General features: G+C 41.2%; 2 protein-coding genes across 2 annotated transcripts; one reads left to right on the top strand and one right to left on the bottom strand.

The window, feature by feature from the left end:
* Positions 1-55993: 55993 nt before the first annotated feature.
* LOC148039748 (pentatricopeptide repeat-containing protein At5g27110-like) lies at positions 55994-60999 on the top strand. The gene has a single exon (XM_087693602.1). It carries the CDS (start codon positions 56171-56173, stop codon positions 58613-58615), a length of 2445 nt encoding a protein of 814 aa, XP_087549728.1. The 5' UTR covers positions 55994-56170; the 3' UTR covers positions 58616-60999.
* Positions 61000-73688: 12689 nt separating this feature from the next.
* Positions 73689-116975, bottom strand: LOC148039749 (uncharacterized). The gene is made up of 7 exons (XM_087693606.1): positions 116787-116975; positions 116470-116712; positions 116077-116216; positions 86171-86532; positions 75348-75444; positions 74981-75271; positions 73689-74885 (listed from the first exon to the last, which is right to left on the bottom strand). Exons 2-7 carry the CDS (start codon positions 116690-116692, stop codon positions 73842-73844), a joined length of 2157 nt encoding a protein of 718 aa, XP_087549732.1. The 5' UTR covers positions 116693-116712; positions 116787-116975; the 3' UTR covers positions 73689-73841.
* Positions 116976-144179: the final 27204 nt, after the last annotated feature.

Here is a 144179-nt window from a genome sequence, read left to right on the forward strand (position 1 = left end):
GATTATCATTCTTTCCTTGCCCTTTATCATTTTCCTTTTTCTTATGCTTGTCTATCACACATTTTATATCACTATGGTTGAGTATGACCTTGCCTTCCACAACAGTGATGACAAGCCAATGCAAACTTACAACCATGGCACTTATTGTGAGAATGTCCATATGACTGAAAATGAGACTTATGAGAGTCTCTTCCATGGTAGTCATTACTACTCCTACCATTATTATCTTTGTGATGATAGTCAAGGCACAAGAGATGTGTGAAGCATCTATATTCTTTCAATTACCCTCTTCATTCAAGAGCACACCCTCTACATACTATGATTTCAACTCGTTAGTAGGAATATTTGCATATACAGTAGTATGAAATGTATCCCATGACTCACGCAGCAATTAACCAATAAAGAATAAGGCGGGGAGATTGTTCTTAAATTCAATTTCCTACAAATACAACAGGCTGAAAATAGAATGAAACTCATTTAAATGGGTGGACATGGAAGTCCCCTCCTTCATGCGAAGGTCCATGAGTTGCTTTAGCCAATATATCAAAGAGGGAAGGCTCTACTTATCATAGATATTACGAATCTTATCCCATAACTGCCAGGTGGTCTGCCAGTCAGAGATAATACTATAGTAGACTTGCTTAGAGAGTGACAAAATAATTGTAGATTTACATAACTCATCCAATTCATCCTAATCCTCCACATCAAATCATTTGGTCTTTACACCCACATGCCTCAATGGCTAAATCTGCAATGTTTGCACTAGAACCTACTAGATTTATGCCTTCCAATAGCTGTAATTTGTGCCATCCAATTTCTCAATGTTAAAGATAGCACTATTATTGGACCCACCAACCATAATGCAAGAAACAAAAGTATAGGACATGACAAAAAGGCTACTATAAATGATAGAAAAACAATCCAAAATTGAAGCTAATACAATATCTAACAAAGGAGAAACAACAAAGAGTAGGGCTATCCACTAACTGCCAATAGATGACAGTTAAGTCAAAGCATCTTCCCTCATAAAGGATGCATAAACATGCAATTACAACAAGCTAGAAATAATAATAGTAATAAAACCCAAAGTGTAATGTCCCCATGCTCCCCATAGGAACCCCCCCTAAGAGAAAAAAAGTATTTTTTTTAAAAAAAAACCCCTCTCTCTCACCCTACTGACTGCATGGCGGGGAGAGAGAGAGTGTGTGTGTGGAAGAAGTAAAGAGAGGGGGGCATGCAGCCCCCCCAAGTGGCAGGAGGACGTTGCCTCCCCCCCACCAACACCACCTCCTCTATAAAGCCCAGGGGGGCTCGTCGAAGAGGAGCAGAAGCTCCCCCCCTCCTCCCTGTGGATTGTTAGGATGTGCCCCTCCTCCCCATCAGCAGAAAAATCTCCCCCCCTCCGTTGCAGGTTCGGCCCCCTCTCTGATTGACGTAGTAGTGTGCCCCCTGCTAGCGATAACAACGGCCCCCCCTCCCCCAGTTCTACAGCGCGCACCCCCTTGGCGTCTAAGTAGCAGCTCTCCCCTGTGAACCTTGAGAAGAAGGGAAGAGGAAGGGAGAGAGAAGAGAGAGAAGAGGGAGAAGAGGAGGAGAAGAGAAGGAAGAGAAGGGAAGAAGAGGGAGTGAAGGAGAAGGAGAGAATGGGAAGAAGAAGGGAGAGATACAAGAGAGAGAAGAGGGAGAAGAGGAGGAGAAGAGAAGGAAGAGAAGGGAAGAAGAAGGAGAGAAGGAGAAGGAGAGATGGGTGAAAAGATAAAAGGTAACACCACCCTTAAGTGTTGGGGGTAAAGGCACTTTGTGTGTAACTGATCGTGTATTCATTATACTAACAGTATCCGTACACATGTACATTGTAGGTGGTGGGTGCCTATCACTCACTTCATTCTTTATTCTTTCAATGACATTTGAATAAAGGAAGGCCGGTCACACATTGTGACTGTTGGAGTTCCCACATCATGTGCCTCTTGCTCTTTCTCTCTTACCTCTTCCACCATAGCTGTTGCTTTTGCTTGTGAGATTCCACTTAGGGCTTCCTCCCTTCAATTGGTATCAAAGCTTAGATCAAGGAACCCTTAATGAAAATGACACTAGATTAAGTGGAGTCTATGTGACATGCAAGGACCTAGACTTGGTGCATGTGCACCCTAGGCACTATGGTGCAAGGTAAGTACACTAATGCATGAGTGTACTAATGGCATATGGGTGTACCGAGTGCTCTATGATGTGCACTAAGGATTTTTAATGCTAATGTCTACTGATAGTGTGTTCTAGAGATGTAAGGCCTAAGGGTTTCAATGTAGTATGAGTGGTTTTGGTTGGGTGTTGATGCATGATGCTATAGAAGGTCCCAAGATGTGTAGTGCAATGATGTGCATAATGTATTGTGTCAAGCACTTGTGGATGTGCACTTGAGTGCACTAGTGCATACATTAGTGTGGCTTGGGTGTTGCAAGGTTGAATGTAGTGTGGTGCTACATCAATCTGCACAGAGCAACTAAGAAAGACATTGACATCTTAGCTATGGTACTCTAGAAGATGATGTGGAAGCAAGGCACTCAAAATGATGATGATGATGATGATGATGATGATGATGATGATGATGATGACGATGATCCTACTTTTTTCATCCCCTTTTTTCTTTTTCTTGGTTTTCCTTTGTAGTTTTTTTTCCCAATGACATTAATCCCCCATTGGTTAGTGCTTAGAAGATGCAATAGATCTTGTACATGCATGAGTTCTCACAAATTCTCTCTTCCAGTCTCACAAAACTTCATTCTCAGGTGGAAGATACCTCTCTCTGTTTACCATCCAGCACATTGTACAAGATTTTTCTTGTAATCACTGTATCATGATATCCCAAGTGCACTTGTGCATTGTACTTTACTCATTTCATATGATTTCTAAGGTTTCCCAACCATAACCCACACATGCTCGTTCTATGCTTACTTTTCCAATGTTCTTCTGAAAGTATTTCATTCCTTTTATTTCTTGTGGGACATGGTCTTTATAACCCACTTGTGATATTGTGAGGGTTTATTGGGGGTTTATTCAAGACAATAGGGGTCTCTTGCATATGCATATATGCTCAATTGTTTTTGGTATACATTATCTTGCAAACATTGATGATTGTGAGTTGATTTACCTTTGGTTTGTACACCTAATACTTCCTCCTATTAGACATGTTTGTCAAATTTAGATACATGCTACTTTCTTGTTTGGGATGCTCTATCTTGCATTGCTAGTTGCATTACATATCCCGCTTGCTACTCACATATCTCTGGTAGTGGGAGCATTTCATTTTGGTCTTTTGCCAACATTTATTGCTCATTTACTACAGTTTTGTTACGAGCCATGCTAAAATTTTAGATTTGAGTAGTCCTTTGAGAGTAGACACTTGTTGCAAGCTTGTCAATAGCTATATATTGCATTGTACCTTGCCACTTGCAGTTGGTTTTGGTTTGACTCTAGGGCTGTTATATTGCTATTACAATGGTTCGTTTACTGTGCTTTGTAGTTATCAATGCATCTGCCTACTAGGGATAGTTCCATCTTTAACATAGATAAGTTGGATGGAATCAACTTCCATTATTGGAAGACCTAGTCTTTGGCAAGTATTGATGTAAAAGAAGAAAATTCAACCTCTAAAATGAAAAGGTACAAAACTCAAGGAGTTTGATGCAAAGGCATGGGCTAATTGGATGAGCTATGCAAGTCCACGGTTATCTCATCATTGTCCAAGCAAGTTTATTTTGTTGTTATTGAAAAAGAAGGTGGTGCTTATGATTTATGGCAAAACATATACAATATTTATGACAAGCAAAGTTATGCATCTCACTTGTATTGGTTAAAGAAGCTTGTGGATCTTGGCATGAAGGAGGGAACTCGTATTGACAGATGATTTTTAATGTCGAGAAGTGCTTAAAAATAGCCAAAAATTACGAATATCCAGGGAAAAATAGACTTCGTCGAAGGCGGCGATGGCAATCAGTATGATTTTAAGCGGCAATGCCCGAAAAGTACTTAAAAGACCACTCAACGGCGGTCAGAGAATTTTCATAATTTTTTGGCATGCAAGACAAGACCCTGGGACCTGCCCGATAGTGCACGACCTCAAGATGGACGTGCAGGAATTTTCGGCTCGCAGTTCGGGTATTGGACATGGAAAAGGGAGTGCCCGGAAGGCCAAAGGGCCAAAGTGGGGAGAAGCCAAAGGGTGTGACTCTTAGGGGGCTCTTTGGCCCCAAAAAAATCAACGAAATGAGGGGAAGAGGTGGCATTTTTTTTGCATGATGAAGGGGAGGATGAAGAAGGCACAGAAAAAACGAAATGGGGGGGAGGGGGCTCCATAGCCATAGGAGAGCCTCCATATACCCATATCAACTGAGGACAGCAGCAGACTGAAGGCCTTCCACGCTTCCTATCGTCGGCCTTAGCCCATCAAATGATGCACTGAGCAAAGAGATCAGAATCTAGTATTTCTCTCTCCTCCCTCTCTCTCCTGCATAGAGGCAATTCATGTGTAAGAAATCAAGAAGAAGAGGGGCCAAAGGATGCTTGTCTAGCTGTGATCGGATTGCTTCAAGATGAAGAGGAGGTTGAGGAAAGAGGTTCAACACTAAAGAATGGTTGCTGGTCAGTTTGTGGGCTGCCCAGAATAATTATTAAAAAACCCGCAACACACAAGACACGCGATATGCTCCAATTTTATGAAGAAATTTGCTTGTTTTTGTTGTTTCATGGTCCAAATGTTATTTATATGTGATGAATTTTTGTTTGAACCTTGTTTGCATCATGTTTGAGGACTGTAACTACAAAAATGTAGAACCCGTAAGATTTAGAACCGTTATTAATTCTATGCTATCCCTACACTGCATTCAGATTCTACGAGTACTATTCAGTTAGCCAAGAATCCGGTCTTCCATGCGAAGATGAAACACATTGAGGTGAGGTATCACTTCATACGTGGGGTCGTTGAGGACAAGTCTGTTGATCTTGTCAAGATCTCGACTGACCAGAATCCTGCAGATCTGCTCACGAAAAGCCTCTCTATAGAGCGCTTTGCCTTCCTCAGGAGGTTGATAGCCATGAGACTTATGAGAGTCTCTTCCATCATAGTCATTCATTACTACTCCTACCATTATTATCTCTGATAGTCAAGGCATGAGAGGTGCGAGAAGCATCTATATTCTTTCAGTTAACCTCTTCATTCAAGAGCATACCCTCTACATACTACGATTTCAGCCCATTAGTAGGAATATTTGCATATATAGTAGTATGAAATGTATCCCATGACTCGGGAATCAATGTAACCAATAAAGAATAAGAGGGGGAGATTGTTCTTGAATTCAATTCCATACAAGTACAACTGGCTAAAAATAGAATGAAACTCATTTAAATGGGTGGACATGGAAGTCCCCTCCTTAATGTGAAGGTCCATGAGTTGGTTTATCCAATACATCTGAGAGGCAAGGCTCTACTTATCATAGATATTACGAATCTTATCCCATAACTACCAAGTGGTCTGCCAGTCAGACACAAGACTATAGTAGACTTTCTTAGGGAGTGGCAAAATAATTGTAGATTTACATAACTCATCCAGTTCATCCTAATCCTCCACATCAAAGCGTTTGGTCTTTACACCCGCATGCCTCAATGGCTTAATCTGCAATGTTTGCACTAGAACCTACTAGATTTGTGCCTTCCAATAGTTGTAATTTGTGCCATCCAATTTCTCAATGTTAAAGATAGCATTGTTATTCAACTCACTAACCATAATGCAAGAAATAAAAGTATAGGCCAAGACAAATAGGCTACTTTAAATGATAACAAAACAATCCAAAATCAAAGCCAATACAATATCTACCAAAGGAGAAACAACAAAGAGTCGGCTTATCCACTAGCTGCCAATAGATGACAGTTAAGTCAAAGCATCTTCCCTCATAAAGGATGCATAAACATGCAATTACAACAAGCTAGAAATAATAACAGTAATAAAACCCAAAGCCAAGTATGAGCAATTAACTGCGATAAAATCCAATCTACAACTACCAAGTATATCCTGCAATAAGAAGTGTGATATGTACAACACACTAACAGTCACGTTGAGCATGCAACTGGTATCGAGAACTTTCAAACTCAATGTTCAAGAGAGAGATACATCCAATAGACATAATCCTCATGCATATAGTCACAGTCTCAAGATAATGAAAGAGAGCAACCAGACAGACTGAGCAAGTGTAATAGAAGCTCAATATATCGCCATATGAGGTGTATGCATCACTAACATTAAATTGATATCTTGATGCTTGGCATTGATTATTATGCTCAAATATGCTTATGTTGAGCTCTAAAATTTGGATTTCAGCTCCGTTGGTAAAACTTATAGTAGTAATTTGCTCTAGTAGCTTTCCATTTACGGGCTTTAAAGCTCATTGTGGGTATATGCTCTTGGATGTATTGCTTCATGTTTTTGGGCACTCGCACATTATAAGACACATGTATTGAGCTTTGCTTTAATCTTGGACTTTTTGGAGTACTTTGTTATTTTTCAATGCAAAGCTAATTTATTGGAGAAAGTGGGAGTCTCTTGCCCTCCTCTTGCCTATGTATATATGCTCAATTGGTTTTGGCATACACTGTCCTTGTAGACATTGATGATTGTGGGCGGATTTAGGATTTCTCTAAGGGAACTCAAAGTGTGCTCTATGAGCTATTGTTTTCTAATACTTGGCAAAACACTTTTCTTGGACACTTGTATGCAAAGATGTGTGATAGATAAGGCATCAAGGCAATGTCCAAACTCGATCAAAGGAAGTTGATGTTGGATGGAAAATAGATATTGTAGGACATATGTTATTAGTCCTATTCTTTTGAGAAAAAGAAGTCAAAGGAAGAATCGGTCCTTCTTTCTTCCTCTATATTTATAAGGATACAATGGTACCTTAAATTTTTTTTAGTTTTGCTATTTGAAAGCTTGCAAGTTCATGTAGGATATGAAAGGGATGCCATGAAGCTTGGGAACATATATGTGTTTTCAACCTGATCAAGGAGAAGTTTATGACAATGTGGTTTATGGAGAGCATTGTTGTTGGAATGGCCAATCATAGAACCCATAGACCTATTATTTAAAGGCTACTTCTATGTTTCCTTCAAGCTTGCTTATGTCTTTTGCATGGAATGGAGGAGACATCATTTATGTACTTGATTGGAGAAGGCACAAAAGTTCTAGTGCAAGTCAATCAAATAACATCACAGTTATGTTTATCTATGAACTAGGTTAATTGTTGTGCATAAGTGAGCGTGGTCTAAGGGGAGGGCTAAATATGTCACACATTTTTTATCAAGGGCTTACACTTCCCCTAGGTGATGTAAGGATAGCACATGCAAGTATACGAACAAATAAATACGATTGACTTTTCTTTTCATATGCATGTCCAAGTACAAAAATTCATTGGAAGCAAGGCCTATATCCAGACATGTGACAAGGTCCTAGTAGGTTGGCTATGGGGCAAGGGCATGTTTATAACATTCTAAATGAAAAAGAGAAAGCATATATTGTTGAGAGGTAGCGATTGCAGTTGTACAATGTTGCATTGGATGGGTGAAAAGATAAAAGGTAACACCACCCTTAAGTGTTGGGGGTAAAGGCACTTTGTGTGTAACTGATCGTGCATTCATTATACTAACAGTTTCCGTACACATGTACACTATAGGTGGTGGGTGCCTATCACTATCACTTCATTCTTTATTCTTTCAATGACATTTGAATAAAGGAAGGCCGGTCACACATTGTGACTATTGGAGTTCCCACATCATGTGCCTCTTGCTCTTTCTCTCTTACCTCTTCCACCATAGCTCTTGCTTTTGCTTGTGAGATTCCACTTAGGGCTTCCTCCCTTCAATTGGTATCAAAGCTTAGATCAAGGAGCCCTTAATGAAAATTATGCTAGATTAAGTGGAGTCTATGCGGCATGCAAGGACCTACACTTGGTGCCCTAGGAGCTATGGTGCAAGGTAAGTACACTAATGCATGAGTGTACCAATGGGTGCACAAGTACACTTATGTGCATTAGGGTTGGGTTATTGTAAATTGGTGTGCCCTATATACACTACAAGTGCAAGGGTAGTGCACTAATGTAAGTGTGTGCTAAAATACAATGAGGTGGGTGCTTATGATATATGTATGTGCAAGGTGGGTTAGGGAGTATAAGGGTTGAAGTTAACATGAAAGGGTGTAACCTAAGTGGTGATGCATGCACTATGGAATGCGCATGATTTTCAAGGCACACTAATGCATGGGTGTGTAGTGCACTATGATGCAGGGTGAGTGCTTTAGTACACATCTATGCACTAGCTACCTATGCACTAGTGCATGCATGTGCACTTGATGTGTGTAATATTTCCCTTCCCCCCCCCCTTGCTTCCCCCGTGCCTTCCCCCATGAGACCCCCCACCTAAGATTTTTTTTTAAATTAGACAAATTTTTTAAATCCCTCTCTCTCCCCCTGCCGAGATTGCATGGTGGGGAGAGAGAGTGTGTGTGTGTGTGAGTAATGAAGGAGGGGGGGGGCATGCAGTCCCCCAAGTGCGAGGGGTGGTGGCCGCTAGACGGCCGTCTTCCACCTCCTCCCTCCCCCTCTATAAATCCCCTCATGGGGCTGAGGCATAGCGCCCCCCTGCTATGGCAGCAAGCCCTCCCCTTTCGACTGTAGCACGAGCCCCACCCCCCCCGTCATCCTGGACAGCCCCCCCTCATAATTTCTGCACCCCCCCTAGCCGTGAAGAAGAAGAGGGAGAGAGAGAAGGAGAAAAGAAGAAGAAGAAGAGGGAGAGAGAGAAAGGAGAAGAAGAAGAAGAAGAATATTGAGAGGGAGAGAGAGAGAGAGAGAGAGAGAGAGAGAGAGAGAGAGAGAGAGAGAGAGAGAGAGAGAGAGAGAGAGAGAGAGAGAGAGAGAGAGAGAGAGAGAGAGGGAGGTTGAGAAAGGGTGGAGCTGAAGAAGAAGAAGATCTTGGCGGAGTTCTCCACGATGGCACCAAAGTCGAGTATTGCAACAAGTCTCGATCATAAGTGGAGCCAGAGACACGAGAGATGCAGACGGAGAGGCAAGCATCAACTATGCCCCTACTCTCGTGAATCAAGCCCAGGTTCCTCAAACTCTTGTTTTCTCTAGATGTTTATATCATCACACTTAAAATCTGTAGACTCATTAATGGCGCGCATAGCTTGCCATAGGAGTTGTACATTACCACCATTGAAGATTTTAGATCATACCAATTTTATAAAGAAAACACATGAGGGATGGGCATGCCTTAGGGGATTATTGCGATCATCTTATGCATTGAGTGTTGTACTCAAGAGTTGCAAACATTACTTGGAAAGCTCGCGTGAAATGATAGAATAATGAATTTCGCATAGGTTTATGCCACATGAAATGATAAGGTTTCCGTAATAATTTACATAAAATGATGGACTTTCATCTAGTTTAGTGTGTGGTTAGTTGGTAAGACTCATGGTTTGCATCCGTGATTAAACTAAACACATGAAATGATAGTTTCTATTCACATGATGCATTTGCACTGATGCAGGGAAACTTAGGCCATACAAGTACCTGCATATTAGGGTTAATTACTCATTGACTAAATGTGAAAAGAGTTAAAGATAGCAGATTGTATTAATGCATTAAGAATCCCAAGTGCGAGTAAGATGAGTCTGATTGGAAAATTTTGCATAGTACCGCACTAAGAGAGAAGGAAGGGACGCATGCATCTAGACTGTATCCTAAAGGCCTAGATGAAAAGTATTGCATTGCCAAGTGTGTTAACTGAACTTGGTTAGAGGGAGATGAGTAAAGAACTGGAAGAATAAAAGACCCTTGGTTGGGTTGCAAATAAGGCTTGTTCATTGCCTTGGTTGACCAGTTAATGCTTTGAGTTAGGGTTAAGATACCATAAGGTAAAACCCAAGGGGAAGAGCAAGTCAAAATAAGTTAACTTACCAAGAACATTTGCTTGCATGATCTTGTTTGAGATTATTGGAATCTCGCCAAGTCGCAAACGATCCAGGATTGGATACTAGGAGCATCCGGGAAAAAGGAATCACACCTTAGCAGTTGGTCGTACAAACGGCCTCCGAAATGATCGTGATTGTACACTTAGGTACATTGTTTGAACTTCTTTGCTCAAGGAACTAATTCAAGGAAAAACACTTAATGCTTTAAGTTAAAAGCTTGGAGGGAGAGGTAGGTTCAGTTACCTCCGACTGTCTGCCTGGCCCTATCCAAGGGGGTTTTTAGTCACACCGGGTATATGGACCTAACTCGCCACGAGATCTCTCTCCGTGGGTGCTGCTTGGAGCGTGAGGACGCTTGGGTTGTAAATTCCTTGCCTCCGGATCCCGCACAAGAGGCCAACGTGACTCAAGATGGGATCTCGAGGCCTGTGTACTAGTCTACGGGCGGAACTTGGAGCAGCAATCCTGTAGATTGCTGGGATAGCCTTCGGGCATGATACTTGATGTATTCCGAGATACAGAATGATTATTTTTGCGGAGGCAGAAAGGGACACTTAATTCTCATATATGGGCAGGAGACAAACCTTAACATGAAGATACGTTAAGGAAAGGTTTGATCTTGTTTTATCTTGTCTTTGTGTCCGTGCCCTAAATTACGTAAAGAAACTTGTGATTAACAGGTTAATTAATGAAGCTGCTTTAATATGTCAAACATAATGTGTTGTAGGTAATTATATAACTAAAAAAATCCCAGAGGAAAGCGCGGTGGATGTGACCTCGATGGGTCTATCCTACGGAAGGGTGGTCTCAGTTAGCCCAGAGCTTTCCTAAAAGGAAATGTTAACGAGAAATGTTAGGAAAAGTCAGGCGATGATCTTAGACAATGTTGGTTAGAACCTTGATTCATACTGTTTTAGGGGACCGGAATGGGACTATGCCCTATGGGCAGAGAGGTCAAGCGATGCATCCCTCTCGTTTCCCATTCTCTTTGAACCAAGTGCTGTATGAGTCTGCTTTGGTACAATTGTATCTGTGCAAAGTGGAGCAGTTGTAGACTGACGCTAGAAGGTTGTTAGGAAGACCCGACTACTAGGAACCCGGACTTCAGGTCGATCCTAGTGGGAACGATCGAATAAGTTCCGTTGCGAGGCAGACTTGAGAGACCCTAGTTAGCAAACCCCGTGTCATTCCTTGGGAGTGCCGAGCGGCGTCTTCTAGATTGATCTCTCGATGGACTACTAAGACGTGTCCCACAATTTGAGGGGCGGGCACATTACAGTTGGTATCAGAGCAAAACTTCATGATGATACATGATTGATTAATGTTCGGCTCATAGACATATCCTAAACAGAAATAACCTAAGTGGTATGGCTTGATTGTCAGGCACCTTCTGCACCCACGAATGTTGACATGCAAGAGAAGAAATTTCTTCTCAAGTAAATTAAGGCACCCGAGTTTGATGGAGAAGGGTTAGATGTCACAACAGAGGTAGAGATATGGATTGAGACGATGGATGACTATTTCTTTGCTTCGGGAACTGCCTCCATGAATCAAGCAATGATTGGAAAACTAAAGTTAGTTGGCTAGGCTCGGTTATGGTGGAAGCAATGGTGCAAAGATCAAGGTATTTCTAAAGCCACTGTTACATGGACTCAGTTGAAAGATGTTGTACGTGAATTATACCTTCCGCCAACCTACCAGACCTTGAAGATGAATGAATTCTTCAAGCTCAAGCAGCTGGAATTAACCCTGGAATCTTACTACTCAAAATTTTTAATCCTACTAAAATATGCGCCACCTATGGAAATTGCACAACACGTATCTAAGTGTTGCCATGGCATGAACACTCCTCTGAACCACTACCTTGAAGCAATGCGTCCAACGGACTTGCAAGACACATTATTCCAAGCGAATCCAATCGTCCAAGAACTTCATTCGGACAATTGTAGCAAAGATGACTATGGAAATCAGGATAAGAGATGCCATACGTGCAAAGAGATAGGGCACATCCGTAGGAGATGTCCCTACCGTCAATGCTTTCATTGTAATGAGCTAGGACACATCCAAGCAAACTGCCCGGATCTAAGTCCAGAAGACATTGAGCCCCCAAGAAAACGAAGCTACACAAGTGCAGTCTATGGATATATAGGTGAATCAGATGAAGATGAAGATCTAGAGCCCATTAAACCTTATTAGGAGGACTAAAATTCCTAGAAGCTTAATCGACATATAATACAATTGAGAATAAATCATACTATTGTACCTATGGTTAATTCGAATAATATGAGTGCACTACTTGAAACATTATGAGTAGCACAATGGATGCATGGTGGGTCTTAACCCACAGGTCGTAAGCCCCATTAGTGCTTGTCTTCCCAAAGTCTTCTTGAGATGAGGACATCTCAAATTCCTCTAGGGGGGAGAGGATGTAATATTTCCTCCCCCCCCCCCCCTCGTGCTTCCCCTGTGCCCCCCCCATGAGAACCCCCCCTAAGATTTTTTTTTAAAATTAGGCATTTTTTTTCTCTCTCTCTCTCTCCCCCTACCGACTGCATGGTGGGGAGAGAGAGAGTGTGCGTGTGAGTAATAAAGGAGAGGGGGGCATGCAGCCCCCAGGTGGGAGGGGTGGTGGCCACTAGACGGGTGTCTTCCACCTCCTCCCCCCCCTCTATAAATCCCCTCGTGGGGCTGAGGCACAACGGCTCGCCTGCTATGGCAGCAAGATCTCCCCCTCCGATTGCAGCACGGCCCCCCGTCATCCTCGACAAACCCCCCCTCCCCCCCCTCGATCATCTTGGACAGCCCCCCCTCGTAATTTCAGCGCCCCCTAGCCGTGAAGAAGAAGAGGGAGAGAGAGAAGGAGAAGAGAAGAAGAAGAAGAAGAAGAAGAAGAAGAGGGAGAGATAGAAGGAGAAGAGAAGAAGAAGAAGAAGAAGAAGAAGAAGGGAGAGAGAGAAGGAGAAGAAGAGAAGAAGAAGAAGGGAGAGAGAGAAGGAGAAGAAGAGAAGAAGAAGAAGGGAGAGAGAAGGAGAAGAAGAAGAAGAAGAAGGGAGAGAGAGAGAGAAGGAGAAGAAAAGAAGAAGAAGAAGAAGATTGAGACGGAGAGAGAGAGAGAGATGTGATTAGTCAAAGGCCCTCCTGCATTTTGGAGAGAGAGAGAGAGAGGTTGAGAAAGGGTGGAGCTGAAGAAGAAGAAGATCTTGGCGGAGTTCTCCACGATGGCACCAAAGCCAAGTATTGCAACAAGTCTCGATCATAAGTGGATCCAGAGACATGAGAGATGTAGATGGAGAGGCAAGCATCAACTATGCTCCTACTCTCGTGAATCAAGCCCAGGTTCCTCAAACTCTTGTTTTCTCTAGATGTTTATATCATCACACTTAAAATCTGTAGACTCATTAATGTTGCGCATAGCTTGCCATAGGAGTTGTACAATACCACCATTGAAGATTTTAGATCATATCAATTTCATAAAGAAAACACATGAGGGATGGGCATGCCTTAGGGGATTATTGCGATCATCTTATGCATTGAGTGTTGTACTCAAGAGTTGCAAACATTACTTGGAAAGCTCGCGTGAAATGATAGAATAATGAATTTCGCATAGGTTTATGCCACATGAAATGATAAGGTTTACGTAATAATTTACATAAAATGATGGACTTTCATCTAGTTTAGTGTGTGGTTAGTTGGTAAGACTCATGGTTTGCATCCGTGATTAAACTAAACACATGAAATGATAGTTTCTATTCACATGATGCATTTGCACTGATGCAGGGAAACTTAGGCCATACAAGTACCTGCATATTAGGGTTAATTACTCATTGACTAAATGTGAAAAGAGTTAAAGATCGCAGATTGTATTAATGCATTAAGAATCCCAAGTGCGAGTAAGATGAGTCTGATTGGAAAATTCTGCATAGTACCGCACTAAGAGAGAAGGAAGGGATGCATGCATATAGACTGTATCCTGAAGGCCTAGATGAAAAGTATTGGATTGCCAAGTGTGTTAACTGAACTTGGTTAGAGGGAGATGAGTAAAGAACTGGAAGAATAAAAGACCCTTGATTGGGTTGCGAATCAGGCTTGTCCGTTGCCTTGGTTGACCAGTTAATGCTTTGAGTTAGGGTTAAGATACCATAAGGTAAAACCCAAGGGGAAGAGCAAGTCAAAATAAGTTAACTTACCAAGAACATTTGCTTGCATGATCTTGTTTGAGATTATTGGGATCTCGCCAAGTCGCGAACGATCCAGGATCAAATACTGGGAGCATCTGGGAAAAAGGAATCACACCTTAGCAGTTGGTCGTACAAATGGCCTCTGAAATGATTGTGATTGTACACTTAAGTACACTGTTTGAACTTCTTTGCTCAAGGAACTAATTCAAGGCAAAACACTTAATGTTTCAGGTTAAAATCCTGGAGGGAGAGGTAGGTTCAGTTACCTCCGACTATCTGCCTAGCCCTATCCAAGGGGGTTGTCAGCCACGCCGGGTATATGGACCTAACCCACCACGAGAGGTCTCTCTGTGGGTGCTGCTTGGAGTGGGAGGACACTTCGGTGCCTGGGGAGGCTCTGGCTGTAAATTCATTGCCTCCAGATCCTGCACAAGAGGCCAACGTGACTCGAGATGGGATCTCAAGGCCCGTGTACTAGTCTACGGGCGAAACTTGGAGCAGCAATCCTGTAGATTGCTGGGATAGCCTTCAGGCATGATACTTGATGTATTTTGAGATACCGAGGGATTATTTCTGCGGAGGCAGAAAGGGACACTTAATTATCTTGTATGGGCGAGAGACAAACATTAACATGAAGATAAGTTAAGGAACTGTTTGATCTTGTTTTATCTTGTCTTTGTGTCCGTGCCCTAAATTACGTAAAGGAACTTGTGATTAACGAGTTAATTAATAAAGTTGCTTTTATATGTCAAACATAACGTGCTGTAGGTAATCAGATAACTAAAACAACCCCCGAGGAAAGCGTGGTGGATGTGACCCCGATGGGTGTATCCTACGGAAGGGTGGTCTCGGTTAGTCGAGAGCTTTCTTCAAAGGAAATATTAACGAGAAATGTTACGAAAAGTTGGACGATGACCTTAGACAATGTTGGTTAGAACCTTGATTCATACCATTTTAGGGGATCAGAATGGGACTATGCCCTACGGGCAAAGAGGTCGAGCGATACATCCCTCTCGTTTCCCATTCTCTTTGAACCAAGTGCGGTATGAGTCTGCTTTGGTCCAGTTGTATCTACGCAAAGTGGAGTAGTTGTAGACCGACGCTAGAAGGCTGTTAGGAAGACTTGACTACTAGAAACCCAGACTTTAGGTCGATCCTAGTGGGAACGGCCAGATAAGTTCCGTTGTGAGGTAGACTCGAGAGACCCTAGTTGGCAAACCCCGTGTCATTCCTTGGGAGTGCCGAGCGGCGTCTTCTAGATTGATCTCTCAATGGACTGCTAAGACATGTCCCGCAATTTGAGGGGTGGGCATGTTACAATGTGTTAGGCCCGTGCACTAGTATAATAGGTTGTGCATGTGTGAAGAGTCCTAAGGGTTGGTGCAAGGGTGTTGCACATTCATTATGGGTACTCTAATACACATGTGTACACTATTGTGATTTGTGGATGGTGGAAAGTGTTAGTGTGGAGTGAATGCAGTGGATGTGATGGGTGGTGTAGTGCACATGGGTGTACCGAGTGCTCTATGATGTGTACAAAGGATTTTTGATGCAAATGTCTACTAATAGTGTGTTCTACAGATATAAGGCCTAAGGGTTTCAGTGTAGCATATGGTTTTGGTTGGGTGTTGATGCATGATGCTATAGAAGGTCCTAAGATGTGTAGTCACCGGTGTGCATAATGTATTGGGTCAAGCACTTGTGGATGTGCACTTGAGTGCACTAGTGCATACAGTAGTGTGACTGGATGTTGTAAGGTTGAATGTAGTGTGGTGCTAGATCAGTAGGCACGGAGCAACTAAGAAAGACATTGATATCTCGGATATGGTGCTCTAGAAGATGATGTGGAAGCAAGGCACTCAAAACGATGATGATGATCCTACTTTTTTCATCCCCTTTTTTCTTTTTCTTGGTTTTTCTTTGTAAAATTTTTTACTAACAACATTAATCTTGCATTGGTTAGTGCTTAGAACATGCAACAGATCTTGTACATGCATGAGTTCCCACATATTCTCTCTTCAAGTCTCACAACACTTCATTCTCACGTGGAAGATACCTCTCCATGTTTACCATCTAGCACATTATACAAGATTTTTCTTGTAATCATTGTATCATGATATCCCAAGTGCACTTGTGCTTTATACTTTACTCATTTCATATTATTTCTAAGGTTCCCAACCATAGCCCACACATGCTCGCTCTATGCTTACTTTTGCAATGTTCTTTTGAAAGTACATTCCTTTTATTTGTCGTGCAACATGGTCTTTATAACCCAGGTGTGATATTGTGAGGGTTAATTGGGGGTTTATACAAGAAAATATGGGTCTCTTGCATATGCATATATGCTCAATTGGTTTTGATATACATTATCTTGCAAACATTGACGATTGTGAGTTGATTTAGCTTTGGTTTGTACACCTAATACTTCATCTCATTAGACAAGCTTGTTAGATTTACATACATGCTACTCTCTTGTTTGGTGTAACGTGCTCGCATATTGAACATTCCTTAGCATGTATCTTCTTATTAGTAGCCTATCAAGAGATGTCCTAGGGAGTGCCATCTGGAATTTTGATGAAAACCCTTGGAGTTTGCTAACTAGGCTCGCTTGAGTCTACCCTACAGTGGAAGTTCCAGCCGTTCTCACGAGGATCGACCTGAGGCTTTTTTATCAAACCTATTACTAACAATTGATTAGTATCAGTAGTTCGTGATTCCATTCCCCATATGAATTTGCTGACTGAAATGAACTTACATTGTGATGGGTTCAAGTGAATGTGTGAAGTATGACACTTTAATCCCTTTTGCACGTGGTTCTCTTAAGTGATGTGAGTGGAGCTTTCTAGTTTCTAATGGCCCATCAAGTGCAATTTTTATTCCTTCTTAGAAAAGCTCTTGGCTTACCAAGACCACCTAGCCATAGGTCTGGATCCGTCAGGGGTCCACCATCCTCCTGCTTCCCTTGAGAGAGTAGTTCTAGTTACCTAATTACCTACCACTTAGGTTCAACATATAAAAACAACTTCTTTCAATTATCTCCTGATACAAATTCATTACATGCCTTTAATTCACGATAGAGAAATAGAGTAAAGCAATTCCTTCTTAATAGTTCCTTTCAAAAAAATGACTTTTACAATGTTTTCCGTTCGAAGTATTATTCTCTCCAAATTCTGTTCCCCAACTAGTATTGGAACTTCTAGGACACAATCTAGAAATCAAAGGGTAGTTGGCAGTTCGTAAGAGCCTAAGGAGTTTATGACCAAAGCCTCCTGGTATCCTCACCTCCTCCTCCTGACTACAGTTCCCTATGACAATACCTTTTGGGTCATGATTGGTCTATTCTCACTAATGTGAAACAAAAGAGAAAAATCCCTTAGAGTAGGTTTTATTCACGTTGGCCTTGGGGAGGTCTAGCACCATTAGGAACATTGCCTCAATCGACGTTATGTGCTCACCAAAATACTACCTCAATCAATGATCTGTACTTAGTCATTTATTTTTTAGCCTGATGATTTTTAGAAAAGATCAATACCTAGCTTGCAACCACAAACATGTTATTTCAAATGCATTATACATAAACTTTTAAGAAGTTTATTTCCAAGATAAATCTTTTCTTTCCAAAAATTAACATTGAGACAATTTAGCATAAGTGGCAAATTTAGAGTAAGTGGCAATACCTTCTGTTAATCCTCAGACGAACAAGGTGGAAATTTTGAAAAATCTAAAGCAGAAGTCAAGGCCAAGGCAAAAGTGAAACGGAAGACGAAGATGCGCCAAGAAGAATCTGAAAACATAAGAACTGTAGAAAAGTCCTAAATCAAGGAGAAATGTGCACAAGAAAAAGTGCAAGTCAATACTTTTGTAAAAGAGTGCAAGGCGCACCATGATTTATTTTAAGAGCGTCGGGCTCTCACCCGAGTGCAAATTATAAAGGTAGATGGGCGGTAGGAAGAAAGCTAAGAAGATAGGAGGACAATGGGAAAAAGGGTTTGGCCATGTAAAAAAGAAAAGGGGATAAGGGGATGACCACCCAAAAGGGATTTAGGGTTTTGTATATAAAGTTGAAAAGTGAATGAGAAGCTCATTCTTGTGTGTGGCCAAAAGTAGCTCTCCTCCTCCTCCTCCTCTTCTTCTTCTTCTTCTTCTTCTTCTTCTTCTTCTTCTTCTTCTTCTTCTTCTTCTTCTTGCTTGCTTGCTTGACCTTATCCTTGAGAGAGGGAGTGTGAGAGTGTGAGTGAGTGAGTGTGTCAGGGTGAGGGACCATGGTGGAGAAGCTCTCTATCTTATCCTCTCTTCTTCTCTTCTCTTCTCTTCTCTTACTTGCGGCAATGGAGCTTGGAGCATGGAGCTTGAGGATGGAGCTTTGCTTGAAGCTTGCACTTGGATCATGGAGCTACTGGAGTGCTCAGGAGAGGAGGCAACTCAATCGGGCATGGAGGTAAGCTCACTACACTTGTAGAGATGGATAGCGTGTCGGCTATGTGAGAGGTAGCCACTAGTGCTCGGCTTGGAACGCTTGAACAATAAGCGGTCCGTGGGTCTTGGCAGTCGACACATTTTGGTTCCATTTTCGAGACCAATGGATTCAAGCCTTGAGCACTTATGCGCTTTGAATCGAGCATTGAAGTAGGGTTTTTCTCGAACCGGTGCTTGTCAAGGTAGCTAGGTAGGAAGTGAGGGAGTTTGAAGAGGTATCCGATCTTCTCAGCAAGTAGGTTTTTGGTTTTTTGGATTTGGAAAGGTAAGTTGTAGTATAGGTGTTTGCTTTGTGATTTGGATGCATTAGGGTAGGAAAAAAACAAAGAAAAAATAAGGAAAACATGCATTGGGATTTCTACTATCATAACACGGCAAGAGGACTTGATTTTCTTGCCAATTTGTATTTTGGAGTTTATTTGCTATTCTAGGTTGGCACAATATTTCATTAGGGTCTATTCTTACATTCTGGAAGTTTGTGCGACCCTTCATGACCAAAATCATTAAAAACGAGTGATTTTTTTCATCGCTGAAAACTCATCCGCATGAATTAGACACTGTTACCAGAGTCTGATTCCTAGAATCAGACTGTCGTCCATGTCCAATTCCTAGAATCGAACACAGACAGGGTCTGATTTCCAGAATCGGATGGTCTAATTTGTGGAATCTCACCAACCCATCCTATCCGATCGAACATACCCTGTCCGATTTCAAAAATCGGATAGTCCAAAATCGAATGCACGAAAATCAAACTATCCAGAATTGGACGTTCAAAATCAGACTACCCAGAATCGAGCACTCCAAAATCGGATCAGACGTCTGATTTCTAGAATCGGACTCCTAGAATCGAACACTCCAAAATTGGACACTTGTCAAATAGAACGTTTGATTCCCAAAATCGGACACATGAAAATTGGACCAGCCATCCGATCAGATACCCAACCATCCAATCAAACAACCTTCCCCAACCGGACCGCCCGTCTAGTCGGACACCCCATTTGTCCTATCGGACAACAATCGGATCACTCTATAGTCGGCGGACTAACCATAGGACTCGGACCCAACTACCAATCGGACCACTCTTCGGAATCGGACCCAATCCAATCAAACCGTCCAACTCTGAAATTCAAACCACCCAGAATCAAACAATCTGATTTTAGGAATCAAACCAAAAAACTAGAATAAGAAAATACAGACCTAGAGACCATATAAAGCCGAAAGCACATTATAGATCTATCACTAGGCTAAATCTAGAGCAAGTAGTTCAAAACTTAGCTACGAACGGTCCTTCAAATTGCGCAAAGTGTTTAGGGTAACAGCCCTCCACACCTCCCCCAAGTAGATTGGAGAGAAAACACACGTCGTGACAAGTCCTCCAAATTAGATCCTAGTGTAATAAGGGCTCTGCACAAGCATAGATCCTCACTTGCAAAACAGCAACCAAAAGCCCATACCCAAACAAAGATAAAAAAAGACCCTAGAACCTCAATGGGCCAATCTAACCAACAAGGGCAAAAAGGCCATATCACAAAAACATGTATAGGTTGCGTTCGGATTGCATCTAGTCAAAACAGAATGCAACAACATCAAGCTACTACAAGGATAGCTAGACACGATAGTCCTGACGATAGATGCACCTTGAACAACACTGCATAGATGACCCAAGATATCAGTAGAGAATCCAAATCTAGTTGTGTAGTTGGGGACTCAAGGGCATGTATCAAGGCTTGAATCTATAAGCTAAGACCCGAAAGATGAAGACACAGTACCGATTTCTTATCTTAGGGTCAAACACATCGCAAAAAGAGAGCATAGCATCGATGCTCTCATCAATGAAGGAGCTAATTTTAATATCTTGACCTATGAAGCATGGACCCTACTAGGCCAACTAGAGCTCACATCGACTAATGCAACTCTTAGTCCTTACGGGGGACACCCACAAGCACTTATAGGGAAGTGCAAAATCCTCATAACTATTGAAACTGAAAGCTTGCCTATCGTATTCCATGTTCCTTTAAATAGTGCAAGTTGTCGAAAGGAAACCCTCCTAGGAAGACCCTTCAGAAGGGTGACCAAGTGTGAGGCTGATTATGTAACATAAAGGATACACTTGACACTATCGGGTGTGAGGATAATCACAACCTTTAGTAAGGGTGACCTCATTAAACCTCAAGGGAAAGACAAGGAACATTCTGACATATTAGGCAAGCCTAGTAATAAGAGCAAGGACTTATTGAAAGAGTTGATACAAGCGTATCTTGAACAGAGAGAACTAGTGAGAGAGGCCATACTTGAAACCAAAAGGTTAGGAGACAATGCCAAGGACAGGCTTTGGACTTACAAATATCGTAGAAGACCACAAAAGAAGCCCAAGCCTTATAGACAAAGGTATCGATGGAGAGCCAACACAACATCGCGATGTATATCCAAAGCGTTGCTACGTGCTCAAGGGTATTATGCAGGTAACCTCTGTCAGCTAAAGACTAGGACGTATCAAGAGTGAAGAAGCGTAGGAGAAAATCTAAACAAAAAAACAAATCTCAAGTCAAAAACATTGGAGTGACTGAGCCCCTTACGATTGAAATCAAGAAACCAAACGAGACTATTCGAAGGGTAGATCCTTAGCCTAACATGCTTAACAAGCAGATATTAGATATAACCGTCGAGTATACACAAAAGCCGCTACTACCCAAGGAGCCTTTGACTTCCTAAGAGGATAATGAGTACCACAGGCACAATGTTGCTCATGATAAGGCTAATGGCTCAATAAAGCAAATGGTAGAGTCATCTTATAGCCATGAGCAAATCTTTTAGCCGGTGCCAAGTCCACCTAGGAGTCCTAAACCTCCTACACCCTCTTTCCCTAAATAGACACAGGAAGCACAACAACAGTCATCAAGTGCAGCTGCTCAATCCCAATCTCTATCTCCATCTGAGCTTCCAAATGTCTAAGATGCGGGACATGACACCACCCTTAGCACTCAGCCTAAGGATATGCCTATGCAATCCATTGTGGCTAGCTCAACTGATCTACACAAGTGAATGCTCAAAGGGAAAAAAAAGACATGACCACTTCCAATCTACCTAAGGAATTGACACCACAGTCGATTCATAGTAGCCAGTCCACTGAACTAGCTACTACTACTTCCAATCAGGAATTACAGCAGTCATAGCCTTTGGCCGTGATGATGCCCCTTGCAGAATGTGTCCTTAGCAATTCACATGTAGAAAAGGTATCATAACCAACATCCTTGACACCTCCAACACTTCTTAAGCACCTAAAACCTAGGCTTGAGGAGAAATCTCTCAAAGATTTGACCAAGGAGATGGCACATCTGACCAATGAACTAGAGATGAAGTGCCTGATGAAGCTTGATCACAAGCTAACAACCATCACATGTGTGTATGTCCATGTGGACATTGGAAGGCCAACACCAGAGTGCACAAAACTCATAGCTAAACCCTTAACTTGGGATAAGCAACAACATGTTTGCTCCCGCTATGTAGCTATTGCTGAGGAAGTCATACATGACATCCAAAGGCCACAACTAGAGAATTGCGCTTGATACCCTCACTCTATACTACTCAATGTGAGACAAACAAGGAAAAGCTCGAAGCAATCAAATAAAAAGGGAAAGGACAAGGTAGCTTTGTGCAAAAATGGTACTCCAACCAGCGTTTGGCAGCCAAAATTGGCCACTGATTAATGACACTCGCTGAGCAAAGGAAAGCCCTTTGGACATCCATACATGATCCCACATATGTTGCCCCAGCCTCATTAAGAGTGTTGGCAATGGTCCATGAGATCCAGCTTTCTACGACTGTCCAAAAACATTGCTTGTATGATAAACTGCTTCTAGAAGAAGATCTACATGTGGCTAGCAAGCTAGGAGTAGGGAGCATGGTTCTTGATGTCAGCACATATGTCTTTTGCCTCACTCAAGACCCTACAATCCTAGATCTCTATGCTTCCCATCAATACAACCCTGATTTCTTCAGTTGGCTTTATTCAAGCCCACATGACAAGAATCCTAAACTATCTCTTGGTTATACACATATGTCAATACATATGTCTTTTGCCTCACTCAAGACCCTACAATCCTAGATCTCTATGCTTCCCATCAATACAACCCTGATTTCTTTAGTTGGCTTTATTCAAGCCCACATGACAAGAACCCTAAAATATCTCTTGGTTCTACACAAGAGTCACTCGAACCTCCAAAGCAAGATAAAAAAAAGCTCTAAACAACACCCGCTTTGATAAGAAGCAATGGAGGCATGTTCCAATGGGTAAGGACAAGAGTCTAGAGCAAATGCCAACCAAGAGCAACTGCCAATGCAATCAGATGGGGAGCTAAATGCAGGGGACTTAGCTAAAGAGCTAGACTCTCTAAAAAGAGAGGGAGTTGTACCCTCACAACCTGGCGAGGCTATCTAGCAAGCCGTGGCTATGTCCTATGAGGACACACTAGAAACAAAGAATGTTGAGGCCCGACCAAGCACATCAATAGCTAACCTAGTTTAGGGTCCCAATTCTTCAAGAGATACACCTCAATTGCCCAAGAAAAAGAGGAGGAAACAATGAAAACAATGGCCATTGCAAATGGTTGTAGATGCCAAAAAGATTGACACTAAGAGTGCTGAAGAGCTGAGGAATAAAGCATCGAGTCCACCAACGAATGAACCCATTGCCATCTCTCCTAACATCGGTGAAACCTCAGACACATCCATGTGTTCCAATAAGTCAAAGCAACCATTACCCTCAATGGTTGCTTGCAACACTCAATCTATGTTCCAATAAGTCAAAGCAACCATTACCCTCAAACCCTCACACTCTCTCACTCACTCACTCACAAGCAAGAAGAGAAGAGAAGAAGAAGAAAAGAGAAAGAGTCCACTTTGCCACACACCAAAGAATGAGCTCTCATTCATCTTTTGAACTTTATATACAAATCCCTAAATCTCATTTGGGCGGTCATCCCCTTTTTACATGGCCGGCCATAGCCTAGGCCCTTTTTTCCATTGTTCTTGTATCTTCCTAGCTTCCTTCCTATCGCCCATCTACATTTACAATTTGCACAGGTCAGAGCCCGGCGATCTTAAAATAAATCACGGTGCGCCTTGCGCTCTTTTACAAAAGTATTGACTTGAACTTTTTCTTGAGAGCCTCTCCTTGATTTAGGAATTTTTCACACTTGTGTTTCTCGATTTTTCTTAGCATGCCTTCGTTTTCCATTCTGCTTTTGCCTTGGCTTTGTCTTCTGCTTTAGATTTTTTGGATTTTCCATCTTGTTCGTTTGAGGGTTAACATTACCCCCCTCCTAGTTGAGTGTCAATCCCATGGCACTTGTTGGGTGATGAGTCGAACTCTGCTGCTAAAGTAGCCAAGTGGCTTTTTGAGTTCGTGTACAAGTCATGTTGGGAGGTGTATTGGAGGGATTTATGGAACTTGAAGGCCCTTGAGTTGGAGAGGATTTATGGACCTGTTGGAGGGATTTTTGGAACTGAAAGGCCCTTGTTTTGGATATGATCCCTGGTGTTGGAGGGATTTATAAAAGGCCCTTGCGCTAGATATGATCCCTGGTGTTTAAGGGATTTATGGACCTATTGGAGAGATATTTGGAACTGAAAGGCCCTTGCATTGGATATGATCTCTGGTGTTGGAGGGAGGTTAAGGGGCAGGTCCATCGTTGAAATTGAAAATGATGCTAGATGGATCCATCATTTGACTCTCTGTGGGCTGAGTTTGCATGTGATGTTCCCAATGAGCTGATTCATTCAATTTTTGATTGTGGCTATTACGTTCACCCCTTGGTTGGTTGTGCTTTGCCTGATGGCACATGGTGTAGGATGGGGAGAGCATTACATGGATGATGGGGTCTTTGAAGCTGGTGGTGGGGCCTTTGGTTGTACCTGGAAAGAAAAGAAAGGTGCATTACTTGTGGGTGTGTGCAATTGTCCTATGGTGCATTGTGCGCATACTAGTGGGATGGAGCTTAGGGTGACAGGTCTAACCACATGCGAGTGTTACCTCCCTGGGTGTATCTTGCCCTTGTTGATGTGCCTTAATAAGCAGGAAGTGGGGAATCAAAATGAGGCTAGGGGGTTAGGAACGGAGCCAGCTAACCGACCGACCGGGGCCACCGGATGCACCTAGCTTGAGGACCCCTAGGTGCAGTGGTTATGGTGGATGTGCAACTTGCGGTGATGAGGGGTGATATCTTTTCCATTTTCTTTTCCTTTGCTTCTCCTCTTTTTTAATAATAATAATAATAATAATAAAGTTACATAGTCATGACAAAAGTTTAATCTTCGTCATTGGAGTGAGGTGGAGAAGGGGGCTTAATAGATTTATTAAGGAATCGACGGCTTTGGAGATATCCCTTTAGGTTTAGGTGGACTTGAAGGGTGGTGGTGGAGAGGAATGGATGATTGCAGCGGGTGAAGCAGCTATCATTCATGTCCTCTTGTAGAGCTAAGCAAAACGAAGCCAATAGAGTAGCATGCATCATTAGCCAAGCCATCGCACAACTATCTATAGTGTTAGGATCAAAATGGAGCACTGGGAGGCCGCGCTCCTGCAAGGTGGGGTCTTGCCTAAGGAGTATCCTAAGCAATCTAAGGTAATTACAAGTGGTAATAAAGGCGAGGTCATGGCATGAAGAGAATTCATTAGTGAATTGGATTAGAGTATCATACAAGTTTTCTGATATGAAGACGAGGGCATCTTCATATGTAGTACAATGAGGATTATAGATTACAGGAAAGTCATAACGGCCGTGGACACTGGAGTCGAAATCCACTCCCACGCTTTGAGGGGGTAGGGCATAAAGGCTGGCAAAAGGCTATCCAAGTGTCCAGGTTGGTGTCACAAACCCTTCTTCTCCATGTAGGTTGGCAGGGCACAAACCGTGGTACTTTAAAAACTTTATTTTGCCAAAATTCAGTGTCTTCTGTGACCCATAATGTGGGGTTCTACTCTCTCTCTCCTCCAGCCATCTTTGTTCAAGCCTACTTCCGATGTTAATCACCTCCTCTGCCACCTTGATAGGTAACACTCTACGCAGGATGGTGGGGAATTGGAAGTTGAGGTCAAAGGGGATCCTGGCCATTTCTTGCCTCTCCCAGATTATGAGGTCGCATGGAAGCTTGCTGGGGTGTTGTCCGCACATGGTGGGATAAATGCCTGGGATGCCCTCACTCCCCTGACATTCCATTTTCTCCTTGTCTCCTCCACCATTTGCTTCCTTCTTTCTCTCAGTGCTACCTTTCTTTCTATGGAAGGTGTCTACGTGTTGTTGCTCTTCAAGCCTTGGGGAAGGAGGCAGTGGGACAAGCTCGTCTTCATGTGGTCCCATTTCAAAGTTCACGTCCACCTCCCTTTCCCGGCTTGGCTCTTGATGCTCCTCTTCGAGGAACCCGAGTGTGTTCACTTTTTGTGAGGTTAGGCCTGCCAATAGGAGATAATGGTGTTGTTTTTCCAAGCTTGGGCCAACTCCACTAGGTTGTGGTGGCATATGCAGTCCCGGCCTTCAGTGCCCTACAAGCCGTTCCCAATTTCTATTTCATTGTCTCCATGGACTCTTCCTCCTCTACTTGGGTGACGTCCAATATGGTTTCTAAAAAGGCGCATTGTTGGGTGTGGAAGCTCACTTGGGCGGTCTCCACTCTGCTTTCGACAAGTATCTTTTCTTTTTCGACTTGAGTGAGACGACTTGCCAAGGCTTTGACCCTTTTTTCGTTCTAATTGGCCCATTCTTCTGCCCTCTTGTTCATGTCTTCGAGGCTTTCCCCCTACCTCTGGGCTAGCACTTTCAATCTTTGTTCTTGGTATTCCATTTCTGCCCTTAGCTTTTGATGCTCTTCCTGTGCCAAGGTAGCCTCTTGGGTTAGTCTCTCCACCACTATTTCATACCTGCGAGCTCTTTCCTCCCTCAGCTCCTCTAGCCCTTCTATGGCTTTAGTGAGTTTCTCCATTTGAGCTTGCAGACCTTCATAGAGTGCCACAATCTCTTCATTATGCTGCCGTAGGTGTCATGTGGCCTCTCTTTCTCCGTTCAAGAGCACCTACCATTCAGCTTTTGTCTCTTCCTTATCTTGTAGGTGCTCTTTTAGCTCATTGACTTCCCTTTGGGCCATGGCCATTTGGCATGTTCTCTCCAGTTGTATTGCAGCCATGGCCTCCCTTCCAACTTCAAGCTTTGCTACCATGGTTCTCTTCTCCTCCTTGGCTCTCTCTAATCAAGAGAGGAGCTCTTTGACGTACTCATCATATTCTTCACATGGCCTCTCTGTTGCGGGGACGGAGGTTGTAGAGTTTGCTGCCTTTTGCTTCTTAGGGTCTCGCCTCGACTCGGCATCTGCCATAGCTGGTCTTTTGGTCCCTACCAGGGGGGTTCCTTCTCATGCTCCTTGGCCCATTTCTTTATTCACAAAGTATTGGACCCAACCCATTAGGTTGTTGGCATCCACTTGGGTCATAGAATTGGGAGTGCAAATGGTGGTGGTGGTAGCGGGTGTCAGGAGGGTAGGGATGGGGGTAATTGGAGCCTTGCCCTTGCCTTCTTGCACTGCAGGTGGCACGAACTCAAGCACATATGCACTTGATTTTGACCCTTCATTTTTGATGGGGCTTGCGGGTTCTAGCTCATCATATCTGGACTACTACTCAATGAACTTGTGCATGGTAAGGGCCATGTATTCCTCCTCTTTTTTCCTTAGCTCCTCCTCCTCCTCTTCCTGCTTTTTCTTTCTCTCCTCCTCCGCCAGTTTGGACTCCCTGCAGGCCCTTTGCAAGTCCGCCCTTTCTTATTTCCTCCTCTCCTCCTCCTATTGTTCTTGTGCAGTTTTCTTCTTTGTCTTCCTAGCCTCTCCTCAGCTAGTTTGCTCTTCTTCTTCCTTGCCCTCTTTTTCTTCACTCAGTGTCCTTTCGCTAGACTGTGCCTCCCATTCTTGGTGAAGTGGCGACCTGCTTGGTGTTTCGTCCACCCCTTCTTCTCCTTATTCCTACTCTTGTCCTAGGGCTTCCTTGATGATCATGGTGAGGACCCCACCAAATCTGATGGTTGCAGCCTTTGGAGACGAATCTTTCCTTTTAGCCTTGGTGATAGGAGATTCTCCTCCAACGGGCTGCCCTCTCATTGTCAAGGCTTTTGCTGAGGTCTCAATGGTCTTCCTCACCAACTCGTTGAGGTTGACCTCATCTAGCGACCTTGTTGCAACACTCTCTAGCAAGAGGACATTGATTGATGTGGCTCATTATGGAGTTGTATCTTTGGCTAGAAAATAGTGAGTGCACCATCTTGGCTTGGAGTTGGATTTCACGATCAAGAATATCCACCAAGCTGATGCCGTCATTGGTGTGGACTTTTACCTTGTCCATCCCTAGTAAGGCATAGACGTCTCTTTTTGGCTTCCTTTCTACTTTGTTCGCTAGGCCCAATGCCTTTTCCACCAACTTCGGGGTCAATTTGATCTGCACTTGGTGAGTTTCCTCCCCCTCATGCACAGTTATGGTGCCATGGTTTCTATGGAAAGTCCTTAGGAACTTTGCACAGTAGAAGTAGTTCACCCCCCGACTCACTGTTTCCATGTACTTCTGTAGATTGCATTGCTTGATGATCTGCCTTACTGCCCATTCTTCAATGGCCACGTCATCTAGGTTGAAGATATGCCAGAATTTGAACTGGTTGAAGGCTCGTGTTTCCACCGAAAGTCCATATTTTGCTTGTTCTTCCTATGAAAAAGGCAATTTGCTAGCCTTTTCTTGGCCTGCCATGGTGGGTGCATGTCATGAATCCATATTCATCGTTAGTGGTTTTCAAAGTAATTGCAAGCAACCGGAAACGACTACATGCTTGTTGAACTGAAATGCTTGCGTGCAGAAGTAGACTTTTTTCCTCCCAATAGTCTATTGATTTTAACTTTTATTGACCTTTTTCTTAATCACAAGTTGTTGCATTTTACCCTTGCAATGTGTGCTTTTCCTTTATTGTTTTCTCTATGTGTTTGGTTTGATTCACCTTACCCCTTCCCCCTTTGCAATGAAAAGAATCCTTCCTAGGATGAGAGGGTTAGAGGATGAAGGGCCTTTAGCACACAATCTTAATGTTTTACTTTTGCATGAGCCAAGCGTAGAAACCAGGATTATATTCTAACCAAGCATAGCTATCCATATTGAAAGGGTGGATGTCCACATGTGTAATGTAAGTGAGGACATCAAGTAAGAAGTCACCAGAGGCTACTCTGCACCAACATGAACTCCTTCTCGGTGAGGATGCAATCTAAATAAGGGTGTTCTTTAATGTGGTCTTCCATGGACCGATTACGGAGAGTAGTCAACACCCTATACGAAGTTGGAGCGACATAGGTTGGGTCATGTTCAAATGCTTTGATTGTACGTCATTGTTAAGAGTTGGTCATTATTTTGCATCCCTCTAGCTCCCATTGCAATTGTAGAGTGTACTATTTCTGCAAGAAGGGGGAATTGTTGTCGGCAAGTCGTTGCAACTTCTCGATTTCCTGGTTTGTGGCCATGATCGTGCTCTTGCTATACGACATGATGAGATGATGTTTGACTACTTGTTCCTTGGATACCTCAGTTGTAATTAACTCCATTACTGCTTCGGAAGCTTTAACAAGTATGAATTCCAATTCCTCCCAAGAGAAAGGGAGTGTTTGTACTTCCATTGCTATAGGTTCTTCCAAGAGTCCTAGATCTAGTCGATCATAGATTTTAGCCAATGTCATGAAAGTAGCGTCCAAGTGTCAAAGGCAGGCAACCAAGTCATCCCCATTATTTTTAGCTAAATTTGTGGCCAAGGTTAGAACTAAATGCCACTCATAAGAGGGTCTAAGTCCGGCAGGTGGTTGAGGTTTGACAACACTAGAGAGGTCAGTAGTTAATGGTTGTCGCTTGGTTTGCTTGTGAGGTTGTAGCTAGGCCTTATGTTCAATGGGCGCCGTTGTGGCTGCAGTTGACGTACTACTTGGTGTGTTTGAGCGTTGAGGGGGGGCATCACTGGGACTAGATGTGGTCGGTTTGTTAGTAACAGGTTGCAGTTTTGGACATTATCTTGGCTTATGCCCTACTGAGCTAGGCTTTAGAGGTTCCATGGATTTAGCAGCTTGAGTCGCTTGTGATTTGAGTGGTTCTGTCGAGACATTTCGTGTGGTCAAGCTTGAAGATGGCGTTTGAGTAGTGCCTTTGGATGTTTGGGCTTTAGGTAGCCAAATCTAGGTGTTACCTGCATAGTAGCCTCATGCTTGCAATAAGGTCTTGGGGACCCATCGCGGCTTGACCGTGCATCAATGTTTATGGTTTGGCCTTAGCTTCCTAGATTTTGAGTGCAGATGGTTAGCCTTGCGAGGCCGTGGGTTTCTATTCCTAGGTGGCACTCCCCATTTAGGTGCCCATTTGAAATGGGGTTCATGGGCTTCAGTGTTGGTTCTAGTGGTTTACTAGCCTCGAGGTTGGGTAGGCTGTGACAAGTCACGATCCCCCTCCTGAGACTTGGTGGTGGGTTTCTCTACTAGTGGCTTTGTGGATGTGGAAGGAGTCACACCACCCTTGCTGAAAGTTGTAACAATGTGGATGTTACCCATGGCTAGGTGGATGCATTGTGACTTGTAGTCGACATTGTAACGAGCTTGCTTCTTAAAAGTTCTCATCCTAGCAGTGATTCTATACCTGTATCCTTAGTGTTGGGCAACACATAGAAAATTATCGGCATGCTCTCAGACTCGATAGAAACTGCAACTTTGCACTTTCCCAGAAGTTTGTAGGGTTGGCCTCCATAAGGGGTGAGACTAGCATTAGTGGGCTGCAACTGTAGTTTACCAATTTCGATCCAATGGTCATGAGGCAATATATTAAAATCAGCTCCCTCGTTGATCAATGCGTTGATGGTGCATGTGTGTTTAGCAATGATCGCCATGCGTAGGTAAGCTGGTGGTACTGCTTCCTCATCCTCACCATTCACCTCAGTGATAGTGGCTGCTCATGTGTGGACAGGGGGTGATAGCATTGGGGGCTCATGCAATGGGTGTGTGGGAGGGAAATACTTCTTTATGCGATTGCCATTAAAGAAGCCTATGCCCTCACCCTCTAGGGTTTCTAGTTCGACATTGCCCGTTCGGCTAATGATGCGAACCTTAAAAGGTCCTAGCCCCCGAAACTTCAACTTTTGCTTATGTCATCCCATGACTAAGTATAACAGTACTAAGTCACCCTGTTTGAAGCTACATTGCTTGACATGCTTGTCAAACCATCTTTTGCGTCTTGGCTTCTCGCATATGAGGGCATGGGTGGCTAGAAGCCGGGTTTCCATTAAGCATTCAAGTTCAATCAAACGTTCCATCCATGCCCCCTTCCCATCCCATATTTCTTGAAGAGCGATCCTGAGGCTTGGTACGAAGAATTCCAAGGGAAGGATTGCCTCCGTACCATATGTCAATCTAAAGGGGGTATGTCCTACCTCCGTCTTGTAAGCCGTGTAGTAGGCCCACAAGGCGGCCATCAATTTGTTATCCCAATCACTACGTGAAGCAAAGACAACCTTGGTCATGACGTTTACTAGGATTTTATTTGTCGATTTAGTGTAAACGTTTGCATGTGGGTAATAGGGTGAGGATTTTCGATGGATGATTAGGAAGGAGGACATGAGGTGAGCTATTACTTCATTTATGAAGTGTGTGCCCTGGTCACTGACTAGTTTGATGGGGCAGCCGAATCGTGAGATCACTTGCTCCCATAGGAACTTAGTGGTGGTTCGAGTGTCATTCTTTCTCGTAGCTCATGCTTCTGCCCATTTGGTTAGATAGTCGATGGCCACAATGATGTATTTAGCCTATGAATATTGTGCCTGGTGTGCCCGAGACTAAAGGGTCCGACGAAGTCAATCCCCCATTTCTCGAAAGGTTGTCATGCAATAATTGGGGTTAGCTCCATGCGATCTTTATGGATAGGGACTTTATTTCATTGGCACTCATCAAAATGTTTCACGAATAGCATCGCATCTCGAAAGAGGGTAGGCCACCATAGGTGGGACTGCAACACTTTGCGGGCTTTCACATCTCCACTGAAATGTCCTCCTGCAATTCCACCGTGTGCCTCTATCAGTACGCCATGCATCTACGCAACAACCCATCTTACCCCAGCCTGTAAAGTTGGTCAGCTATCAAGTGATAGGGTTGGATTTTCATGATAAGCCGCCTAAGGCGGGCCTTTTCTATCGGTCATTCTGATAGTCTGTGTTCAAGCACTTGAACTATGTCATCTGCCCAATATGGTGTCATGTCAGCTCTAAACAAATCTTTTTCACTGGATAAGCGGAATAGGTGCGCGTCTCGCAGTTCATCCATAATGCATGTCCAGCCACTTCTCCTGTGGGGACGTGAGACAAATGGTCAGCCATGTAATGTTGCTTCCCTTTATGCACCACCATCGAGAATTCAAACTCTAAAAGAAGAAGAAGCCATCTAGCAATGCATCCTATAGCGCACAGTTTGTTAACAAGATACAACAAGGCTTGATGGTCAACAAAGAAAGTAAAGGCATAGCCAAAAGATAGTGTCAGAATTTCTTTACAGCAAACACCATGGCCAAGCCCTTTCTCTCCATGGTTAATTCATTTCGGTCTTAGTGAGTTGTCTGCTAGCAAAGCTCATTGTATAATCCAGGTTGTGTTCATTAGGTTGGCACAACACTGATCCTACCGCGAATTTTGAAGTGTCAATGTGCATATGGAATGTGAGTGTCCAATCTGGGGCTCGTAGTATTAGTGCGGTGGTTAGAGCCTTTTTTAGTTTCTCTACGCATGTTGGCATTATGCGGTCCATTTGAATACAATCAATAGCTTGTATAGAGGTCTAGCAATCAATGCATAGTTTAACACAAACCGTCGATAGTACCTGGTATGTCCCAAGAAGCACTGAACATCCTTGTAATCAGCTAGGAGTGGAAGATTGTCAATGACCTTGATCTTCGAGGAATCTATGGCAATGCCATTCTTTAACACCACGTGTCCTAGGATACATCCATGTTTCACCCAAAACTCGCATTTCAAGGGGTTCAATGAGAGGTCATATAGCCGATATTGTTCAAAGACCGCTCGGAGCCTACCTAAGTGTTCTCACCAAGCAGAGTGAATGCACAAGTCATCCACAAAGACTTCTAACTCCTTCCTCAACATGTCTTTGAATATTGTACACATCAGTCATTAGAAAGTGGCTGGTGCATTAGTCAATCCAAAAGGCATGACTATGTAGGCAAAGACTCCCCATTCAGTGGCAAATGCCGTCTTATGCCTTTCATTAGGATACACTTGCACCTGATTGTACCCAGTGAACCCATCTACGAAACTATAGGCCTCCTTGCCAGCTACACTCTCAAGCATGTGCTATGTGTACGGTATTGGGTAATTATCTCTCTTCGTAGTTATGTTTACCTTCTTGTAATTGACACAAACTCTAATCTTTCCATTTTTCTTTAGGACAATGACTATGGGCTAGACCCAGTCTGTGTGTTTCGTAGATAAATCCCACTCTCATCAGTTTGTTAATTTCTTCCTTAATGGCGTGAGCATGCTTTGGATTCATGGGATATGGTCACTGCTTGGCGGGCGTTGCGTCAGGCGTCATGGATTTGTTGTGAGTCACCACACTTGGGTCTACCCCTTTTAGTTCTTCTAGGGACCAAGCAAAGACATCTATATACTCTCGCAGGAGAGTAACAAGACTTGCTTCATCTTGCTTTAGCCAAGTCATCTGCTATAAATACAAGTCATTGGCGAGTCCCTTGATTGGTTCGCTTGCTTGCCCCTGTTGTTTGGCTCCTACCAAGATCACCACCTTATCTCCCTTTTTGAACCTTATGGATCGTTTTGGAAGGTCTTGTGGTTTTCGTTGTTCATTTGTCCACATTTCTTTGCTCCATCTTTGTAGTTCCTCCTTTAACCGTCTGTGTCATAGGTGGATGGGTAGGTCCCCCTTAGTGCATTTGGTCTTGGGAGATCGAGGTATTTCTGGGTCACTATTTGAGCTGATTTTCGATTCGGAATTGAACTCTATGTCTTCGCTAGAAGAGGGGCTTTCTCTAGGTGGTCGTAGCTCAGAAGGTGAGTCCGTTTGCATTAGTAGTGCATCACTTGTGGTTGGGCTAGGCATGCTTGCTCATAGTCGATTGCACTCGTGTACTCCAACCAAGTTCGATTGCAATCCTTATGTCTGACTACCTTCTCCACTCTAAGTGCTCTTCGCTTGTGCGGTCTGGGATCTACTTGTATTTGTTTGATTATATGCCCCCCAGTATCATACTCTAGGGTATCGATTTCCCTTTCACTCTCATCACTGAAAGAACAACAGTGCTCATATTCATTGTCAGATTGCTCCTGATTCTCCTGGTTTTGACAATTTCCTTCTTGTTGGTCGAGGAGTAAGGTCCAATTGTACTTCAAGCTCAAATCATGTATCTTGGACCATCGCCATTCAGGCTCATCCTAGAGATCTTGGAGTGGCTTAAGGTTCGTTGGATTGCCAGCCAACTTGTTGGTTAAGTACCCTAGGATCTCCTGGAGCTTGCGTCTATTGTTTGGGACTTGGAATGCAACATGAGAGGGTCATCCACGTAGACTCCCAATCAGCATCCAGACTGGCACTGAAGGTGTGTCCTTGAACTTATCAATTGCCTTGACGGCTTGTTCATACGCCTCAGTATCTGAGAACGGTAGGCCAATGGTAGCAAGAATGTACATCCAGTCTCACTCGTCCTCAAGGCACTGGATATACTTGGTAAGAGCCCCATAGGATCCCCTAGTCTGTCCGTCGCCCTTCAGCATGGTGGAGATGGCATCAAGGTCAATTGGTGTAGTCTTCCACATGTCCATCTCTACTCTCGCAGCTTCTGTTCGATTGCCTAAGAAGATAAGACCATTGTCCCAATCTTCTACGACTCTCGCATTGTTCATCTAAGCCTAGTAGGATGTCGTAGTCCACTCCCTTCATGACTATGAAGTCAACAGAGATTTAGATCCACGTGATCTTTACTGGCCAATTTTTCAACACTCTGAATGGCTTCACCTTCATTCCATTTGCCAATGTGATGTTAAACCTAGCAGTCTCGACCAGTGGGTTATCCCAAGTTTGGAGTACCACATGGCTTAGTACACTCACTCCTGCCCATGTGTTCATGATCCCCTTTCTGTTGATGTCTCCCAGTTCTAGGACTGGCAGGACTGCATGCATTTCTATGCCTTCCCAAAAGGCATTGACGTGCAGGGATTTAGGTATGCACTGCAGTGTTAGGCTTGGTATTTGAGTTTCTCCATCATGCTCATGCAAGTATGTGGCAATTGGCTCATTTGGTTCTTCAACCCACTGCTTAGCTCGAGCCATAGTGTTGGGTGCTGCCTAAGCATATTGCCTAAGCTCAGAGTTATCGGGGCGGTCACCAATGTATTGAGGATGTTGCTCGTCACTTGCCTATCTTCAAGGTCTATGATTCTTGGCCAATGGCCTTGATTATTTTGTTGGCCTGAAACATTTATACTTTGTCCAGGCAACCCAGCTTGTGGTTCCATCACCCCCCTTGATTTTGGTTGTGGGAGAGAGATTGGGGTGCCTATGCTTGAGAGATCATCGATCTCATCCTCCAATACGGGCTCAGCATCCTTTAGGTGCTCTTGGGCCTCGCTCACCCATTCTTTCACCTTCTTGATGGCTTTGAGTTGGCACTTCGAGTTGGGGTACTCCCTGCGACCTTAGCACTTTCCTTCTCAGCTGTCCATGGAGTCGACGTTTCTTCCCTAGCATCAACGACTTTCCTTCCAAACCGGCAGTGTTGTGGCACTGGTTTTTTAGGGTGACCTTAGTGTCCGATCTTTTCTTCCTTCGTCTTTGACTCTTCTTTCCAGCTGAGGTTGTGTCAAGGTTGCTATGCCCTGGAATTGATATGCCGGCCTACTTCGTTTGTGCACGGGTCATGTCATGCAACGAGATAAGTGTGGCCTCACCATTGAGTGTCTCGACACCAAATGACCCCAACAAAACCGATGGCTCATTCGTCGGACTAGAGGATGGCCTTTGTCTAGGGCAATCGACAAAGAGATTAGTGATTCCACATGCAATGCATCTTAAATCAGCCTTATCTCTATTCGCTTGCTCCCTCTTGGGGCAACGCGAAGAAATATGTCCTGGGTGACTACAAGTTGATTGGCTCTTGGGCTTGCCCTCCTAGGCCTCTGCCTCTCCCTCTTCCCAACACCATCACTAGTACTAGTTGATAGTCCATGAGGATAGCATTGCCTTCCTCATCGTATGACATGTATGGGTTTACATACGGCTTATCGTTGCTAGGCTCATCCACATTATGGACTGGGGAATCACTTGGTGGATGGGTCACATAGGGTCCATGCGGTCTAGGAGCCAACGGGGCTCCCCTTCCAAAGAAGTTCAGTGGCTTGCTCACAAGGTGGGGTTGATGTAAGGCTACGGGTATGGGAGCCTCCAAGGTAATCAACAATGCATGGTGTCATGGCCGAACAACCTACCACAATTAGCACAAGGTCGTGACCTAGGGTCCTAACATAGCTTGCAAGTGGTTTCCGCCACAATGCACACATTGGACGTGTGGGCGCATTGGTCATCTCATCATCTCCTGTATTTTGGCTATGTCCATCCTAATCTCTGCTAGCTCTTGTCCCGACTCAGTGCCCTTCCCTTTGTCCTAAGTGCTTGAGTCTATTCTCTCACTCAGTGTTGAGGCTCTCTTGGAACTCCTGGCATTGGACTCTTCCAGATTCGAGCCTCTTTCCTTGAGCTAGTCATCCACTCTAATAGCTTCTTCAAAGACCCTTACCAGTGCATCTCGATGCAAGTTTGAGTTGCTGGCCAAGGCTTTGTAGAGCTCCTCGCCTTGTATTCCGTTGATGAATACTATGGATACCACCCTTTCAGTTGGTCTCTTACCCAGGCTCCTTACATGGGTCACATAATCTTGAATGTCCTCTCTCTCTTTCTACTTGACATTCATAAGCTGCACTAACAGGTTATCGGAGTATCCCAATTCAAAAAATCTCTTAATGAAGAGTTTTTTCAGGCCATTGAAACCAGCAAGCTATGCAACATCTAGACTTGTATACCAGGTCCACCGACCCTTGTCGCCTAAGCATAGTTTGAAGGCTTGGGAGCATTGAGTAGGATCAATGAGGCCATTGGCCTCGCAGACCTGCTCAAATTGCTCCACAAAGATATATGGGTCATCGATTGCTTGGTATTTATCCAACTGCTTTGCTACCGCATGGATTTTTGATTGGCTCCTAAAGCCTTGGTTGACTCCCAACCCTATCGGTAGTGATGTTGCCAATGCTACAGCGCTTTGTTCTGCGGCCGTGTTATCTAGCAACCACTTTATCAGGAGCTCGCTTAGCATGAGATCTCCTTCTAGCGCTCTCTCACTCTCTGACCGATTCTTACCCGGTAAGGCTAGCACTCTTTGGATCTCTCACATTTCTAAGCTCTGGCGTAAGTTCCTAGTTTGTTGATCCTGGTTGTATACCACTAGGCCTTGCAGAGCTCTAGGGCAAGTTTTCTTTCCTCCTCTAGGTTTGCCATGATGTTCTCGACTAGTATGCCGCCGCAATGTTCTAGCCTAGTTTGAGCGTCATATTTGTACACTAACTGTTGGATAACCTCATGAAAGTTTCCTAGGTTAAGTTCCTCATCACTCCTATGGCTTGAGCTGCCTTCTTGTCCTCCTATTCATCCAAGTTGTCGATCAAGTTGATAAGGTTGGGCAAATCCACCTTTGTGGTATTGTCTGTCCTTGTTGTGTTCATATTTTTGGTCGTGTTCTCCGCTTGGTCCTACCTTTGGGGATTCGATATTCCTTCTATGTCTTTGGGTCTTCTCTTATTGGTGGTATCCTTCCAGTTCTTAAGTCCATGTGTGTTCCTTGTTACTTACAATCAATCCTCAACTTACCCTCACTCTATGCATAGGTGCGCGCGTGTGCTCTTTTCTATGCAATATACGAAATCAGGCTTTTAGCTTTCCTTAATTGAGCTTTGAGTGATGGAAATCAGAGTGAGTGAAAAAACAAAGTGCATGTAGCTTCGGTGCTCTTGTCTACGGGTTGGCTTGACAGGGTCGTGTGTTTGGTTCCTAACTATCCCCGCCAGCTTCTAGGTGTTTTTACTGTGCTATCTTGTTTGGCTCGGTCCGGATCGAGTTGGAGTCTTGTAATCAACCCATAAGACCGAACACCCTTTCAAACCGTTCGACTACAATCCCTAGGTTTGTAACTGCATGTGAGGTGATCAATGGGTTCTTCCAGCACGGGTCATGCTTCTTATTAGTCGGGGTTCATCAAATTCCCAAGCTTTCCTTCTCAGGCTGGGTCCGATTTACCAGTGTCTGATTTTCAAAATCGGACATCCGATTTACCAGTGTCTGATTCTGGGGATCGAACAGGTTCGGGTCCAATTGTCACAATTGGATAGGTGTATGTCTGATCGGACAGCTAGAGTTGGTCCGATTTCCATGAGTCCGATTATGGGAGTTCAATCCTAGAAATCGAACGTCCGATGAGACAATGTCTAATTTTAGAGCGTCCAATTCTAAATGGTCCAATTGGGAATATCTAATCGGACAAGGCTATTGGTCTGATTCTATGGTCCGATCGTTGTGATCGAATGGGTTGTGTGGCTGATTGGAGTTGGTCTAGTCGGCCGATTGAACAATCCGAGTCCGAGTGGTCTGATTATGGGTTGTCAGACAAGGTGTCCGATCAGATGAGGTGGGTTTGTCTAGTGTCCGATTCTAGGAATCGAACGATTCCCTCGGTCTGATTCTAGGAATCGGACACTGTGGGAGGTGTCCGATTCCGCCGGCCAAAACGTGTGTCAATCACTTATTTGCCAAAAATCTAGATATAGATGTTGCTAGTAGCTACAAGAACTTCCAAGAATCAAGGAGGAGTGTAGGCCAAGGGCATTCCATACCTAAATCTCACTGAAAGTCCTGATATGCTCCAATCGATCTGATGTAGCCTGGACCTACAAGCTCTCTCTCTCTCTCTCTCTCTCTCTCTCTCTCTCTCTCTCTCTCTCTCTCTCTCTCTCTCTCAAAGCCAGAACTGTAAATGAGGTTTTCCCTAGTCACCCAAGACCTTAAGCCCTCACTGCCCTGCACCTTAGCCTTCCCAATCGCTCGACCTTTGACTCTGAGACATTTGAGCACTCTTTTGTTTTCATTTTCCCCTGTTATTGCCCTGTTCAGGACTGTTTTACAATAGTGAACTTCAAGCTTCCCTCTCTCATTTCTCCTACCTATCCTACTCTAAATGCGACAAAAATCAAAAGCAAGATATTGAATGGATTTCTCCTAAACCAATCATCAAAACCAAAAGTACTTACATGTAGCATGAATTAAAGATGAAACCCTTACTTCGATGCTCGATTTGAAGCGCTCAAGCTTGAATCCGTTGGTCCCACCAATGGAACCAAAATGTAGAGGCGAGCGCAAGCTCAACTACCAAGACCCATAGACCTCTTATTATTCAAGCATTTCAAGCGAGCACTAATGGCTACCTCTCACATAGCTGATGCACCATCCCTCTCTGCGAGTGTAGTGAGCTTACCTTGATGCCCGATAGAGTTGCTTCCTCTCTCAAGCACTCTGATAGCTCCACGATTCTTGATGCAAGCTCAAGCATCCTCAAACCTCCATCTCCAAGCTCCATCCTCCATAGCCATGTGCGAGACGTGAGAAGAGAAGAGAAGAAGAAGAGGTGAGATGGAGGAGGGCTTCACCTCCAAGATCCCTCACCCTCACACACTCCCTCACTCACTCAGTCACACTCCCTCACTCACTCACTCACAAGAAAGAAGAGAAGAGAATAAGAAGAAAAGAGAAAGAGTCCACTTTTCCATACACCAAAGAATGAGCTCTCATTCATCTTTTGAACTTTATATACAAAGCCCTAAATCCCATTTAGGAGGTCATCCCCTTTTTACATGGCTGGTCATAGGCCTTTTTTTCCATTGTTCTCCTATCTTTCTAGCTTCCTTCCTATCGCCCATCTACATTTACAATTTGCACAGGTCAGAGCCCGATGCTCTTAAAATAAATCACGGCGTACCTTGTGCTCTTTTACAAAAGTATTGTCTTGCACTTTTTCTTGAGCGCCTCTCCTTGATTTAAGACTTTTTCACACTTCTTGTGTTTCCCGATTTTTCTTGGCATGCCTTCGTTCTCCCTTCCACTTTTGCCTTGGCTTTGTCTTCTCCTTTAGATTTTCTGGATTTTCCACCTTGTTTGTTTGAGGGTTAACAATGTATGTATGTGAAAGCACTTTATTTGCTAGAAATTGTATAGTGTGATGACATGGGTGTAAGGTATGGAGAGAAGTGTGCTACATAGGTGCACACATGTAAAGTGTGAGTAATAGTGTGTCGGATGGAAACACACATGGAAAGTATGAGGCTACATAAATGAGGCCTTATCTCTTCTATAAAGTGTAGCCATTGTATGCAATGAATATAGAGAACAATTATTGATACCAATTGAAAGGTAGATTGGTGTAGGAAGCATCGAGGATGTTGGGCTTTGAGTGGAAGCACACAAGTAGAAGCAAGAGCAAAGCAAAAGCTATGGTGAATGGAGCAAGAGCAAGAGCAAGAGAGAGAGAGAGAGAGAGAGAGAGAGAGAGAGAGAGAGAGAGAGAGAGAGAGAGAGAGAGAGAGAGAGAGAGAGAGAGAGAGAGAGAGAGAGAGAGAATTTATGTGGCACTCCAATAGTCACAATGTGTGGCACTCCAATAGTCACAATGTGTGACCGACCTTTTCTTATTCAATAATCACTAAAAGAATAAAGAATAAAGTGAAAGTGATGGGTGGCCACCACCTATAGTGTACAAGTGTGTGGGTACAATGTGTGACCAACCTTCCCTTATTCAATAATCACTAAAAGAATAAAGAATAAAGTGAAAGTGATGGGTGCCCACCACCTATAGTGTACAAGTGTGTGGGTACAATGTATAGTAGTAAATGTGGATGACTAAGCATATGTGCATTTACCCCCAATAACCATCATAAGTAACATAGTTTAAGTAAATCATGGCATCATCTATTCTATGATAATGACTCCTTTCTTATACATCACACTTGAGCCAACAAAGATAAACTCAAGATGGGCTACCCTTCTCTAGCACTATTGAATCTGAAGGAGCAATGGTGGTGGTTAGAAGTTTTTGATTAATTCAAAATTCAAGAGTCCAATTAGTCATTTTATCATAAAAGAAGTACTAGCACTTTTTAGGTCAATACAATTTTTAATTAATAAGTTGCATTACCATAAAATGGTAATTGGAAAATCAGTTGGTACTTGAATATGATGAAGATCACCATGAACAACATTTTAGCTACTATGAAAGTATGAGCAAGAAGAGTTAGGAGACCTAGAGTGAGATTTAAGAGAGAGTCCTAAAGAATGATTTTGACAAACCGTACGATGTGAATAAGCAAAACAATGATCAATGGGAGCTTAATTTTCCTCAGTAGCATACAAAGTATAACAAGTAGAAGAAATCAAGGACCTTTATTGAGAGTGAAGAGAGGTAGGTACTCATTGATTTCTCATCAAGGGGAGCAACATGGGAATGGAACTTGAAGGAGGGGAGGAGCATTGGTAGACTATAGAAAGAGGTCTAGGAGCAAAGGCAAAGGGAGGCATGATGCCCATAACTTTAGGCCTCTTAAAGGAGGCTCAATGTCATTGTTGGATTCAAAATTATTAAAGTACACAATGGTGTAGAAACTAACATGATTGTAGCAAGGTCATTTATGTGACTAAGTGGGTGCTGATATGGAAACCAACTTGGCTAGAGAGAGCATTGAATGGATAAAGCATGCACTCACACACACATGAATTATTCTTACTTGTTTTCCATGGTTTGCTACACACACACACACACACACACACACACACACACCCCTTGGCATCTTTGCATGGCACCTCAAATTCACAAAAGAGGTACCTCTTGAAATTCTTAGAACACTTAGGGGGTCAAATCTAAGGCCTTGTAAAAGAATAAGCTTGAGGTAATGCTAGTTTCAAAGAAAACCAATCAAATTGGCCATAGACAATAATAGAGCTTGCCTTATCATAGGTTATCATTGAGGAAGCTTAACTCCACTTATAGATTTTGAACAGAATCTACTTATGAAAATAATTGAATGTATAATTGTTGTGGTCTTTGAGAGACAGTGTAGTATACTATTGTAGAGTTTGTGGTAGTAGAGAGGTTGCAAAAGCATAGTGGTATTGTAAGAGGATGTCATGGACTCTACCAACATGAGTTCCATGAAAAGTTCAAGGTGAAGCTAAAGTTCAAGGAAACAAGGCCATGGTAGTGGCTATTGGAATTCATATTGCATGGTTCACCAATGTCAATGTGGGAAAAATATCACGATTCTCCAACACTGCCTCAAAGCCAATTTGTAAAGGTCACTCATCCATATAAGTTTATCCCATCACCCACACACATTTGAGTCTTTCACTCAAAGCTTTACAATCTAGAGTCTTTTGCAAGGGGAGGGAGTGGAATAAGCCTTGCCAATATAGTTGAGATGCGGTGGCAAGGAGGTGGGCTTTGTTACTATTGGACATATGCAAAATAGAAAAAAATGATCTTCTGATCCAATGCCATAACACATACATCACAAAAAGAATTTACAACATCTTGTGAGGCTCTTTAAAATAATTTGGCAATCATATTCTCCTTTGTAACTTGAATTCATAAACACATGTAAGCAAAAAGAATGATTTTTTATGACCTTATATATGCTTGATATGGAAAAAATTGAACCTTCCCACACATTTGAAGATGGGACCGTTTGATATTCATGACTTTGTAATCTCACCTCCCCTCTTTCCCTACAAACACATTGCCTACATAGTGTGATGGGACATAGCCTCTCTATAGAGAGAGTTGTCTCATACAATCTTCACCTCAGACTCTTCATAGAGTTAGACTCCACTTCTAGTTTTGGACAGCCCTCTTGTTGACCTTCAATAGTTTCCATGAATCATTTCACCATATTACTCTAAGATGTATTAATATTAGCTACCAAATCCCAAGGTGATGGAACATAGCCTCTATATAGATAGAGTTGTCTCATGCAAACTTCACCTTAAGTCCACCATAAAGCTTAACTCCACTCCTAGTTTTGAATAATCCACTCGATTGACCTTTAATAGGTTCCATGAATCATTTCACCATATTGTGGTTGTGTTACTCTAAGAAGTATTAATAGCTACCAATCCACTAGTATGATAGGGCATAGCCTCTCTATAGAGAGATTTGTCTCATGCAATCTTCACCTTGAACCCACCAAAGAGTGTGACTCCACTCCTGGTTTCAAATAGTCCATTTGTTGACCTTCAATTGGTTCCATGAATCATTTCACCATAGTATGGTTGTATTAATAGCTACCAATCCCCCTACTAGTTCATATGCCCATTATGAAGTAAAATACATGAGCACATAACTTGTTCATGCCAACAAATGGCACATGTAATAGAACATGAGTCTATAAATACTCCACATTGCTTAGATAATTCTAGCAAGAATATATATGTTGTGATGTTTGCCATATTGTGTATCAAGATGTGATGGGACAATTTCTGTAAGTGACTTAGGTCTTAAAACTATGCAAATCGACCTTAAGATAAATTTTGTAATTTCTCCCCAAATAATTTGGAAAAGAAATATTGTTTTTTTAAAATATTGTAGTCTTACTTGCCTATCAAAGCCTTAAGAAAAGGGAAACTATTGCTTGTCTAAAATTTCTTTCTTGAGTGCTTTTATTATGTGAAAGAAGCACATCTTGTGTAAGAGCTGTCAAAAAATTGCTCCACTCTACTCCCTAGTAAAAATAAAGAGGTGACTAGTGCTATGAAGAATGTGATTTGAACATCTTATTGATGGACAATAGACATATCAAGTCCTTATTTCTAGAACATGCACATAATCCTTACGAATACTAACATTACAACAATGGGTATGATGTTTTTACCACCCCTACCATGTCATGTGCTATGCCCTTAATTGTAAATCCAATAATAGCGTCATAAGTATTCATACACTCAATAGGCTTCATGCATTTAGTTGTGCATTGGTTTGTTAGTAGTATGAGAGCCCTCAAGGTGAGTTAGAAAGCACTCATTCACATAAGAAAAACACACTACTATGAACTAAAACACTCATGCACACTAGATAAAATACTCATACACATTAAGACATAACTTGTGCATGCATGACATATGTGAATATTAATACTCTTGCACACACAATCTAGCACTGATACACAACATCACCAGTAGTATAACATTTATACTAATCAATGCATAGTCACAACTTAGCTTTAGTATGATATTGTAATAGGTGCAATTAGATTAGATCTTCCACTCTCAAGCATGGCTTGGCTAATATCATAATTGGAGAAACCTTGAGGTGTTTTGCAAACAAATAAGAAAATTAAATGTCTCTTAAAGCTTAAAATTTTTGATACGCAAATTGACAATAATGAGGACCTAGTGATCAACTTGCTAAGTTTAATTCTTTATTCCATTGACTCACTAGTCTCAAGCTATGGAGATAAGATTGGTATACTTATCAAAAGCATATAAAATGTCATACACTTTGAATCAACTATTGAAGTTTTACATCTAGCCTTAGTTGCTTTTGAGAATGTGGTAGCTTTACTTCTTGAGAAGCATTGGTGCATGAAAGACAATGTAGCCTCAACAAGCAACATTATTGATGTTGATAAATTGTCTTATCACTTTGTCGAATTGGAAGAACTATAATATATAATAGGTTCAAAAATATGCAAGTACAATGCCTTTTCTTATACATGGTGGGAACACTCAATACTAATAAAAAATGTTCATGCCCTTATAACCTTAATACCTCCTAGCAATAAAATGACAATTGATGTGGATAACATATGACTATGACCAATAATTTGGCACCTTTGACAATATGGATAAATAATTAGCTCAGGTCCACAAAAGATTACTAGCCAATACTACCACCTACAAACTGGTTTCACTTATTCTCTTACGAATGCAAGAGGTATGGAAAATGTAGGAGTGTCATGACAGATATATCTAGATGTTGTTACCTAGGCTAGACACTTGATATGGGACATTTATGAATAAGTGTCCTCCTTTTGGCTATATAAAGGCGTGTTTTTGGTGGTAAAGGCATGTGTGCCTAGCCACCCATGTATTACTATGCATTGATAGTACCTGCACACCTATAGATTGCAGGTTATGGGTGCCCATCACTATCACTTCATTCTTGATTCTTTCAATGACATTTGAATAAAGGGAAAGCCAGTCACACATTTTGATTATTGGAGTTCTCACATCTTGTGTCTCTCTCTCACTCTTGCTCCTTCCACCATAGCTCTTGTTTCCACTCCAAGCTCACTCCCTTAAAATGGTATCAGAGCCATTGCATCAAAATTGAGGAGATGTTCCCTTCAATTTTCTATAGCCCAAGACAAAGCTTCAACTCTTTAACAAGGGTAACCATGGATTCTTCACCTCAAGGTATGCATTGAGATCTATCTTTTACCCGACTTCTTCTTCCCCCTTAAGGATTGTTCCAAGGTATCACTTGACCAACTTGATCACTTTAGAGTGCTTACAAAGCTCCATCATCATCAATAGCATTAGCCACATCAACACAGACAACCAGCGTGATTTGCGCATGGCTGTCCTGCTCTTTCTTTTGCTTGATTCCACATCCTTCCAGTTAGAGACATTGCTCGCGGCACTTGGCAACATTTGTGGAATCTTCCTCAACATTTGCCTTGTGATTCTAGGCACCATTTGAGCTAAGAGGATCTACTTTAGTGTTTGGAGCTTGTACATGCTTCCGAAGATGCCCATTTGTACATGATGGATGTGGGATACTTGGGGATTATATAGCACTGATATGAAAAGCTTATTGGGCTGATTTGAGCACATATTTAGCTCAATTTTCTCAGAGATTTCATTGTTATAATAACAGGGCTGATTGTCATTTGTATAGGAGAAGCATATGCTTCTTATCATTTGATGCTTTTGAGGCTTGGTATTGATTCCTGAATGTTATCTTGACACTTGGAGATGCTTGATACATGACCTAGAATGCTTTTAGGCTTTGATTGATCTTGAATTGGCTTAGTTTTAGCATAGATTTCACTACTGTAATATAGTGGACAACAAACTTTTCTTAGGAAACACTAAATGCCTAGTGCTCTTGAATGTCATTCGAGTGTTTCATATACATGTATTGATGCTTAGCATTGATCTATGCACTCGAATATGCTATGGGATACTCTTGAGCTTTGATTTTGAGCTTGGAAATATTCATCTTGATTGTGGTTTAGCCTCGGTTGCTTCATGGCTTATGTAGTATGGGCTTGAAGAATATATTAGGTTTTATGCTTCTGATTGTATGCTATATGGATCTTAGATATTTGGACGTCATTTGCATTATGTCTTGAGCTTTATTTTCTTGTCTGACATTTGACTTATTGGGAGCTAATTAAATTTATGTACTAAGCCACATTAGCGGTTGGATGTACTATAGAGCATTTATTCTATGTAGTTGTGCTTGAGCTTATTACAGGAGATAGTGGGACTCATTTTGACCTATACATACTCTCTTGATATTTATTGGATGTAGTTACCCTATCCTAGGCTGATTTGATCTCTTAACTTGGACTTGGCACTTATATCTATTAGGGTGTTATTAGTGGTATTTATATGCTTCTGGGTTATGTATTGAGCTTTGCTCAGTGGGATATGTATCTAACAGTTCTCTTCATTTACCCTTGAGACCTACCCTATGCATGATGTCTATGCCTATTGCATTTATGGTTTCTAACACATTGTAGTTGTGACAATCTTTAGTGTCGGCTGTTCCTATCTTCTTCCCTCTTTTCTACTCATAGTTTGTTATTGTTTGGCATCTTGCTATAGTTTATTTACAGTAGCCTATCATTTCAGTTTTATGCATTCTATTTGAGGGCAGTCACTTGGACTTGATAATCCTTTTCTCACAGTTTGTGGGTAGCTCATTACTTTGGAAGTATCTTTTGTCTCCTGCTTGATTTAGCAATGGTTTTATGACTGATTTGCAGGGTACTACAGTAGCTTGTCTTGCTCTTTTGTGTACTCGCTTGGTCTCATTATGGCTAGTGATTCTCGTGACAGTGCTATCTTCAATATTGAGAAACATAATGGGACCAATTACATCTATTGGAAGACCCATATATGGGAGGTTTTAGTCAAAATTTGCAAGTTAGGCCACTCAAAAATGGGGGTGCAAAACGTGAAAACATTGCGACTGAGGATTGGGATAAACTGATGAGCTCTACAAGTCCACAATCATTTTATCACTCACTAAGCAGGTTCATTACAATGTTGTAACTTGAAATCAAATTGCATATGAGCTTTGGATACAAATTAAAAATATTTAGCACAAGCAGAATCCTATCTCTTAGATGTATTGGTTGAAATAGTTGATAGACCTTCGCATGAAGGAAGGGATTTCTATGTCTACACACTTGAATGAGTTTCACTCCATCAATAGCCATTTAGCTTCATAGGAGATTGAGTTCAAGGTTACTTTGCATCATTTTTTTTTCTTGGTACTCTGCCTGAGTCATGGGATACTTTTCACACGGCTCTGTGTGCTAAGGATGGGTTGAAATTGTACGATGTTGAGAGTGCCCTCTTGACAAAAGAGGTGAACATCAAGAATGTGGATGCTTCTTGTACGTTACATGCATTAACTGTGAGAGGTCAGTAGGATGGAAATGGCCATCATAGAGACTCTAATAGGTCTCAGTCTAGGGCATGTGGATAGTCCCACAGTAAGTCACATTGCCATAAGTCTAGTCTTACTTGTCATTATTATAGAAAAGCACATCATATTTGGCCAAATGCCATAAAATGCGCAAAGACAAGCACAAGGGAAAGGAAAAGGGTAAAGTGTGGGACAAGAATGATGATCGCAGTATTGTGCCTAGCAAGTCTAGTGTCAAGATTGATGATCGCAGTATTGTGCCTAGCAAGTCTAGTGTCAAGATTGAGGAGGTTAGTCTAGTGCAACTTGATATATCTTATGATCTTATCTTGGTAGCTTCTTCGTCGGTTGATAGATTCAAGGGTTTCTTTTCATATGACCCCTCATACAAAGTGGTTTCACTCCTATCGTAGTATGATAGGCTCTGTCCATTGGGTAATCACTTGACATTGGAGATAGTTGGTATTAGTGATATCCAACTGCGTTTTGGTTTAGGTAGCATGTTTACTCTTCATGATGTATGTCATGTACCGACTCTCATGAAGAGCCTTATCTCTGCTTAGCACCTTGGATGATGCAATTTATGTTGTCTCTTTTGGTAATTCTTCATGGAAGATTACCCGTGGGAATCTTGTTATTGCACGTGGTGCTAAGTCTAGTACCCTCTATTCTTTGCTTGTATCTTGGTCAGTTGACCATGATTTGGTTGTGGCTACAATTCCACATGTATCTCTTTGGCATCATCACCTTGGGCACATGTCTTTGAAAGGAATAAAAATACTTATTAGTTTGCAATATATTTTGTCCCTAGACTATAAGTGTTTTGAGTCTTATGATCATTGTTTATATGGTAGGCACACACATAGTACACATAAAAAGTCTGGTATGAAGTGCATGAGTGAGACTTTGGCTCTTGTTCATTTGGATATGTATGTTGGCATATGCCCTATCAATCACTAGGTGGTGCAAAATACTTTATCATATTCATTGATGATCGCTCATATAAGGTATGGGTTTACCCTATTAAGTGAAAATAGGATGTCTTGTCTACCTTTCAATGTTGGCCTGCTCTTGTTAAGAACCAGTCTAGGTATAGGCTAAAATACCTAAGATTCAATAATGGAGGTGAGTATGTCTCAAAAGATTTTGAGTAGTTTTGCGATGAGCAGGGTATTATAAGTGTTAGTTGACCACCCCCTACATCCCTCCCCATAATGGTATTTTCGAACATATGAATAAAAAGATTCAAGAGAGAGTCTGTAGTATGCTAAGCAGGCTTATCCTAGCACTTTTGGGTTGAGGCCATTACTATTACTATCCACTTGATCAACCGGTCCCCCTACACTACTATTGATAGCTAGGTTGCAGAGGAGGTCTGGACTAGGAAACCTCCATCCTATGCTCATTTGTATGTCTTTAATTGTGAGGTATTCTATCATATTCCCAAAGATAAGCACAATAAGCTAGATCCTAAGTCCGTGAAATGCATCTTTCTCGGTTATGGGGATGTAGGTAGTAAGATGGGCTATCGTCTATGGGATTTGCTGGCTCGCAAGGTTATCCGCAACCATGATATCATTTTCCATGAGAAAAGGATGCATAAGTAACCTAAGACGGTGGTTGAGGTACATAGGGTGATCTTTAAGGAGGAGCCTCCTACTTCCATATAGCCAGTTAAACAACCTATAGTAGTGCTCCAATGGCCCAGGCCCTACTTGTTGTGCAAGATTAGCCTGCTTTGAGATACTCTACTAAAGCTAGACATCAGCCTGAGTGTTTTATGCTCTCCGTGGATTATGTTATGGTAACATATGTTGGTGAATCTCTCTCTTCTGATGAGGCCATGCACAAAGGCAATAGTCACTCATGGGACATGGCGGATTTAGTCCCTTTGCCTAGTAGCAAGAAGGCATTGCCATGGAAGTGGGTATGCAAGCTGTAAAGTATCCTTGGATGTCCCAAGCCCGCTTATAAGGCTAGATTAGTAGCTAAGGATTTCAAGCAAGAATATGATGTTGACTTTGATGAAGTCTTTTCTCTTGTGGTCAAAATGACGACCCTACGCTTGGTACTAGCATTGGTCGCTCAACAAGATCTGGACCTTTATTTGATGGATGTAAAGACGGCCTTTTTATATGGGAACTTACATGATGAGATCTATATGCAATAGCCTAAGGGCTTTGAAGAATAAGATAGGGAACACCTAGTGTGCAAGTTGAGAAAGAGTCTTTCTGGCCTTAAGCACGCACATAGGGAACGATGTCACAAATTTGATACTTTTATGCATTCATAGGGATATAGTTGCAGTGCTATGGATCTATGTTTATACAAGAAGGAGGCTCGTGATGCACCCTTATGATTTTGGTACTCTATGTGGACGATGTACTTATTGCTTGAAAAACTTATGATGAGCTGGATGCCTTGAAAACTCAGCTCAAGAAGAGCTTTGAGATGAAGGACATGGGATAGGCCTCACATATTCTTGGGGTGTGCATCACATGCATGATTGCTCTAAGGGGCTCCTTATCTACTAACATAGAAGGAGTATACACAATAAGCCCTTGAGCAGTGTCATATGCAAGATGGTAAGCTTATTGATTGTCCTCTACCTTCTCATATGAAGGTTAGTAGTCAAATAATTGTCCCTGCAATGTGATGAGCAAAAGGCTAAGATGGCCAAAATCCCTTATGCCTCCGCCATAAGTAGTTTGATATATGCCATGATAGCCACTCATCCTGATATAATATTTGTAATGGGAGTTGTGCCATGCTATATATCTACACTTGGCATATGGCATTGGGATGCCATCAAGGGTATCATGAGGTACCTGAAGGGCATAACAACTATGTGTATATGTTATAGTAGCCAGGATACACAAGTCGTAGGGTACACTAACTCTGATTATGTAGGACATGCAGATAGTAGGAAGTCCATCTCTAGCTATGTCTTTACCTTTTCTAGAGATGTTGTCATGACACAGGAGTCATAGGGTACACTAACTCTGATTATGTAGGACATGCAGGTAGCAAGAAGTCCACCTCTAGCTATGTCTTTACCTTTGCTAGAGGTGTTGTTTCTTGGATATCCAATGTGTAGAAATGCACCGCCCTCTCTACACCAAGGCCGAGCATGTTGCAACCACTAAGACTTGTAAGGAGGCTCTTTGGTTAGGCCATCTAGTGGCAAACATTGGTATTACTTATATGGTCCTTACACTACATTTGGATTCTATGAGTGCTATCTAGTTAGCCAAGTATACAGTCTTCCTTATACGAAAATGAAACACATTAGGGTCCATTACCACTTCATCAAAGAGGTCATTGAAGATAAGTCTGGCGACCTTTTCAAGATCTCAACTGACCAAAATCCAGGAGATCTACTTATGAAGAGTCTCTTAGCTTCCTTAGGAATTTGATGGGTGTTGGATGAGATGATGTCTTTCTTCATCATGTTGTACTTATGTACCTTTATACTTTGTTACTTTTTTCTTGTTCTCTTCCTACTAAGGGCGCATTTTCCTTTAAGTGGGATGTTGTTGGGGGTAAGAGCACCCATGCCTAGCCACCTGTGTAATACTACACTGATAATATCTGCACATTTGTATACTACAGGTAGCGAACACTCATTACTATCACTTCATTCTTTATTCTTTCAGTGACATTTGAATGAATGGAAGACTGGTCACACATTGTGACTGTTGGAGAGAGAGAGAGAGAGAGAGAGAGAGAGAACAGGGAGATAAGAGAAAATAAACTAAAATAAAAGGCAAAGATAGGGGGGAAGGGAGAGAGAGGGGGGAACACATAGAGAGAATTATAGAGAGAGAGGAAAGGTAAAATTTAAAAGAGAAAGAGAAAGAATAAAAAAGAAAAGAGAAAGAGAGAGAGAGAGAGAGAGAGAGAGAGAGAGAAAAGATTTTTTGGTTGTAGGTTTGGAAAGCCTCGAACCTCTAGAGGGCTCCCCTTATCTACCCCCTAACCTTCCCTTTTTAATTAAAACCCCTCTCTCATATGTTTAATCACTTCTTCTCTCTTCCCCCTTCCCTTTTAATTAAACCTCCCTCTTTGTTACGTATAGGCTCTCTCTCTTTTCTCTTCCTTTTTTAATTAAATCAAACTTTTCACAAACATCTCTTTCTCTCCCTTTTTAAATCAAAGATCTCTCTCTCTCTCTCTCTCTCTCTCTCTCTCTCTCTCTCTGATTAAACTTTTGAATTTAAACTTCTCTCTCTTTTTTTCCTTTTTTCTCTTTTAACTAATTTTTTTCTTTTGATTTAAATATTTTTAAAAGTTTTTTGAGTTAAAATTTTTTGATATAGTCTTTCACATAATCTGAGAGAGAGGAGGGGGAAGAGAGAGAGAATAATAATAATAATAATAGAGAAAGAGAAAGAGAGAATTTATAAAAGGAAAACAAAGGAGAGAGAGATAGATAGATAGAGAGAGGAAGAAAGAAAAAGAGAAAGAGAGAAGATGAAGAAGAAGAGAGAAAATATGAACACATACAGAGAATTATAGAGAGAGAAAATAAAAGTTAAACGAGAGAGAGAGAGAAGGAAGAGGAGAGGGAGAGATAATAAAAAGAGAAATGAGAGGAGGGAAGAAGAAAAGGTGGAGAGAGAGAGAGAGAGAGAGAGGAAAAGCAGGGAGAGACAGGGAGAGAAGAAAAGGAGAGAGAAGGGGGGGATAGGGAGCGAGAGAATTATAGAGAAAGGAAATAAAATTTAAATAGGAAGGGAGAGAGAAAAGAAAAGAATTTAAAGAGAGAATAAAGAGAGAGAGAGAGAGAGAGAGAGAGAGAGAGAGAGAGAGAGAGAGGAGAAGAAGAAGAAGAGGAAAAAATAGGAGGGAGAGAGAGAAGGAAAAGAGAGGAGAGGGGGAGAGAGTAAGAGAGGAAAAGTGAGGAGAGAGAGAAGAGAGAATAAGGAGATGAGAGAAAATAAACTAAAATAAAAGGCAAAGAAAGAGGGGGGAAGGGAGAAAAAAGAAGAAGAGAGAGAGAACAAAGGGAGAGAATTATAGAGAGACAAAAGATAAAATTTAAAAGAGAGAATAAAAAAGAAAAAAGGGAGAGAGAAAGAGAAGGAAAAGAGAGGAGAGGGGAGAGAGAAGAAAAGCAAGGAGAGAAATAAAGGAGAGGGAGAGAGAGAGAGAGAGAGAGAAGAAAAAAATTCAAAGAGAGAAGGAAGCGAGATAGAGAGAGAAGAAGAAGAAAAGAGAGGAAAAGAGAGGAGAGGAAGAGAGAAGGAAAAGAGAGGAGGGAGGAGGGAGAAGAAAAGGGGGTAGAGAGAGAGAGAGAGAGAGAGAGAGAGAGAGGAGAGAAAATAAACTAAAATTAAAGCAGAGAGAGAAAGAGAGAGAAAAAAAATTAGACGTAGGGAATTGGGGGGGAGAGACAGAGAAGAATAAAATTAGAATAGAATCAGAGAGAAAGATGAAAAATGGATTATCAAGCATCGCTTATTGCTTTGTGGTAGCAAACATGAAGCAGCCTACCCTACTAGCTAATCTATGATTCTATAAAATATTTTGATACACCCATTAATCCACCACTTGCTAGAATTCTTTTATGAATGTTCTACCCAATAAATATAACTAGATACCAAAGAAAACAAACCAATCTTATGAAATTTTAAGAACTCTATAAATATACACTATGGCAACTTTCGTACTATAGGATTATTTGCAATGACAATTGGATCAATTCATCTTAAGAGACAAAAATACAAATTTTTCCATACTACAACAATTATGACTTTTTTTTGCTTAAAACTAGGTACTATCCTTATGGTGTATAGGGGATAATAATCAAGGTGGTCCCTTGATACTTGAAACTTGCTAGCACTTCTTAGTCCTCACTAATTAGTATCTTTGATTGGTTTTGTGTAGATAATAGGATCGTCTCTTCACCGTGTATTTATTACTATGGTTTGGATAATGTGATCCTTGATTTTTATATTGCAAACAATGTGGTATATTGCAATCTTCATCATGCTTCAAGACTTCGATGATTATTCTTCTTACTAAGGAGGGCTCATTGTCCTCCCATATATATTCGATTAAGAAATGTAACCATGTTTATTTAGAACTTTATTTTGTTACCATTATATTTGAAAGTTGGTACTTTTGAGTTGTTTGTGATAACACATAGTTCACATACATACTAGTGGTCATAGTGTCCTTGTACAGATATGATCTTCATATTTGATAACCTTTAATGGTTTTAGTTATTGTCTTTTCAGAATATGTGGCATCCTAAGTTGTTGACTCTTGGCTATGGAGACACCCTCCCTGCACCCCTTACCTTTGTACATGGATTACTTACCTATATTCATAATGCTAAGTTTCACTATATGACACCTTTGTACATGGATTACTTACCTATATTCATAATGCTAAGTTTCACTATATGACTTCTACTCTGACAACTAGATATTGTTGCATGGCTAAAAATCTACCAAACACACTTGGTAGATCCAAAAGCTACTACCACAAAGCTTAAAACCCTCCTTAATAGGCTACCAATGTGTATGGAAGAGGATGAGAAAATGCACTTTGTATGGCTTAAATCCTCTAAAAAAGTATTAAAACATGTGTCCACTATTAACAAAGTCTTTGTTGCTTTTGAGAATCCCAAACCAAGGACATCATTTGAAATTCTCTCACCCTCTCCAAGCCCCAAAAATAATGTTGAATGCTCTTCCCTCATTCCCCCACCACACTCTGAAGAGGAAGCCAACATCTTAGCCACAACTTGGCAAACTCGTTCATAGGCAAACAACAAAAGAAGGAAACAATTTATGTAGATGGCTTCGTCCCACCACAACATTTAGAACTTTCTTCGAGATAATAAGAACAAGACTTGGAGTTTTGGGGCTTATACTCTTGTAGCCTCGATTCCAATTGAAATGCAGCTTATCTTACTTGGAGAAAAAGATCTATTTGTGTTAGCTAAAGAATATTCCAGACTAGCCCATGATGGAACCTCTTCTTTATGAAGCACTAAATGTCTAATGGGACCATTCTCAATGCAAACTTTTGGAGCAAATACATGCCCTTCCCCATATAGGCTTTGCATGTCCACTAAGTATCACAAGGAACCATATGGTAGAAAGGATGCTAAGCTTCTCTATGGATGTATGAATTACTTTAGAGCTTTTATAAAATGTGCATGTGATACCATTGGTCACAAATCATAATGCAAAAATAGCTCTATTTTGTGGTTTGGTCATGCCTTGTGGTTCATTATCCACAATGTAGGTAAGATCTTCATTGGAAGAACATTAACGGAATCTATGATTCTCTTCTTCAAGCGGATTGGTGAATGCCATGTTTTTATTAGAGCATCATCATTGGTATTTGCTTATTACAATAAGTTAGTTCTCTCAGCCATGAAAAAGACACACACATGAAAATGGTAGTCTGCTTGTAAACTTCAAAGGTGATGGCATTACACTTATTGACAAATGCTTACTTCCCTTAAAACTTAACACTCATGACTCTACTCCATAGACTAATAAAAGAGGCAACTTCTCTCAATAGGTACATCTTTCCATGAAAGTAGAAGAGGATACCTTCTTGCCAAGCTAAGAAACTTTAGGAATAGAAACCATGTCCTCTATGAACCATCTATTAGAAGCTCTACATCTACAAATTTGAAATGTAAAGGTATATCATTGGAAGATTGCAGTAATACTATTAAGAAATGGCTTTATGATCGATCCAGGTTTCTTTCATCAAGCAACCATGGAAGGAGTACTCAAGATATATCTCACCCTAGTTTAGTATGGTCATCCATCACATTTGGATGGTCTTTTCTTTCCTCTCTCAAACAGTTGTTGTATCTCCCAAATGATTGCTTTGTCAATTGAAAAAAACATGTGGCCAATTGTTGTCACATTTCTTGGCGATTTGAGAGCATATGGTATGTCAACAAAAACTTAATAGACAACTAAAATTTTGCGGGCAAGATTAGTGCATATGCAAAGGCTCCACAATGTGTTCTATCTAGATATTTTATTAGCCACTGAAATTTTCGAATCTTTATTATCATGTTTTAGTTGTTTTTTAGAAAGAGTTTTGATTTTGTGATAAATATGGAGGATCAGGCCATTGATTTGGGCATCCAATTATTTAAACATCTATTATTGGTGTTTTAGTATTTTTGAGAGTTTTTTGGTTACGAGATAGATATGTAAGACTATATTCGTTTGGGCAATCGAATCTTTTAGTGATCTTGGGTTTTTAAAAAAACACATGCACACACACACACACACGGACGGCATTTTGGTTGATGTGTGCCATTGAATTTGGTACTTTACAACATTGTGTTAATTGATTACTAATGTCTACGAGTTATGTTAATGGATTTTTAATTTCTCACTTATACATATATATACACACACATACTCTCTCTCTCTCTCTCTCTGTCTCTCTCTCTCATACAATGCATCGGTAAATATTTGTTGAGAGTATTCTAAATTTTGCTATAACGTTTTTCACAAGGCCTTTTGTGATTGGCGACGCGTTGTTGTGTTCCACCTGCCTGCCTTTCTGATTATTTGGTACTCCTTTTGTCTTAGCGATGCATGATCTTCTGCGGTCACGGAATGCCTTGGAAGAGGTCTTGATCGATCAGCAATGGCGGAACAATGCAGGGACGTGGATATCTTACAGAGGGAGAAGTTGTTCATCGATCACGCGGATTATAAGTTAAGCATTGTCTCTGGCCGATTCCCAGACTTGAAGCACCACAAGAAGATTCAAGGGGACCTCACAAGACGAGAAGTACTACAGCGTCCAATCCACGGTGGAGAAAAGGGAAAGATCACCATTGTCAGTAAACCCAATCCCGACCGACCTTCGTCCCGTGAGTATACAGCGGCTCTTCTTGCCTCCCTTAAGGCTTGTGCCAAGCAAAAGGACTTGTCCAAAGGCCGCCGCATACATGCCCTTTTGTGCTGTGCAGGGTTGCCTCGAACCGACCTTTATGTCGGTATTGGTGTCCTCAATATGTATGCCAAGTGCGACGCACTTGCAGATGCACGGGACGTGCTTGATGACCTCATGGTCCCGCATGTTGTCTCTTGGAATGCGCTAATTGCAGGCTGTGTGCAAAATGGGCATGCTTATGAAGCGCTGAATTGTTTTGAAGAGATGCAGCAGCAGGGTCTCATTCCAGATGCTGTTACCTACACCTGCATCTTGAAAGCTTGTGGCCTCATAGGTGCAGTTAAGAAGGGTGAAGAAATACATGCTGAAGTTGTCAGGCGAGGATTGCTGGAAAAGGACACTATTCTTGGCACTGCATTGGTCGATATGTATGCCAAATGCCATGCACTTGGAAAAGCACAAGAGGTGTTTGACCAGCTTCCAGTTCAAAGTATAGTCTCCTGGAATGCATTGATTGGAGGGTATGTCCAACACGGGCATGCTAAGGAATCACTGGACTGTTTTGAACGGATGCAACAGCAGGGTCTCTCTCCTGACAAAGTCACTTACACTTCCATCTTGAAAGCATGTGGCAGCATAGGAGGCGCTAAGAAGGGTGTAGAAATACATGCTGAACTTGTAAGGCAGGGGTTATTGGGAAAAGATACTTTACTTGGCACTGCATTGGTGGATATGTATGCCAAATGTGGTGCACTTTCAAAAGCACAAGAAGTATTTGATGATCTTCCAGTTTGTGATGTGGTATCCTGGAGTACACTTATTGGAGGGTATGCCCACCATGGATATGGTCATGAAGCCCTGAACTGTTTTGTAAAGATGCAACACCAGGGCCTTTCTCCTGATGCTGTCACTTTTATTGGCTTATTGAAAGCCTGCAGCAGTATAGGAGCAGCTGAGAAGGGTGAAGATATTCATGCTGAGGTTGTCAGACAGGGTTTGCTGGAAAGAAATCCCAGTCTCAGCAATGCATTGGTGGATATGTATGCCAAATGTGGTGCACTTGCAAAAGCACAAGAAGTGTTTGATGAGCTTTCAGTTCAGAATGTGGTCTCTTGGAATGCCCTAATTGCAGGGTATGCCCAACATGGACATGGTCACAAAGCACTGAACTGCTTTGATCAGATGCAACAGCAGGGTCTTTCACCAGACGCTGTTACCTTTACCTGCACTTTGAAAGCCTGTGGCAGCTTAGGAGCAGTCAAGAAGGGTGAAGAAATACATGCTGAGGTTGTCAGGCAGGGGTTGCTGGAAGGAAATATGATTCTTAGCACTGCATTAGTGGACATGTATGCCAAATGTGGTGCACTTGCAAAAGCTCAAGAAGTGTTTGACAAACTTCCATTCAAACATGTGGTTGCCTGGAATGCCCTAATTGCAGGGTATGCCCAACACGAGCAGGATCATGAAGCCCTGAACTGTTTTGAACAGATGCAACAGCAAGGGCTGTCTCCAGACGCCGTCACCTTTACCTGCATCTTGAAAGTCTGTGGCAGTGTAGGAGCAGCTGGGAAGGGTGAAGAAATACATGCTGAGATTGTTAGACAGGGGTTGCTGGAAAAAGATACTATCCTTCACACTGCATTGGTGGATATGTATGCCAAATGTGGTGCACTTACAAAAGCACAAGATGTATTTGATGAACTTCCAGTTCAGAGCCTGGCTTCATGGAATGCACTAATTGCAGGGTATAGCCAGCTTGGACATGTTGAAACAGTTTTGAACTTGTTCAGTGAAATGATTGGACAAGGTATTGTGCCAGATGGAGTCACATTCATTGTTTTACTGAATGCATGCAGTCACTCAGGTCTTGTGGATAAGGGTCAATTGTATTATCTGGCTATGAGCACAGATTATGGTATCATCCCAACTTTAGACCACCACATTTGCATGGTTGATCTTTTTGGCCGTGCTGGGCACTTTGACAAGGCTCTTAGAGTGGTTGAGAAGATGCAACCTACTGTTTCTTCAGATTATCGCCCACTATGGTGTACTCTGTTGAGTGCTTGTCTAAAATGGGGAAATGTGATGCTTGGAAGTTTGGCCTTTGAATATATAGTACAACTTGATGAAAATGATGCTGCAGCATATGTCTTGATGAGTAATATGTATGCAGCTGCTAGCATGCAAGACTAAGCAGACAAAGTTGAAGCTATGATAGCAAAGAACAAAGCATGGAAGATGCCAGATTGACATGATATTTGATCATTGTTGGATTACAATTTTTCAAGCAAAACACATACTAATTTGGATATCCCCATTTGGGTTTGCAGTGATGTGACAACATGGTATGGAGGAGAATGTGTCATGCACACATGCTAAGAAGTTATGGCATTGCATGTTTCCTCATATTTCATGTAAGGCACCTGCACATGTTATGAAGAGCATGTGGATTTACGATGATAGCAATTGTGCATATTTGAGGATCTTTTGGGGATGGCACCTGCCCAACAGGCAATGATGTTTATGATGCTCAGGTACATGCAGGTTTATTAAAAAACAAACAATTGTCTGAATTACCTGCACGTTTCCTAATGTGAGCAGTTCCACTGGTTTAAAAGGGTAGATGCTTTTGCTGTATGTCATCATAATGAATCACAACAACTTGCTTGAGAGTAGTGTTGTGGCTCCAACTTCTGAGGGTTGATATGGTTGTACCGCTAGCTACTTTACTGGAAGAACTTCTTTTGCTCATGCATTCGGAGGACCCTTGACCTGCTACAGCAATTGCACACCATCAAGTTGGTACATCACGTTTAATTTTTTTTCTGGTCATCCTTCGCAACATTTGTGCAAGTATCTAGTTGCACAATTGGTGCTTGTGGCTGGAGTGCTGCTTGGTGGATAACAAGGGTGAAAGTGTGCAAAGAGGTTGACGGGACATGAAATCAGTATATCAATTCTTTAGTTGGAAATTTGTTGTGATGCAGCGTAAAAAGGCTTATTATAGAGGAGTGAAGCAAATCCTTGCTTAAAGTTTGTCAAACAGAAAAGTGAAGCCAAAAGCTTGTCAGATGGTGAAATCTTGCTTGGTTTCTGCAAATGATGATATTGCATCTTTGCTGTTATAATGCTATACAAGTCTTGGAATTGAAGTAATGGCATGTAAGTAAATGCCTTGGACGTCTCTATTTCTTGGAGAGTTACTACTTGATAGTTCAGCCTTGACAAAACCAAGATGCTAGTCTAGTTCAGAGGACATCCCTGCTATGCAGCATACTCATGGAAGGATCTTTCACTTGTAGAAACAGGGTTAGTGCTCATTACTTATGATGATTTTTCTCCTTTCAGTTCTATCACAGCTCTGAAAGTAACATGGAAAATAGCTCAATGGAAGAGCATGCAAGAATGACAGCTAACTGGAATTATCAGTAGTTAAGTCAATTGCTCTGTATTTCCCACATACCCATCTTCTTTGTCACATACAAGGTGGGCAAGCTGTGAAAAACACCATGCAAGATGCCACCTTTGAGTGAGACAGGTGAGCAATGGTGGAAGCAAGAGACAAACAGCAGAGTTCTAATGCAGTGATGGGGCTCGGCCATGCAGAAGCTGTTGGAATTGAGCAAGCACAACATGGTGTAAACTGAAAAAGTGAGGTGAGAATTCATTATTAAGCCATAGAAAGGAGGTTCTTCAAAACACCCACTGCCTTCTCCCTTAATTGATTTAAAAAGGCATACAAAATATGGTTTGGCTGCTCTTTTCTTCTATTTTGTGGGTCAAATTCCTGGGGAATATGAGCCTGAAAGATGGTTTGCTAACAAGTTTCCCCCTAAATATTTTAGTTCTGTGCAACAAATAATCTCAAAGTCTACCTTGTCCACCTTTTATAAGTTTGATGTTCTTCAATCAATCTCACAATAGGCCCTCTTTGCCATCTTCAGGGGGAGGGTCTTTGTTTCCACTTCCCAAAAGAGAAAGCAAGGGAAAGATAAATAATAAAGAGAAATCCAACAAGACTAGTAACGAGCAAGAGAACACAATCTACACTAAACCCAAGAAGAATAAACATTGTCAACACTCTGAACAGGCAAATTCAATGATGAGCATTGATCTCAATCCAAGGACGCTTAAGCCCAAATTTTCCCTTACTCAGATCTCAGCTCTACTTGTTGCAGATAACACCTTTCAGTGGAGGCAAATTGGCAGTCAAACTCCAACCCAAGGAATGTGGAGACCCCAAGGTCATGCAGCCTTTGGACAACCATCAGAATCTGCAGACTTCTTGACTCCCGAGGGGTATCAGACTGGTTTGATAGACCATCAATGGACTTCAGTTATCAAGCCCACCTCATCTTGGTAGAGACATTCAAGGATGAGAGCTTAATCCATATATTCGTGTTGCCTCTTGATGATGCTTTTGTGGAGGCTCACCCCACATGTTCCTGCGACCATTAGATAACATGGATAGTTGTTAGTGGAGCCACACATAGATCACATGTCAACATTAGAGAACATTTGTATCTCGTGTGACCGATGGTCAAAAATGTTTGTTGGGAAAGCAACTCCCTAACCAAGATTCAGGGGATCGAAAAAGTCAAGTTTGATATTGACAAGGGTCCAAATCTTGCTACAATGATGTGTAGTATGTGTCCAGCTTTGGATGAAATTTTCTTTTTGTCCGTCAGCTTTGCCTTATGGAGAGAGCTAACCTTTTGATAGCGACTATGGTCGAAGTCATTGATCATAAGTTTGGTCCTACAATAGCTTGAGACAAGTTTCATCACATAGAGTGCTTAGCTATAACTAAGTCACCTTTGGATGGGGAGCAGCTTTGACATTATAGGTTAGGACACCTTGGTTACAACTCTCTTTATGAGTTGTCATGTCATTAGATGGTCGAGGATATTCCACACCTAAAACTATCAAAGTTTATTTACTAACCTATTCATCGGGGAAACATCACACGCCATTCCCTTAGCATTCCACTCATAAAGCTAAGGGGACATGATTGATTCACCTCGGCCTTAGTGGCAATTCATCTACACTATTCATAGATGGTTCTCAATGCTTCTTTCTTATCATAAATGAGTATTTGAGATCTATGTGGGTGTACTTCCTAAAGGAAAAATCTAAAGCATCCATGTACTTCTCTATATGGATATGCTTAGTCTAAGATCAATATGTGTCTGTTGAAGGATAACAAGGGATAACAATGGTGGTGAGTTTGTTTCCCACAAGTTTGAGTTCTTATAGAAGTATGGAATCAAATGCTAGCTTGCCTTTATGAACTCCCCTTCATAGAATGGAGTGATTAAGCATAAGAATTGAATTGTCATGAACATGATATGCTTCGTGTTGTTTGTAGCTAAGCTACATGAGCATCTATGGTCAAAAGCGCACAATATCTCAACAGGAATCAAACTATTATAAACATGGCATGCTCCATGATGTTTAGAATTGAGCTATCTAAGTCCATATGGTCTAAGTGGCCAATACTTTAGGCACACTTAACGCTATTCACAATTGAGCTATCTAAGGGCCTTTGGTTAGATGCGATCAATATCTACTAAATCGGTGCCCAACTATTGTGGTCCATAAAAAGATCCTCTTCGAGGCATTGCATGGCACTAGGCCTTCTATCTCCTACCTTTGAATCTTTGAGTGTTGTGCATACATATACATGTTGGATAAGGAGTAGTCATGCCCAAAGTGAACGGTTTGATTATCATAGGCTAGTCTGAAGTTAAGGCTTATAGTTTGTATGATCCTTGTACATAAAAGATCTTGATTGGAAGGTACATTGTCTTTGACGAGCGAGAGATTGTGCAATCCTTGAGGTTGCACCATCAGATCCTTCTCTCTCCATATCTACATCTACACCATTATTTGCTATGCCATCTAAGGTTTGTTTGTTTTCAACTTTTGAAACACTTGAATAGTCTTCAACAATATCTCCAAAGGATGGATCTTTCTATGAGATCCAATCCTAAAGGATCTTCGACACTTATTTGGAGCTCTCAAGAGCACACCAAGAAAACGAAGAGCATACTATAAGAAAGTCTTTTGTAACACCACCAAGACACATCTTTATCACTTTAATCCTTAAAATAAGGAAAATTAAACCACAAAACTAGAACCGCACATCATCATAGAATATATCTCCTATGGGTTTATCTATATGGAAAGAGACCCTAGACTTGGAACGTTAAGAACCAAAAAACAGTGAAATTTCCAAGAGCAAAACTTGGCAAGGAAAACTCATCCACATAACTAGAACCACAAATCATTAGAATACTTTCCCATAGATTTATCTATATGGAAAGAGACTCTAGAATTGGGAGGCTAAGAACCCAAAAACAATGAAATTTCCAAGAGCAAAAACTTGGCAAGGAAAACTAAACCACATGACTAAAACCACACAACATAGAACATATCCCCCATAGATTTATCTTCAACATAGCACATATTGTTCTTCATGGTCACAATTAACAAACCAAAGAACATATCCACAAAGGCGAGAATGAATGGAATTGATCTCATAGTATTGCATTGATCATCATGAATGAAGTCTTCATTATATCTCTCAATTTCATAATCATAATACAAAGTATTGATATAACGTTAATCTCTTCCCTCTCTTGCACACACTCTCATACTTTATCTCTCTTGATGATACAATAGGATAATCACAAAAACTCCTTGGCTGTGGAGACTTCCTCCAAAGGGCATGTTTGATAGGACCACTACAATGTCCTTTCACAACTATACTAGTGATACTACCACTTCGAGTTCTTCACTTCAATCTTCAAGCTGCTACTACTTTAAATAAACTAGCTAGGAAAAAACTTTATCCAGCACTTTTCAAGAGATAGAAAAAAGCATCAGCTTCTCACCCCATACATAGAACCATATGCAAGTAAATATAAGGGCTATAGAAGCACACATAAGCTCATAAAACAAAAAAGAAGTCAACATAATCCGCCAACCAAAATCTTTGTGGAAAATGAAAGGTGGAGTGGAAGTCGAAGCATAAGCGGAAGCAAGAAGAGAGCAAGAGCTGTGGAGTTTCAAGTAAGAATAAAGTGACAATAATGGGCACCCACCACATGCAGTGTACATGTATGTGAGTACTATATACAAGTGAATATGTGGCTAGGCATGTGCGGCCTTTCACCCCCAACAACCTCCCACTTAAAGGCGAATATACCAAAGTGTGGAAAAAATAAGAAAAAAGTGACAAAGTACAAAGTATACATAGAAGTACAACAGAATGAGGAAAGATATCATCTTATCCTACATCCATCATCTTCTTAAGAAAAGCATAGCATTCAATTGGCAGACTTTCAGGTAGCAAATTTGTAGGATTCGTATCCATAGGGATCTTGACAAACACAATGGACTTTTCCTCTACTACCTCTCTAATGAAGTGATAGCACACTGTAATGTACTTTGTCTTCATATGGAAGATCAGATTATAGATTACATGCCAACTAAATGACACTTATCGAATTTGAATGTAGTATAGGAGTTATAGTCATACCAAGGTCTGCAACCAGATGGCCCAACCATAGGGCCTTCTTACAAGCCTCAATGGATGTAATGTACTTAGCCTCAATAGTGGACAAGGCTATGCATTTATGTACTTTGGATATCCAAGAGATAACACCTTCAACAAAGGTAAAGACATACCCAAAGGTGGACTTCCTATTGGCTATATGTCTTGCATAATTTGAGTTAGTGTAACCGATGACTCATGTATTCTGGCTACCATTGCAAGTGCACATATTTGTAATGCCTTTAAAATATCTCATGACACCCTTTACAACGTCCCAATGTTGCTTGCCAAGTCTATCCATAAAATGCTATGTCAAGATAAGTGGTTATCTTGGCATACATAAAACTACTCAATGTGGATGCATACAAAACCTTGGCTATCTCGGCTTTCTCATCATCTAACTCAAGGCAACTAACTCAAGGCAATCAACTTGACTAACCTTCACATAAGAAGGTAAAGGACAGCCAATAGGCTTAACATATTGCATATGGAATTGCTCAAGTACTTTGTGAATGTACTCCTTCTGGGACAAGTAGAGAAGTCCCTAAAGAGTAATTGCACGTAATAAACATACCAAGTATGTGTGAGACCTGCTTCATGTCCTTTATCTCAAAGCTCTTCTTGAGTTATGCCTTTAAAGCATCCAGCTCATCATGAGCACTCTTGGCACTAAGCATATCATCAACATAAAGCACCAAGATAATAAGGCTACCATCACGTGCATTCTTCATATATAGACACAGATTCATATCACTACCGAAATATCCAAATACAATATAATAGTGGACTTGCATAACTCATCAAGATCATCCCAATCATATCTATCCCAACCTTTTAGCTATATACCCTTGGTCTTCAATTGCATAATCTACTTCTTTTACACCAATACCTACCATATTTGTGTCTTCCAATATTGGAAGTTATTACTATCAAGCTTTTCAATATTGAAAATAGCGCTATCATTAGGGTTGATGCATTATTATAAGTACCTCCCATTATGTCTACAAATGAATGTAAAGTACAATAGTATGGGATACTACAATTACTATAAAAGAGTCCCAAAATTGAGCCAAAAAGGCAAGCAAAAGGTGGGGAATAAAAGAGTGTATAGTTATCCATAAACAATAGGTAGTAGAGTGCTCAAACAAGGTGTTTGTGCTCAAAGAAACTACTCATAAATAGTATTCAACATTTTTGCCCATAAAACTACACTAAATGACCATACATCATTGGGAAAATGACCAACAAAGTAAGCTCTCACTATTAGAAATATCCTATAGCAATTTGAGATATATTGAACAATGAGCAGTATAGCAACTAAGTACCAAGAATGTCAAAGCATATGGAATGCTAGATACATAAATATATACAACTAATGCATGTCAAGCATCCACCACTAACAACCTATTGACAATGAGAGGCGCAAGGTATAATGATCAAAAGCAAATTAGCCCACAAGAGTCAGCATCTGCAAGAACAATATATGCATATACCAATTGAGCATGTACATGAGCAAGAGACTCTTGCTATCGTGTTGCTACGCAAACACAGTGTGAAAAAACATGGAATGCATCATCATTCGGCTTTCTTATTGATCTAGAGAGTCAATGTCATCTTAGTCATTAGTGCTAGTGTTCGTGGTATGGATGGTTCAAAAATACTAGATTTTTGGACAAGTTTAGCTTACTTTTGATATTTTGGATATTATTTCTTATAAATATCTTAAAAAGCTATGAAAACTTCTAGAATAGGATGACATACAAAAAGCAAGTTGCTTTTTCAACCAGTTTTAGAGATTCCATGCAAAAAGAAGGATTTGCAAAATCGTGCGAGGTGCAATCATAGTTTACAAGCAAAAAACAACACTTTGAACTGGGGGAAGAAGGAGTGATCTGGAAGAATCCTAAGTAGGTATCCTAGGGTTTTACCCCCCATTCGAAGCCAACGAAACCATCAGATTTGTAATCTGAGAAGCAGAGAAGATGCTAGTGTTTGATACATGTTTTTGGTCTACAAGGGAGCTCCAAGAGATCTAATGCTTGGAGATTGCTTTTGAGTAGTACCAGACAAGGAATTTGTTTATCTTCTCAAGTTCTATCAATATATAGTGCTTTGATTCATTGTGCTTCATCTTTATCTTGTGTACCTCTTGTCTATTCTTTTTCTTCTCTTCTATCTCATATTCTCTACTTCCTTCTATCTCTGATCCCCGATGGATATAACCTTTCGACTAAAACCCCTCCGACATTGGTGAACCTAACAATGTGAAAGGTCGTTAGAAGAAAAGACAATATGGGAGAACCTTCAAGCACAATTTCTAGTGATGTTTTGTAGCAGTTAGTGCAGAATATGAACATGCTCGTATAGGTGCAACAACAACAACAACTAATGCAGGCTTATGCTCAAACAAAAATTGTTGTGATGAATGCTTTGCAAGTAGTTGAGCATGAGATGAAGTTGTTTGATGGAAGGAGTGTATCTGCATATTTGCATACCTATCCTCAAAAGATAGAGTTCTTTGGGATGGCTCAATTTGCATAGAGCCAATATTTTGTACGGATCACTGTACATGAATTAAAAGCCCAAGTTATTGAATTATACATGCACAATGCTGACTGGGTAGCTTTCAAGAAGACACTCACGGAAGAATTTTACATTGAAGACACCAATTTGATTACTCGCAAGACTTTCCAAGAGTGGATTCTACAATCCAATAAGGGTCTTGTGGGAACATAGTTATTAAGAGAATTTAAAAGTTCATTTGAGCAGTTAGATCTTGCAGAACAACAAGCTCTTGCAAGTTAGAAAATTGGATTGTTTCTACAAGCGGCAGATCTTGAGCTTCAAGAGAAGCTTGATAATTTGTTAGAGGATCAAACTACAGAGATAGGGCTTAAAACATAGTGGAGGTATATTAAGGATGTTTGTTACTACACTGGTGAAAAAGTATAGAAGAAGAGAAAGATTCCACGTATCTAGATTGCCCACTGTTACGAGCAAAATAGTTTATGTATCCAGTAAGTCATCCACTTCTGTGGCTAATCCTATGGCTGCACCTGTTGTTCCCAATGTTAGGAAGAAACATGTATTAGATGAATTGGTCAAAGGCATGCAGGATCTTCAGTTGAAGGTCACAAAATTGGATGAGAAAGGACAAGAGGAAAGGGGACGAGCAGTAACCCCTAAACCAAGGAAAAAATGTGTGGTGTGATAGTTTGCAGCATGAAAGGAGAGATTGTGCTACTTATCAAGAGGCCTTGGCATGACAACTCATCTTTTGGAAAGATGGCAAGATCCATGCACAAAAAATAGGATTGCCTCTTGCTTTGAATTTTGGAAAGGGAGGTATGCAAAAGTTGTTGGAAGACTTGGCTGTCCGAAATGCTTATGCGGCTATACATGCTTCTACTTTTGGTCTACAGTTGGATAGAATGCTTGGTGAAGAGATGGTTGGTCTGAAGGCTACAATATGGATACATACTTTACATGCAATTGAATATAGAAAAATCATTGATAGTGAAATGTCTCAGTGCTAGCCAGTAATATTTGTATGTTTCAAATTTGGCAAACTTCCTCACTCCAACATGACCCCAACAAAGTCTTTCTCAAGCACTTAGGTCAGACACATTAATGGAAGGAAAACATTGGACCATTAACTAGAAATCCTAGCATTAAACCAAATGGAAATACTATTAAAGAATATCAAAGTCTATTGCAACAAGTCATTTGCAAAAGAATCTTGAGACCCCCTCCTCACAAAGAATCTTTAGAATGGTAATCAAGAGAACCTCCACAATTGAAGAGGATAATACACAACAGACAACACACCACACAAATATGTCCACAAATGCATAAACAAATACACATATACATAGTAGTTTGAGTGGCATTCTACAAAATGGAGTGAATCATATTTCAAAAAGAAGTCAGGGTACATTAAGAGTTTTATCAATGTGCAAGTATTGCTTCTTGAATTGCATACTAACTTTTAAGCTTTTGACTACTCTATGCTCACCCACAAAATCGAAAGGCATTTTGAAGAATTGAAGGTAGCACATCCACTCTATTAAAATGACAAATCGGGTGGGAAATGCGTGAGAAGAGTAGTACAAAACATCCATTTGAGTAGTAGATACATCCAAATTAGAATAATGGCAAACAATGGAATGAATTTCCTAGTTGTCACATGAGATTATTGGTGTATGCCAATGCTAGATATCAATAAAAATGAGTATCTAAACTTGTTAACCCATCCCTCGACTATGCCTACACTTTAATAAAATGAAGACAGAAGGTAAAGCAAGTGGCATAAATTTCTAAGAATCCTAGAACATCATTAATCTTCCCATTATCGAAAGCCATTGATGAAGGATGCATGCATCAAAACCACATAGCCAAAACCATTTGCCAAGGATAGGTAATACAAGTATTAGGTTGAGAAAGGGGAATAAGGGATTAAATGAAGACCGGAAAAGACAGGCCATAGAAGTTTAAGCGATGCAGGGAAAGGGAAGCAAGAAAGAGGAAATGAAGAAAATGGGGGATGGATTCAATAGAAAAAGTAGAGGGAAAAGGGGGTTCAATGAGAAGCTGACAAGAATCCCAAAAAAAGTAGAGGGAAAAGGGGGCTCAAAGGGAGACTAACAAGGAGGGGTAGGGGAAAATATAGGATTGACAATGAGGGACATGAAGTGAAGTCATGGATATGAGATTTTGAAGGAGGGGTAAAAGATAAAAGTGGAATGGGCGGCTAAAGGGGAAGTAATAAGGGAGATATAATTAGAAAAATGACATGCCATGTGTTGGTAGGTAATAAAATATTTAGGTGGACAAAGAAAACTACAATAGGTAAAGAAGTTGAAGAATAAATTTAAAAAATGAGGGTTGGAGGAAATATATTCTAATAAGAAAGTCCTCAATGTTTGGATCTCTCATTTGAGAAGTATAGTCCATTTATAGTGCTAGACTAGCACAAAAGCCTTCAAGAGTGGATGCCAAAATGAAACTCATCACACCATAAAAGTACTTTTTGGATAGCTCTAGAGGCATGTTGACAAGCCTAGTTCTAAAAGATGAAGATTATAATGTTGCTTGCAAAATTAGATCTCCCACATAAAATTTCATGCCTTCCTCATCATGAATAACTAAATCACCTCAAACATGCATGAATGGTGACAAATGAGCCTCTAGATTAATTAGATTATCCACCACCTGAAATACCAATTGTAACATCTAAGAAAACCAAGGACTAACCTAACAATCTACTAGAGGTTCTAAATCAATGGCAAATAAATATAAAATGTATAATGTTGTTGCTAGTTATTTGAGCCAAAACAAAGTAGGAGGGGCCACCATTTTTTTGTAAGTCAAAAGGCATTATAAATAGAATTCATCAATGTGCACTAAAAAGGATCCACCACCTCTAAAAAATAAGAACATAACCAAGACTACCTCTCTAAAGATGAGCAAGATCGTCCATAGGATGCGACTCATAAGAAACTAAAGAAATAGGAGGGAACAATGAGAATTCAGTAATACAGGTATATATATCCTAGATAATATTGTTTTTTTGTGACAATACCCTTGCAATCAACAAACTTTGCTAATTTGACCATCTCTTGGAGGGCATGGTCACATTCCTACTTGAGAGTAACAAAATCAAAATTAGGAAGCCAACAAGTTATGCTCAAGCCCCTATATTGTGACTTTTTGGGTATCCATCAGAGCTATAGATTCAGTCATATGACGAAGAATGTCTCCCATAATAGCTTTCTCAATAGCTAAAACTTCCAAAGCTTTACTAAGTTTCATATTTAGCAATTCCCTTCAATTTCTACTACCCTATAAATATGACCATCTTGTGATGACCACAATAATTTGCATTCCCTCTTGGAATATAAATGTTCTCACAATCTGCACTAATCTCTTTGACTAAGAGCTTAGCTCATGTTATGACATCTTCTAAAATTGTCGGCATCATTGATTTAAGATTATGATTAACATGAAAATTCAATCTTTTTAAAATCTTACAATCTATTGGGCAAAGGACATTTACGGAGCATACTTTCAAAGGGTAACAAGCTTTGAGTAATATTGCTCTAGGGTTATGTCAAGTTATTGAATGTTAAATAATTACTTATCTTCAATGTCTCAAAAGATGGTAGAAGATATCTTTGTCTTATTGTAGCTTTTATCTCATCCAAAGTCCTCAATACCCTTCTAACACCATACAAGGAACTACTATTTCCACCACAATTTGGCTTCACTACTAAGGTGTAAATGTCCTACCATGAATCTATTTGTTTCTACAAAGGAGAAATAATCATCCATATTATCTAATCAAACCTCTACATCCACCTCAACTTTGATGCCCTCACCATTGAATCCTAGATATTCTATTCTATTGAGAAGGAATTTCTTCTCTTAGAGTTCAGGTATGGTTATGTTCGTATATTCCTAAGGCCATAAAATTAATTTCTATGAGATTTGCAAGACACTATGGTATCAAGCTCAATAACTAATTTAGTTATCCACAAACACTCTCAATCAAAATGCTTCTATTCACGCTATCAACTCATTTCCAATTAGTTTGTCCCTTTCCTTCCCTTAATTCAGGAAATCCCTTCCTTGTACGAAGTCACACAATGTCACTTCTCAATTAGACCCTCTTAACATGAGCCAAACTAAGTTTTCCTAAACAACTGGAATCAATATTCAATTATTTTAATCATTTAAGAACAAGATTATTACCTCTCATGTTCTCAATCCCTACAAGGACTCTCGACCCCTCAACATCCCTTGACTAGTATTCAAGGTCATCCATCTCAAACATGTGATGGGGATCATGAAGTTCTACATTCCTATCATTTTCGAGTCAGGGATTTATTGGCTTAGAGCCCCTCTAAGCTCCTTCACCTTAGATGATGGAGCCACAACATGCTTGTCTTTCCTCACCACTCTCCATCACTCTGCTATTTCATTGGACCTTGGGGTGAGTCCAACTAATAATGGCTCCATTGTCATGTGCATCTAGCAGGCACATATCCTCTTTCTATGGATCATGTGGATCCAACAGCCATGTATCCTCTTAAATCTTCTTATTAATTCAGAAGCACAATCATAAAGTAAACATACCAACACAAGGAACCCAATCTTTTTCAATCAATAGATAAGATCAACTAAAGCAATACTTTTAACTCAAATAAAAATAAGTAAATATGAAATAAATAACTCAAACCTTATTATCATGAGTTGTTATGATATGGTCTACATCCTCAATGTCATCTTCTAAGTTATTGGTTGAAGTGTCTTCCTTGAGTTCTTGAGAAGTGCTTTCTCTAACAACCTCTTTTTCTACATGATGTCTCTTTAGGAGCCATTGTTTTGAGTAAATTTGATGGAGCCTCCACACAATTGTGAAAATTAATTAAAAAGGATAAGGATTTCAATAGACTTTTTGCATAATTTTAGAGAAGATAGAAAGAGCTTGATGGATTTTGACAGAGAAGAGAGGGAAAGCTTAGTGGATTTTGGAGAACTTTCATGCATATATGAGGAAAAGGAGAGAAGGTTGATGGATTTTGGCAAAGTTTCCATGAACATGTGGAAAAGAGGAGAGAAGTGACATTCATGAAGATATTATTTTTTCCAAGTTAAGTAAACATGAATTTAGAAAATTCATGACCCTAAAAAACGTTGCAATTGCTTACTAATTTTTTGGTTTTGAAAATGGTTTTATTGTTTTATTTTAAATATCAATTTGAATTCATTCATTAGATATTATGAAACACAAAAATTTTAATTGTGTTCAACACCCATCTGCATTTTCTAAGTTCTAAGTTATGATTCATTTTTTCCAAATTTTCTAATGCTTGTTTTTCCGCTTTTGGATGTTCTTTCCATGGCTTTGTATGAATCATGTTATCATCTAAGCAAAATAATAATACTTTCTTATCAACTGGCTAACCAATCAAATATTGGATAAGCATCTCTTAAATGGCTAGTTCGATGATGTCATTTTCATTTCAAGATCATCTCTATTATATGGTTTTAATTTGTGTGTATAATTGGGATGTGGTTTAATAGATTGATTTGATGTGCAATTGGAACAAAGGGTTTAAGAGAGGATGTAGAGAGCTACTTTATGGTGTTCCTTAAGTAGAGCAATGATATCTTCATCCTTTTTTCAACCACGATGCTTTAAATGGCATGGAAACAAAGAAGTTTCTCATCAATTTAGAATTTTCAATCAATTTCCTCTTGAGAGTAGAACCTTCTTATGAGATTGAAGTTAACCTTTTCTTTGGCACTTGCAAAGAAAGTGTTAACTAGTCAACATATAGCAATCATGGAAGTAATTATTGCCTTACATCTCAAATTGTTGAAATATATACAGATGTATTATCTCACTAATATGTGAACCTATGATAGGCATTTTATTTCTAGTTCTAGCTTTGAGCTATTAGATTATTTATCAAAGAGAGTATTGCTCATATCGATTAATATAGGCAATGGATGTCCTTTACTTTCAAGTTTTAGGACATACAAGCCAACTATGAAATGTTGAGCTGTGAATTTGCGTGTGGGTTACTTGTGCTATTCATTTGCTCATTCATTTCCAAAGCACAACTTCGAGGATTGCTACTATATTAATTCAAACCTGTATATTATGAATTCCAGTTCTTCTTGGCCTTTTTAGTTTCTTGCAATACTTGACTACATCTTTAAACATGTTACAATTAAAGCATCTTGAATGTCCTCAATCATCTCTTTGTACAATGATCCAAGAGCAGATTTGCATTAACAAAGACTTGATTTTATTGATTAGCTAACATGGACTTTAAAGTTTGATTTGTACATCTATTTGAATCATTAATATATTTGATGATTGCACTATTTGTTCTTGAAAAAAAGATTATTATTTTTCTTCTTGCATGCTTTCATTACATTCTTCCATCACTTAATTAGAGTTTTACAAGAAATGCACTTTGATTTTCTTTGTTTATTATTATTATTATTATACATGGAACCCTAAAAAGAATGGGTTTGATTGGCAGCGAAACGCCCCTCTCAGTGTTGACAACTTGCCCTTCCACGTGCGAAACCCCCTGGGCCCTCTGTAGGGTTTCACTGTTGTCGGGTAGTCGCAAAAGTGCTGTTATAATTTCCCCCTCTGAGCTTTCATTTGCATAGTCATAGAAATGCTATGGTACCCCCCCCCCCAACCCCAAAACCCAAAGCTTTCATTTGCATAGTTATCAAAGAGCCATTGTAATGCTCGTAAACTGATCGCTTCCACCTGAAATATTGGCACCCTCCAACTACTGGTACCTGACAACCCTACATAATCTCTTGAATCATGACCTGGGACTTACTTGTTCTTTTGTATCCATCTTAATCCCTCACCGCCATGCTTTGAATGTTTTTCATTGAAAATCCCTCCTAAAATACGACTCTGAAGTACCGCAACTTCAGCTGATGAATGGCACAAAGCTAAGACGTGGTGGATAGTACCCATAACAGTCAACCTTCAACTCCCCTGAAAACCAAAGCTAGTATTTGTTCTAACGGCAGGCTAATCCTTTCAACATTTCTGAAAACCGGGTCTACAGCCTCACATGCTGGAAACTGGGAGAATCTTGATCGTTCTACATTCCAAATCTTTAAAAATGGTCTCACCCTTTCACAATTAGAAGAGAGATCTCACCCTTTCATACTTAGAAGAGAGATATTATGATTCAAAATTGTTCCTGCTGTGGTCAGTGGTCCATTGAACAGACAAGAAAATATGATCAAAAGAAGAATACACAAATAAAGACCAAAAATGCTGCAAGCATTGGCAAATGCCATGTCGCTCAGTAATCATCGCCGTGACTTTTTCTTCGATTTGTTAGATTTCGTTGAGTTGCTGGAAGAAGGTTTGGAGTTTTCCATGTTTGCTGCAGAAGACTGCACTCCCTTGCCAGTGTTTGCAGCATTAGGCTTTGAAGCTCCCGATGCATTAGCACTACTAGAGTTGGCTGCCACAGTTGAACTCTTGGCAACAGCCCCCTGTGCACCTCTAATTTGTATGTGTCTTCTATCCTTTCTCCTAGGTCTGTAGGTTGACCTTTCCCTCTTAGGTAGCCACCTTTCAGGGTCAGGAGGAGGACCAGGATTTGCAGGATCAAAACCTTTGGGATATCGTGGGCGCTTCTTACGCCTTTTCCTGCTCTTGTCCTTTGCCCTCTCTTCAGAAGCATCTTCGCCCATCCATGGTCGTTTACCACCTATAGTAAGCGGAGCTGTACTCACTACCTGCTCAAGAGCAGATACATTTACTGCTGCAATACCTGGCAGAGGAACCAATTGGCGTTCATACTCCTCTGCTTTTGCCAAGTCAGTATGTACTGTTGTACTTACAAGTCCTTTTAAAGCCTCTGCCCGTAAAGCTTCAGAATTGCTCTTTGTCAACCTCTCAAAGAGTAAAGATGCTGCTTCAAGATTCTTGTGTCTTAACTTAAATTCAGCTGCCTGTCTCATAATCAGCTCCAATGTATCAGTATCTTCACCCATATGATCCTCCCACCATTGGACAGCAGCATCAAGTGTAGCCTCTGCACCACGCAAATCTCCACCTTTCTCTTTGAGGGCTACCAAAGTAGCTACCATAGCAGGTTTATGTTGAAGCTCTGAAATCTGCTCCAGAGAATTAGCAGCAACCACGTGATGTCCAGCCTGAGCAGCTACTTGTGCACGAGCAAGCAATAGCATGGCTGAATCACTTGGATACTTTTCCAATTGCTGACCTAGCAACTCTTCAGCTCGACTTAACTTACCCTCTCGTGCAAGCAATGCAGCATTCAAAATTGATGGCATAACACTGCCTTCAAAGTTCTTATATAGTCTTTGTAGAAATTCTCGAGCCTAGCAAAGAGAGAAACAAGTTTAGCAATGCCAAATGTGTGTGTGTGTGTGTTTTTTTGTGCACAGCCATGACAGAACAGTCAGCTGACAATTACCTGGTCAAGTTTGTTTGCGAGGAGGAGGACCAAAAAGCGGTTAAAAGCAATAGCTTCCTTTTGCCTTGAAGATAGCTTATGTTCCAGACTCTCCACAAATAATACCCCCTGCTCAGGAGGGGATCCTTTCCCAAACAGTTTATCCAGTCGTTTAAGAGAGTCACTCAACTCTTTATTGCCCTTTAATGCAGTCAAGTTGTTAGAAGCCACTGCCATAGAAGGCTCATCTGCCAATCTATTCTTCAATTGTTGATTATAATTCTCTAACGCCTCTGATGTGCGACCTTGCATCTGATAACACCACTCTCAATCAGTTTGAGACCCATGAGGACACATCATCAACACAATGTCACATGGATAGTACTACCTGTTGAACGTAGGCAAGCTGCACAGATATTGGAGCAAGCTCATTTTCAATTTCATCTTTGGTATATTCTTCTTCAATCAGCATCTCCTGGCCTATTCTGTGAGAAAAAACAGGAAGGCATAAGGCTTATACTTAAAAACACAAAAACATAACAGCAAAAAGAAAGTGCATGTAAACAATCCGATACGCTGAACATACATTTACAAGTTACCAGACATTTAATTTTGAACAATACCCAAAAGGAAAATTTTATTAACCTTCCAAATAAGTTCTTACAGCTGTAAAACCCTTGTGACAAGTGTGTGAGAAGCTGCACCTTGGCCAACAGAAAGACACACTAATGATATCACGTATGGAAGAGTTTATGAATCCTCTTAAATAAAGTTCTAAAAAATTGACATATTTAGTCACTTTCTTACTCAGCTTGAAAACACTTCATAAGGATGGTTTTCCGTAGAGTGTAAAAGAAACCATTCCAAATGATGGTGATCAGAGTGTTGTTCAAAATTCATGGATTGTACATTGCATTGACGGGAAGTTAAACTGTCGGCTGTAGACTATACATACAAAACCAGCCAAAAGTAAAAGAAAGAGACGGAGAATGGGAAACTTCCACTATCTTACTGTGCTCATCACTTGCGAGAGGGGTCTTGCTATGGAAACCTCTACAAAAATAACAAGATTTTGGATAACTTATATTCGTATTACTTATCAGAGTTTTGCCACTACACTCCGTTTACTTGCAAAAGGAGATGCTAATGCATACACATTAGATGTGTTAGTATCACTATTGTTGCAAGAAGAGCAATCAAGGCTGGATCGCTCTAATAGAAGTATGGAAAATCAAGCATTTGCAGCTAGCCACCGAAGCAAAGGAAAGTCATAGCAACCCTCAAACTCCAAAAAAAAAAAGGAAAAAAAAACTTCTATGGACTCCTCAAGCACCAAGGATATAGTGCTAAGAAAAAGAGGTGCAATTATTGCAAGAAAAAGGGGCATATTATTGAAGAATGCAGAAAGAGAATGGCAAGTGAAAAGAAGAAACAATCGGGCATGAGTGTTGTTGAAAAACAAGCAAATGCAAGGGATGCAACCGCGCATTTGACAAGCTTGAACATTAATCACTCTTATGCCTTTGTTGTGCATTGTTCGTATGATCCTTCATCACATGAGCATGTCTTTCCGTTGCTGAAAATTGCAGCACATGGTATTTTGACAATGGCGCTTCTAAGCACATAATGCCCTTTCGTGACTTGTTTATATCATACGCAAATATACAAAAGGGGGGATCAATTGTATGTGCAAACAATACTTCGTATGCAATTCAAGGCATTGGTCATATTCCCATTATTGCAATGGATGGGAAAACTGTCATGCTTGAAAAGGTCTTGTAAGTGTTAGGCATAAAGATAAACCTACTTTCAATTTCAACCATTGCATGTGTTGATTTTGTGCTTAAATTCCACATGTATTGACGCATTGTCTATTAACTGTAGTGATGGGAATATCCTCATTGTCACAAGTACTTTGTACAATGGACTCTATCAGCTTGATTTATATGAAAGGAGGGCATCAAAGGATGCATTACATGTTAATGCCACCATTGTGGATGACACTGAGTTATGGCATGCTCAGTTTGGTCATCTTAATTATAACAATTTGTTAGGCCTAAGAAGCAAAAATACGGTGCTCAATCTCCCTCCATTAAAAGCACCTACTCACAATGTATGTGAAAGTTACGTACTTGGAAAAATGCAACGTGCTTCATTTTCCAAGGGTAGGTGGTATGCATAGTGATGTTTGTGGGCCCATGTGTATCAAATCCATCGAAGGATACTTGTACTTTGTTACCTTAATTGATGGCATGACTCATCATTGTTGGGCATATGCTTTGAAGCACAAATCCGAAGTGTTAGCATGCTTTAAAACTTTCTTGGCCTTGGCTCAATATGGCAATGGATGCAAGCTAATTACACTACATACCGATCAAGGGGGGAAATATGTTAGAGTTGGACATTCCTTGGGCAAGTAGGAGCAACTAATTAGCATGCAACGGGTGCAGGAGTGCCACATGGCAGCTGACGTGGCACAATCGGCCAATTGCAGCAATCGGCTGCATTTAATGCGGCCAACCTGCATATTTTTTATGTTTTTCTTGGCCTATTTATAGGCCCCAATTTCAATAGACTTCCTTAGTTGATTTTCACAAATTTCAAGCTACAGACCGCAAAGACTGCTCTCAGGGCTGACGGAGATTGAGATCTTCAAGGTGGAGACATACGTAGATACTCAGGTGTTTCACTGTCTCTTTTTCTCTCTCTCTCTCTACTCTCTCTGTTCACTCTTTGTCTTGGTCATTCGCTTCCACATTGCTTCACTCTGACATGGTATCAGAGCATTGAAGTACTGACCTAGGATGGACCCATCTAAAGAGGAGATTTCAGCGTGACACAAGGCTGTGTATTTAGCGTTCAAGTGCGAGCAAGAGGGCTGCGCATCACAACAAGACTGACGCAAGTGTGGGTGTGCGAGAAAGGAGAAGATTTGTTGAAGCTGCTGCTGGTTTTTTGCTGTTAGAGAAGAAAAAAGGCTATGTTTTGGACCTTCAAGTGCAGATTTTAACTTTTCATCACCTTCGGTGGGTGAAGGAGGAGCCGCACAAGCGAACAAGAGCCCTAGCAAGCTATATTTTCACAGTCAGAGGGGGCTTTTTTTGTGTTTTGTGCAAGCATTGTAGGTGAAGATGTCTTCTAAGGCCGAGACAAAGTTTCAGGCGATCATGGACCGGAAGGTGCATGTCTTATTGGCTCTTCTATCAGATCAAAAGCTTGATGGCGAGAATTACCACATCTGACGAGGCATGATGCTTGCCATTCTAGAGTCTTATGATTTGGCGGAGCTTGTTACGAAGGCTATTCATCATCCTTCCTCCCAAGACAAGTCCAAACTCTCTTCCAATGATAAGGTGGAGTTGGCAAAGACTCGAGCACATTGGGATAAACTCAATGCTCGCATTCGCTCATTTTTATTTCTCTCATGTACTACAGTTGTTATCTCCCATATTGAGCATTTGACAATGACTCCGGAGATATAGCTAAAGCTTTATCAGATGTACAATCGGATAACCGTCATGAAGCGAGTTTCTTTGGAAGTGCAAATGCGAACCATGAGTGTCAACAAGTCATATTCTATGCAAGAGCATATCAATAATCTGAGGCAGCTTCAAATGTAGGTTCGAAACGCAAGGAAGCTGATCACTTCTGAAGACATGGCGACAACCCTTCTTTCACAGTTACCACCCCGTTTCAATGGTTTTTATTTCGCCTTGATTGCTTTCGGACGGTCTGAGACTCTTCAATGGGAAGAGTTGGTTCCTATGGTCTTGGACCAAGAGAGAGCAATTGAAAGATACCAATGCTTCGAAATCTTGTTGTGCAGGTTTATTCATAAGCTAAGCTGAGAGTGAAGGTGCAAAGAGTTGAGAGCAATAGAGTGAGAGAGTGAGCATAACACTTGATGTTTAGTACAAAGACTTATGTACCACATTTTAGGTTTTAATTATATATAAAGTACAAAAGTGAAAGGGTGCCTTTATTTCCAACAACCTCCCACCTAAAGGCAACATGCTTGAAGGTAGAGAAAAGAATCAGCTAAGTCTATGTATGTACAAAGTTGAAAGACACATATACTATCCAAACCCCATCATCAAGCGGCAATGAGCAAACCGCTCAACAAGAAGACCCTTTGTAAGAAGGTCTGCAGGATTATCATCTGTATGTACCTTGACAAGCTCAATGCCTTGGCTGTCAAGTACATCCCTGATAAAGTGATACTTCACCTGTATGTGCTTTGTCTTTGCATGAAAGACAGGATTTCGTGCTAGCACAATAACACTCTAACTGTCACAGTGGAGGATAGGAACCTCTGTAATCCCAAGCTCTGTCACCAAACGTGAAAGTCATAAAGCTTCTTTGCATGTCTCTATGGCAGCCACATATTCTGCCTCTATAGTAGACAGTGCAACACACTTTTGCAGCCTAGATATCCAAGAGACTTCTCTTGTGAACATAAACACATATCCTAAAGTAGACTTCCTACAATCAAGATGGCCAGTATAGTCTGCATCCGTAAAACCAACAACAGATGACTTCTACTTACCAAAGTAGATACACAAATCCTTTGTGCCCTTAAGGTATCTCATGATACCCTTCACTGCTTCCCAATGCTTTTTGTCAGGATATGCCATGTATCTGCTAACCACTCCCACCGCAAATGCATATGAAGGCAATGGTATTAGTGTACCATTGCCTCCATAAGGATATGCCATGTATCTGCTAACCACTCCCACCACATATAGAGGCAATGGTACACTAACAGCTTTCCTCCCCTCTATATTGAAACATTGCAAAACCTTCGTAATATACTCCTATTGTGACAGATAAAGAAGACTCTTTGATATGTCTCTGAGTATACGCATGCCAAGAATGTGATTTGCCTCACCAAGATCTTTCATATCAAAGCTATTGTGTAGCCTCTGCTTCAAGGAGTCCAAGGCATTAACATCCTTGCTTGCAATTAGCATGTCATCCACATACAATACCAAGAGAATAAGGCTGCCATCTGCTGTCTTCTTGATATATAAGCAGTGATCGACTGGAGAGCGATGAAATCTGTGAGATTACATGAATATATCAAATTTGTGATACCATTCGCGTGAAGCCTACTTCAGCCCATACAGACTTTTGTTGAGTTTACATACCATGTGCTCTTTTCCCTTGGCAACAAAACCATCAAAGCTGTTGCATATAAATCTCCTCATGCAGATCACCATGTAAGAAGGTGGTTTATACATCCATCTGTATGAGTTTCATGTCCTCAGATGCAACCAAGCCCAAGATGGTTCGCAAAGTAGTCATTTTGACTACAGGAGAAATGATTTCATCAAAATCAATTCCATGTTCTTGCTTGTACCCTTTAGCAACCAAGCGTGCCTTGTACTTGGGCAAGCAACCAAAAGTGACTTTCATTTTGTAAAACCTTTGCAAGGTGACACTTTTTGTCCTTTTGGCAAATGTACCAAATCCCAAGTGTCATTCTTCATGAGAGATTACATCTCTGATAGCATTGCTTTTTTGCCATTTCTTACTATCATGTCTGTCCATTGCTTCCTAGAAGCATGACGGTTCACCACAATCTATTAACATGACATAATCAGTCACATAGTTTACTCCAGGAACAAATATATTTGGCTATTTTTACACTCTAGTCGACCTACAGACCCAATGGTCAATATTTGTTGGTTGTTCAGGCTGTAAATCTGCATTAACAGCTTGCTGTTCTGCAGATACAGCTTGTTGTATAGCTGGTTCAGGTTGTTCTAAGTACACATGATCTTGCTGAATTTGTGGGACATCATGGGCAAGATCCTGCTAATCATTTCCAGCATCATTCCCTGCAATTTCGGGGACATTTTCAACAAGTATTTACTGTTGTCTAACCGGTATTCTTTGTTGTCCTATTGATACATCTTCCTAGAATACAACCCTTCGGACCTCCTCTGTTCTTTCAGGCTATTTGTGCATCCAATCTTCCCACAAGATAACATCATTGTTGTGTACTACTTTTCTTTTTTCAAGATCCCATAATCTATATCCCATTTCACCTTCATCACCATATCTTAGGAAAATACATTTACAGGACTTTAGCTCAACTTTGATGCGTTCTTCCTTGTGTATGTACACAAATACCTCGTAGTCAAACACTTTCAAGTGTACATATGAAGGTGGCTTGCCCGACCACGCTTCTTGGGGAACTCCCAAAACCCCCCCCCCCTCCCAAAGACCTGTTTGGTGACCGATTAATCAACTGTACGGCTATCATAACAGCCTCTGCCCAAAAACCATGGGGCAAAGCAACATGTGGCAGCATTGCACGAACCTTGTCTTAAATGGTCCGATTCATATGCTCTGCAACACCATTTTCGGGCGGATTATGAGGAGCAGTAAGCTCCCTTTTAATCTCTTTGCTGCCACAAAAGTCTTAAAAGGCTTTGGACACATATTCCCCACCATTGTCAAAGCGAAGGCATTTTAACATCTTGTTGGTCTGATTTTCAGCAAGGGCCAAGAATTTGTTAAATTTATCCAAGGCCTCGTCTTTGCGACGGATTAGATAAACCCAAACTTTGCGTGTAGCATCATCAACAAAGGTAATAAATACTTCTTCCCCCCTAAAGATAACCCGAGCATTTGACATACATCCGAATGTGCTAACTCTAAGGGTGAAGACTTTAGAAAAAGAGATATTTTGTGTGACGTTTAAGCATGTTTACCATAAATGCAATGATCGCACTATTCAAAATCAGCATACCTCAAAGACGGTAAATAACCCAAACGAGAGAGCACTTTCATTCCAAATTGACTCATGTGTCCCAACCAACTATACCACAAAGAAACACTTAGCTGCTCAGTTATGGCAACAACATGGTCACGCACACTAGATATATGCAAAGGATACAAAGTATCACTTTTGGACCCCTTGGCAACAATGTGGGAGCCCTTACATATTTTCCATTTGCTATCCCAAAGGTGGTGTGATAGCCTTCATCATCTAGTTGCCCTGTGCTTATCAAGCTCTTCTTGAGCTGAGGTACATGTCTCACATTATGCAAAACAAACGCAGAGCCATGCTGAAATTCCAATTTCACACTGCCAATGTCTATAATTTTACATGATAGTTATCCCCCAACTGGACAACACCACGTACAGCACCATTATAGTCTGAGAACCACTCATGATGTGGTAGACATGAAAGGACGCATCTAAATCAAGTATCCAAGTGTGAATATCATCTTCAAAATCTGCAATTAATGCATGTGCATCCAAAGAAGAAGCTAGTAGTACATCACCATCACTGTCATTATCATGAGTGACTACATTAACCTCTTCTATTTTCACATTGCTCTTTTTGACAAGCTGGTTATCCTTGTTTTCAGCCTTGTTGGCTTCATTGTTTTTGTTTTTGCCCTTCTCTTTCTTCAGTTGAAAGCCATCCCTTTTGTAGTGCCCCTTTTTGCCACAATGATGGCACTCCACATTCTTTCCGTGGGATTTGTCGCGTGCTCTGTTTTCAAAATGGCTCTTATGTTGAAATCTGTCTCTAGTGTGTAATGCATTTGAAGACTTGTTTACTGAGTTATTCTGCCTATTGAGTTCTTCCATCAGCAAAGAACTCTCTACATCAAAGTATAACAGCTTAGCATTCGAACTACTCAAAGCTGTCTTGAAAGTATCCCAACTTTCAGGTAAAGTGCATAACAAGAAGGTAGCTTTGAATTCTTCATCAATATGGAAATCCAAAGCAATCAACTGACTGAAAATTGAGTTAAACTCATTCAAATGTATAGACATGGCTGTACCCTCTTTCATGCGAAAATCCATCAAATTTTTCAGCCAATAAACCTTGTTGGCTGCACTTTTCTAAGCATACAATTCTTCAAGCCTTTGCCACATTGCATATGCTGAATTCAGCTTCTCAATGTCGAAGAGCAAATTGTCTGACACTGAGAGCTCAATGGTAGAGCGAGCAAGCTCGTCCAAGTCATCCCACTCGTCTTGTTTCATGTTTGCTGGTTTGATTCCCTTTGTTTTGATGGCCTTTACATGTTTCTTCTACACCAAGACATTATAGCCTTGTTTCTGCTAGATTGCAAAATTATGGGCACCCTTAAGCTTCTTAATGTGCAAAAGATTACTGCTTCACTGTTTCCAGCCATAATTTGCAGTCCCAAATTGACTAACTAGTCACCAAAGGCAAGCCCAAATATGACACAAGTGACCACAGTGCACAAGAGTGCCAACCAGCAATGAAAAATCCCAAGATTGCAGAAATTTCAGATCTGCAAATGAATTTTCAGAATTAAAAAATCTCGTATGCTGCGCTCCTCAAGCAATTTCTAACACAATTAGAAACCAAGCCAACAGTTACATGTGAAATCCCCAAAATTTCACTGCAATTTTTGCTCCAAAGGTATTCCCGATCACAAATTTGACAATTTGGGTCAAAAGCCCCAAATTTTTAGAGGAGAGTCGATTCAAATTGCATCAATTCAAGTACCCAAGTGCATGTATCAAACAATTCTTGCACAATTTGATGAAATTCTGCAAAGGCCCCAAATTTTTCAGATCCAATGTGCACAAATTTCATTGAAATGTGAAAAACCCTGAAATTTCACCGGCAATTGTGCACTAATTTCGCAATTTCTGAGTCAAATTGTCCACTTCTGCATTAAAGTCCCCAAATCCGAGAAAAGCCCCAATTTTCTTGGGGAGAGTTTGGCTTTGTGCCTTGACGTGTGAACGCCCGATGAAGAAGAAAAGAAAAAGAAGAATATTTCCCTTTAAAAAAAACATTGGCCTCTGCCTGTTCGCATACCGTGTTCGTGGCAACTGGCCTTGGTCACCGGCTGAAGCCCGTCTCATCTGATCGCAGCCCGTCTTGTCCAATCGCAGCCCGTCCCATCTGTCATGTGCTTGCAGTGTCACGTCAGTGTTGTTCGTCCGCGCTGAACCTGTCACCTTGTTGCCTGGGCCTGGTCGTGTCACGGACACTGAGCATGGTCGCGTGTGCACTGGCTGGTCACGTGCAGGTCCCGTTTGGCTTACATCAACCTACTTCCCGTCAACTACCTCTCTTGCAACTGCCAAACATTGACGACCGGTGCCTGAAGCTCCTACTCGCCTATCACACGGCCTAACGACCATCACTAACTTTGGGAAGCATGCACAACCTGTGAGCTCTAATACCAGTTTGTTGTGCATGTCTATTTGTGAGCTGAGCTGAGAGTTAAGGTGCAAAGAGTTGAGAGTAGTAGAGTGAGAGAGTGAGTACGACACTTGATATTTGATACAAAGACTTGTGTACCACATTTTAGATTTTGAATATATATAAAATACAAAAGTGAAAGGGTGCGTTCACACCCGAACACGGTGAAAGGCACAGTGAGCCTTTATCCCCAACAAATCTGAGGCCTTGGTTGGTCACTCCTCTCAGAAGAAGGGGAAGGACCAAAAGGAGGACGACAAATCTAAGAAGGACAAAGAAAAGGAGTCTACTTGTCACATTTGTGGCAAAACAGGTCATTGGAAGAAGGATTCTCCCGATAAGGAGAAGTAGGAGAAATCTTCAAAGGATTCCAAAGTAGTGGCTACTTCCTTATCAGATGCTTTCCTCCACTTGGAGGTGAAGGAGGATTCGACCCTAACGGCTAATGTTGTTCCCAACAAGTCTTCAAGGCGGTTTTCAACACCCTTAAAGCTTGTTTCTACCAAAAAAATAGGCACTACCAACAATGTCGAAAGGCTACTTATTTTAAAGAGTAGTGTTGCTCAATGGCTAAAGGCACACAACCAATGAAAAATAGCCCCCCACTAAGACCTTTGTCTCAAAGTCCCAAGATAACCCGCCACAATAGGCAAGGTGGTAGCAACCAACAAATTCAAGGGCAATGGAGATCTCAAAATCAGCCAGCCCCCAAACAGTCCCTCCCCAGTTTGCATGGGTAATTCTGACAAGCGTCGGTCTCTTTGCCACTTGGCAGCCTTCTAATTGTAATTTTCAGTATTAATTAATTAATTTTCAGAATTCATTTCTGAAAATTAATTAATTATTTCTTTGACCCTACCCAAAAACTAGCTACTACCCATTCACAATTGATCTGCTAACCCCCGTGGGACATTTAATTGCCCCAACATTTATTGGCCTTGGACTAGCATTAATTTATTAATTAATGCCAAGTCCCCAAATGTCACCACCGGACATTTTAATGGCCCAATTAATGCCCTAGACCCAAATCAACACCAAGCACCCACAAGTACCTATCCAACATAGCTTTATACAACTTTTGCCAATGCCACCCATTGATCACTTGGGGTACTTAGGTCGTCAACATGACTTAACTTGCACCTCGTGTGCACAACTTAACAATGCCATAGCTAAGCATTAAAAATACAAATCCCCGTGATAGAACACCTAAATAGAAGGAAGCTCCCCTAGTCCCACCTGTGTATGAGGACTTCATGCCTGCTGCTTGTGCTCTAATCCAAAATAGCATCTGAGTTCCAAGTGTCTAAGAAAGCTTCATGACTCCTGCTCATGTGCTCTTTTTCTAACACATGCATGCACAATGCACACACACAAGTATGCACACATGCATGTGCATTAATGTCTGCAAGATTACAAACAGAAAACAGGTGACTAGTGTATATATGATCAACATATGGTCTTCACTGATCTTACCTATGAGGTTGCATGATACAGGTACCTTGTTGCATGCTGGAAGTATCTACAGCAAAAACAACAAATCTAAAACAGAGTCTGACTTATGCTAACAAAAGAGAATGTGAAGGGTAGTTATATCAGTGAAAAGTCTCATTTCTCATCACTAATTTGCACGGATGCCTGAAATCAGAGTCTTGTTTCCAGGTAAAAAATGGAAACAAACAACTGCTGATGATTCAATTGATATAACTGTGACTATTGTACAATCAGCTGTTGCACACTTATGCTACCACTACCATCATGCATCACAGAAACCAGTTGCTAATTTGCCTTCAACAGCTAAAAGTGAACCATGTACATCAAACCACAACTACATAAGGTAGGTACACGAATGACACAAAAACATTGCAAGCAGAGCACTGTAAAAAATCAAACAGTAAATGAGAATTCATCCAGACTTAGTCAATTGCAGATCACTATTACCAAAGGCATAAAATATTAAAAGCCTGCAAAACAGAAGCACAACCAAGTAGAAAATGGCCTACCGACGGCTCAACAACAGTAGCTCCTCTGCTTTCTTGAAATCTCCCTTCTCAATGTATGCACAAGCAGCATTGTAGGCCAATTCAAATGCACTACTTGGTGAAGCTTTTAGACTTTCCAAAAGAGATGGAACCTCATTATGCTTTCCGCCGGATATGTAGGATGCAATCAGATTAGTTTTCAGCTCATTCGAATGAATGCCATGCTTTTGAGACAAGATTCGGTAGCTTTCTATGCATGCATCAAAATCCGCTTGCCTGTATAATATCTGAGCTTCAAGTTGAAGAACATCGGCAGTTCTCTCTAGACTTTTCAGAGCTGACAAAGCATCTGGCAAATGATTCTTTCTGTACAAACAGTAAGCCTGTACAAGGAAAATAAGTGCTCTCTCTCTCTTTTTTTTTCGTAAAAGTGCTCTCTCTCTCTCTCTCTCTCTCTCTCTCTCTCTCTCTCTCTCTCACACACACACACACACACATATATAGTCCTCAAAAGATGTTGATATTTCTTTCTTCTCTCTCTCTCTTTTCATAATGAGTAGTTATATTATATCAAGTCACAGAATGAGCACATAAGTCAGATGATAGAAAAGATACAAAGTCACCACAAAAGAGATTGTCGTATGCCAAGGAACTAAACCCTCCCTAGGGAGAAAATTCGCATGCTGAATAAGATCTAACTGCTAGTGTAGAAGACCCTTGTTTCTGACAATATGTCCTTGAACGCCTGTAGATAGCAGAGTCGAAGACAAAAGCATTCTAGGTGACCCAATTACGCCAACAACCCAAAAATCTAAAAGATGAAACATAATCATTTGTTAGCAGTCTAGTCAGCTCATGAGTGGGTCTAGGCATGTGCCTTAGTGAGACAAGTATTACTAATTATTTTGGGCATTTTTTATTTGTCATTATGATGGTGATTTTGGCATTTATTGCTGGCCAACCAGCATTATATGCTGGCTGACCTGATCTCATTGTTGGCATATTTCTAGCCTATTTATTTGGCTCCCTCCTCCATAGTCTGGTCATTCATCACTTGCTGACTCCAATGCAAGCCCTATTGGAGAATGCACTCCATCATCACCATTTTCTTCTGAATCTTCACCTCATCTATTACCTTGGGTAAAAAACCTTCCAAACTAAGGCCTTCATGTAGCTTTCATGTAGAAGCTCCAAACCTACATTCTCTTTTCAGCTTTCTCCTTCAAGGGTGCTTTTCACATGTGCTCTTCTTAAGAAGCCTCCAAGGTGCCAATGTGTGAAAGCCTTCCTCACTTCCACTCCACATGCTCATCCTTCAGCACACACGAGACATGCCTCAATCGACATACTTTGACTTGGGCTATAGCTAGCCCAACACCGCTTGCCATTCCAATGACAGCAAGTATATGCACCTTCACATACTCCTTGCTCATTAGCAAGGGCCAATCGCACACCAATGTTCACAAATAGCAACCCTTCTCTTGTTTGAGCATTGGGGGAGCTAGTGCCAGTGCCCAAGCAGCCAGTGTCTCACTATTGTATGCAACTTTCCCGTGTTTGATGTATGGATTCCATTTCCCAAGTATATCTCTAACTTCTCCGTTTGCTGTGTTCTTTTTTTTTTTTAAATCTTCTGTCTCCTCTGTGCAGTCTATTACAACAGTCTTCTACACTTCCATCACTGCACCCACTTCTAACATGGTATCAAACATCTGTGTTTGGGCTCCAGGTGCTGGTTTCTATTGTTGCAGGTTTCCTCGTTGCTGTTGCTGATCATCAATGACTGCTGCAATCTGTTTCCCGCCTGGGTGGTCCTTGTGTATTGTTGTTTGGCCTGCCAACTACCCCAAAAACCTGCATCTTCATCAGCTGTACCTGTGTTTTGCTGCGATCACCTTCTAGGCTGCGTTGACTGCATTTAATGCTATTGCTACCTGTGTTTTAATTTTCAGCATCTGCGTTTTGATATTTTGCATCTTCTGCAGGCTGCACAACAGTATTTTCAACCTGCTTTTGCTACCTTTGGTCCTTTTCTGGCTGGTTTTGGTTGATTTCATCTTGTCTAATCAAGCTTTGTCCTCTTACAGCAGTCGTTTTGTGATCAGCCTCTCTTGACACTGCATGTCTCAAAGAAATTACTAAGAGACCAAAGAGATAGTAGGGTTTGCGGGGAAAAACATAGTGTGTAAGGCAAACACTAAGAGAGAAGAAAAACTCAAAAACACAAGAAGAACACAATGATGATGCACTAGATCATGCTATGAGAAGAAAATTGGATATAGCAGAGCTGAAGCTCGGAAGATGACTACGTTGTCCTGCCTGAATTAGGTGGCAGCACCTGTGGAAATCTGCACAGAGAAGGGAGTAAATCCTAGTCCTCCGGACAGTGGGCTATCAAAATTATCACTGAAAGGACAAGGACAGTTGTTGAGGGAGTGAAGCACAATCCTTTGATGCCGTCCAAGATGAGGAAGATAATCATTAGTTGTCGAGGGGATGGACCGTAATCCTCAAACGCCGAAAAATGAGCCAAGCTGCAAACACAAGTACCTAAAATGTGTGAGCTGCCAAACACGGATTATGACAGCCCAAATGCCAACACCAAGAGCGTGGATACTGATGCGAGATGGGAGGAGTAGCACGCTGAAAACACAAATACCAATAGTTTGTGTGATGACACCAGAAGCAGCAGAACCTCCAAATTTGCTCTGCAAAACACAAAAGCCAAGGTGATGCCAAGAGTGGAAGAGGTGACACGTGATGGTGCATATCCTCCTGGAGTGCAAACACAAACCTATAGCTTGACACCTCATGTATAGGAGATGACGCCAGGTGGATTATATGTTAGAAGGGGATGTAGTGATGGAAGCATGGAAAATTGTTGTAATATACTATTGAACATAAGAGACAAAGGAAAAGAGAAACACGACAAAAGAAAATAACATTGCACAAAGAACTCAAAAGCAAGGAGATACTTCGGAAATGAAATCTATATACCAAGGTATGAGACAGTACAAATCCAATATGAGTCATTGGCTGCCAAGGCACCAGCACCAGCTCCCTCTCTCCACTAGAACTTGAAGGTGGTGAATGGCAGATGATACAACATGCTGAGCACGAGGAGTGTAAAATATAGGACACAATAAATGCCAAGAATATGACAGGTCGGCTAGCATCAAGCAAAATAAAATGCTTAAATACACAGGATAAAGCCTTGGTGCTGCCCTAGGCCACTAACATGCACAAACTCACATATGAACTGACATATCTGCTAACACCCTCTCTTAGATCATGGATGATCTAGTACAATATAATGAAACAATGATAAGAACCCATCAAAGTCCATATAGCAATAACCACCGAAAGAGAACCATGGATATCCAAGTAGGAAGTGGCCAACCCCCCACTAAGATGTCGCAAAGAGAATCTAATGTCAATGTCCATCATACCAACTCCTGCAAATAGAGAAAAATCATAGCAACTCTCAATATCTGTCAGCAATATCTCACAATAGCATACAAGACCATCCTGTCAAAAATGCCTCTAAACATATGTGACCAGGGATTCCCTGCCTTTGGGCAAACTACCAAAGTGTCCTCTCATGTGAGCACAAGACTAGGAGCCATCCCGCTCTCTGTCAAAAAACCAACTCATCATGGACTTGGATGTCAATCCCAGCTCTAGGATTTGAACCTACTAGACGATGCGTTAGGAAAATCCCTCTCTAGAACCTATGCACCCGTATACTTATATAGTTGAGGTTCACCGACCCCATCTCACCACCCTCTCACACTCCCTCTCTGGCACTAGAAAGTTGTGAGGGATGTCATGCATCACCTATACTAGCAACCTGGGAGGCCCCTGCAACCATCGCCAAGGCCACCTGGTTGGAGCCTGAACCTAGACCTAGAGATGAGGAAGACTCGCTAAGAGAGTCGCCACCCTTCGTCACCGTTTGTGCTTGCTCCTTCCATAAAGCTGATAAGGCCTTGCAACCCTTCCGAAGATGTCCCTTCTTGCCACAATAATAGCATTGAGACTTCTTCTTCTATTGTATGGCATCCCTCTTTGAAATTTGGACATTTGAAGCACCAAGAGATAGCATCCACACAGAAACCTGAAGTTGAACACACCAAGTCTCCAACATAACACTAGTAAATAAGGAAAGAATATCTGCATGTTGATCATCAAGAGGAGAGGCCCAAGGAGCCGGGATGAGGGGGATATACTAAGATAAGAACACTGCACAATGCACTCATAAGCAAGGAGATACTCGAGAAATGGAATCCATATGCTAAGATATGAGATAGTACAGATCCAACCTGAGTCACTGGCTGTCAAAGCACTAGCTCTGGCTCCCTCTCTCCACCAAAACTTGAAGGAGGTGAGTGACAGATGACACAACTGACTGAGGAGGAGGAGTGCCTGATATAGGGCAGAATAAATGCCAAGAATATGACAAGTGGGCCAACATTGATTGGCTACAATAAATGCCAACAGACATCAAATCAAAATAAAATGCCTAAATACACAACATAAAATCCTAGTGCCCTAGCCCACTAACATGCAGAGACACACACATGAACTGACATAGCCGCTAACAAGATGTGCTTGGGGAGTAGCAAACGTAAGATGGGAAAGCCTCTTGACCACCAAGAAGAGGGAAGCGAACGCCAAGCTGAAGGAGAGAGAGGGATACTTGCCACAAACCACAATGTTCACCTAAAGGGGTGTGAGGACAGTAAAGAGGCAAGAAGGGAAGAGTGTCGAAATGATGAAGGAAGAGGGCCCAAAGGTGAAGAATGACAGAAGTGACGACCTATTCATAGGCATAAGGTGTCTCGGGTTGTGCACTGTTGTGTGGCTGCCCATAGACACTATCAAGAAAACATGTATGCTCTGATACCATGTCAAGAAATGACTAAGCAACCAGGGAGACTATAGGGTTTGTAGGGAGGAACATTGAGTGTGTATGGCAAACACTAAGAAAAGAAGAGAAGAGAAGCTTAGATGAATGAAATGAAATAATGAAGTGAATTTGATACAAGGGTGTCATAGCATGAAGGATGCCCTGGAGTGGGAGACTGTCAAGTAAGCCTCTAAGTCTGCAAACACAGGGATGAAGAGGTATTACCTAAAGCACAAAAACTGCCATCGAAGAGGAGCCTCTAAATCTACAAACACAAGGGTGAAGAGTGGCTGATGAAACGTCACCTCCCGGACAAGGTTTGATGCGGCCAAGGACTGGTGCACTTTCGCCAAATGATGGAGAAGGGCCACAAGCTGCAAATGCAAGAATGAAGAGCCTCTGATGATGGATATGCCAGCTATGATGTGGCCCAAATGGTGGAGCAGCCACCAGATGCTGCAAATGCAAACTCCAACAGCCAAGAAAAATGACACCTAATGGCTAGGGATGGCTGAGAACCAAAAGGCGTGTATATAGCCTCAAAATCTAACGACATGCTGATGATGCAAACACCAAGTGAAGGAAGCTACAAACACAAATCAAGGGACTATGTAGATAACGCCACGTGAGTGGAGACAGACGCCCAGGTGGAGGAAGCTGTCGCCAAGCTAGGGATGCTAACACCAAGCAGAGATGAACTCCAAATGCAAACTTGATGCTAAAGGTGACAGGGCACCTAAAGAAGATGATGGAAGGAGAGAGGAGAGAGAAAACCATCTCATGGAGTGAGTGAAAGAAGTGGATCAAGAATGAATGGGAGGTGCCATATATATAGGCACGAATAGTCTTGAGTCTCACCCATTGAAGTCTCTCATACGGGGCTCATATACTCTCGAAATACCCTAGAAAGCCTTTTTGGGGCTGGAAACTGAAACCAAAAATGGAAATGAAAAAGGAAAACTGTATAGAATGGTGTGGTTTCTCAACATCCCCTCTCGTGCCCAAAAAGGAGCACAAAAGAGAAGTGAGGGGAGGAGAAGAAGATCCACCCTGTAATCTAAGAATGCCACCTGAAAGCAGACCTATGAAGATAGTCAAGAGACCGGATGAGCAATAGAACCTGAAACACAACCTCGGGTGAGCAACTACTAGCTCCATTACACCATGTTGAAAGGAATACAAAGGCCTAGTCACAAAGTCGCGGCTGAAAATCCAAGGGCCCCAATCGAAGATAGATCCTCTAGAGATTGGGGTACAAGTAGAGGAAGGGACTGCTCGAAAGAAAGCCACTCCTAGAAAGTAAATGATGGTGGGTAAGGAACTTTGAGAGTAGTAGGGTCCCCCTCTAAAATTGGAGGAGGAGCCCCCTCTGAAGCTAAAGAAGAAGGAGATGCCCCCTCTAAGGACAAAAGAAAAGGATCCCCCTCCGTATCCCCTCTAAGAGAGAGAGGGACTTTAACTCAGGGACCACGAACTCCAAGGTGTTTGAGGACAAAGAATCGATCGTGCTGAAGAAGGGATCTAGGGCTCAAAAGGAGCAGAAGCCAAAGAGTACCTAGAGGTGTCTTCTTGAACTTGAGGAGAAGAGAGTGAGCAAGGAGGAAAGGTGCAGGATGAGCCAAGGGTGGGGAATAATAGCAGGCTCCCAAGGGAGTGGACTATGAAGGAGATGTGGGTCGTGGAAGCCACTCGACCCAAAAATGGGTGGAGGAAATATCCACACTGTGTGGTCTCCAGGAGGACTTATCGCCTTAGGAGGTCTAAAAGCCTTGGTATGCTTGGAAGGCCTTAGTGCTCATTGAATGCATCTTATTGCTTTGAGCATAATAAGCACAGAGCCGATGCAAAACAATCTCTGTGGCCCAAAAAGAAGAGGTAGAACAAGGAGTGCCTAGTGGAAGACACATATACGCCCGGTGGGGGAGGAAGCAAAGATCGATGTCAGCAATCTTCAATGGTGTAACTGCTTCTTGCAGCAATAGGAGCACCCAGTAGACAGGCAATCTGATGATGGAGATGCCATGAAACCAGAGAGCCAGCTTGTAAAAGGGAGGGCAAGAGGGAGAAGAAGAATATCTCCCAGTGACACAGCAGAAATGGCAAGGAAATCAAATGATGATGCCGAACCTACAACCTGTCTTGCCTTCATACGGAATGATGTGGTTTCTCAATAGACACAGACCCTTTTTGGGGCTGTTAGTTCAAATCCCTAATGAAGTGTGTAAACTGAAGAAATGAATTCTCAACAATGTGGACTCATACTTCATGCAAACTATGTTGTGCTTGGTTGTACTCTCTCTCTCTCTCTCTCTCTCTCTCTCTCTCTCTCTCTCTCTCTCTCTCTCTCTCTCTCTCTCTCTCTCTCTCTCTCTCTCTCTCTCTCTCTCTCTCTCTCTCTCTCTCACATCCCATCCCATCCTCTCGAGATGGCTCCTCCCTACTATTCTACTAATGACAAGCTTCACAGCCCTGACTACTTAACATGGAGCGCTATTATGAAAGCGTGGATTGTGCAGAAGTGATTAAGTTGGCTCATGAGTGAGCATGGGCACATGCCTTTCTACGCTCCATTGTTGCACCCACTTCTCACGTCTTCTTATGTGGCTACGCTAAGGTGGGATATTTTGCCCAAGCAAAGACCCAATCAGAGGGACGCAGCAATGGGCTAGCCATAACTCTCCAAATATCTAACAAGAGAGTTCAAATTTCCCTAGCCAAAGGGCAAGAAATAAATCTATGACACAAGGATCCCACACTGCTCGTGCAAAAAAAGCAATTGACATTCAACATTCGGCTCTTTGAAAGAGCCGATGCAAGCGACAATCCACCAATGATCTCTCTTCAAAGAAAGACCTTGCATTAAAACAGTGTCTTATTCAGCCTCCTCCAATCACAGTCATTTTCCACCAAGTGTTAGACTTATGCATGCCCCATGTCACATTGGCTTTGGTGATCAATCTTAATCATGAGATGGTATACCTAGTTAGTTGAAGCCTTTAAGACAGCCAATAAGATCCCAACTTTGCCAAGGACAATCAGAAACAAGTGTAGGAAAGGGCTGAATTGGCTGCACCACCCTGTCAAGCTAACCTATAAGTCACAATACCCATGAGGAATCTAAAAAAGTCTTCTAGCTGTGCGGAAGAACATCAACACCTTGCAACTCACCAAAGTGGCATCAGCAACAACAGAAGACAATCCATGAGCCATACAATTAAATTTGGGTCGATCCTCCTATTTCCCATCCCATGGGAGCAACCCTAACACTATCAACAGCTCTAGCTGAAAAGAATTTGCTGCCAAGCGATCTTCCATCAAATGCTAGCATGCCTTCTGAAGAACAAGCCACTAAGTTCAAACCAAATGATTCACCAAAAGGAAGGACAATGTTGAAAAGTGGGCATCAAAGTTAAGAATATGCCACCACGAAGCTTGTATGCTAGTATTGCCATGTATAAGGGCCCGGTCTTATGACAAGAAGTAAACAAAAAAGACCCAGGGGTGATGGTCCATACACATAGCTCTAAAGAGTGACCAATGAAGAGCCGCCATATGAGTCTTCGCATCTAGAGTAGCCCCATCACCCATGCTTTTCAAGGTAAAACATGACTCTAAGAAATTCAAGAAATCCCAACATGCAAAGAGTCCTTCCACAACATGAAACAAACGTGTTTCGTAAAGGCATTTAAGGAAGTAATATTCTAAGGAAGTAGCAAAAAGTAAGAAAGCATGTGTACCATGATGGCATGTGCAACTGAGAGAAGTACATGGAAGGGCCAAGCTTGGGATTTCCAATAAATAAATTTATTCTCCAACTTTCGCGAAATCCATTCCAGTAAAAGTTTCAACTGAACATCAACCCCTGAATATCTGGCAACATCATCACGAGCTACTACCATGCCCTGTCATCCTAAGAACTAAAGATCAAATTCAATGCAATTGATAAGGGAGGATAATGGAGGCCAAAAGCAAGGCCAAAAAGAATCCATACATCCAATGCCTTATAACGATTATCCCCTTCTACATTGAGGATCATGAAGATGTCATCTGCTAACTAAGCAACAAAATGCTATCCAAAAAAAATGAATAAACCAAACAGCTATCAATGGCCACCATATGGAATAACATGGTAAGTATCGAATGGGTCGCCAAAGCAAATGTGACTTGCACATGTTAGGTGCATGTTAATTATTTCACAATGTGAAACCCAAGACCCTAAAATATTAGTTGGTGCCAAAGGTAAAAGTTATAATAAGTTATGCATGACAAATACTACACGGTACTCGATGTCAAATTTTGGCCTAGATCAATTTATTGGCCACTAATGACAATGGTAACATTAAAGACCGGGCATTAATTAAAAGTTGGTCTAAGAGCTAATATTGCGTAAAAATACCGGGCTAAAGGCTAATATTGCATAGGGATACTTGGAAGACAAATTCACATAGCCAATTCACATAGCCAATTTAACTATTGACTAGTGGAATTATTTTTCTAAGTACTAGAATAATTATAAATTGATTTTTAAAATTCTCATATTTTAAGATTTTAATTTAATACGGTGGATAATGCTAGAAAATGAGATTAGAAGGCTACCACTTGGCAAAACTTGCCCATGCATGTTAAGAAAACGTTTTTAGGCATTGGTGCAAGTCTATTCTAACCATTGTGAAAGGATATCAAGCTATTAGAGAGCAAGGAGATGCTGCTAATGTGATTTCAGCCACCAAGGACCAATCCTACAGCAAACAACAACAGTTTAGAGCCCTCTAGACGCAGGTGACAGCAACCCAACATCTTTTTGGTGCAAGTGATAGTATACAAGAGGAGGCAGCAGCCTTTCTAATGGTCCTAAGTTGTAAGTGACAGCTTCCATGGCTGTTTAAGTAAGGTAGCAACAATTTTTCTGCCCTCCTCATGATGAAACTCTGAAATTTCTCTCTTCACAACAGACTCTCTTATCCTACAGTCATCTCTCTAGTTATCTCAACAAAATACAACCATTAGAGTCATCAGAAGTGGAAATATTGAAAAATCTCTACTATAAACCCTAATTTATAAACAGAAATTAGGGTTTGACAGCCACCTCAAGATACTTGCTCAAAATTGAGAGCCTAGGATTTGAATTCTAGAAACTGAAATTAAAGAATTTTAGGGAGATTCAAGAGGCTAATTGGCCAATATCAAATTTAGGGCTGAATTTATCTTTCAAGGAGGAGATTGAAGGCTAATCCCCAAGCAAACCAAGGGGCAAATTTGGTTCAAAGACTTGTTGGTCAGTTTTAACACTAAGAGGCAAAGAATCGTTGTTGTACTCCATCCATTTGCAATAAAAACTAAAGAAATAAGACAAGGGGCGTCGATTTTGGTGGCCAACAAGCTGTCCATTGTCCAAGATTAAAGTGGTAAACTTTGCATTTTTAAATTATGTGAATTTTATACTTGCTATAATTGTTGATTAATCACATCATTACCATCCTATCCAAGAAGAAAAGCTAGTTTTATAAAATCATGAGGACATTGTCTCTTCAGTTCCAACTTGATCCCTTTAAAGGGGATAAGGAATGTAATGAGGCGAACATCGATTCATGGCTGGCCAAACGAACAACATATTTTGATTTGTATTACTTCGATAACACTCAGCGTATCGGGCAAATACAAATCATGCTACAAGTGAAAGCATGTGCTAGGTGGGCAAGCCTACACCCAAGCTAGAGACATGGGCTGTTTTTCAATCCATTTTTTGGATGATCGGATTTAAATGCCCCAACATCGTGCCAACATTGCTATACATGGGATTATACATATTATCAACCATACCCACATACATTGGGCCTTACACATCATGCATTAGTTGTCGCATACCATAAGGATTGTGTCATACATCCCCGTATACGGTCCCTAACCTACCATAGCGTGGAAACTAATACCACCACCAAAGTATCTTAGATGCCCCATCAGTGCATGGATGCCTTGTTGTCCAAAAAGCATTGAATTGGCCCTTCTAAGTTGGCCATGCATATGCATCAATTGCACCACTCACATCATTTACTTATGCTCATTACCGACATTTGGAATATCATATTGTTGTATTGGCTCTTCCTTCGATGCATCTTGCTGTCTCGAAGCTCTTTGGAGACGATATCCTCTTCTTTTAGATTGCAAAAACATTTCAGTTGCTTTCCTCACTTGATCTTTAAATTGGTCATCAAATTCCTCTTCCTCTTACTAGGGTCATTAGCTTCAAGAGACCTAAAAGGATCCACATTTTGGCCTGAATCAACATTGTTAACTTGCTGCCCATGCTCTGTGCCTTGTCCAAGATCAAGCATTGCATTTCCCCCAACACTTTGTGAATCCCAAATTGAGAGGCATCACTCACCATCTGATGACATTCTTGTTGTATTTCTCAACTAAATACAATTGCAATACTAGAGTAAAATTTATGACCTTCACTCAAGTGCCATGAGCCCACCAAGTCAACAGACTTATGGTATCTCTTGGCGATGGAACCTTGAAACCAATCTTCCTCCTTAGAGAGGGTGATAATAACCTAATTTAAGAATTATTATAACCAGTACATAAATCACATAAACTGAAATACATTTAATCTTGGACAATGGACAACCTATTGGTCCCAAAACTCATGCCCCTTGTCACATTTCTTAGCTTTTATTGCAAATGGATGGAGTAGGATTGAGATTCTTTGATCTCCTCCACTTATCCAAGTGCTCCTTGTCACGTTTCTTTAGCTTTTATTGCAAATGGAAGGAGTACAACTAAGACTCTTTGATCTCCTCCACTTATACAAGTGTCTCTTGCTATCAAAACTAACCAACAAGTCTTCAAACTAATTTGCCCCTTGGTTTGCATAGGGATTGACATTTACCCTCCTCCTTGAAAGACAAATTCAACCCCAAATCTAATATTGGCTAGATAGCCTCTTGAATTTCCCTAAAATTCCTTAATTTCAGCTACTGGAATTCAAGTCCTAGGCCTTCAATTTTGGGTGTACATCCCAAGGTGGCTATCAAACCCTAATTTTTGTTGTATATTAGGATTTACAGTAGAGGTTTTCCAATGTTTCCACCTCTAATGACTCAAATGGCTAGATTTTGCTAAGATAACTAGAGAGATGGCTATAGGATAAGAGAGAATACTGTAGAGAGTGAAATTTCAGAGTTTCATCATGAGAAGGGCAGAAAAACTATTGCTACCCTACTCAAACAGCCATGGAAGCTGTCACCTGTAACTTAGGACCACTAGAAATGCTGTTGCTCCCTCCTATATGTTGTCACCTACACCAGAAGGATGTTGGGTTGCTATCACCTGCGCCTGGAGGGCTCAAAAATATTGTTGCTTGCTCTAGGACTGGTCCTTGGTAGCTGAAATCACATTAGCAGTATCTCCTTTGCTCTCTAATAGTCTGCTTCTCTCTCACAATGGCTAGTATAACTTCCATCAACCCCCAAAAACGTTTTTTCCACTTGCATGGGCAAGTTTTGCCAAGTGGTTGCCTTCCAATCTCATTATCTAGCATTATCCACTTTATTAAATTAATTTTTAGAATATTGATTCGAAAATTTAATTTAATAATGAATCTAATGCCTAGAAAAATAATTCCACTAACCAATAGTTAAATTGGCTAGGTCAATTTGTCTTCCAAATATCCCTAAGCAATTGCTAGCCTTTAGACTAGCATTAATTAATTAAGTAATGCTTAGTCTCTACTATCACCACTAACATTAGTGGCCAATAAATTAGTCTAGGCCAAAATCTAATATCAGGTATCACCTAGTACCTATCAAACATAACTCATTACAACTTTTCTTTGGATCCCATACTGTGAAAAATAATTAACTTGCACCTCACATGTGCAAGTCACATTAGCACATTTAATTAACTTTTAATTCAATGTTAAGCAAAGCAATAAAATTTCATGTTCTCGAACAAAATCATTGAAATTCCATGTAAGCACAGCTTCCTCACGGTTATCATGGTTCCAACCATCTGGAGTGGGAGACTGAGGATGCTCAATAGCTCCAAAAACCACGTACCACAATCGCTTCTACACAAACCGTGCTTTCATATCAACACTCCAAGTAATCACGGCCATGGAGTTTGTCATAAGTAGAACGGCAAGGAAGCGCCATCACGAGAGAGAGGGAGAGAAGAGAAGAGAAGAAATAGAGAGAGTATCATGAGGACATGCATTTTTGAAACCTCACTTAACATGTGGATTAATTTTCAATCACATGGTTAAGTAAATGTTGCACATGTGAGGTGTAACTCGGATTAGAGTAAATGTACGAGCCTGAGACCCGAGGAAATTATGGAATGTCAAAGGCAAAAGTTGCAATAATTATTATAACACGCTACCTGCTAGAAAGAAAGTGACAGACGCACAAGCAAAAATGTCACCTCAAAGAACCGCTGAGAAGGGAAGTGCGAAGGTCAGGGAGTACCCCAACCCAAAGCGCCAACTCAAAGCCATCGAAAAAGTGAAGGAGTGGGTGAAAGAAGCCCAAGAACACTTAAAAGACGCTGAGCCCATATTGGAAAACAAGATCGATGATCTCTCAAGCATCGTTAGTGTCGCCTCCACGACCAAAATCGAGAGATATGACTGCACTACAAGCAGTGCCACTTCGACAAAGCCTAAATGCTACGGGCAAGCAAATCAATCAAGGCCATTGACCAGGAAACACAGGGATAGAAAAGCGACAAGCAGCTAGCAACCTCCTCGACACTCTAGTGACCACCCCAGTGACTAATGCAAATCCGATGGTCAAAGATGGCATCGAGACCCTCGAGAATGAAAGTTGCCTGGCCCATTTAATTATCGGCCATTCACTCTTTTTTTTTTATACCGAAATAATTATTAGATTAATTTTCAATATTTAAATATTGAAAATTCATTATGAATAATGCCGAAGAAAACAATTTGGAAAGGCTACCAGTTGTCAAAAATGCCCTTGCAAGACTAAAAAACGTCTTTATAGAGGCTGAAGAGAAACATTTTTAGTGAATTTAGCCTACAAGCAAGAGGGTGAAGATGTTGCTGGTCTGACTGCAACCATTGTAGAACCTTTTAAGGTAGCTAGGGGCAAGAGAAGACCAATCAATAACAGATGACAGCATCTACAGGCTATTAAGACAGGGCAACAACAGTAAATGACTGATTTTCTTCAATTCTTCCTGAAGAAAGTCTGAATTTTCTCTCTTAATGTTCTCTCTCATCTCCCAGCCTTTCTACAACCTTGCTCCGAAGATTACAACATTGAGATCACCAAAGGCTGAGAAATTTCAGATTTCTCTACTGTAAACCCTAATCTGCAGTAAAAATTTGGGTTTAGCAACAACTTCAGAAAGCGTGCCAAAAATTGAAAGCTCTGAGACTCGAATTCAACAAGGTTGAAGCTATTTTCAGTCAAATTCAAGTGAAGGGACCAACAAATCAATGAATTTGGGGCATTTTCCATCTCCATCAAAGCAAGTAAAGGCCAATTAACTGCCTAAATCAAGAGGCAAATCAGATTGAAGAGCGACTGGTCATTTTGGACAGCAAGGGGAGTTGAAATACCAAAAGAGATTGGGAAAATCCCATTGTTCATCAACTTCTTAAATTAGGTTAAAGAAATACCAAAAGGGGCACTAGTTTTGGAGCCAACAAGGTGTCCATTGTCCAAGATTGTGGGTTAATTTGCATTTCTCAATTTTGTAATAAATGTTATTACTATAACTAGGTTGTGATCAGGGAATTACCACCCATCCACAGAATGAAGGCTGGTTTCATGATTCCATTACCGGGATACCATCAAATCCTTTGAATTGGTGACCCTGTGGCACTTGATTGCAGCTTGGGACTATTGCATTAAGTGCTGTAATTGCTCTCAGCAATGAATTACAAGCATGTCTTCACATGGTGATATGGGATCAAGTGGAGAGGATGCATCACTCCTTGGTCAGTCATGTGGTGAAGGGGGAAATGCAATGATTGATGTTGGGCATAGTTCTCAACATGGACACCAAGCCGAAAATGTGGAAAATGATCCAAATGTTGGCACTTCAATGCATAAAGAGGTTTATGACCAGCAAGGGGCTGAGGAATTCGATGATAGCTTCAAGGATTGAATGCGTACAGCAGCAAATCTTTTTGCTGAATTGGCAAAGGATCCCCAATTTTCTCAATTTGTGAATGCCCAAAGAAAGAACAGCAAAGACAAAGAAAAGAAGACACCTTCTATAGCTTCGGGACAGCGACAAGAACCAAAGGAAATGCCCAAGCCTCCTTTGGAAGAGACCAAAACACCTGATGAACACAAACAGTTGGTACCCATGGGGTAGCGAGTGAAAATGCATGGCCAACTTGGTAGTGCCAATCCATGGGAACATAGGCAGCAAGGTAATAATGCACATGCAAGCATGGAACGGCAAGGATACTTTGGTGGTGGTACCATTTTTCATGCTACAGTTGGACATGCACTGCATATGGGAATGTATGGCTCAAATCCCTATGGTATGCAACAGCCAATGCATGGTTCACAACACCCAATGTATCCATGTAATGCAAGTGGAATGCCTAAGCCCATGTATGGCAGCATAAGCATTTTTCTTAGGAAGCAAGCCATATGGATATGTACTTGCACCCCCAAGGTCAGTTGGAGCACAAGGATTTGGTGCTGGTTATGTAGGAGTATTTGATAGTGCTGGCTATCATGTAAATACAACAAATGCACCCTTTTTGCAACAGCCTATTTATGATACTTGACTTCCATAGGTCCACCGAAGGACTATGATAAAGGTGGCAAAAGTGTGAAGTTTGAGCCTTTCAATGGTGCACAAGATAGACTAAAAGTACTTGTTTTTATTCAGCAATTTGATGCAGCCTACTCTAGAGGTAACCTCACAGAGGCCTCTAAGATACGAAAGGCAACCACATTTTTGAAGGGAAATGCATTGCAATGGCGGTCTACGCTTCTTATTCAAGGAAAGTCACCTACCATTGGATCCAGTTCAAGCAAATGTTTGCTTTAAATTGGTTGGCAAGTACCTTTGAAGTAGACATTATGACAACTTGAAATCAATTGAATTCCAAAGTTTGCAAAGACTTGGATCAGTATAATAAGTTCTAGGATGCATTGCTACTAGTTACTTCCGATCACATAGTACCCCTCCATGAGCAGGTGGAGAAAACATAGTTACCTGGAACAGGGAAGGAGAACGGGAACCGGACCCCCTGGAACGGGGGAAACGTCTAAGGTTGGGGAACGGGAATGGGAGGAACGGCACGTCTTAAGTGCCCCAAATATGTTGTGCATGCCTCAAAGAATGTCCGTCTAATTGCCCTCTCAATGCTCCAAATTGACCCAAATGTCCCAAAATTGACTCGATTACCCCCATAGCTCCAAACTGCCTTGAATTGCCCCAATTATCCCAATTTTCCTCGAAATTAGAGAATATAAATGGATGAATACCTTGGAATTGAGGATAGACTGAAATTTGATTGTGATTTGCAAGAATTGATAATGCACCAAATTTGAACTTTGCATGGACTCCTGATTGGCTTGTGGGTTGTCTTGACACTTTGAATCTTCAACCCGAGAGAGAGAGAGAGAGAGAGAGAGAGAGATTAGTGTGTGCACGTTAGGCAATGGAGATGGGTGAACATGTGGTAGGAATGTGACACAAGCAAAAAGAAAAAACTAGAAAAAATGTTAATTTTTTGTCAACAGGCGTGCAACTGCCGTTCCAAACAGGTGTGAGAGCAGAGGATCAAGGTACAGCTAGATTCAGTAGACAGTGTGAGAATGAGAGACAGAGTTGAAGCACGACACCCAAGAGAATAGACTGAATGAGTGTAATCTGAAAGTACAAAGTACAACCCTTAAACCTTAGGGTTGTAGGGGGGGTGTTCACACCCGACACACACTAAGTGCCCAAATGTGTGTAACATAAGCACATAAGTACATACGATAATAAGACCATAAGTCTGGGGAAAAAACCTCTCCTACCGAGAGAAAAAAGTGCCCCAGTGTCCTACTGATCACCGACACTCCCATATGAGCGTAGGTGTAAGTAAGGCGTGAGTAAAATACCCAACAAACCCCCCTGGAGTGAAGAGTGATCAAGAGTACAAGGATCATCCGCCACCAAAGGATATCAAATTTAAAGCATCGCGAAATGCTTCAAATTTGTCACGAGGAAGAGCTTTGGTGAAGATGTCTGCCACATTACTGGTGGTAGGACAATAGACAAGGCTGATATCACCTGCATATAGCCTCTCTCTGACAAAGTGATAGTGAATCTCAATGTGTTTCGTGCGAGCATGAAACATTGGGTTCCATGCCACTGCAATGGCACTCTGACTGTCAGTGAACAATGGAGTAGGCTCAGTAACAGATACATCCAAATCAGCTAGCAAGCGTCTAAGCCATACGCATTCAACTGTGGTAGTGAAAGCTACCTTGTTTCTTGCTAAGCCAAGAAATGCAAGAAATGCAACAGTGGATTGTTTCTTGCTAAGCCAAGAAATGCAAGAAGTGCCAAGAAAGAAACAATTGCCACTAGTAGAGTGACGTGTATCATAATCACCAGCCCAATCAGAATCACTGTAAGCATGTAACTGCAGTGGTCCCCCCTTGGCATAAAGCAACCCAAGAGAACGAGTACCCTGCAAGTAGCGAAAAACACGCTTGACAGCTTGCCAATGTGACATACGTGGCTGATGCATATACCTGCTCAAAGCTGAAACTGCAAACTGTATGTCCAGCCTAGTATTGCATAGATAGATAAGACATCCAACTGCAGGAGCATATGTATGCATATCAAACAAATCACTGTCATCATGTAATGACAGTTTCAGTCCAGGTTCCATGGGAGTACTAACTGGCTTGCAATCCTGTAAGCCAAATTTCTCAAATCACTGTCATCATGTAATGCATATCAAACAAATCACTGTCATCATGTAATGACAGTTTCAGTCCAGGTTCCATGGGAGTACTAACTGGCTTGCAATCCTGTAAGCCAAATTTCTCAAGAAGCTGCCCAATATACATTGACTGTGATAACCCAATACCTCGAGCATTATGTATGAACTGGATGCCCAAGTAGTAATGCAAAACTCCCAAGTCAGACATGTCAAAAGTTTGCTACAAATTTTGTTTGAATGCTGAAATCTATCAGCATGTGTTCTAGTGAGCAAAAGGTCATCAACATAAAGACATAAAATCAGCATAGATCCCCCTTCTTTACGTACGTAAAGGGTTTAGAAACCCCTGACCAAGCAAGAAAGCATCTATCTTTTCATACCAAGCTCTAGGAGCTTGTTTTAAACCATATAGTGCCTTTTTGAGCTTGCATACCAAATGTTCTGAGCCTTCAACTACAAAACCAATGGGCTGCTGTACATAAACTTCCTCCTGAAGTTCCCCATGTAAAAATGCAGTCTTGATATCTAGCTGATGGACTGTCCAACCATAACGTGCAGCCAAAGCAATCATAGACCTGATGGTCGTCATACGGGAAGTAGGAGCAAATGTCTCCTCATAATCAATGCCCTTTTTCTGTGCGTAGCCTTTAGCTACCAGCCGTGCCTTTTATTTATCAATGGATCCATCTGCTTTTCTTTTCAATTTGTAGACCCATTTTGTTCCAATGGCTTTCTTCCCAAATGGCAAGGACACCAAATCCCAAGTTTGATTCTTAGTAATAGAATTTAATTCAGCTTGCATGGCTGCCTTCCAATGCAGATTGTGTTGTGCATCCTCATAACATTCAGGCTCTTCACTATCAAAAGTACTTGCTGCCATAATAAACTCCATAGTATGTGCTGAATCATGCAAACGAGTTTGCCTTCTAGTACGACCAGCCATGGGTGCATCCAAAGGACTATCTTGCATAGTCTGCAAATACCATCTAGGTAGCTGTCTAGCATCCTGGCTGTGTGCAAGCTCTTGCTGAATTTCTGTTTCAGCATGATGCTGAATATTCCGATCAGCCAATGGCTGAATTTCTGCACTTTCCATAGGAGCAGCTGGCTGAGCATTAGGTTCATTTTGTGAACCTCCAGCTGAATCACCAAAAGTAATGGGCAGCAGCCCTTCAAAAACATCACGGGCAGCCTGATATGTGTCCAAACCAGCCAAGGATAATTCTGATTTTTCATCAAAAACAACATCCCTGCTGACAAAAACCTTCTTAGTAACGGGATCATAGAGTCTGTAGCCTTTGCTCTCATTGCTATATCCCATAAAAATGCACTTAACAGCCTTGTTGTCCAATTTTCTTCTAAGTACCTGTGGAATATGGGCATAGGCAAGACACCCAAAGGTACGAAAGTGACCAACAGAAGGTTTACGGCTGTTCCAAGCCTCAAATGGTGTGATGGTCTTCAAGGCTTTGGTAGGGCATCTGTTCAAAATATGGCAAGCACACATGACTGCTTCCATCCAAAAACTATGAGGCAAGCTCTTTGCCTTCAGCATACATCTGGCCATCTCCATGAGTGACCAATTTTTCCTCTCTGCTATCCCATTCTGCTGTGGAGTATAAGCTGTATGCCCTTCTGCTGCAAAAAAGAATTCAGCATAGAGGACATGTATTCCCCCCCTCGGTCCGAACGGAGAGTCTTAATGTGGCATCCAGATTGGTTTTCAACAAGTGCACTGAAAACCAAAAATGCATCATACACTTCTGACTTCTTTTTCAAACAATAGACCCAGCAAAAACGTGTGAAGTCATCAATGAATGTCACAAAATAATAACAACCACCCAATGACATGGTCTGCATAGGCCCACAAACATCTGAATGCACCAACTGCAATCTGGTTGTTGCCCTGAAAGCAACATCACGAGGAAATGAGAACCGATGCATTTTCCCCAAAATGCATCCCTCGCATAAGTGCTCAGGAGGTCTCTCCAAGAGAGGTAAGCCATCCAGCATCTGAGTACGCTGTAAAAGCATCAAGCTGCCAAAGTTTACATGCCCTAAACGAGCATACCATAACTCCGCCTATATCATAGCAAGAGTAAGAGTGGATGTCAAGTATGCTGACTGATCTACTGAAAGAGCATCCAACTCATATAAACCATGACACAAAGATCCTTTCAAGACCAATGTCATGCATTCTTTTTCTCGAACCATGCAACGGTCATCATCAAAGGTGACATGCATACCACAACGTGCCAAAGAAGAAATAGAAAGCAAATTTTTCTTTATTCCAGGCACAAACAAAGCATCCTGCAGGCGGAGAATAGAGCCATCAATGGCTGTGAGCTGAATCTCCCCAATACCACGAACAGGGTATGATGCATCATTGGCACACTGTACCGATTTCCCAACGGGAGGTGCACTAACTGAAGCAAACAAATCTCTGCGAGATGTGATATGTCTAGAAGCACCACTGTCAAAGAACCAAGTGTCAACATCCTCTGTAGAGCTAAGTGCTCTATCGGCCCAAGAGATGTCATAACTGCAAGTGTAAAAACAATAGTCCCTGTCCACAACAAAGGACGCGGACTCACTAGCAGTGGAAGGAGTAGTAGAAACAGACATTCCTGACTCCTTCTTCTTTTCTTTGGCAATGTGTTTTCTGCACTCAATGATATAGTGGCCGGGCTTCTTACAATAATGACATTTTCCTTTCTTTGGTTGCGTCCCCCCTTGTGACTGATTCTGCGATGTGCCCGAAGTGCCAGAACTCTGTGGAGCATTTTTAACCTTGCTGTTATTGCCTTTCTGTCTTGCCACAAAAGCCTGCTCAAAGACTATAGCATCCACACCACTATTTTTCCGTGTTTGCTCCTCCTCTAGAAGCAAGCTAACCAACTGAATAAAAGTGAGTGGGTGCTCAGCAATCCTCATGGTGAGGTTCAATGCAGTATGAAAAGACAAGTACGAAGGAGCTAAGGAATTCAAGGTGGTGGATATCAACTGTGCATCCGAAAAATACTCATCTACATTCATGAGCTGCTCCCTCAAGTCCTGAATCTTGTTTAAGTGATCCTGCATAGAATCACCTTCATGCATCTTCAGAGTTTCCAACTCTTTCTTCAAAAAAGAGATCCGAGTCTCATTCTTTCCTGCAAATATATGCTCCAAAGTCAACCATGCATCGCGTGAAGAAGACGCCGAACGGATATGAGGTATGATGGACCGCTGAACTGCCAGAGCAATCAGCGACAAGGCCTGTGCATCAGGGTATCCCAAGCTTTTTGAGCTGCAGTTCTTGGAGGAAGTGGCTGAGGTGGAGCAGACTAAGGTCCCCGTTGTCCACGTGCGCCTTGGGGAGGAGGAGTAACGAGAGCTACAACTCCCGGTCGAGTTTCCTCTCCACTGACATAATCCCATAAATTCTTGGCCACTAATACATTTTTCATCATGAATGACCAAAGGGAATAGTTGTTTCCGTCCAGTCTGTCCTCCTTGGATATATACGGAAAAACATCACCTCCCTGATTTGCCATGATGACAAATTTCCAAAGACAAAATGAGCAATGTCAAAGCAGTACGAACTGGAAATCTGCAAATTTCCAGAAATTGCAGCAAATACGTTTCTGCAATTAATGTGCAAGGGCGTACTCTGTCAGAAAACTGTCTTTTAATGCACGCTTCCCAAGGTGTAAACAATGCACTGCAACACTGTTATGTCAAAATCCCCAAAATTTTTGCCAAAATTTCTGTCAAAAACAGTCTTTCTATGACTGTATCAGCAGTCCAAATGCAACTGTCTTCCAAATACACAAAAGCCCCAAAATGTTTGACGATCCAGTCCAGAAATTTGCATGAAATTTATCCCTGCACTTGTTCTGTGCTTGCCGCGTGTGAACCTCCGCTTCCAGAACTGTGTTCTAGGCTGAAATTTAAAAAAATTTGTTGAAAATTTTACCTGACGTGGTCGTCAAACGAGCAGGCTGCACGTGGTGGGAAGGACGTTGACTGGCGGGCCAGCGTAGAAGGCAGCGACTGACGTAATGTTTTTTTAAAAACGGCGGCAAGCGGGCAGGCGGGCTGCACGTGGTCTGACGGGCGTCGTCTAACGAAGAGCTGCTCGTGGTCAAACAGGCGACGCAGCTGCTGACGTGGCGGGGTGCAGACGGAATGTTTTAAAACGGCGGGCAGGACGGGCTGGACTGTCGTGAGCAAAGTGGCAGGTCGTTGGTCGTTAGGCGGGCGGGATGAACAGTCGCGAGCAGACGTTTACGGTGAGTGACGTCTGCAGCTGGCGGAATCTGATGACGACGTGGCAGTAGCTGACTGCTGACGACGCTGATGTCTGACGAAAGAACAGCGCCTGGGCTGACGTGCAAGCTTTTGCGAGTTGTTGGCGGGTGGCTCGCTGTGCAGAGGAGGCGACGCCTCCAGCTTACAGGTGGCGCGCTGGGCAGGGCACGCGGAGCTGTGCGCTGACGGCTGGAGCTGACGGCACGGGGGCAAAACTGGCGAGGACTGCTCTGATACCAAATGTGAGAGCTGAGGATCGAGGTACAACTAGATTCAGTAGACAGTGTGAGAGTGAGAGACAGAGTTGAAGCACGACACCCAAGAGAATAGACTGAATGAGTGTAATCTGAAAGTACAAAGTACAACCCTTAAACCTTAGGGTTGTAGGGGGGTGTTCACACCCGACACACACTAAGTGCCCAAATGTGTGTAACATAAGCACATAAGTACATACGATAATAAGACCATAAGTCTGGGGGAAAAAACCTCTCCTACCGACAGTAAAAAGTGCCCCAGTGTCCTACTGATCACCGACACTCCCATATGAGCGTAGGCGTAAGTAAGGCGTGAGTAAAATACCCAACAACAGGGAACGGTAGGGGGAACGGAAGGGAACAGTAGGGAATGGCCTTGGGAACGTTCCCTAGCCGTTTCACCTCCTCGAAGGGTTTGGAACGTGTTAGGCCGTTCCTATAAGCCGAAAAGGCCGTTTCCTGTTTCTATGGGAGAAATATATTTGTGATTTGCCAAAGGGTACTTGGGATTTTTGCATTAAGTCCACTATTTCCAGCATATCTCAGCTTATAGAAACTGCTACTACAATTGACACATTGCTGCATGGAAAGGATGCAAGATTCCAAGATAGTGATGCCAAGCCACATGTCACTAAGGCCACGGCTGAGAAAAAGGGTAAATCTGAAAATAAAGCTGAAAATTAGGGCGATAATGTATTGCTGCGTTTTGGAAAGGCATGGCTAAAAAAAGAAAATGAAGGGCCAAGAGCGATTGTATTCAAAGATACCTATGAGATACTAATACTATGGACCATTTCAAGTGTGGGAGAGAATCACTAATACATGCTATAGGCTAAAATTGCCTCCACACTAGCGGATACACAATGCCTTTCATGTGAGCTTGCTTAGGCCTTTTCATGGTGATGTGCCACATGATGTATCTGCTGAAATTCAGCCTGAGGTTGAAGAGCTCGATGAAATACTGGTACCATAGCAAATTTCGGCACACAAAGAGCGAAAGATCAAGGGTAAGGTTCCAAAAGGTACTTAGTGAAGTTTCATCATTATTCACCAATGGATGCCAAATGGATGGAGGAGGATGACTTGGTAGACCATCCTCAGTTGTTGCAACTTTCCCCTGATGCTTTCCAACTAGAGCAGACTTTAGTTTGGGCTCAATCAGGTTCAACAGAGCAAGGGTCCAGAGTATTACCTGATGCTCATGGAGAGAGAGCACCTCCACTCCTCAATGATGGGCAGCTCTAGATTTAGTGGATCTCGGATGTATTTAGCATACATTCAAGGTACTATAGCTGATAATATGTTTACCAAGAGATCACTATTCAATGTACTAGTCACTATGTTTGGTATGCATGTGGGTATGGTTTTCACTATACCTCTAAAACTGTACATTTGCATTGAGTAATGATTATTGGGGATTGATTAATGAATGCTTGTTTTCAATGTATGATTAATATTTAGTGGTATTCAGTTGGTTCCATGGACAACAACATATGTTATGATGCCATTGATGTTTTAGCCCTGGTTTATGCTTGGTTATGCTATGCTATGGTTTGGTTTTGCAAGATGAGTTGAGCTAATGAAAAATAGACATGTCACATGATAATCTGGCAATCTTTTTGAGATTCTTTGTGAGTATTATGTTATGTCATGATTGGCTGATAATTTTCAATATGTGTTGGGCATATGAAATGGTTGAGTAGTAGTGCGCAATGTTGTGTTAACTATGATACCTTGTGGAAATTCCAGTCCACTATTTTGCTTTTGATGCATCTAGTAGTGCAATCAAGGACAATTGGAAGGATTTTAAGAAGAAGGGTTGTCATAAGGACATGTATTTTTAAAACCTCACTTAACATATGGATTAACTCTTATCACATGGTTAAGTAAATGTTGCACATGTGAGGTGTAACTAGGGTTAAAGTAAATTTACAAGCCCAAGACCCGAGGAAATCACGCGATGTCAAATGCAAAAGTTGTTGCAAGTTATGCTCCACATATATTTGGTGGTTGTACTAGTTGTTAGCCTAGGTCATTCATTTGGCCATAAGTGTCAGTTGGTGACACTAGAGAAGTGGCGTTTAAAGGTACCTAACACCAATCTTATAGTCAAAGATGGTGCAAAGACGCTCGGGAATGGAAGTTGCCGAGCCAATTTAATTATTGACCAATCAAGGATTTTTTTTGGCACAGAAACAATTATTAGATTAATACTGAAAATTAATATTTAATTGTGGATAATGCTGAAAAAAGCATTTGGGAATGCTGCCACTTGTGAAAAATGCCCATGTAAGACTAAAAAACGTCTTTGGAGGTTGAAGAGAGGCATTTTTAGTGCATTCAACTTGCAAGAGAGAGGCAAGAGATGTTGGTCTCATCTACAGTCATTGGAGGACCTCCAAGGCATCCAAGGGTAGGAGAAGACCAATAAACAAGTCACAGCAAATTTTTCTCTCTCCTCAACATTCTCTCTCATCTCCCAGCCTTGCTAAGAAGATTACAGCATTGAGATCACCAGAGGCTGAGAAATTTCAGATTTCTCTCCTATAAACCCTTATTTGCAACAGAAATTAGGGTTTAGCAACAGCTTCGAGAAGCATGCCGAAAATTGGAAGCTAAGACTTGGACTTAACAAGGCTGAAACCATTTTCAATCAAATTCAAGTGGAGGGACCAGCAAATCAATGAATTCGGGACATTTTCCAACTCCATCAAGGGGAGTTGGAATACCGAAAGGGATTGGAAAATTTACATTGTACATCAACTTCTTCTTCAATTAAGTTAAAGAAATATTGAAAGGGATGCTAGTTTTGCGGCCAACAAGGTGTCCATTGTCCAAGATTGTGAGTTAATTTGCATTTCTCAGTTTTGTAATAAATGTTGTCACTGTAACTAGGTTGTAATCAGGGAATTACCATCCATCCATGGAAGGAAGGCTGGTTTGTGTGTGTGTGTGTGTGTGTGTGTGTGTGTGTGTGTAAGAGAGAGAGAGAACACCAAAACACAAAACAAACTACACAAAGTACAAGTTGAAACACTGTCAAGGATAACTGATCACGAAATCAAAATATTAAAATAATGCAAAAAATGATAAACACAAGCAGCAACATAACCGCCAAATAATGGAAGGCTATAAACATCTGAACCTAGAAATTGGTTGCCTAGCATGTCACACCCCACTCCTGAAATCTAATATCATATCAAAAGTGAGTGCAGCGATGGAAGTGTAGAACACTATTGTAATAGGTTGCATAATAAGAGAGGAAAAAGAAAACAAAATAATACTAAGAAGGAAAAACTGAGAGATATGCTCTAAAAACTGAAATCCATATACGAAACATGAGACAGTCGCGTACAATAGGGAGTCATTGGTTATGTGGGCACTGGCACCGGCTCCCTCAATCCAACAGGGTCTACGCTGGAATTTGATGATGATGAATGATAGACAATGGAGGAGGGAGCCTGCTGTCTGTATATATAGGCCAAAAATAATACAATAAATGCATCAGATCAGCTAGCATTTAATGCTAGTCATCCACTAATAAATGCCATGAATCACATAATAATGGCTAATTAAAACTAAAAACATCCATAATGTCTAGCCCATTGAATCACATGCCCAAACTCACTCATGAGTTGACTATACCGCTAACAACAAGGACATTGTCCACCTCCTCCACCCCAATGTAGACAAACTTCCCATCTTGCTTGCCATTGAACTTTGAAATAGTTACTTTTTTCACCATTGCTGCATGTTTCTTCTCCATGAGAGAAAGGTGACGAACCATTGAATGATTAGGGAAAGATGTAGAAGAGATTTGGAAACACTTAGGGTGGCCTAAGGAACTCCGCGGAGAAGGATTGGAGGTATCAGAAACATAAAGAGTAGATGAGTGCTCTCACTTGACATGTCCTTATGAGAGTGTGCAATGGAACAGAAACACAAAACACAGAGAGAAACAAAGACACAAAGAGAGAGAGAGAGAGAGAGAGAGAGAGCAAAGAATGAAGGAAGAATTTTGCACTAACTGAAGAAGAATATTGCCATGCTCCTTAAAAGACAAATTCAGTCCCAATTCTAATATTGGTTGGCTGGCCTCTTGAATCTCCCTGAAACTCTAAAAAACTGCTGCCGCCCTGCTCAAACAGCTATGAAACCTATCACCTACAACTTAGGACCACCAAAAAGACTCTTGCCCCCTCCTGCATGCTATCACCTGCACCAGAAGGACCTTGGGTTGTTGTCACCTGCTCCTAGAGGGCTCCAAATTGTTGTCACTTACTGTAGGACTGATCCCTAGTGGCTGCAAATCACATCAGCAACCTCTCCTTGCTCTCTAATAGCCCCCTCCTCTCTCACAATGGCTAGAATACACTCTATCAACCTCTAAAAACGTTTTTCCTACTTACATGGGCAAGTTTTGCTAAGTGGTAGCCTTTGAATCCTATTTTTTAAATTTATTCAGCTTATTAAATTAATTTTCAAAATATTATTTTTGAAAAATAATTTAATAATTATTCTAGTACTCAAAAAATTAATTCCACCAACCAATAATTAAATTGGCTAGGCCAATTTGTTTTCCAAGTATCCCTAAGCAATTATTGACCCTTATATTGGCATTAATTAATTAATTGATTGATTAATTATTTGATCAATGCCTAGACTCTAATGCGCGCAACAAAATAGAAACAAGAACACACACAGAAGGGGGGGGGGGCAAAAGATGAAGGAAGAATATTATACTAACTAAAGAAGAATACTAATACAAAGGGGATGGACTGATCAATTCCTGCATACAGCCCACAGTGTCAATGAGGGCACCAAATCAAACTAATGACGATGGCAACACCAAGCACGATGTGTCGGAGTGTCGGAGTCTGCACCTGCATATGAAGAAATGAAGACCGAGGAGAGTGAGTGACTACCAAGAGGGAAAGGCTTGCTATAAATATCCATAAATGCCCAAAATTGGCCGGCTTGCAATTGTAAGTGCCATAAATGCCAACATTTAATGTTGGTTGCACTCTAGAAAATGCCAGAAAAATAGCAAGTGGCCACAAAGATATCCCAACTAACAAGAAGAATGTCTGACAGTTGGAGACAGACCGAGAAAAGCAAAAATTGACCTAGAAGTGCACACAAGAAGCCGACAACTGAAGGAAATGCACCTAAAACTACTAGAGCTCCTATGTCTCCATCAGACTCTAACAGCAGCTCAACTAGGAGATGACAGAATGACATGACTAACATAGGCAAGCTAACAATGCGGGTCCTTTATGTGAACTTGGCAATAGACAACCCAACCCACACTAGCCCTCTCGTTGTTAGCTAGTGGAGAGTTATGGCATGAGGAAAGAGTTTAGTACGATGGCCTACATGAGGCCATCGTACTAAACTCTTTGTCCACTAGATCTACGACTACCAACCGCTCCACTCGCTCCAACTTGCACTACATACGCCATCCGATTTCGACCACCTCCCCTCAAAGTTGGGAGACCATCAAATGAGAGGAAGTCCATCTAGCTTTGGAGAATAGTGAGCTCTTGGCAAAGAGATACCACCTCTAAGCATATCCCCTCCGCCGCTACTTGTGCCACATCCATTTGCATTGCTAAATCTATTGTCCACTAGATATAGAACTACCAACCGCTACACTCGCTCCAAGCTGCACTACATACGCCACCTGATTTCGACAACCTCCCCTCAAAGTTGGGAAACCATCAAATGAGAGGAAGTCCATCTAGCTTTGGAGAATAGTGAGCCCTTGGCAAAGTGACACCACCTCTAGGCATATTGCCTCCACCACTACTTGTGCCACCTCCACTTGCATTGCTAGATCTATGTACAAAGCATATTTGTACAACATATTCGATAATAGCTAAAACCTAATATAGAGAAACAAAAATTTCTAAATTCTCCAAGCCCGTCACTCATTACCCATCATCAAGATTTAGCTTCACACTAGCACTTTAATTCCATGAAGGCGCCTAATTGTCCCATATGAGACAACTCTTTCACCCCATCTCAAGCAATCTTCACTTTGATCAAGCGAGTGAGCCACGAATACTTGCCTCAAGCTCGCCCGCCCTCTAATACATGGATAGACTTGCTCCCTACTCCTCAAAACTTAACACAAATAGAAGAAGAAGAAAAAATGTTCACTAACAACGCCTCGATGATCACCGCAATGTCCCCCAAGCCCCACCATCAGCCCGATAAAGGAGTGGAGAAGAAATGTGCATCCAATTCACATTCAACCTAACACTTCTTTTTCCTTTTGTTCATCATCATTTTTTTAGATGATTGAACGACCAACTTTAATGTGTAATTCTTGCTATGTCATCAAAAAAAAGAAACACCTTGCACCAAAAACTTAAGTTGTCTTGCTCCACCATCAACAAGGCACGATCCTAATCCACGATTTGCCAAGTGATTCTGCGTGTGTCTTGCCTCTTGGCATGCATCTCACCTCTCATGCGTAACCCTTCACTTGTACGCACTCAGAATCGTTCTCTCACACATTCCCTCAACCATGTCATTCACATCCGCATGTCCCAACATTTGAGCAGTGCCTAGGTGCATTGCAAGATATGTTTTGTTTTATAGTATAGTAATGTTTAAATATATGACAAAATTCCACAGCCATAAAGAGCGATGCATCAAATAGAATTACCTACAAGTTTCTAACCTCTTGGTTATACTACTGGTTATGCCATGACCCAGGTAGCAACTAAAGACACTGTGGAGATTTTAATGTATACACACAAGTATAGAAGGGATGATGTCGATCCACACAAGTATAGAAGGGCTGATAATGATGAATTGAAGGGACACATTTGTGCAATCTACATGGGTGCAATGACCCAATTGTATGACTAAACTTTAGGTCTCTGGAAGAAGAATCTGAAACAGCATTGCAAACGGGTTAATATATGCTGGCATAGTGCTTTCACCTTATTTTTGAGCTGTGAAAGGCCTTGAACCATCTTCATCATCTCCAGCCATCAAAATTGCCATGTCTTGCCTATTATTTCATCAATATAAACATCTGATAAGGGGCAGCTTTATGATACTAAATGTGAAAGATCCCCCTTCTAGATCATTTTGCAGTAATACTCTGTAGATCGGGCACTCTAAGCCCATACCTTAATATGCAGCAGTTCAGTCTCACATTTGCTGCAAAACTGTAGTTAATGTTTGTGATTTCTGGAGTAACTTTCATGCAAGGCTTAGACAACAAAGGAACAAATAGACTGCCACGACCTGCGTGCTCTTTTTTCTTTGGATGCTTGGACACAAGGATGACTGATCCTCTACAGCCAGCTACAAGGACTACAAGAAAAGAATAAGATTTAACCTACTGAATGGCATTATAGGAGATCAAGCAGGCTTCAAGCTCATACTAGAAAATCTTTGCCCATAATCCCAAAATATACAAATGAAGTTGACGAAATTCTTCTGCACAAAGCCCTCCAAATCAGAACACATTTTGGTAACTTGGACGTTCATCTTTACTGGACCAAATAAAATCAGAAAATACCTTGTGGAAACTCAAAGAAGACCGCGCAGGCATCGGAGATGCCTCAATGACTGCCAAAGCCCCATCAACGTTGTCATCCTGTACAAGGGCAACTACTTTGCACTGGAGAGCATCAGCATCACCAGGTGCAGCCGCAAGTACTTCAAGCCTTCGTTAAGCAAACATGGAAATTTTTCGAATGCAACAGAAGAAATCATTGTTGACAATTGAGCAAAACTCGAAATTACTTGAATGCAACAGAAGAAGTTATTGTTGACAGTTAAGCAAACGCTGGAATTGTTTTAGTGCAACAGAACAAATTAGCACACAGTTAAGCACACATCAAATTGTTTGAATGCAGCAGAAGAAATTGTTATTGACAGCACTCGCAAAAACAATCAAAAGCAAGGATACTCTGATCTGCGACCCTGACGATCTGCTTGTAATCATTCGCCTTGATGTGGCGATCCAATGACGAGAACAGGTCATCTATGGAGGGAGCACTGGCTGCGACAGGTGCGTTCGCGCCTGCATCTACAGGAGCCTGCGGCACAGTCTTGGAGCTAGGGATGGGGGCCGGGGCGGGGTTAGGGTTTGGCTTCTTCGGTTGCGGCTGTTTGCCCTTGCCTTTAGCCATGGCTGGGGGATCAGGGACGCCTGCGAGACAGAACGACGGAATAGCATGCAAGGGGGAAAACCAGGAACGCAAGACAAGGTATGGCGTACACTACCTCTTGTTGCAAGAAGGCTGCTGATGCTGTTCCGCCTCTTCCTCCTGCTTCTCCAGTCATCAATGGCAGATCAATTTCGTCCTCGCCGCCGCAAAGGAGTGTGCGCGTGACCCAACGCAATCGAAGCGTGGTTCGAGTCGGCCTGTCTAAAACCTCATCAGGGTGCGTTCCTGCAACAAACCTGGAACAAACATTACATTACATTGGTATATAATATAAATAAATATAAGAGCCAAAGATTAGCTATCATCTACAGTGAAATCCACACCCAAGGAATGGTGCTCTGAGGAACCCAAAGTTTTTTTTGTAACGGGATTATGGTGCCTTCTGGCAGTGTTTATCGATAGGGATAACACACATCTTTCAACCAAAAGTGAGGCACCACATAGCCACCCAATTGTGGTTTTTCAAGAAAACCATATATAACCATTGACCTCCCACAACTCACACACTCTCCCAACCAATTGTGTTGCTACTCTTTTGGTGAGGAACTCGAAGTTGCCACATGATACCAAGCTTCCCTCATGTGAGCCACATTATCTTTCACAATTCACATTCATACACATCGTCTTTTATGGCACTTTAAACAATCCATGATTGTTTATGACGAAGCAAGTTGAGCTTTGTTTCCAAAAATTTTCATGTTAGAACACTCTCAGCTTGCGAGCAAGCCTTCATTGCAAGAGAAGCCTCCCCTCGCCAACCAAGACTTTGTTTCGTGTTAGACCAATGCTATGATTTACACAAAGTGGCTCTACAAACTCAAAGTTGGAAAATCATTTGTATTATGAATATATAATTTAGTTGAATAATTATTTGTTTAAAGTGACTTGATTTTTATATTGTTGCTACACAGATATTTAGATTGAAATTTTGGAGAAAGACATGGAATTTATGAAGCGTTAGATGGAGCCTCAATAATTAGTTTTGGTATAATTATATATTTGTGCGCATAAAGTGCTAGACATTTTTATTGTATGCTTCGAAGGCTGGGCATTATTATTATTATTATTATTATTATTATTATTATTGAGCCCAATATGTTGTATACATTTTTAGATATTGATTAGATTATCAAGCAGAGAGGAGAATAAAGAGGAAAGAGAATATTGCTAAAGAGATAGAAATAGGATAGAGAAAGACTAGAAGATGAGAGACAGATATGACCAATAGAGGTTAAGAGAAGTCAACCATGTAAGCTATGCAAGGAGCTAAGATGAAAGAGATTTGGTTTATTACTGAATTGTAAATAATTAAGTCTCTTTGCACCTTTTCTACCAAACCAATGTAGCTAGTATTTTTCTTATTTTTCCCCAAATAAGAATACTAATATCTTGTCTTTCCACTCTTTATATTCCATCCCACCCAAAGGTTTTTACCCTCAAAAATAAAGAATGGACTTATTACAATGGCTTAAATAGTGGATATGACATAGTACTACTTTGTTTTAGTATTACAAAGGTATAAAGAATCTTGGCAAATTTGAAAAAAATTAATTGGAATCAAAGCTTAAGGATAAGCCTCTCATATATTTAGCATTTGGAAATCCTCGTTGATAATTTGTCCACCAAATCTTTTTGAAAGTATTCCTACAAATAATAGACAACTTTTTATCTATTACAAACCTTATTGTACTAAATCTGGAATAACTTTCTATAGGTTGCTCCAAATGAAGTGTGCTACACATCAAAATGATGCTTTTTTAACACTTTTTTAGTCTATATATAGTTGCAATATGCTATCATTAATACAATGAAAAAATTGTTCTACAACAAAGTGTTATCTAGAGATTGTCTGAATCAAAACAAGGGTCAAATTTAACTAATCTTCAGCCAAAATAACATCTTGAAATTAAGAGAACTCCTAAAAAATAGATGTTGGCCTCTAAAAATCTTACTGGAGCGATAAACCTCACTATTTAATCAAATATTTCAAGATTGATCTGGATCTAAGCTTCTTTTCACGCCATCCTATGACTTCCTCAAGAATATACTGAATAATGACCTTTTCATCCATGGGTGGTAGCTCATTTGCATAATCCACTTGAGTCCCAACAAAAGACTTAAGCAGGGTCACATGAAAAGCATTATGAATCTTAGTGGAGAAAGGGAGTCCTATACAATAAGCCAAATCACCCACACACTTAATAATCCTATATGGCCCATAAAACCTATGTGCCAAGTTATTGCTAGTGCCATCCTTGAGAGTAGAATGTAGTAACTTGGACACCTTCAAAAGTATCAGCTCTTCTTCTTGAAACTCTATAGGTTGCCTTTTCTCATTAGCATAAAGCCTCATTTGGTCCTAGCCTTTCTTAAGATTCACCTTACACTACTGAAGTATGGTGTATATGCAATCCAATTCTTTTTTTCCTTGAGGATTTATCTTCTCATTAAACATGACCATAGGAAGGGGCATCTTGTACCCACATAAAGCCTCAAAGGGAGAGACTCCTATGCTAGAATAAGTGGAGTTGTTGTAGGAAAACTTGACCAAATGGATCCATAAATGTGATATATGCTTCATACTATGGCAAAAATGTCTTAAGTAGGTCTCAAGCCATTTACTTACCCTCTCTATTTAGTCATCAGTTTGGGGATGATACGTCATAGATGGAGCTAATTTTGGCTCCATTGAACTAAAAATCACATACCAAAAGTTGCTCATAAACTTGGTATTCCTGTGATGAACTATGGCTTGTAATTGCCCATACAACTTAAGCACCTACTCTATAAACTGATTGGCTACTTGATATACTATAAATCGAGTCTTTGTGGAAATAAAATGGGCTACTTTGTTGAGCCTATCTCCTACCATATAAATGTTATTCCACCCCTTCTTAGTTATAGATAAGCAAGTGATAAAATCCATGGTTATATGTGTCCATTTGCCCTCAAGGATAAATAATGGCTATAATAAACGTCCTTGCTTAAAAGTGCCATCCTTATTTTGCTAGCATGGCACACATTTAGAAACAAAGTCCTTAACATTGTTCCATAGGTCTTTCCAATGAAAACTCTTAGATATTTTATCACTTTTAAAAATACCTAGATGGCCAAATGTAGGTGAAGAATGCATTGCATCCATTATCTTTTGCCTGAAGTGAGAAGTGTAAGGGATTGCAATCTTGCCATAAAACCAAATAAAACAATTTTAAGCTAAATTTGAGAGGTCTCAACTATCAATCCTTGCTATAATTTCTGCAAGATATATGGTTGAATCCTTCATCCAATAAATAGGCCTCTTGGATCTCTTTAATCCAATTGCCATGAAGCTCAGTTGTAGCTTAAACCTTGCATGCCCACATTCTAGATAGAAATTTAGCCATAATATTATCATTGCTCCTAGTATGAGTGACATCAAAGTCATAATTTTGCAATATAGCCATCCATTTTCGTTGCTTAAGAGTGAGATTAGACTATGATAGAAAGTACTTGAAAACTCTATGATTACTTTCACTTTAAACTAGCTACCATAAAGATAGTGGTGCCATTTTTTGATCCATGAAGAATAGCCAACATGTCTTGGTCATAAACATTCATTTCCATCTCCTTTTTCATGAGCTTGTGACTTTTAAAGGCAAGTATTCTACACTCCGAAAGTAGAACTGCATCTATGCCCCATCCACTTACATCATACTAGATAGTAAACTCTTTTGAAAAGTTAGGGCAAACTAAAATAGGAGCTAAAGTAAGCAAGTTCTTTAATTGATTCAAACTCCAATCAACTATAACATCTCACAAGAAAGCTTCTTTGTTGAGCCTATATGTTAAATATACTGCAATAGTCACATAGTGTCCAATAAGCCTTCGATAAAAAGAAGATAGATCAAGAAAACCATGAAAAGAAGTGGTTTTTGTAGACGTTGTCCATTCTTTAGCACACTAAACTTTCTTAGGATCAATCTTAATTCCTTCCTCATTTGCAATGTGTCCCAAATACTTCATCTCAGTTTCCATAAATGAGCACTTAGTCTCCTTAGCAAACAATCTATATTGTCTCAAAATATCAAATACCTTCCTCACATGCATCAAATGATTATCCAATGACTTAATGTAGATGGTGTGCAAAGTGCGGATTTAGAGCATGGCACGAGCTATGGAGAATGGAAGATGAAGACAAGACTCATGTTGACATAGACAAAGAGAGACCAACTGTTACACAAGTGAATTAGGCTCCAAGATGGAAGCTTGGACTCATAAAGGCATTCTTGTGTTATGGATTGACACTAACAAGACACTAAGTGAAAGTACAAAGCATCATGATATTGTATTCATTCCATATGAAAGTGATAGTCAAGTACAATGCTTTATAGAAGTTAGGTTGTTCCACTCTCCTCACTATGCATATGGGATTCAGGACATCTCTTCTTGGAGCATACATCATTTGTCTATTTCTCAATACCCCCCCCCCTCAAATGATGAGTCCCTACACTTGCTGGCTTTTGCTCCCCCTACATGGTGGCATGGCCCGGGAGACTAGCTCATAGGTAGCCTAGTCAAGTTAAAGCTTGAAACTTTACATATTTGGCAAGGGTTTTTACAAAGCAAATCCACTAAGGGAAAACATATGAAAGATACAATGAAAATTCTTTTAGAACAATCAGTTAGAATCGTTGATGGTAGCAGAAACATCTTCTTCTTCTTCTTCATTCATGAATTGGTTATGGTGGTGATCATTCTACATCTAATGTGCTCTTTTCTTGTGGAAATATTCACTGGCTATATGGTCGGTCTTACCACAATAATGACATGAAATCCGATTTTTGTTGTCGGTGTTGAATCCTCAACCTCTTCCCTTGGGTCCAACAACTCCTTTGATGTATAAGAGATTTTTCCTAGATGATGGGACACCATCTTTTGCATTCTTGTTCTTCTGTTTGTTCTCTTCATCAAGAAGAGAGTGCTCAATATCTTTAAGTGAGAGACTTGGAACATTACTTAGGGTGGACACAAGATTCTCATATGGATCCTTATTTACACTTGCAAGCATTATGGCTATTGCTTCATCTTCATCAATATTCTTCTTAAGAGTTGTAAGCTAGGTTTTTAAGATCTTGAACTTGTTAATGTGTATGGTCATGGAAGCAATATCTTTTATATCTAGTGTATAAAACTACATGAGTAATTTTACCTTTGAATTCTTTGCTTGGGTACCAAACATCCTGTCAAGTTCCTCCCAAGTTGTTCTAGCATCTCTAATTCCAGAGATATGATGTAGCACATCATCACTTAGTCCCTAGGCAATGATGCCTAGTGCCTTGTTATTTATCTTCTTTCATTCTTTGGTTTTTGGTGGAGCTACTGCAAGGACCCCACTTTCTGAATCTTCTTCCCTGTCATTTGCATCACCCTCATCATCTTCAAAGAGATCCCATAGGTCTGTCCTCATGAGGTGGTACATGGTCTTTTCCTTCTAGGCATGGAAACCTTCTCCATTAAAACTTTGCTATTTTTTTAAGCTCCTCCATGTTGATAAGCTTCAATAGCAAAAGAGTTGTATTTCAATGTGTCAAGAGACACAAGTGCAAGGTAATGTGAAGACACACTCTGTAGTATCAAGAGATACTATGTATGGTCTTAAGCTTGAATCTTCTTCCTGCTTGATGGTGATTCTCGATGCTTGTATTTTCCTTGGTCTTGCCAAATATAGGAAGAATGAAGCAAAGAAAGAAGCTTTAGTGTTGATGCTACTGCTTGAGGTCTTCGAGACTTCACAAAAAATCTTCAAAATATCATGAATCTTTGCTGAAACCTTCAGATTTAGTGCAATCAGGGTGGCATTTGATTGGTAGGAGAGTGGAAATGAAGAAAATGAAGTAATATGTAAGATTTAAGAAAGCTAGCTATGGAGGTCATGAGTTTAGGGTTTCTGGCCCGTCTAATTTCGTGGCCATAGTAATAGAGCATATAGTGAATTATTTTGAACAAGATTTGGTGAGGATAAAGCTTAGGTGATAGGCTACATTTGCCCCATGAACAGTGGCGGATTCGCACAGCGCAGGAGGAGAACGAATAGTATGACCACATAGGGATGTGAAGACAGGCAGCAGCTGCGAAAAAATGCAATGCTGAATCAAAGAAGGGTTAATGTTGTCGATTGAGGTGTCGAGGGGGAGCACCCTCAGTGGAGGAATGTTTCCCTAGAAGAGAGCTTCAAAAGATATTGCCTCTATGTGGAGATCTAAGAGCTCAATCAAATGTAGGTGCAGTCTTGGCTATGGCTGCCAAGCAGGGCAGTGAGAAGGAGTAGGAGATGGGGTTCTAGACTTGGAATTGAGGACTGAGCTAGATGAGAGTGAAACCGTGTTGGAGGAGTAGTGCCATGCCCGACTGAGCTCTGATACTATGTGCAAAGTGTGAATCTAGAGCATGGCAGGAGCTATGGAGGATGGAAGATGAAGACATAACTCATGTTGACATAGACAAAGTGAGACCAACTGTTACACAAGCGAATTAGGTTCCAAGATGGAAGCTTGGACTCATAAATACAATCTTGTGTAATGGACTGACACTGATAAGACACTAAGTGAAAGTACAAAGCATCATGATATTGTATTCATTCCATATGAAAGTGATAGTCAAGTACAATGCTTTATAGAAGTTAGGTTATTCCACTCTCCTCTCACTGTGCATATGGGATTCAAGACATCTCTTCCTGGAGCATACATCATTTGTCTATTTCTCAACAGATGGGAATATCAATAAAGAAAATCAAGACAGACTTAAAAAGAAATGGTTGCAATATTTTGTTCATGAGGCTCTAAAAGATAGCTGGAGCATTTGTTAACCCGAATGACATAACAAGGAAATGATAGAGCCCTCAATCAATCCTAAATGCTATCTTTATTTCATCACCCTTTGTCATGCAAATTTGATGGTAGCCTGATATTAAATCTATTTTAATAAAGTACTTTGCCTTTATAAGCTCATTAAGTAGGTTATACTTATTTTTTTAATAGTAATCTTATTGAGGTCCCTATAATCAATAACATTCTAAAGGTACCGTCTTTTTTCTTAACCAACAAACTCGAAAATGCACAAGGTAAAGAACTAGGATCAATGAATCCCATCTCTAATAGATGTCTAAAATGATTGGCTACTTTCTCATGTTCATATTTGAAAAGTAGATAAGGTAGCTTATTTAGTGGCTTTAAGCGAGGCTCCAAATCTATAAGGTGATCCTACTCTCTTGGGAGGTAAGAGTTGTAGGTTGGAACAAATCTCTATACTACTCTAAAAGACCTTTGATGTTGAATTCTTTGTTGATTTCATGGATTGATTTGTAAGCCCTTTATTAAGGCGTAAAACAAATATTTGTGAGCATATAACTTTTAGCTATAGTTTAGTTGCTACAAAAACTACACCTATATAAACATGGAACAAATTTAACTATTGAAATCGATCATCAACCTTTAATAGAACTAAGTTAATAGTAATATGATATATTTTTATTGAAATATAGTAAGGTGATCATCAACCTTTAACAAAACTAAGTTTATAGTAATATGTTAAAATTTTCCTAAAATATAGTAAGGGTACAAAAAAGAATATTATTGTACTCTCAACAATACCACACATTCAAAATATATCAATCAATGAAGTGCCTATGAATATTTGACTAATAGCAAGACTTCAATCAAAAGATCAAGACATTGAAAAACATCTAGAAATAAATCAAATCAAGCTTCTATAAAAGCAAATCGGCTCTTGGATCATTATGCAAATAGATGATCAATGGCAACTAAAATGCTTCAATTATAATATTTTTGAAGATGTATCTAAGTATTGCAAAAAACTAAAAAGGCCAAACACAAGCGGATTTGTAATATGCAAGTTGGACTTAATGCAATAGAAATCCTTAAAGTTGTGCTCTGAAAATGAGTGAGCAAGTGAATACCACAAGCAAACCATATGAGATTTCACATCTCCTCAACATTAGACATTTGGCTTGTATGTGTACTAAGGCTTGAAAGTAAAGGGCATCCATTGCCTACATTAATATATCCAGGGACTACATTCTCTTTGATCAATATAGTGGTAGTTGAAAAATTAAAACTAGAGAAAAAACATATCGTAGATTGACATATTAGTTGTTGGAGATAATAAACATTTATATCCTTTAACAATTTGCTATGTAAGGCAATAATTACTTCCATGATTGTTATATGTTGACTTGTCAACTATTTCCTGTAAGTATCAAAGATAAGATCGACTTTAATTGTAATGTCTCACATGTGAATAGATAGGTAAATAAGTTATCTACGTACTTACTGAGTTCACATGTGACTAAGGGCTATTGTCAAATAAAAGATTACAGAACTTAAGAGTTATATTAGGCCATTAATCTAAACTACAGTTGTTGTTTTCTTATGAGTTGTTCAACATTATCATCTCCACTTATCGCACAAGTGCCAACATGATCAAACTGTATCCTTTGTCCTTCAGGCTCATGCATGTCATCATTAACAATAGCCATCTCATCAAACTTCTCCACACATTCTAGATAATTGCAATGATTGTTTTTGAAGAGAGAGGGAGAGAGGGGAGCTTCGACACGTTCGTGAGCATACAACCTTGGAAAACAACAAGCTCTGAGGCTACGTTACAACCTTGAGACCATAGCTAGGAACACTTTGATTATGTTTTCAATCATCAATAATCCTAAACGAGAGAGAGAGAGAGAGAGAGAGAGAGAGAGAGAGAGAGAGAGAGAGAGAGAGAGAGAGGGGGGATATAGAGGACATAGAAAGATAATGAGAAAGGAAAGAAGAGAGGAGAGGGTTAGAGAAGAATAGGGATCACAATGACGTGATTGCATTTTTGCGATCTCATGTAATAATAACATATCATTAACTCTATGATTTTAAATTAATAACATTAAAAATGACATTAAGTAAGTGAACCGTACTTTGCTGGTTAACATGGAGGGGTTTTTTTGTATCCCAATGGGCACATTAGGCTTTTAACTATTAACCTTGCCGGGCTTGTTGGGATATATATAAAGCTTGACAAGCTTAAAACCTGAAAATTCACCATATATAGAGGATCCTAATCATATTTTTCACTTTTCTACCTTTTAGGTGAGTCTCTTGGGAAATGCATCCTTTTTGGATGAAGAACTCTCTTATGGGACAACCTTGAGAGTATCTCATATTTTAAGTGGATGATTTTGAGAATCTTTTAATGAGCTAGACTCTATTCTTTGCATAGAGATACTTAAAAATAAGGAATCAAAGCATGCATAAATAAGATAGGGTTACTTGCTCCAACGAGAGCAAGAGGTAATCCTCGATTATTTCCTAGTTTTGGTTCTTGTTTTTTAATAAACATTGGGACAATCCCAAAGTGCTTTATATATTGGATATTTAATCTCCTTATGGACTTTAGGTATCCTAAATATAAAGCATTAAGTTAGATAATATCAATCAAACTTGTGTGAACTTTTTTTAATGGGCTAATATCCTAGCTTGGGAAATGTTAGTTCATGGTACGGTTATTGTTAGATGCTATTTGGACTATGTTGTTCCTAACTAGGCAAAGTTAGTTCATTAGCATTTGTTTTTCATTAGTTAAAATATGTGTTTTAATGTTATTTTCATTGCTCATAAGTTGTATATGTAAATTTCTTGTTAATTAATTATGTAAATTATGATATAATAAGTGAATTATAATGTAATTATATTGTATAAATTACAACATATATATAGAACTTTGTGTGAATTACAACTTAAAGTAGTTTGAAGGATGCACCAAACGAGTATATGTGTAGATTACAATATAAGTGAATTATAATATAAATAAATAGTAACTAAATTAAAATGTAAGTTATTTATATAAATTGCAATATGAATATGTATATACAATATATACACATGTGTGTATGCATGTGTGTGTGATATAAAAGCTAACAATGTTTGGAGTATTATTGCTATTAATGTTTAGATAATTATTTCATGTTTACTTATCCTTTTTATAATTCTTTAATGTTAGATGGATTATGTGCTCATTAAAAGTAGATAAGAGATTTATCAAAATTTTCATTTTATCACAAAACCAAGTAATATGTATCAAAACAATATAGTAATAGCATTCACATAAAGATTGTTGTATTGCTTGTTTATTTGTTTGTTTCTCAAGAGTCAATATCTTCATGGAGGTCCTTACACATTTCTCATTGTGTCTTTTTTTTTATCTGTAATGAAAGAAGCTGAGGAGAGAGGAGAAGAGCTGAAGACAGAGAAAGAGAGCAAGAAGAAGGGAGAAGACTAGAAGAGGAGAGAGAAAGAGAGAAAAGAGGAGAGAAGGGAGGAGGAAGCCATGGAAGCTAGAGATGAAGGTGAAGAGTATGATCTTGATAATAATTGGTTGCCCTAATCTGGGGCTCTTACACCTTATATACCCCGATCAGTGTGACTGGGTGTTTAAACCCTAGTCGGTGTGTATCCCACTTGTTACAATCCATCCCCACTCTGAAGGTTTTTGCCCTAAAAAACAATGAGAAATAGAGGAGAGTGATGGGTGGGTTAAGGGAGGGTTGCAGAGTACTAATCTGAACCCTTTGACAATGAAAATTGGGTGGGTAGAGACTAGGGACAGCATGTAGTCCAGGACCGCCGGCGTATCGAAGTAAACAGGTCATAACTTTTGATGGGCTGCTCCAAATAGGGTGTACCACATGTCGAAACGAAGCTTATGACAAGTACTTTCAACCTATGTAGGATGCATATGCATGAGATTTGAATAAGTACAAAACTATTCTAAAACATTGTGTATTCTGCAGGCAAAGGGTGGTCAATTGGGGCATGACCGGCTAGTCTTCCAGCCGTTGGGCCTCATGGAGGTAGGGAAACTCATTGATGATGGTTATTGTGTGCCAAGAGGCTTCTTCCAAGGGTAGGCCTTGCCATTTGATGAGGTATTCTTTAATGGATCGGGACCATAAGTGCTTATCCTGTTGCCCAATGATTGCTTTAGGGATATATTGAGTGATGCCTTCTTCATCTATGGGGGGAAGTTCTTCCACATAGTCCATTAAGGAGCCTACAAAGGGTTTCAACTGGCTGACATGAAACACATTGTGGATTTTAGTGGTGGGAGGAGTTCTAAGCAATAGGTGAAGTCACCAACTCTCTTTAGGATCTGATATGGGCCATAGAAGCAGTGGGCCAGCTTGTTACTACTGCCCTTTTTGAGAGTCGAGTAGCGGGACTTAGGCAGTTTCAAAAGGACCAATTCCCCTTCTTGGAATTCCAAATTCCTTCGTTTCTCATTAGCATAGAGTTTCATGTGTGTTTGAGCCTTTTGAAGGTTCATTTTACATTGCTGAAGTAAAGCTTGCATACGATCTCAGCCTGACTCTGAGGATTGATCTTATCATAAAATAAGACTGTGGGGAGGGGAACTTTATACCCATATAAGGCCTCAAAAGGGAAAACTCTAATGCTAGAGTGCATGGAGTTATTATATGCAAACTCAGCCAAGTGAAGCCACGTATCCCAACTATGCTGTACATCATGGCAAAAGTGCCTCAAATATGTCTCAAGCCATTTGTTCACTCTTTCAGTCTGGCCATCAGTCTGAGGGTGGTATGCAGTGGACGGAGCAAGCTTGGTCCCCATGGAGGTGAAAACTGTCTGCCAGGAGTTACTCATAAGCTTTGCATCCTGATCATGTACTATGACCTGTGGCAAGCCATGCAACTTGAAGACATTTTCCATAAATTGAGTAGCCACTTGAGAGGTAGTGTATTGGATCTTAGTGGGGATAAAGTGGGTAGCTTTGGTGAGGTGATCAATGACCACATAGATATTGTTCCACCCTTTCTTAGTCACAGGAAGGCCAGTGATAAAGTCCATTATGATGTAGGTCCATTTTCCTTCAGGGATAGGGAGAGACTGCAAGAGGCTAGCGAGCCTGAGTGTACTATCCTTGTTCTGTTGGCATGGAACACATTTGGTCACAAAGTCCTTGACATCCCTCCATAAGCCTTTCCAATGAAAGCTCTTAGCAATCCTGTCATATGTTTTGAAAACACCCAATTGACCAACAATGGGGCAAGAATGCATCTCTTCCATGATCTTCTGCGTGAAGGGGGGAAGTGTGGGGGATGACAATCTTGCCATGGGACCAAACAAGGCTATGCTTGAGCTGATATTGGGAGTTTTCAGCCATGACCCCATGTTGTAATTTTTGAAATGTGTGGCTGAAGTGATCATCTAGTAAGTAAGCCTCTTGAAGCTCTTCAACCCAATCATTGTGCAATTTTGAGATAGAGGACACTCTGCACACCCACATTCAAGAGAGTGAATCAGCCACAATATTATCCTTGCCCCGAGTGTATGAAATATCAAAGTCATAGTTCTATAAGGTTGCCACCCATCGCCTTTAGTTAGGAGTCAAAGTAGACTGAGTCAAGAAGTACTGGAGGACTCGGTGGTTGCTTTTTACTTGGAAGTGGCTACCATACAAATAGTGGTGCCATTTCTTGATGGCATAGAGGATGGCCAACTGAAGCCCCAAGAGGAACACCAAGGAAAAGGGAATTCTCTTGCAAGAAAATCTATCTTGTAACATCAACAAGCTTGTTTATCATGTTTCATATGATCATAATGAAGAAAAGAACACCAGGCACAACAATTCTTCATACAGCATCATGTAGATCTCCCACGGATTTGATAGAATCAACCATATTCTTCAATATCTTCACAAAATCCATCAATAGAACAAAGAAAGCAAAGGAATACACCATCTTTGAATGGAAATACATCACATAGTATTCATCTTCAATATCTTCATAGTCTTCTCTTTCAATCTCTCATATACAATCACTCTGTTTCAGTAGAATTGGCTATCTCTGACTCTCTCTCTCTCACTCCATCAATAATACATCATATCCTCACTACAATCTCTCAAAAATCACTCTCAATAATCCTTCTTAGGTCGTGGATACCCCTCCCAAGAGGTATGTCTGATATGAAGAGTCATCAGAGCCACTACAGTGTCCTTTCATAGCTCACTACTGTCACTTCACTCTAGTCTTCACTTGAGTCTTCAGCAGCTACTTCTTTCACTTCTTTCAGCTCTTTTGCACTTGTATTCACCTCTTTCCAAGGCTAGAAAACTTTCCCAAGCTACACTCTCATCCATCAGAACACATACAGAAGCATATAGAACAGTCACAGAACAGTACCAGAACAGCTACAGTACAGAACAGAACAGAACAGAAACAGAAGCTCTACAGAAGACCTACAGAAGGTCATCAAAACCACATAACTCATACTCAAACCATTCCAAACTCTCACAAACCATTCAATAAGCTTTCTCAAGATCTCAATCTTCATCAATCAATACTCCATCCCTCCTTACAGAAGACAATCAAAACAAAACAGACCAAAATAGAACAAAAAGAAGGTATACAGAACCAATCAGAACATCACAGAACCACTAATAAACATCATGAACTTCCAAAACACAATCAATATCATCCAAAACACTCTCAAACCACTTCTAAACCAATCAATCATCTCATAAAATCAACCATTCAGCTCTCAAAAACAACAAAAATCAGCCAAAAAACAAGTCATTTCAACACTCAACATATCCCCACACTTAATAAGGAAGCGTCCTCACGACCCAGGAAAAAGGGAATACAAGTGCATTTAAAATCGCAACTTTGATCTTCAATATCTTTTCAAAAAGAATCCATCCAACACGACCCCAACTTATAACCTGTATCATGCCATATCCACATCATCTGGAATTAACAAGTCTCCTCGTAGATACATGTATGACATCAACATGGTATCTGGCGTGACAGAATCTTCAAACACCATCCTTACTACCTCTGTCAGCAACTCAGCAGACCAAGCCCCACTCCATCCATCCTCTGGAAGAGGTAAATCCATCGTGGAAAGCTTCATGTAGAAGACCAACTTCTGTAAGTGGTAGCGGACAAAGAAAGAATGGTCTAGTGGAACATATTCCTGAAACTGCTCAAAGATAGACCATAACAAGTCCATTCTGGACTGTAATATTTCCACTTTATCTTGAAATAGAGGGCACAAGGTAGCCTATCTCTGAAGAGCAGCCAAGTCCTGCTGTGAAAGAGAAGGAATCAAGGGAACAGTAGGGCTTGGAGGAACAGAGCGTGACTTCACCAGTTGATCTTGCAACTGCTTGATTTGGGAGGCTTGGGATACCACTGTGTCATTAGCAATCTGTAAAGCTGAAAGTTTGTCATCTAAGAGAGCTTGGAACTCCTGCGCTTCTCTGGACATCCTCTCCTTCTCCTCGGAAAGGCTAGTAACCTGGGATTGAGCCTCTAGTAACTAGATCTTCAAAGAAGAGATCTCATCGCTTTGGGTGGCAACCAGTTGGGTTTGTTGTTCCATTTGCTTAAACAAATTTGCTAGGGTATCCTTAGCAGAAGCTAACTCGGATGTTGCCTTATGCAACTGGTCCTTAGACTACATGAGTTCTTCATAAAAGGACGCGTACAGCTGTTGAACACAGGCTATCACTGACAATTCAATGGAACTTTGAATATCTTTACAGAGGAAAGGAATGGCATCTCCTGAGACTAGACTGTTCAGGGAGGGAACTGAGATGTCCAATGATCCTTCGTGATGTGCTCTGAACAGGTTATTACAAGTGAGATACCCAGGGAGTTCACTGCCAGAGGTAGCAAGGATGGGTACTGAAGGAAGTACTGAAGAAGCTTTATCCACTACCCGCTTCAAGCGTTTGCACTGTATGACCAGGGGAGGCGGAGAATCATTATCCTCTATGTCAATAGGTTCGGACTCATCTGAAGGTGGAGGAGGAGGTACTGGATCTGATGGAGGAGGTGGAGGCACAGCCTTCTGTAAACCTGAATAGGTCAAGAAGGCAGATAAATATGATCCATATGTGACATTGGTAACATTACCCCTGGTGACTTTGACGAAATGTTGATCCATTTTAGTGAGGAGGTAAGTGCTCCAATCAATAGCAACTCCTTTCAACACCATCCTGGAAGCTGTGAAAAGCTCTTTGGACAAGTACTGGGATGGCGTTTTGGCAGGCATAAACCTGTCCTGGAGAAATTGACAGATCATCTTCCATACGGGATCAGTGATCATAGAAAAGGAAACTCCTGAAGAGTTTATCACCTTCTTTACATCCAGCATTTCCCTTGTCTGCTTTTGCAATAGCTTCAGAATCTCTTCATTAGAGAAAAGCTGACGAGTGGTAACAAAAGGTTTACCTTTGGAGGGTAGAGACAGAGCCTTCCCTAAGCCTCGAGGTGTCAAAGTCATAGAAATTCCCTGGACTAGTCCTGTCTTCTTGCTGTAGGAGGCCAGAAACTCATCACATAACGACGGATCCTCTGGAAGCAATGGAAAAGAAGTAGCTACAAAAGCAGCAAGTCCCGCCTTCGTGAGAGGCTCAAAAGTAATTAGGGAAGAGTAATCCCTACTAACTAGTGGGACGTACTGGATAAGGGGAGGAGCATGAGAAGGCGCCATTCAGATGGTTACACACACACCACAATCACAGACAATCAAGGAGAAGGGAAAAAATGAAAATTCAGCCATGGAGGAAATATCCACAATTTAGGGTATGAAAATAAGATGGAGATTTTTATGGTTAATTTTTGTTTGTTGGTTTTTTTTTTAAAAGAGGGGTTCCATGTATGAAAATATTTTAAAGTGAAAAATAAATGAAAAAAGGTCAAGGGGGTGAGTGGAATTCGTGAGAATTTTTAAGATTTTTTTTGAGAAATTTTTACTAATTTTAAATGATTTTTTGACATTTGTTGGTAATTTTGGGATAAATTGGAAAATATTGAATTTTCAGAAATTTTGGGGTGGGAAAGTTCCAGCTGACAAATTTCTAAAAATTTGCAAAAAGCGAAGGGAATTTTTAGAATTTTTTCTGAAATTTTATGAGGTGGAAATTAATTTATAAATTAATTAAATCAGTTAAATCAAGAAAATCAGCTTAGTCTGGTAAATAAGGTCAAATTAAGTCAGCTAAGTCCTGTTAGTCTGTGTAAATCATGTAAGTATGACTAAGTCAAGTCAGGTTAGTCAAATGGAACTAGGTTAGTCTAGGTAAAGTCAGATAAGTCAATTAAGGCAAGTCAATGGAGACTAACCTAAGGTAGACTAACTAACCTAGGGTGAGTTAGGGTAAGGTGGGGACTAACCTAAGGGGGGTTAGTTAACCTAAGTAGGGTTAGGGTTAGGCTTAGGGTTAGGGTTAGGGTTAGGGTTAGGGTAGGGTTAGGGTTAGGTTAGGGTTAGGGTTAGGGTTAGGGTTAGGATTAGGGTTAGGTTAGGGTTAGGTTAACTAACCTAACTAGGGTTAGTTGGGAAGGGGTTAGGGTTAGGTTGACTAACCTAACTAGGGTTAGTGGGATGGGGTTAGGGTTAGGTTGACTAACCTAACTAGGGTTAGTTGGGAAGGGGTTAGGGTTAGGTTGACTAACCTAACTAGGGTTAGTTGGGAAGGGGTTAGGGTTAGGTTGACTAACCTAACTAGGGTTAGTTGGGAAGGGTTAACTAACCTAACTAGGGTTAGTGTTAATTAACATGAAGTAAAGGAAAAAAAAGAGAAAAAAAAAAGGAAAACGAACGAACCTGCAGGAAAAGGGGAGGGGGAGGAGGAGGAGGAGGAGGAGAGGGACGACGACTTCGGCGTCTAGCGGCGACACAGGGCCACCAGGCGGCATCGCGCGGCGGCGGCGGCTCGGCGGCGACCCGGCAGCGGCGTCAGCAGGCTGGTCGCGACGGCGCAGGGGAGAAGGCGGAGGGCGGAGGAGAAGGCGGAGGGTGGAGGACGCAGGGTAGGCAGGGGAGAGGGAGGAGGGGAGGTGGGAGAAGGGAGGGGATGGAGGGAAGAGGGAGGGTGGAAGGAGGAGGTAGAAGGAGGGAGGGAAGAAGGGAAGGTGGGAGGAGGAGGTAGAAGGAGGGAGGGAAGAAGGGAAGGTGGGAGGAGCAGGAGGAATCGGGGGGAGAGGAAGAAGAAGAGAGAGAGAGAGAGAGAGGGAAGGGTAGTTGAGAGTCGGGGGGGGGGGGGGGGGGGGGGGGGGGAAGAGGGTGTCAGTTGGGGGGAGGGTGGTGATTTAAAAAAAAAATTCAAAAAAATTAATTAATTAATTAATTAATAAAAAAGAAAAGGAGAGACGCCCCTGTCCCGTGCGCATGCGCGGGGCAGGGGTAAAAAAATTTGCGGTGACGGGAGTGAAAAGGCATCCGAATGTGGGGAAGGAGCACGCAGACACGACCGGGGCGCGTTAAAACGCGTAAAATGGAAAAAGGGCAGTTCACGTGCGGGACGGAGCGCGTAAATACTCATAAAAATAAAGAAAAATTAATAACTCCCAATCCGAACGTCAAAACGAAAGGATGTAAAAACAAAAAGTGGGCCGGACGGCAGGCAGAAGACAGGGAAAATATACGACAGAGGTTTCGGGGGGGTAAAGGGCGGTCACGTGCAAAAAACACAAAAAACGAAGCAAAAAAACAAGTAAAAATTAATATCGGAAGATCCGTGAATCGAAACGAGGTGCAAGAAAAATGAAAACTGTGCAAAAAGACGTGCCCGATAATCTTATCATATCAAAACATAGTTTCGACTGAGATAAGACGCATTCACGTGGGAAAAACCCAAAAAACAAACCCAAAAATGGGATCGAAAATTAATACGGGACAAACTGTACGCCGGAATGACATGTAGTAAGAAGAAAAAATGTCCGCAGGAAGGAATGGCACAGGGTTGTCACATTAAACTACAGGTCCGGTGAAAGGAGGAGGGGTTCACATGCGAAAAACTCCAAAAATATGCCCAAAAACTCATTTAAAAATTAATAATAAAAAATTCGAAAGGCGAAAGAGGGGGGAGAAAAAAGAAAAATGGTGGGGGAAGACACAAAGGAAACGGTTGTCAAATCAAAGTGGAATTCCGATGCAAACAAGGCAGGTGCACATGGAAAGATGTCAAAAAGACCCACGAAAAAGTCGTAAAAAATCGGAAAATTAATATTGGACAAATCGTGTATCGGAATGACTCAGAGTAAAAAGGAAAAATGTCAGGGGAAAAGTGATTGGCAGGGCTATGACATCAAATCATGGTTCCGAAGCAAGAAAAGCGCGTTCACATGGAAACCGGCTAACTTGCGTAAAATGCTTCAAAAATTAATAACTCGAAAACCGTGCACCGAAACAAAGGTAGGGAAAAAGGAAAAATGGTCAGTTCAAAGGGAGGAACAGGGCTATAAGGTTGGATTTGGACTTTGGTAATCGTAGGGTACATTCACATGGCAGGACCTCAAAAGCAGGGAATGAAGGAAAACTGCAAGGGAACAGCCCCAAGGGTGGGTGGAAAAGGAACGAATGGGTGGGAAGGGACCCCATAAGGATAACAGCAAGGCATGGCATACATGCATGAGCAGGTTAAGGCATATGCAGAAGGATATGTAATGTAGGCGCGCAGGGGCGCATCCCTACACTTAAGACTGTAATGGAGAGGGTTAACCGAACAACAAGGACCTAGGACCACGCCATAGACCATCCACTAACGTCCCCACACTTAAAACATGAACGTCACTGAGAAACAGAAGGTGTAGGGTTAGAAAAACTTGGCCCATTTTGTCAAGAAACAAGGTTGAGTGGCGATGGCACGTCCTGTGTTGTTGTCGGCTTCTGGAGGTACCAAGGCATCTTCTCGGCATACGTCCGTCATGGCAGGGACCATGTGGCAGCACCCAGGGAGGTAGCTGATGGAAAGAATCGCAGGAAATTCGTCGATGATGAGGGATACTACACTCAACTCACAGTCACTCAAATGAAATGAAAGAACTGTCACTCGCCCCATAACGAATATCACTCGAGGAAAAATGATTAAAACCCATATCGCATACCCGGTAGAGGAATCAACAGGGGAATGGTGCAGAAGGAGTATGCCAAGGTACACAGTTGATGGTGCATCGGTGCGCCCAACCCGTCTGGCATAAGTGCAAGGAGGAAGGCAAGGGAGCCTTACAGTGTAGTGTACAGAACAGGGTGACGTGTCCTGTGATGACAATAGAGACCCATCCCGTGGGTGCATAGGGAAACGGAAACATATCTGACTCCAAGTGTTGTAACGTCCCTCAATCTCACCTCTCGGTAATTGATTGAAAAAACTTCAGTCACACTCAGCCCACCCTCTGTCTCACACTCTGTTGATAGATACAGGAGGGCAGCCTTTTCCTGAAACCCATTGATGTAATCCTCACGGTCACTTGTGCAAAGGTTATATGCCTTGCGCGCATTTGATGGTGCAACTGTGCATCCCGCCCTGTGTTGGCATAGGGTGCAAGAAGGAAGGCCAGGGAGCCTTATGGTGCAGTGCACAGAAACAAATTGTGCTTTGTGCATTGAGAGGCCCATCCCGTGCGTGCAACACTTTATTCACACTTCTCACCTCTCATTTGATTTGATAGGAAAAGACTGGTCTCTCGCCCCACCCTCTGTCTGACGCTCTATTGATAATTATAGAGGGCAACCATACTCACTTCCCCATCCGATTAGGATGAAAGCTCACATCACTCAAGGGGTTGTCGATGAAGATCGCGTCGTCAGTTGTTGAAGAGGCGTACCCAGGGAGGTAGCCATAAAATCGAACGTTGTGTTGGACAGAAACATATCGTCTGCTAGAGGACAGTTAGACACTCTGCAGAGAGACCCAGGACACAGCGTACCAAGGGAGATAGCTTCGGAATTGGATCCTGGAAATTTCAAGTGATGAATCCACTTTCTGGACTGCTGGGTGTTGCCACCTTTTCCACAGCCAGCTTCTCGCCCAAGGGTGTTTGCCACCTTTTCTTGGAACGAGGCCTGCTATGACAGGGAATTGCTTCCTTTTCTCCCATAACAGTTTTTTTTTTTGTTTGTTTTTTTTTCCTTGTTTTCCCCTATTCCCGAGGGTGTTTCCACCTTTTCTCGAAGAATAGGTCGGCATGACAGGGACCTAAGTCCTTTTCTCCCATGACCGGTATGTTTTCTTTTTTTTCCTTTTTTTTTCTTCTCTTCGAATTAAACAAGGGAATGGTAGAAAGACCATGTATCAAGACCAACCTCGCCACTGTCGCTGGTGGAAAATAGAGGATAAGAGATCAAGGTTGGAAGGTAGGGTGGAGGGGACAGAGGGTTGTGTCCACCTCATCAGGAGTGACTGAAGAACGGCTATCAGAAGTAGCAGCATAAGAAGTACAGTGCCGTGCCAACGAGGGAAAGGATCAAGTGACCGTAATTGTCAAGATCCCCAAGGAGGGAAGTACTTCTTCAGGTGATATCCATTGATCAGAAAGGGATCATCAGAGGCATCAACGGTCTGCACTTGGACAGAGCCATTAGGGTTGACAGCAAGTATCTTATATGGGCCCATCCATCGTTGTTGGAGCTTGCCAGGAAACTTGCCAAATCGTGAATCATAGGCTAGGACCAAATCACCTTCTTTGAACTCCTTGTGCTTGATGAAGCTATCATGGTAAGCCTTACATCGAGCTTGCGTGGCTTCCATGCACTGTAGAGCCATCCTACGAGTTTCGTCCAAACATTCCAGGTGCAGGAGATGGCGTTGCAGTGAATCATCGTCCCCCAAACGCTCTTTGATGGCCACTCTCAAAGAGGGTAATTCCAGTTCAACAGGAAAAACACCTTCTGTACCATACACCAGCTGGAAGGGTGTCTGTCCTATTGCTGCTTTATGGGAGGTTCTATATGCCCAGAGGGCCTCTGTAAGTCGATCATCCCAATCACGACGATGTGCGGCAATCGTTCTTGTCAGAATCGAGCAGAGGATGCGATTGGTGACTTCGACTTGGCCGTTGGCTCTGGGGTAGTAAGGAGTAGACCTGCGATGGTGGATCTTATACAACTTTGTCAATTCTTCCATGACTTTGTTAATGAAATGAGTGCTTCTGTCACTTACCAGCTCTAGGGGACTGCCAAAACGGGTGATGATATTCTCGTACATGAACAGGGCCACGCTGTTACCATCGTCCCGCTTTAGGGCTTTAGCTTCACACCACTTTGTAACATAATCCGTACATACGAGGATGTATCTGTTCTGCTTCCTTCTGGTAGGAGGGTCGATTGGGCCTACGAAGTCAATGCCCCACTTCTCAAACGGCTTTAGGGAAAGGATAGATTGCAGTGGCATGGCACTTGTCTTCGTGGGTTTCCCCATTCTCTGACAAGCATCACATCTTTTACAGTAATCATAGGCATCCTTATGGACTGCATTTGGTGGATACATCATTCCTGGCATCAGAGGAGGTAGGACTCCTCTTCCTGTATTCATCGCTAATCTAGCTTCCACTTCATCGTACAGTCTTGCACCTTCTGTTGCAGCTTGCAGGATGGCTGGTCTTTGCAGCTCCACAAACTTACGGACTTCTGGTTGTAATCCTCTAAGAAACACTTCCTTCTGAATACAATCATCTAGATTATGGTTAGTCCATCTCTTTAGGATGGATTCCATTCGTGAGACATAAGCTTCTACTCTTTCTCCCGAGGACTGACTTAGGTTCATAAATTCCTCTCTCATCCGCTCTTCAAAACCTTCACGCCTGAATTTAGTGAGGAAGGCCAACTTCAGGTCGTCCCATGTGCCAAAAGTTCCTGCTACTTGTCTCTCATACCACTGAAACGCCGCGCCCTTGAAAGTGGCGGGGAATATTGCCAACAAATGCTCAGGGGTTCTGGCATTGTTAGCCACACATGCTACCATAAACTCTGCTACATGAAGATCGGGGTCTTCATTGTACTCTCCCTTAAAAACTGGCAATGGAACTACATTCGCTGGCCTGTCATCAATATTTCCAGGACGGATCTGGCTTGAAAGTGGACCTCCAGCAGGAGGAGGAAGGGCTTGATGTGCCATTGGGGCTTCTGTAAAGAGTTCCGCAAAGGCGTCAAAGGCGGCTTCTGCTGCGAGCTCGTTCTCAGCCTTGATTTTTGCTTTCTCTCTTCTCACGTACCTCTGGACTCGTTCTAACGCTTGCCTCTTTATTGCGTCATTTATCAGGGGGTTGGCTCCACTATGTTGTTAGTGCTCCATAGAGGGTTAACAGAAGGCTTCAGTCTCTGGAGGACTCTCTTGCCAACATTTCTTCTACTTCTTTCTTTTCAACGTCCCTGAATTCTGCTTTCATTCCACTGCACAGAGGAAGGTATTCGGTTCTGAAGGTGTCAAAATGCATACGTCTGAGCATTGTGGTGGTACCATCATCATAATAGTGCCAGCTTCTGATGGTTTCAACAGTGTATGTTGTGAAAAACACTCTGTCTACCAACTTCCAGTGGATTGCCAATTGAACAAACAGAAGATTATCAGTACACCAAGCATCCCATGTATCTTGCTGTTGAGCATCCACGAACAAATTCCAACTCTTTTCCTTCTTGTCTTTGTGAATCTCTACAGACCAAGACTCCTGAAGTTTCTTCACAATCTCCCACTTGATGTTGTCTGGAAACTTCTCAATGAATGCCAAATCTTCCATGGATGGTCATTCTCTCTGTTTCTGCTCTTCAGTTTATTCCCAAACAGTTTGCCACCAAGATGCAAGTTTCTGCTGCTTCAATAGGAAGAGGAAACTGTCCACCACATAGAGCATGCATCATGATGGTGATGTGTTTCCGCCATTGTGGGATGAACTTCTTGTGGAAAGTGGCTTTGATTATGAGGAATTCCAACTCTTTAGTGGAAGAAGGAACTTTACAAACATCCATTGAATTCTTCTCTTCTTGGCAATGCCATTTCCTTCATTTTCAGCCTCTTCTGGTGCTTGTTGATGGCAAGTTTCCCCGGCTGCGCACCAAAAACATGGAGCCCCAAGAGGAACACCAAGGAAAAGGGAATTCTCTTGCAAGAAAATCTATCTTGTAACATCAACAAGCTTGTTTATCATGTTTCATATGATCATAATGAAGAAAAGAACACCAGGCACAACAATTCTTCATACAGCATCATGTAGATCTCCCACGGATTTGATAGAATCAACCATATTCTTCAATATCTTCACAAAATCCATCAATAGAACAAAGAAAGCAAAGGAATACACCATCTTTGAATGGAAATACATCACATAGTATTCATCTTCAATATCTTCATAGTCTTCTCTTTCAATCTCTCATATACAATCACTCTGTTTCAGTAGAATTGGCTATCTCTGACTCTCTCTCTCTCACTCCATCAATAATACATCATATCCTCACTACAATCTCTCAAAAATCACTCTCAATAATCCTTCTTAGGTCGTGGATACCCCTCCCAAGAGGTATGTCTGATATGAAGAGTCATCAGAGCCACTATAGTGTCCTTTCATAGCTCACTACTGTCACTTCACTCTAGTCTTCACTTGAGTCTTCAGCAGCTACTTCTTTCACTTCTTTCAGCTCTTTTGCACTTGTATTCACCTCTTTCCAAGGCTAGAAAACTTTCCCAAGCTACACTCTCATCCATCAGAACACATACAGAAGCATATAGAACAGTCACAGAACAGTACCAGAACAGCTACAGTACAGAACAGAACAGAACAGAAACAGAAGCTCTACAGAAGACCTACAGAAGGTCATCAAAACCACATAACTCATACTCAAACCATTCCAAACTCTCACAAACCATTCAATAAGCTTTCTCAAGATCTCAATCTTCATCAATCAATACTCCATCCCTCCTTACAGAAGACAATCAAAACAAAACAGACCAAAATAGAACAAAAAGAAGGTATACAGAACCAATCAGAACATCACAGAACCACTAATAAACATCATGAACTTCCAAAACACAATCAATATCATCCAAAACACTCTCAAACCACTTCTAAACCAATCAATCATCTCATAAAATCAACCATTCAGCTCTCAAAAACAACAAAAATCAGCCAAAAAACAAGTCATTTCAACACTCAACATATCCCCACACTTAATAAGGAAGCGTCCTCACGACCCAGGAAAAAGGGAATACAAGTGCATTTAAAATCGCAACTTTGATCTTCAATATCTTTTCAAAAAGAATCCATCCAACACGACCCCAACTTATAACCTGTATCATGCCATATCCACATCATCTGGAATTAACAAGTCTCCTCGTAGATACATGTATGACATCAACATGGTATCTGGCGTGACAGAATCTTCAAACACCATCCTTACTACCTCTGTCAGCAACTCAGCAGACCAAGCCCCACTCCATCCATCCTCTGGAAGAGGTAAATCCATCGTGGAAAGCTTCATGTAGAAGACCAACTTCTGTAAGTGGTAGCGGACAAAGAAAGAATGGTCTAGTGGAACATATTCCTGAAACTGCTCAAAGATAGACCATAACAAGTCCATTCTGGACTGTAATATTTCCACTTTATCTTGAAATAGAGGGCACAAGGTAGCCTATCTCTGAAGAGCAGCCAAGTCCTGCTGTGAAAGAGAAGGAATCAAGGGAACAGTAGGGCTTGGAGGAACAGAGCGTGACTTCACCAGTTGATCTTGCAACTGCTTGATTTGGGAGGCTTGGGATACCACTGTGTCATTAGCAATCTGTAAAGCTGAAAGTTTGTCATCTAAGAGAGCTTGGAACTCCTGCGCTTCTCTGGACATCCTCTCCTTCTCCTCGGAAAGGCTAGTAACCTGGGATTGAGCCTCTAGTAACTAGATCTTCAAAGAAGAGATCTCATCGCTTTGGGTGGCAACCAGTTGGGTTTGTTGTTCCATTTGCTTAAACAAATTTGCTAGGGTATCCTTAGCAGAAGCTAACTCGGATGTTGCCTTATGCAACTGGTCCTTAGACTACATGAGTTCTTCATAAAAGGACGCGTACAGCTGTTGAACACAGGCTATCACTGACAATTCAATGGAACTTTGAATATCTTTACAGAGGAAAGGAATGGCATCTCCTGAGACTAGACTGTTCAGGGAGGGAACTGAGATGTCCAATGATCCTTCGTGATGTGCTCTGAACAGGTTATTACAAGTGAGATACCCAGGGAGTTCACTGCCAGAGGTAGCAGGGATGGGTACTGAAGGAAGTACTGAAGAAGCTTTATCCACTACCCGCTTCAAGCGTTTGCACTGTATGACCAGGGGAGGCGGAGAATCATTATCCTCTATGTCAATAGGTTCGGACTCATCTGAAGGTGGAGGAGGAGGTACTGGATCTGATGGAGGAGGTGGAGGCACAGCCTTCTGTAAACCTGAATAGGTCAAGAAGGCAGATAAATATGATCCATATGTGACATTGGTAACATTACCCCTGGTGACTTTGACGAAATGTTGATCCATTTTAGTGAGGAGGTAAGTGCTCCAATCAATAGCAACTCCTTTCAACACCATCCTGGAAGCTGTGAAAAGCTCTTTGGACAAGTACTGGGATGGCGTTTTGGCAGGCATAAACCTGTCCTGGAGAAATTGACAGATCATCTTCCATACGGGATCAGTGATCATAGAAAAGGAAACTCCTGAAGAGTTTATCACCTTCTTTACATCCAGCATTTCCCTTGTCTGCTTTTGCAATAGCTTCAGAATCTCTTCATTAGAGAAAAGCTGACGAGTGGTAACAAAAGGTTTACCTTTGGAGGGTAGAGACAGAGCCTTCCCTAAGCCTCGAGGTGTCAAAGTCATAGAAATTCCCTGGACTAGTCCTGTCTTCTTGCTGTAGGAGGCCAGAAACTCATCACATAACGACGGATCCTCTGGAAGCAATGGAAAAGAAGTAGCTACAAAAGCAGCAAGTCCCGCCTTCGTGAGAGGCTCAAAAGTAATTAGGGAAGAGTAATCCCTACTAACTAGTGGGACGTACTGGATAAGGGGAGGAGCATGAGAAGGCGCCATTCAGATGGTTACACACACACCACAATCACAGACAATCAAGGAGAAGGGAAAAAATGAAAATTCAGCCATGGAGGAAATATCCACAATTTAGGGTATGAAAATAAGATGGAGATTTTTATGGTTAATTTTTGTTTGTTGGTTTTTTTTTTAAAAGAGGGGTTCCATGTATGAAAATATTTTAAAGTGAAAAATAAATGAAAAAAGGTCAAGGGGGTGAGTGGAATTCGTGAGAATTTTTAAGATTTTTTTTGAGAAATTTTTACTAATTTTAAATGATTTTTTGACATTTGTTGGTAATTTTGGGATAAATTGGAAAATATTGAATTTTCAGAAATTTTGGGGTGGGAAAGTTCCAGCTGACAAATTTCTAAAAATTTGCAAAAAGCGAAGGGAATTTTTAGAATTTTTTCTGAAATTTTATGAGGTGGAAATTAATTTATAAATTAATTAAATCAGTTAAATCAAGAAAATCAGCTTAGTCTGGTAAATAAGGTCAAATTAAGTCAGCTAAGTCCTGTTAGTCTGTGTAAATCATGTAAGTATGACTAAGTCAAGTCAGGTTAGTCAAATGGAACTAGGTTAGTCTAGGTAAAGTCAGATAAGTCAATTAAGGCAAGTCAATGGAGACTAACCTAAGGTAGACTAACTAACCTAGGGTGAGTTAGGGTAAGGTGGGGACTAACCTAAGGGGGGTTAGTTAACCTAAGTAGGGTTAGGGTTAGGCTTAGGGTTAGGGTTAGGGTTAGGGTTAGGGTAGGGTTAGGGTTAGGTTAGGGTTAGGGTTAGGGTTAGGGTTAGGATTAGGGTTAGGTTAGGGTTAGGTTAACTAACCTAACTAGGGTTAGTTGGGAAGGGGTTAGGGTTAGGTTGACTAACCTAACTAGGGTTAGTGGGATGGGGTTAGGGTTAGGTTGACTAACCTAACTAGGGTTAGTTGGGAAGGGGTTAGGGTTAGGTTGACTAACCTAACTAGGGTTAGTTGGGAAGGGGTTAGGGTTAGGTTGACTAACCTAACTAGGGTTAGTTGGGAAGGGTTAACTAACCTAACTAGGGTTAGTGTTAATTAACATGAAGTAAAGGAAAAAAAAGAGAAAAAAAAAAGGAAAACGAACGAACCTGCAGGAAAAGGGGAGGGGGAGGAGGAGGAGGAGGAGGAGAGGGACGACGACTTCGGCGTCTAGCGGCGACACAGGGCCACCAGGCGGCATCGCGCGGCGGCGGCGGCTCGGCGGCGACCCGGCAGCGGCGTCAGCAGGCTGGTCGCGACGGCGCAGGGGAGAAGGCGGAGGGCGGAGGAGAAGGCGGAGGGTGGAGGACGCAGGGTAGGCAGGGGAGAGGGAGGAGGGGAGGTGGGAGAAGGGAGGGGATGGAGGGAAGAGGGAGGGTGGAAGGAGGAGGTAGAAGGAGGGAGGGAAGAAGGGAAGGTGGGAGGAGGAGGTAGAAGGAGGGAGGGAAGAAGGGAAGGTGGGAGGAGCAGGAGGAATCGGGGGGAGAGGAAGAAGAAGAGAGAGAGAGAGAGAGAGGGAAGGGTAGTTGAG

The sequence above is a fragment of the Lygodium microphyllum genome, chromosome 2 (assembly GCF_053477565.2).
Source record: "Lygodium microphyllum isolate KBCC chromosome 2, Lygodium_microphyllum_v1.1.10, whole genome shotgun sequence".
In the NCBI taxonomy this organism is placed as follows: domain Eukaryota; kingdom Viridiplantae; phylum Streptophyta; class Polypodiopsida; order Schizaeales; family Lygodiaceae; genus Lygodium; species Lygodium microphyllum.

Bases quoted from the DNA above. Each gene is read 5' to 3' on its own strand.
- LOC148039749 (XM_087693606.1), bottom strand. From the start codon at position 116,692: ATGGCTAAAGGCAAGGGCAAACAGCCGCAACCGAAGAAGCCAAACCCT. The intron at 86,533-116,076 runs GTATTTTCTGAT...TTCCTTGTACAG, and splicing joins CTTCTTTGAGTTTCCACAAG to GCTTACTGTTTGTACAGAAA. The intron at 75,272-75,347 runs GTAGTACTATCC...TGGTGTTATCAG, and splicing joins AGCTTGCCTACGTTCAACAG to ATGCAAGGTCGCACATCAGA.
- LOC148039748 (XM_087693602.1), top strand. From the start codon at position 56,171: ATGGCGGAACAATGCAGGGACGTGGATATCTTACAGAGGGAGAAGTTG.